The sequence below is a fragment of the Hordeum vulgare genome, chromosome 6H (genome assembly GCF_904849725.1).
Source record: "Hordeum vulgare subsp. vulgare chromosome 6H, MorexV3_pseudomolecules_assembly, whole genome shotgun sequence".
NCBI classification, from domain to species: Eukaryota; Viridiplantae; Streptophyta; class Magnoliopsida; order Poales; family Poaceae; genus Hordeum; species Hordeum vulgare.
In genome coordinates, this window is record NC_058523.1 from 25,820,226 (window position 1) to 25,964,404 (window position 144,179).

At 43.8% G+C, this 144,179-nt stretch overlaps 1 long non-coding RNA gene across 1 annotated transcript; it reads right to left on the reverse strand.

The window, feature by feature from the left end:
* Positions 1-92,487: 92,487 nt before the first annotated feature.
* LOC123404751 lies at positions 92,488-94,487 on the reverse strand. The gene is made up of 3 exons (XR_006611903.1): positions 94,150-94,487; positions 93,756-93,835; positions 92,488-92,915 (listed from the first exon to the last, which is right to left on the reverse strand). It is a non-coding gene; the product is annotated as an uncharacterized LOC123404751 (long non-coding RNA).
* Between the last annotated feature and the right edge of the window lie 49,692 nt (positions 94,488-144,179).

The window sequence follows — 144,179 nt, forward strand, 5'->3', positions numbered from 1 at the left end:
ACACATGGCAAAGGGGGGAAGGCACATGGCAAAGGGGGGATCTGCCCCCTCTCTCTCCCCCTTTGCCGTCAGCCCCCACATGGCAAAGGGGGCAAGGCACATGGCAAAGGGGGAATCTACCCCCTCTCTCTCCCCTCTTTGCCGTCTGCCCCCACATGGCAAAGGGGGAGGCACATGGCAAAGGGGGATTCTGCCCCCTCTGCCTCCCCTCTTTGCCGTCTGCCCCCTCATGGCAAAGGGGGGAAGGCAGACGGCAAAGGGGGAATCTACCCCCCTTTGTCTCCCCTCTTTGCCGTCTGCCCCCTCATGGCAAAGGGGGGAAGGCAGATGGCAAAGGGGGAATCTACCCCTCTCTCTCTCCCCTCTTTGCCGTCTGCCCCCTCATGGCAAAGGGGGGAAGGCAGACGGCAAAGGGGGAATCTACCCCTCTCTCTTTCCCCTCTTTGCCGTCAGCCCCCTCATGGCAAAGAGGGTATGGCAGACGGCAAAGATTTACTTCCTCCACAAAGCTTCTAGCTGAACATAAACTTTGGAAATTTTCTGAGAAATATTTACTTGGCAAATGGAGATGAATTTTTTAATGAGGCAATGATATGGATAAGAAAGAGTGCCCAAAAATTTTGTGGGAAAATATGAAAATATAAATAGCACTTCCTTCACAAAGTGCTATTGTGAAAAAGAATAGGAAAATGAATATTGCTGAATTATTTTTGAACTAGGGAAGGAAGGGTTTTGACATATTTGAGGAGTATACGATCCAAAGAATTTATGAGAACTTTTGGAGAATTTTTGGAATGACAGAATAGTAGGTTGCTTCACAAACTAGGGCAAAAATTGATACATAGGCAAAACTGATGATGTGGCGCTCAGTCATAGCTATGCCCATTTATATTGGCCGTATTTAGCTAGAAATTAGACACCGGACGAGTGCTATCTTCTTTACGACCATTTCCAGTAAGGAAATTACGACCTTTTTTGACCAAATTGGTCGTTATGGCTTGGGGTTGGATCATCCCGAACAGGTTACGACCAATTGATCTCAAATGGTCGTAGATTTACGACCATTTCTGCCAGGGTCACTGCGAGAAGGTCACTATTTGACATATTTCTTGTAGTTTTACTTTGAGATATCTTGTATTTACCACGGTAATTAATTGGGGTTGGCCGTAAGCTAACCATTTCCAAATCAGGGGTGGTAAACATCCATTTAGGCGCGGTCTCTTGCGGGAGTACTTGTTAGTTATAATAATATAGTTAGCAAACATGTTTTGCTTAAGAACAATATATAAAAAAGATGGATTAGTGACACAATGGTATAAAAAATCTTACAAAGTTGTCTGAAGTGATGTTATGAGGGCTCAACTGGTGCACTAGTTGCACATATCTATACCTATACTAATTACAGACTCTCAATTAATTCCCACGTTACTTAGAAAATATGAGTCGTACATCTCATGGTGGGACCAAGTTATTACGGTTTAGATTAACTCATACAAGTTGAGATAAAAAAAAACTAAAATGATACCTTCAAATATATATCTCCACCGTTTCTTTCTTTCTCAGTTAAAAAACCCGATCTGAAGCAATCATATTCTCTCCCACAATCTCCCTCTCTCGATCCATGTCTATCCTCGTATTCTGTTGGGAAAGAGATCCACTCTCTCTTGAATTGGAGCAAGTAATTTCGGCATGTATGCCTCTATCAATCTCTCAGGTCTCTCTCTCTATCTCTCAAACTCTCATCTCTTTCTCAAACTCTCCATGTGAAAACAGATCCGTGTCTCTCCCAATTTTCAACCTGGAAGAAGGGAGTGAGGATATGGATCTCCAGCGCTCAGCCTATCACATTCATATTATTTTTTGCATCTACATCAGGTTCATCTTCTAGCACTGATTTATTCTGAATTTCTTTTTGTAGGTTGAGGACTTCAGATGTAGATGCAGTTATAAATATTCCTGTAGCATACAGAAAAGCACGTCTAATTGTTAATCCTCCCAATACAGGTGGATCTTATTTTCTCTGCTCATTAACCCCAACTAGGTCGACTCTCTGCTGTGATTTGCCTTCCCCAATAATAGTTTTCTCAATCCCTCAACCAAGAGAGGCAGTTGGTGGGGTGTATGGTGGAGATAGAAAGTATCTTGCCCGTGGAGAATTGTATAGTACCACTGTGTAAACATCGACTGTTGCATCCTGTTGGGACTATCTAGACTATGATGAAACATCTTGATGGCGGAGACTATGAATAATTATTACGTGACTGCTTTGATGTTGATGTGATGCCCTCTTGCCGGACACAGTAGCGATAGCATCAACAATCACCTCACGTACAGGTAATCACTCATCCTAAGCGTTTACAATTTTGTATAAACGTAGTTGTTTGTGGATTATGTTTCGAATCACATATTACAGCTCTACCTTGCTACATCCCATCTCATGTCATCATGGACTCCTAATCCACATAATTGCTACAATCCACATAAAGAGATCATGATCCAATCCTCTGCATGACAAAGAGCTCGCCATGGTTGATGACTTCAACAAGAACAATTTTCATCATGGGCTAAGGTAAAGTAAACCCCTCACCTCAGCAGCAGGGTAAGAATGAACACTATGATGTGTACAAAACAAATAAAAGAATCATGTTATGTCAGGAAAATAACATTCTAATTAAGTGTTCCAGAAGTAATTTTCGTAAAGTTTCTAGGCCACGATGTTTTATGGATCAAAGGAGTAGATGCACTGACTGCACTTTGAAGCCAACGACATTTTTGCATGTGACACCATTTCCGTTTTGTTTTATCTTATAAGTTGGAAATTTAATAGCAGTTACCCTCACAGACATATGTTTGTTGATGTTTTTCCTAACAACCAGACTAATTGCAAGACTATTTCTGTGGCTGATATAATTCAACATTATTATGTTCCAGATTTTATATCTTTGTTTAAACTAGATGAATTCAGGTCCGCCGGGGTCTTCACTTTAGAAATGTGTGCATTTGGATACTTTGCCCTCTCATTCTTGACATTGATCACAAATGGAAGTGCAGCGTGAAAGTTGGAGGATCGCATGTTCTCTCGGGTCCGCAATATTTCAAAAAATAGTGGTACCAACTACCAAAGGTAATACTCGAGAATTCCAGGATCATGAATTTTTTTACCTTCTTCTGATGCCCTTCCCCCTTCTCTTATGTTTACATCTCCTGATCTACTAGTTACCTCAGTGTCATGTAAACTACACGCACTTGTGGTACTACTTTATTTGGAAATACCGCAAAAAAGTGACGAGACACCATAAAGCATGTTCTAATTTCAAAGTTTGACTTATTGAACAGTGCACTTTAAATGTTTCATTTATGCTATGCATACATGCGGGCACTGGAGCATAATTCTATAATCTACCTATGGAAGACGATCCAACATGGATAATCTGAAGAATACCCGTACGTAGCCTTTTAATTTCTATAACATGCACATGCTACTACCTGCTTTTATGGACTTGATCTGACGTATTGTGAAGTACAGTTAAACAAGTTATTTGTTCAGATTTTCCACACATTTTGCTCATGCAAAACATGTGTATGTTCAATTTGTATTCTTAATGTCTTGACCAATTCGTCAATGAGGATAAATACCCGTGGTAATATTACGCCTATTGTCCTTTGAGATTTTTAAAAGAACTTCCCCGAGATATGTAACATTGATGCTCTCGCCACTTTCGGCCATTATATTATTTAGATTATTCAGAACTCTATAAATGCATTCCCAACTGCACAATTGCTTAGCTTATGGATTTCCACTCTTCTAAATTTATAAATCACAAAGGTTATTATAAGGTGGCTGACCTATCTGGCAAAATTGACAAAAATGACCCCTCGGGCGAAAGAACTCACGGATTGACCCCGTGGGGGAAATAATTCACCGGCCTGACCCTTTTGTGTGGCGCCCGACACCTAGGCGCCACACTGTACTGTGTGACGCCTAGGTGTTCGGCGCCACACCCCCGACCACGTGGCAGGGAGGGGGCCACCCCCCAGGCAGTGTGACGCCTAAACCTCAGGCGTCACACATTGTAATGTGTGGCGCCTAACGCTTAGGCGCCACACATGGACTTATACAGCCACGGCCCAGCCCCCTCCCCACCCCCTCCCCACCCCCTCCCTCATTCAAACAGAAACTGCCACTGCGGCGGCGGCTGGCTCTCATCCCCTCCCTAATCCCCTCCCCCATCTCCTTCAGATCAGGGGATTTCTTTTCTTGGATTGATCCCCCAAGGTAATGTCCTCCCCCATCCCTTCCCTTTCCCATCCTTCTATCCAATTTTATTATGTTTTGGTTGAGTAGATTGATTTTAGTAGATTGATTTGAGTAGGTTCTTAGGATTTGACTAGTTAGGATATGAGTTAGGATTTGGTTGAGTATACGAGTAGTTAGTAGTTAGTAGTAGTAGTAGTAGTAGGTATAGGAATTGCATTAGGTTTTGGTTTTGGTTGAGTATATGAATAGTGAGTAGTAGTAGTAGTTAGTAGTAGTAGTAGTTAGTAGTAGTACTTAGTATTAGTAGTAGTTAGTAGTAGTAGTAGTAGGTATAGGAATTGTATTAGGTTTTGACTAGTTAGGATATGAGTTAGGATTTGACTAGTTAGTATATGAGTTAGGATTTGGTTGAGTATATGACTAGTTAGTAGTTAGTAGTAGTAGTAGTTAGTAGTAGTAGTAGGTATAGGAATTGCATTAGGTTTTGGTTTTGGTTGAGTATATGAGTAGTTAGTAGCAGTAGTAGTTAGTATTAGTAGTAGTTCATATGAGTATATGAGTCTTATTTGAATATGAGTATATGAGTAATTTTTTGTGATTTGTAGGATGGTGTGGCTTCTGAATAATGTTTATGACGTTGAACACCGGGCCTATTTCATGTCGGAGAAGAAGATGGTAAGTAGAAAATGATTAGTAGATTAGTAATTTTTTGAAAATGTAATAAGCACTTGATATCTTCTTCTCCTATATGTTTGCGGGAGCTTACGCCCTTGAAGATCCGGTCTCATGGGGCATCCTCTGTAATGCATTACGATGAGCGGTACACCCCGTACATCAAGATGACGGGACTCCTTCCATTCGTGCAGCTTGTGAGTCGGTCAAGTCCCAATCTGAACGCTGCAGCAGTCACAGCACTCATTGATCGTTGGAGGTCGGAGACACATAGTTTTCACCTCCGGACCGGAGAGATGACGGTTACTCTTGAAGATGTTTCCATGATCACCGCTCTTCCGATCGAGGGGAAGCCACTATGTATAAGCACTGATTCTGAGGGATGGTGGCAACAAATGGAGGCTCTTATTGGTATGTCGCCGCAGGAGCCGGAGGTAGAAGATGGAGGGAAGAAAGATAGAGTCCTTGCCGGCGCCACTTTCACTTGGATTGCCGCCAACTTTGCTCATTGTCCTGAGGACGCAGATGACGAGGTGATCCAGAGGTATGCTCGCTTCTACATGTGGTACGTCATCTCTAGGACTATCTTTGCGGACGGCACAGGCAAGAATGCTCCATGGATGTGGCTGAAGTCGTTGACTGTTTTCGACAACAAGTTCAGCTGGGGCTCGGCCGCACTGGCTTACTTGTATTGGCACGTAATAAATTGTTAGTATTAAGTACTCTCTTTTATCTTTTTCTGCTAAACTGATGCATGTTTGTTGTTACTTGTAGTTGGACGATGCTTGTCGCAGGACGACAAAGGACGGTGGAGTTGGTGGTTGTATGCTCCTACTTTCAGTATGGAGCTGGGAACGCCTACCTGTTGGACGCCCTAAAAGCTCACAGAGGAATACCTGGGATGACCACGGCAACCCTGTACGGCAACCTACATGGGCTTACAAGTGGGACTTGGTATCGGAGGTGGCAAGCGAAGTGAACCTATTGTACAAGCAATACACCAACGAGATGGATTCGCTTACCCCCGAGCAGGTAAGATGGTTTCAGAGTTGACTTCCAGCTTCTATGTTGTGAGTAAAATGAATTGTGGTATTCATCTTGTGTTGTAGGTTGAATGGGAGCCATATGGTGTCGGGACAAACTTTGGTGATGCACACACGTTCGAGCTGAATCCACTATGCGTGCAGGAAAGACATCTTTGGCTAATGCGTTGTCCCCTAATATGCAATTGGGCGGTTGAGTTTCATCTCCCGCATCGTGTGATGCGTCAATTTGGTTACTTTCAGCCACACCCGCCGGAGTGGGTGGACACGGACACACAGCTTCACAGGTAACAAAAAATAAGTAGTGATTAGTTTTGTTCTTAGTGTTCTTAGTGTTGGCTATGATGATGATGTCAATAATTGTTGCACTTGATGATTCCTTGGCTTTCACATATATGATTGCTGTCAAAATTGCTTTATTGCCGTCTAAATTGCTTTATTGCTCTCAAAATTGCTTTATTGCTGTCAAAAATGCTGTTTTGATGTCTAAATTCAGATTCTAGCAGGTTTTCACATGTGTGGCGCCTAAGGCTTAGGCGCCACACATGTGAGGTGTGGCGCCTTAGGCTTAGGCGCCACACATGTGAAATAGACTGGGGGAGGGGGTGGGGAGGGGGGCTGGGCCGTGGCTGTATAAGTCCATGTGTGGCGCCTAAGCGTTAGGCGCCACACATTACAATGTGTGACGCCTGAGGCTTAGGCGTCACACTGCCTGGGGGTGGCCCCCTCCCTACCACGTGGTCGGGGATGTGGCGCCGAACACCTAGGCGTCACACAGTACAGTGTGGCGCCTAGGTGTCGGGCGCCACACAAAAGGGTCAGGCCGGTGAATTATTTCCCCCGCGGGGTCAATCCGTGAGTTCTTTCACCCCAGGGGTCATTTTTGTCAATTTTGCCGACCTATCTATTGCATGTACGTAAAACAAATATGGTTAGAAGGTACAACCCATAGCTTTTCAAGACTATTTGTTCCCTCTTTTGCTCCTCTCATACATATTGTCATTTTATGTTGGATAACCAATTCTCATTTTTGCACATTATATCGAGAGAGAGAGAGAGAACATTTGTTTTTCTACTCATGTATATATATAAACTTTTAATGGTTTTCATAATTCTAGCAGTCAATAGATACTTGAAAAAATCCGTTCGATATAATATATAAGTTTTGGCCCATACATGTTGCGTACAGTAAGTGTATTTTTCATAGTCTATTATATTTTGATGAAAGGGTGATGTAGCATAGCGGCGGTAAGTATTTCCTTCAGTTTTGAGAACCAAGGTATCGAACGAGTGGAAGATCTCATCAAGTCACAAGTACCTGCACAAACATAAAGAGCTTGCACCCAACGCTATGAAGGGGTTGTCAATCCCTTATAGATTGTTTGCAAAGTGAGAACTGAAAGCAAAAAGTAAACAAGCAAAGTAAAAGTGAAAGTGGAAACGATAGTTGCGAATAGACCCGGGGGCCGTAGTGTTCACTAGTGGCTTCTCTCATCAAAACAAGTAGAGGGTGGGTGAACGAATTACTGTCGAGCAATTGATAGAACCGCGCAAAGTCGTGACATTATGTAAGGCAATGATTATATCTATAGGCATCACGTCCAAAACAAGTAGACCGATACTTTCTGCATCTACTACAATTACTCCACACGTCGACCGCTATCCAGCATGCATCTAGTGTATTAAGTTCATGAGAACAGAGTAACGCCTTAAGCAAGATGACATGATGTAGATGGACAATCTCATATCTACGATAAAAGCCCATCTTGTTATCCTTGATGGCAACAACATGATGCGTGCCTTGTTGCCCCTTCTGTCACTGGGAAAGGTCACCACACGGTATGAACCCAAAACCAAGCACTTCTCCCATTGCAAGAATCATAGATCTAGTTGGCCAAACAGAACCCAAGACTCAGAGAGACTTACAAGGATATCAAATCATGCATATAAGAAATCAACAAAGACTCAAATATAATTCATAGATAATCTGATCACAAATCCACAATTCATCGGATCTCGACAAACACACCACAAAAGAGGATTACATTGGATAGATCTCCATGAAGATCATGGAGATCTTTGTATTGAAGATCCAAGAGAGAGAAGAAGCCATCTAGCTACTAACTACGGACCCGTAGGTGTGAAGTAGACTACTCACGAGTCATTGGCGAGGCGATGATGTTGATGTAGAAGACCTCCAACTCCAAAGTCCCCTCCGGCAGGGCACCGGGAAGGGTCTCCAGATGAGATCTCCCGGAAACGGAAGCTTGCGGCGGCGGAAAAGTGTATTCGTGGATGCCCTGATTTTTCTGGATTTTTAGGGAATTTATAGGCCAAATACCTAGGGTAGGGGAGCGCCAGGGGGGCACAAGCTTGGTTGCCGCGGCCACCCCCTGGCCGCGGCAACAGGTCTTGTGGGCCCACTGCCTTGGCCCTCAAGCCTCCTGATCTTCTACCGTTCTGGAAAAAATTATTTCGGGGATTTTATTCCGTTTGGACTCCGTTCCAAAATCAGATCTGAAAAGAGTTAAAAACACAGAATAAACAGGAACTGGCACTTGGCACTCAATTTATAAGTTAGTCCCAAAAAAGATATAAAAGGTAAAAACATCCAAAGTTGACAAGATAACAGCGTGAAACCATCAAAAATTATAGATACGTGTGAGACGTATCAGGCACCTGCCAGCAAAGTTTATTAGTCCGGATTCTTCTCCATGGGAACTCAGTAGACACTTACACAAAACTTCACCGATTGCACAACACAGGGAACTTGAGCAAACAGAGGCAATATTGCATTATAAATATTTATTTTTAGAGTTATGTACTCATAAAAATTGTGATGCCTGTCACTTTTTCACGTTGTTAATATTTATAATTACTAAATAGGTGTAGTTGTAATTTTAATATATCCATATCTTCTTAGTTATTTTATAGGAGACCAACCATAGCACAAAAAATATTGTAAATTATAATAACTTATAAAGTTGTAACACATGCTAGCCCGTGTGAATGGACGGGTTGACAACTAGTTCATTATAATTCTCGTGAGACATGTAATTTTTAGCATGATTGTCAACATCATGAATAAATGATATGAGATGATTTTCCCCCAACCAAGTACGGTGGGGGCCAAAACTGTAGTAGGTCCGATCTACTATTTCCCATGTAGTTCTTGTAGCACAGAAATAAGCTAATAATTGAATATAAAGAAATTTAATCGCGATGAGTACAAGATACTTTTCAGGAATCAATAAAAAATACCTAACAAATCTATTGACAAAACGCACCTAGAGGTAAAACTTGAATGAAGTCATCCTCTTCTTGCACCCAAGTTTCTATATTATTCTCATGGACATCATCATTACCAAGATCGAAGGTAATGTTCATGTCCTCATTCAACCCATATGCCTTGCAAAATTCTCTCCAATTAGAACAAACAAAATATGTGTGATCTTCATCATTTTTTACCTTGACAAGAAAAGTGAAATGCTCTGTTCTTAGGTGATCTATCTTAGGCTCTGTAGTGTCCTTCTCTTTAAAATGAAACTTGTCCAAGACAACAAATCTTGCATGGTAGGGAACGCACTATTCGAATTGTACAAAAGAAAATTAAAGGTTAACTAAAGCAAAAGAAGCACACGTCATACTTGACTAACAAAAAATACATGTCGTCTTTACATACCGTAATAATCGGAAAGTCATCCGTCAAGTTGACGGTGAAGGACGTATCGTTATCTAGGTAAGGGTAACGATCGTATATACCCCTATCATCAGAGCACAAATGGCACGCAGTGTTCCTATCATCATCGTACCACGCCATTTCCGGTGTTCATAATTCTATATGAGATTAAAAATCACATACATCGGACACATAAAAACGTATCCTAAAGGCTACAACAACAAAAAACAAAAATCATACAATGATGGACTTGCCTACACTAAGAAGCTTAATTTTTTCTAGCAACAAAGTGAAAACAGCTTGTCCTGCAATAGATCTCAAGAGGCAAAAAGGTTCTCTTTCAGTTACACCCAGTAATCAACTTACTACATCTCGAATATTATCAAATATAATCTCGAATACATCTCTAGTATAATCTAGTTCACTCGCAGTTCCACATCAAACTTATCACGCAAAGAGTTGTCATTGTACTGAGGCGCATGAGATGGACACCAACAGAGAAGGAACCATCACAGGATCATAACTCGGGTGAGATCCCTGAAGAACCTGCCAGATATTGGAGAACCTGGCGTCCAACGCAACCAAGTCGCGATGGACGTGCTCGTCCTCCTCCCTCACAGGGCGAAGTACCTCCTCCTCGGGGGCCGGTTGCGTCCGCACAGAAAGTGTCACATGCGACCGCCACCAAAGAAGCTCCGAGTCGACGACGGGAGCCTGGTTACTAACCAAGATGCGGGCCCAAGAAGGTAGCACCTCCCAGTGCCTGCCCGGCGGAGCCCATTCCCGGATATGGCGCCTCTCAAGAAGGTTGTCACCATCGAGTTGATGACCAGGACGTCGAGAACAATTTCTAAAACTATTTAAAGTCCTACTATTTAAACAATAAATCTAGAATTAATATATGTCATTGATGATTTGTTTGCAAATTCCAATTTAGGTAGCAGCAGGAATAGCGAAACAAATATGCATTCATTTTTCAAAATAAAATTAAGGAGATGATGCATATGTTGAAGAGATGATGCATCTGTTGAAGAGATGATGCTTTAATTCATTTGTCATCGGATTATTTGCATATGCATATTTGTCCCACAATTTTATATTATTTTAGCCTTATGAATTTAATAGTAATAAACTTTGCACTATCCAGTTCATTGACATGTTTATGCTAAATGTTCTTGACAAGCTGTTGAAACTCTTGGTGATCAAGCCAATAGTTCTCAAATATGAATAAGTTTCACTTGGATGTAGAAGTGCCAACTTGTGTAACACATGGAGTATGATCAAAAGTTGTCTTGGCTAGGGAGATCAAAAGTGGTCTTTGCTAGGTCTTGGTCTTTTGTGCATCAAGCCATCAAGTACGTAAATCATTGCTCTTTACGTATCTACAACTGCCATTTCTAAAATGAAAGCCTGACAGAAATACGTACTAGGATGCTAGTTCTGCATTTCATAGGTGTTAAAACAATGCAGTAACAGATTGTACAAATATAGGAAAGTGCATGTGAGGACACGAGTTCTACATTCTTATGAATGGTTAAATAGATATTTGGGAGGCCCCATCCCGTTCATGATCATGACCCAGTCCTGACTTACATGAACTGGGGTTGTCAGGGGTTGGGCCCTCACCAGGATTACGCTTCCCAAGCAAGGACTGATATCTCAGATAGGGCCCCTTCAGTTTAACACATTTATGAATGTGGGCTATGCAAGTAGCTACAGACATTTTGAAATTAAACATCCCATGAAACACGATATATGTTGTCGCAAATATATTCATGTTCTTACTCTTTTGACAATATCATGTAAACGCTAGGGTTGGGACATTCCAAAGATACCAAAGACCAAATGGAACATCATCATCCTTGCATATAAATTGAAAAATGTTAGCGAGCTAGATGAACATAATGAGACGGAAGAAGTAGAACAATTATCAAGATTTGACTAAATAAGAAATCCTCTTTCGCCACATTATTTTTTCTGAACATGGAATTGCTTCAGCTTAACTACTTCATAATTATTTTTCTTAGGTTACTTGCATCGTGTGAACATTCTGCTTGGTAAATCATTTGCACGTTCTCTAACCTTTTTCTTTTCTATTTCCAAGGCATGCTTCAGACAAAACATTACAGTTGTCACCATTTATGCCTCCTTGGGGGAGGGAGCATTTTGTCACTCACTAAATAAGGTCAGTTGACTACATTCTGTACATCTATGGACTCATTTTTATTTGTTTTAGCATTGTCTTTTGTTGGTAGGAACCAAAAATGCAAGAAACAACTGCCACAAGATCTTTTTATATTATTTATAAAACAAGTGGTGTATCATATTCATATCTATTTTATCAGAATAGCTCATACCTTATTTTTGGTGTGGTATGATATGCTAAACCAAATGGTCTTTTTTACACTTTAGACTGAGGTAACTACTCTGATTTGTGGGCGGAAAGAACTAAAAAATCTTATTGATATAAACGGGCAACTTGATACTTTGAAACATGTTGTCTACATAAATGAGGAAGGTGTCTCAAGTGAAGTATCGTTGGCTAAACAATGCACAAACTAGACGGTTGAGTCATTTGAGGAGGTAGAGAGGCTAGGGGTGGAAACACTTACTGAAGCAAATTTTCCTCTCCCGTCTGATACAACACTGATAATGTATACAAGTGGAAGTACTGGAATGCCCAAGGTTTGTTCAAATCCATGTTCAACATATTTAATTCTTGCACGCTATAAACATTGGTTAATATTCAGGAATCATCATTGTGGTCTGAATTGTAAATGAAATGGACAGGAAAAATTCATTTTGGAATATTTTCCCCTTATGAATATACTATCATTCTAAAGAGAAGGAAGCGTGCAGGGAGCGATGGAGACGGAGGAGCTCACCGGGGGTGACGAGCGATAGAGATGGAGGGGCCTGATGACCCACAAGTGTAGGGGATCAATCGTAGTCCTTTCCATAAGCAAGAGTGTCGAACCCAACGAGGAGCAGAAGCATCTGACAAGTGGTTTTCAGCAAGGTATTCTCTGCAAGCACTGAAATTATCGGTAACAGATAGTTGTGTGATAAGATGATTCGTAGCAAGTAGCAAGTAACAAAGGTGCAGCAAGATGGTCCAATCCCTTTTGTAGGAAGGGACAAGCCTGGACAAACTCTTATAGGAGGTAAAGCGCTCCCGAGGACACATGGGAATTTTTGTCAAGCTAGTTTTCATCATGTTCATATGATTCGCGTTCGCTACTTTGATAGTTTGATATGTGGGTGGACCGGTGCTTGGGTTCTTCCCTTACTTGGACAAACATCCACTTATGATTAACCCCTCTCGCAAGCATCCGCAACTACGAAATAAGAATGAAGACAAAGTCTAACCATAGAATTAAATCAGTGGATCCAAATCAGCCCCTTACGAAGCAACGCATAAACTAGGTTTTCAGCTTCTGTCACTCTAGCAACCCATCATCTACTTACTACTTCCCAATGCCTTCCTCTAGGCCCAAATAATGGTGAAGTGTTATGTAGTCGACGTTCACATAACACCACTAGAGGAAAAACAACATACAACGCATCAAAATATCGAACGAATACCAAATTCACATGACTACTTATAGCATGACCTATCCCATGTCCTGAGGAACAAAAGTAACTACTCATAAAGCATAATTATATTCATGACCAGAGAGGTATTGAATAGCATCAAGGGTCTGAACATATAATCTTCCACCGAGTAATCCAACAAGCATTAACTACAAAGAGTAATTAACACTACTAACAACCTTACAAGTACCAATCGGAGTCGCGAGACGGAGATTGGTTACAAGAGATGAACTAGGGTTTGGAGATGAGATGTTGTTGATGAAGATGTTGATAGTGACGAGTCCCCTCTGATGAGAGGAGTGTTGGTGATGACGATGGCGACAATTTCCCCCTCCGGGAGGGAAGTTTCCCCGGTAGGACGACCCTGCCGGAGCTCTAGATTGGTTCTGCTCAAGTTCCACCTCGTGGCGGCGGCAATTCCTCCCGAAAGCCTCCTCTCTATTTTTTCTGGAACGAAACCCTCCTTATAGCAAAAGAGGGGAGCCAGAGGGCCAACAGGGAGGCCACAAGCCCCCTAGGCGTGGCCAGGGGGTAGGCCGCGCCTAGCAGGCTTGTGGCCTCCTGGTGGCTCCCCTCTAGTACTTCTTTCGCCCAGTATTTTTTTATAAATACCAAAATAATTCCTCGTTGATTTTCACGGCTTTTGGAGTTGCGCAGAATAGATATCTCAAGCTTGCTCCTTCTTCAGGCCAAAATTCCAGCCGCCGGCATTCTCCCTCTTCATGTAAACATTGCAAAATAAGAGAGAAAAGGAATAAGTATTGTGCCGTGAAGTGTAATAACAACCTATAAAGCAATCAATATCAACATAAAAGCATTATGCAAAATGGACGTATCAACTCCCCCAAGCTTAGACTTCGCTAGTCCTCAAGCGGAAACCAAGATCAATAAATATTCCCACATGTTTAGAGAGAGAGGTGTCGAGCAAACAAGATATGGACATGCAGGCATCGTGATCATAATCAGAACAGCAATATCATCGTATAATCTCTCATGCATAAGTGAAAATTCCTTGACAAAGTAAAGTATGGATCAAGAACCTTATTGAGAATTAACAACCAATTGCCTTTAGTCATTGAAGCAATTGCAATTTATCATAATATCGAAAAGAGTCAAATAAGAGCTTGTAAAGCAAATCCACATACTCAATCATCCTTTCGTCTTCGACAATTGCTACAACTCACGTGGTACTCATGAGATCAAAGTTTCAGTCGGACACAGAGAAAGATACGGGCTTATACACTACACGAATCAGCTATTTTGCCTACAGGTATAATCTTTGCCGTCAGCAAATCCTCGGGGTTGACGGCAAACGGTTACTTTGCCGTCATGGGTAGACGACAAAAAAATACTATTGTCAAAAATAAAAAAAAGTAGACGGCAAAAAAATACACACGGCAAAATAAAGTTTTGCCGACAATTATTTAGCCAGATGACGACAAAGGTAGCATTTTTGCCGTCTTCTTACGCGTGGGCTGACGGCAAAAGTCTGTGCACGTGTGTGTTTAACGGGCCTAAACGGACACATGATTCGTTGTCTTTTATTTTGGCCAGCTGACGGCAACAAATAAATCTTTGCCGTCTCCTGCTCACTCCGAAGACGGCAATGAGTGAAAAAAAAAACCAGCCACCCCGGCCCAGATCGAAAACTGCTCCCTGCACCTCACCTCTCGTGACCTAATGCTCTCGCGCATAGGTTCCCACCACCGCCGGCCTCCCTTGTCGCCGCCACCGGACTCCCCGGTCGCCACCTTCGGCCTCCCTAATGGCCGCCGCCGACGTTCTCCGCTCCCTTCCCGCCCCACCGTGAGTGAGGGGACCGGCCAGTTCGCGCCTCCCCGCCGATCGCAGCCCGGCCCTCTCTTCCCCGCCGGTCGCAGCCCGATCCTCTCCTCTCCTCTCCAGTCGCCGCGAGCCTCCCAGCCGTCGCCGGTGACCTCCCCGGCTGCCGTTGCTGCCCTCAACGGTCGACATCGCCGTTGGTGTGTGCGATATGGCGGGAGGGTAGGCCATCCGGCCGCTCCACCGCCGGTCGCCGGTCGGGCCTCCCTGCTGGTTGCCCCGCCGCCGATCGGGCCTCCCTGCCAGTCGTCCCACCGCCGGTCACCGGTCGCCGTGCCACCCAAGGATCCAGGCCGGGGCTGCGGTCTCCCCATTCTCACGTTGCAGGTCAGTCCAGTTCTGTTGAGTTCAAGGTACGATCCCTCCCCATTCGCCTCGATGCTCAGGTGCTATTCAGGTCAATGGAAGGGAAAACATAGGATTAGTGTTCTTCTACACCTGCATGTTGAGAGGAATGCAGTAGGAAATCAACTGCATCTGCAGAAGCATGTAGGCCCTGTTCGGTACACGGGATATTTGCAGGAATCCCGTAGGAAAGTCATTCCTCTGTAAAGTATTCATTCTCAAGTGTTCGGGACAAAGGAAAGACGAACAGTGTTTTGGATGGAAACTTCCTTTGGCATGCAGATTTTAGCTCATTCCACGTGATTGAAAAAAATCCGCCATGAGCCAATGTTTTGGCGGATGCCAGAGGCAAGCCACTCCCTGCTACGCATGAACATGAATGAAATATTCATCAGAGAAGATGCTTCAGCTATAACAAAAGCAAATCATTGCTTACTCAAATAAAGAACTGATATTTTTCCTGCATGTTTTCTATCAAGGCGAATGCTCCTTCATCAAGGCGAACCATCCCGACGCGGACATCTCCGGCGACATGGCTGGTGGGTAGGCCCTCTCCTCTTCCCTACCGACCAGATCCGTCGAGCACGTCTCCTAGCACACGGGAAGGTGCGCCCCTTTCCCCTCCCCCTCCCTTCTCTGTTTGATTCGGTTATGTAGCTGTGGATTCGGTTTCATCAAGTCCACTACATCTGGCGGCCCTTGCTGAAATTCCAGATCGATCATGCCCATAATTTAGCCAATAATGATCTCTTCCGATCCCGACAACGATAGGCGTATCTCCGAAGTGTTGTTTTTCTGCGGGCAACATCTCAAGAGTTTGGCGTACGCTGCTACATGGGGAGAAACTAACCTGATTTTCCATTGCATTGTTTTGTGTAAGATGTTTTTGCCCAGCAACTACCTGCGATTCCAGCAGCTGTACAAGGACCCTCCATCGAGAAGCCAGGATAGGGAAAAGCGTAATCACACTGGCCTACATGTCCTGCAGACTGAACTTATATATTGTGCATCTCGAAATAACTATCAGCTATATCCTGAGTGCCGAATACTTTTAGTTGTATGTAGAAAATGCTGAAGCAATATAATCTTCACAGATATCCATGTGTGTTTGATATTTGCTTTCTGAAGCAGGGAGAGAGAGGAGAGCTGGAAACTAAATGGACCCTCAAATGGCCGGTACAAGACAGTTTATGGTGTTTTACTAAACCCCAAAGTTCTGCCTCTGTAACTGTAGGGAATTAATGGAGTTATTCCTGCCAGCTTAAAATGATGGATATTTTGCCTCTCAACTGAGAAGGTACGTATATGTATCTTATGACCTACTATTATAGCTTCCACTGCCAAATTATTTTGACATATTAGTTTTTTTAAAATAAAACTTACTTTAGTGGAAGTCTCGACATATTACTATGTTATATTTGTTGTGGCTACTTATTCTATTGGATGGATTCTCCATGAGTCCCCATGAGAGACTAAATTCTCTAGAACAATTCAACCCAGTCATATGATAAATATGGCGCATCATAATATGATGTAACTCAGGTACTACCTCGACGATGTTAACGCTATACATATTGCTATAATCAACGCTATTTTTTACCTGCTTGAGATTCTCGGTGTTTTAACATCTCTTTCTGTTATAGTGTTAATGCATTATTCAATAAAGGAGTATGCGTACAAATGGTTAACTATATCTAGCAGCATTCTACTCAATATTAAAGAAGTTGCACCATTTGCAACCTTGGTACAGATGCTTTCAATTGTTTGCACTTCAATGGGCTGTGTTTGATTATTGGTAAGAGCTTGGCCTTAAAATTTCTGCAGATTCTATGTCGAAGTTTGTGATATTTTATTATGAGAACATTAGATTGACATTACAATTATTGTGCACGGTGATATTGGTTACTCTCATACTCTCTGGTCTCTCTCTCGCTCATGTGTATCTTCTCATTAGGTTTCGGTCAGCCACCCCTATTGGGCTAATTCGGTTGTCATGTCTCACAAGCATATATACATGGAGGTTGTTGTCAAATAATCCATCCAGAAAATGATCCACTTCGACGAACACTAATGGTGTTGAATTAATACGTCAATCTGGCCATTATGGACAAGTAGGTTAACAAGCAAGCATTGAGGAAAGTTATGACATATATCCTGTAATTTGATCAACCCACTTTTGGTCAATAATTTTACCATGCCAGGAGAGTGGAAAAGCAACTTGATCACGTGTGATCTCCTACTTAACTGATATGCATTCCTATTTTCTTCTGATTTTTCTACAAATTCTCTTCTTTTTCTCCACCATACATGTATAACGATGCCACACAAGTTGATCAGTGAGGTACCTTCGACCGATCACTGGATCTGTTGACGACGTCAATCGATGAATTACGTTTTGACTGGAAATTTTGACTATTGTATAACCTTCCGGGTCAAGATTCTATAGCCATTATCTAACATTAGTTACATATACATAGTTTATACGGATACATGATATCTCATAGGTGAGGCGGTAGCTGTTCAACCCTTACATTGCTACCTACCAATTAGTTACATTACTCATTTGGACCTTTCTCTCCTCGAGCTGCCCCAATAAGAGGTCACCATCCATATGGGACGTAGCACCTAAGCTATGACACTCGATGCAGGATGCTAGGAGGAAGCAGTACATGTTTGTACGTATTTTCGTAGGCCATTAATAAGCCTTATTTGCCTCTGTACTAAGTACATAAACATTACATCTTTCTGGCATAGGCTCTTTGAAAGTTACAATGTTCTCTTATTTGAAATTCTTGAGTTATTACATCGTTTAATTGAAATTTATTTGGTGTACCGCCAATCATTAGGATTGATTCACTCACTTGAGTAAGCATTCCCTTATAGCATACATATCTTCTATAATGTTGATAATAAGAAAAAAAATCATATAACTAGCCCGTGCAATCGCACGGGTTCGCGACTAGTAGAACATAATTTATGATGCCATTAATTTGCATGTGGAAGCATCTTTATTATTGGAGACATGCTCTTTGTTTTAGTTGTGATTTGGTTTCCTTGTAGGATTAATAACACTATATCACGTCTTTTGTTATTGGAGACATGCTCTTTTTTTTATAAAAGATGGACTCCACTAATTTTGGTGAGTCTTTCTTACGTGTAGATTGAGTCTGTTATTCAAAAGAAAATCTTTTTCTGAACTTTAGAAGGAGAGTATCGTGAGAGATTGGGAAAGAGGCAGAGCACATGTTCATATCTCCTAGTGCATCAAACGGCTCTCGTAATTTACTGGGAATTTTGTAAATCTCCCTTGCAATGAACTTATTGTATTCATGTCATGCAGTTCCACCTTCATGTATACAATCTGATCCAGAAAATCAGTAATTATTTGAGATAGAAAATTCATTTTTTTTCTAGAAGTGGAAATTGCATTTGAGACAGCAACTCAATATTTTTCATACTAGTAGCTTGACACTAGTTAAATTTGTACAATTTTCTTTCCCTTGTTTCATACTATTATTGTATATGCTCATGTGATTCTTTTTTTTGAAGGATGACCAGCTTTTAAACATGTGTGTGGACCAAATTCACGGCGATGAGATAAGTCCTACTAACCTTGCTGGTTCTCCGCATCATTGAGATCTGCTCTGGTTAGTGCCTCTATATCTCATTTACAAGTAGAGACCACTTGAGATCTTCATGATTTAGAGACCACTTGAAGCTATGTATTTGACCCATTTGAACCCATAGAATGACATAGCAGAATTGTTAATATGCTCTAATTGTTAATATCATGTCAATGTTTTTGGCGGGGTAGGGAACACTGATTTTACTTTTCCATCGCTATCATATGCTTAGGTAGCAGGCACAATTGGAACAACTAAATCTAAATCTGAAGTCCTGAACTTGCAAAAAGAAACTCAGAATAAATCAGTGCTAGAACATGAACGTGATGTAGATGCAAAAATAATATTAATGTGATAGGCTGGGCGCTGGAGATCCATATCCCCACTCCCCTCTTCCAGGTTGAAAATTGGGAGAGACACGGATCTGTTTTCATATGGAGAGTTCGAGAGAGAAACCTGAGATATCCATAGAGGCATACATGCCGAAATTACTTGCTTTGATAATATGATATATGCTTCACATGCTGTTGAACTAAAATAGATGTATTAATCCAGCAACATCAGACATATGCGTCATATGTAGCAAATAATAGGTATATGATGTTAGCTGGTGATTGAAATTGATGTAAAGAAGAATAGTGGTATCCTATCTTATGGTTTTTCCATTTTTATATTTAAGTTAGACAGATAGCAGACAATAACTAGTCTTTTGACGAAATCGTTTTCCCTTGGTTCTACAAGTCTGTAGTATTTCTATAGGCATAACCAGACTGTCAGACTTGGACCAATCTGATGAGTCTCGAAATATACTATGGCTATAACTCTCAGACATGATAATCAGGTCCTTATACTTTACCTCGTATCTTTGGTAGTGGCTCCAACGGGGATTTCATTAGGCATCTAGCTAGTGAAAAAAAATCAGAACTCTTTGTGTGAATCTATAACTATTGACTGACGACAAATTTCATTTAGGTACAAAATCTGACATATGCGCACTTTATTTTGTTGTTAAGGACATGAACACCTTTATTTATTGTGTGCCAAAATCTGACATATGTGCATGACTTCATTTCATAGGTTGTCCTACGGATGTTCTTTGGACTACGGTATTGACATAAAGACATTTATCGTAATGCCAAATTTTATGTGTTAATGCCAAATATTATGACATGGATGTGCTATGGATTATGCTATATATATATGGATGTGCTATATGCTGTATGGATTATGGATGTGTTATATGCTGTATGGATTAAGGATGTTATATATATGATGTATGGATTAAGGATGTTATATATACGATGTATAGATTATGGATGTGTTATATGTATGGATTATGGATGTTATATATATGCTCTATGGATTATGTTATATTTATATATATGCTGTATGGATTATGTTATATATTTATATATATGTTGTATGGATTATGGATGTGTTATGTTATATATGTATATATATGCTCTATGGATTATGTTATATATATTTATGTTGTATGGATTATGTTATATATATATATATTTATGCTCTTTGCTGTCATGTTCATGACGGCAAATAAATGTGGCGCCCCCAACATGTGGTTTGCCGTCTTGTGTAACTTGAGAAGACGGCAAAAAATGTGGCATATTTTGCTGTTATGTATAGGTTAGGAAGACGGCAAAAAAATGCCATATTTTGTTGTCATGTATAGGTTAGGAAGACTGCATAAAAGGCTAACGTCGTCCATTAGCTAGGCCGTTCCATCTTCTGACCATTTTTTTGCCGTTTATCAAAATAGCTGACGGCAACATAATTCCAGTGACGGCAAACATTTTGGCGTCTGCTGTCTCGATCGCTGACGGCAAAGACGCCCTTTGCGGGCACATGGTCTGACGACATTATTTGCCGTCATGGGCTGACGACAAAAATTTTGCCGACTGTAATTCGCTCTTTGCTGTCTGTAGCGTCCTGACGGCAAAATGCTCGATTCCTGTGGTGATAGTTACGCCTCCCAACTATTTACCTCAAGGGTAATGTCAACAATAATAATTCATGAATACTTACTTCCAAGTTGACATATGAATATACATCTTTCCCTAGCATATGACGTTAGCCAAGATAAAGGCGAAAAAACGAATTCGTGTAGATCACCATGACTCTTTTAAGGACAAAAAATAAAGGTACAAGATAGGCCCTTCGCATAGGGAAGCAGAGGTTGTCATGCGCTTTTGAGGTTTGGATGTGTGGCCTCTTAGTGTGAAGGAACGTCACTTTATATTGTCTTCTTTGATAAAGAACTTTATTATGCAGTCTGTCATTTTTATGTCTTCCTCATCACAGGTTTGTCCAAAGCTTATTTTCCACACACTAATAGATCATACATATTTAGGGAGCAATTTTTTATTGCTTGCACCGATGACAACTGTCGGGACCCCGATCCTAAGTCATAGGAATCCACCCTGTAACACATTGCATCTCTTTGCGGTCTCACGCATGGTTATCCCCACGGCTGCAGCCTTACCTTAGCTGGGACCGTTTGCGCCTTTTGACTCGCGTATGCAATTGTGCCGCTAGCAATCCAGTGACAGAGAACCCGGATCGACATGTCTAGTCATAAACCAAAGCGACAGTTCCGCACAGGGACAGGCATACATGATCCAGCAAAGCAGGTGACGGTCACCAGTGAACGTAGACGAGTCGTAGCAAGCTACAGGGACTCCATTACATAGTGTGACATTTCCCCAAAGGGGACAGACACAGCAGCTAAGAAGGACACATGCCGGTCAACCAATGTGTCCGGAGTAGTAGCGAACTACCATGGCTCGTTGGATCACAAATGGGCATTCACCTGTAAGGAATGCTACTAAAGCCTACGACTAGGTAATCGAACCCCATACATATCAAGTACAACACACGTACGCATGGCATACCGATATGTATAGATACATCGATGGCATCACAACATAACCATAAACATACAAGCTTTATTTAAAAGGCTCGGAAGAGCCTCCCAGAAAATATTCCATAGTAGGGGTCTCACGAGTCATCATAACAGTCATTCATGTTACAAGCCTGCGGAAGTAGATAAACTGTCTGAGTACAGACAGATGAAACTAGAAGGCACATGGCCTGACTATACTACAGACCCACCCTAGGGCCAGATCGTAGCTGGGATACCAGCTACTCGTCATCGTCGATGTCTAGGTAGAACCCTCCATTAGGGTCATTAACAACCTCTGCAACAAATTATTAAGCGAATGTGAGTACAGGGGTACTCAGCAAGACTTTAGGATAACTATCTACTCATGCAATGTATCAATCAGGAATTGTGGGGTTTCATGCGGAAAGCCAGCATTTGACTCGTGGCTAGACAACTTGCATTTTTAAATAATTTTGACAACTTGATTTCTCGCACACGATTCCACTAACACGACAGAAATGCCGTCCATGACACTCACGCTTATCTTGACAATTTTATGAGTAGCCATTAAAGTTATCTATGAACAACATATGTCTCCAAGTAGTCCATATCCGCGGACGCGGCTATTCGAATAGATCATAACCCTGCATGGGTGTACTTCTTCACACACGCTGTCGCCACTTATCTCCATGTGCACGTCATGCACCTCGGCAACCTTCAAGCGGAAGCCCAGCGAGGGAGTCGGCCACGACCTTAATCACGCTAATACTTAGTCCAGGTCTATCGCCTATCTGAGGGTAACCTGCACGGAAATCCGGCCGAGGTTACCGCCACGGCCCCAAATGATGTGCGCAGGGTTCCCAAGCCCACCATCTGGGTGCCACTTGGTACACCGTGCCACTTCCTACCGCGTCACAGCCCACCTCTCAGGTCAGCGCTATGCATGGCCTCCAGCATGACTATAAACACCAGAATCTACTTGCAATTGCTGGACCGAGTACTAGGCGATTAATAAGTCGAGCGGGGTCATATTTCAGGGCCCAGCATGTGGTAGTATCTCGTCTTGGATTACATACACGGAACTCAGTTTCTAAGGATGGTTCCAATGAAACAACCCGCCATGTACTCCTACATAGACTTTCACCGGTACCTTACCAAATCAGGTTCAACACACAACCTTTACTTGCTGAACACATTCTCACAATTCTGTTCATCTCCTAGATGACAGACCATGCACAACTCTAAGCATAGCATGCATAGAAGGATAAGGCACATCATGGATCAAGCATCTACCAGGTATGCCAGGTTGCAAGGTTCAGCTATTTACTGTGACAAAGACATGTCATGCAAAGGAAGTGGGTTCAACTAACGTGGCAAAAGCATTTGAAGCATTTGATCCTAATGCAATAAGTATGTGCAGGAGCGAGAAAATGGGATTTATCGGGATGATCAAAATGGTTGCTCGCCTTGTTGCTCAGTAGAGGGGCAATATCCGTCAGTCGGATATTCGGTGGAATCCGGAGGACCGGAGCCTACTCATAGAAATGACATCAATCAATAACAATCATATGCAACAAAATGATGCATGAGCATGGCATGAGGATGCAAGGTGGTATGCCGATGTAGCTACCATTATTAGGTTGAAGTGGATTTGAATCAGATTCAAATATCACTTCAAACAAGGTATTCTCGAATACCATTTTAATTGATTCGACCTGATGCTCAGATCAACTTGTTTTTAACATGCATGGAAATGATATGTTAAGTTGCTGGTTGTTTTTGAACATTGTTTGATCATAGCATTTGAAGTGGAATTCAAATGATTTTCTAATTCCAACTCCAAAGCATTTATTAAATTTAACCTATTCATCATTTTACATGTTTGGTCGAGTAACATTTTCAAACATGTTTCAAAATGACATATTCAGATTCCTTGGATTTTTGTGATACTTTTTCATATATAAATTATTTTCATTGGAGTTATAGATTAATTTCTATGATTTTAAGAAGTTTTGGGCATTTTCTGGAATTCTTTTAAATCAGAAAAGCTACTTATTGCTTCAGGCCCACGTCAGCCGACTTGGTCAGGTCAAACCCGACAGGGGGGACCCACTGGTCAGCCTCACAGGGATAAACCGGCTCTGACCAGCCCCTGATTGCATTTGACTTGCGACTGGGGCCCACTGTCAGCGAGTGCTTAGAGTTTTAAACGTGGATTAGCGAGGCCAGGTCAGATCCTGCCGGAAACTGACTGGCGGCGACCAGATCCGCAGCGGGTCTTTGCTGGGGAGTCGCTAGAGTTGGCTGTTGTGCTAGGGAACGAGGGCCGAGAGCACTGGAGGGATCCCCAGGCTCGGCCTCATCCAGTGCTGGCCTCAGGGAGGACTGGGAGGACCAGAGGTCACCGGCGACGAGCTGAGGCGACGGACGGAGCTCGGGCTCGTCGGTCTAGTGGCTAGGGTGCACGAAACCGAGGGGAAGAAGAGGGGAAACGAGCGCAAGCTCACAGTGAGGGCAGTGGAAGGCTCAGACGGCTCGGGGAGGCACTGTGGGCGATGAATCCAATGGAGCTCTCCGGCGGCCGAAGGTTGAAGACGACGGTGCCGAAGGCGTTGCAGGGCTCGGGGGACCTTCTTCTTCTGCAGGGACGACCAACTTGTCGAGGTGGAGCGAATGGAGCACTCGGAGGGAAGATCCTGTGGCCAGAGGCTCGGACAGCTCGAGCTCGAGCTCCTGTCAATGGCGGCAGGAGGAGAGGGAGGAACCGAGAGGAGAGGGGAGGAATGGGTAGCTGGGATGGATAGGGTCGTGCTCGGAGAGGTTATCCCCGCCTTGCCAGCGCACCGAGACGTCCAGGCAGAGAGGGAGCTGCGTGGTGACGCTGGGCGTCGCGGCGGCCACCTCCTGCTCCCACTGGCGAGGAGGAAGACGACAAAGGAGGGAGCTGGGCCTGGGCCAGGTGAGCGACAGGTAAGTGTTTTACTATTTTTTCCTTGTTTTGTTTTCTGTTTTGCGAACTATTTTGATTTGCTATTTATTACAGCTCCAAAATAGTTTATAAAATATTTTGAACACACCAGAATATTAGTTGGAATATCTCCAACCATTCGTGAAGTTTGCAACATTTTTCAAACTTGAAAAATATTTGAATTCAAATTTAAACTTGAAACCAGTAGCTTTTTGAATTTAAATAAAATGCCAAATCTGTTTTAGAAATAGTTTTCTTCCCTGATTATTTGTTTTCATGAATTATCAGAAAAGTTGAACTTTTCTTGAGGCCATTTTGGGTTCATTGATTTTAGCAAGTTTGGAATTTCCTTTAAATTTGAGAAGTGGCTAGGGTTTTTGAGTTTTGCTTCACCACTTACTTTGATCTTGATGCAATTTCTTGGATGCAATGCAATGAAGATATGAGCACAATGCTAAACCTTGGTTAGGGTTCCAGGGATGTGACAATTCACCCCCACTTAAAAGAATCTCGTCCCAAGATTTAGAAGTCGTCGGGAATAACGCGGGATACTCAAGTCGGAGACGATCCTCTCTTTCCCATGTTGCCTCCTTTTCAGAATGATTTGACCATTGAACTTTAAGAAACTTGAGGTTTCGACGTCGAGTGGTACGGTCAGCTTGATCAAGAATACACACAGGGTATTCTATGTATGAAAGGTTATCTTGGAGATCAAGCGTTTCGTGGTCCACTTCACGGATAGGATCCGAAAAGCAACGCCTGAGTTGCGAGACGTGGAAGACATCATGAACCTTGGAAAGATGCGGAGGAAGTTCCAACTGGTAGGCAACTTCTCCTTGTTTGGCAAGAATGCGAAAAGGAACAATGTAACGAGGAGCCAACTTGCCCTTGATGTTGAATCGATGGGTACACTTCAAAGGTGTAACCCGAAGGTAAGCCTTCTCGTCAACTTGAAATGTCACAGCCTTATGATGACGATCATATTGGCTCTTTTGACGAGACTGGGCTGTTTTCAACTTTTCACGAATAATGCGAACCTGCTCTTCTGCATCCTGGATCATATCCGGGCCAAAGAGTTGCCTCTCTCCGGTTTCTGATCAATTAAGAGGTGTTCGACATCTTCGTCCATAGAGAACCTCAAAAGGGGCTTTGCCCAAGCTTGACTGATAACTATTGTTATAAGCAAATTTGTCGAATGGAAGGCACCTCTCCCAATTCATACCGAACGATATAACACAAGCTCGAAGCATATCTTCTAGGATTTGATTCACTCTTTCTACTTGACCACTTGATTGAGGATGGAAAGCAGTGCTAAAACATAAGTGAGTCCCCATAGCATTCTAAAAACTTTCCCAGAAGCGAGAAGTAAAGATACTTCCATGGTCTGAGTTAATCTCTAGGGGAACACCATGAAGAGACACTATTCGGGAGATATATAACTCTGCTAGCTGGCTAGCTGTTATACTCTCACGAAGTGGAAGAAAATGAGCTACTTTGGAGAGACGGTCAATGACCACAAAGATAGCATTATTTCCTTTCTTGGTATTGGGAAATCCGGTAATGAAATCCATACTGACTTTATCCCATTTCCATTCAGGATTGCTAAAGGTTGAAGGGTGCGAGCAGGCCTTTGATGTTCTTCCTTAACTCGACGACAAATGTCGCAGTTTGCAACGAACTCAGCAATTTCTCTCTTCATCCTAGTCCACCAAAACCTCTAGCGTAGGTCCTGATACATCTTAGTACTACCAGGATGAATGGTGAGGGGAGAATCATGAGCTTCCTTAAGGATTAACTGCCTTAGATGTGGATTCTTAGGAACCACTAGACGATTCTGGAAGAACACCACACCTTGATCATTCATCGAGAATTCATTAGCGTTTCCGCTAACAATATTCTCCTTGATCCGTGATACACCCCTAGCTATCATGCTTCTGGCAAGCTAAAATTTGATCCTTAAGAGTAGGCTTCGCCACCAGGGTAGAAATGAATCCTTGAGGAACAATATGGAGATTTAACTTCCGAAATTCCTCATAGAGATGTGGTTGACCTCGTTGTAGCCTCAGATTGTTACAATAAGATTTACGACTTAGTGCATCGGCCATAACATTGGCCTTCCCCGGGGTGTAAGTTATCCCTAAGTTGTAATCCGTGATCAACTCATGTAGCGACCCGACTCAAGACGAGTCAAGCCTCTGTGTTTCTGTGCCATCCCTAGATCAGTATGCTGGCACACACAGTACATCAATGTATATATCAAAGTGCAATCACATGTAAATAGCGTAAAACTGATATATACCTTAATTATCTCAGCGGAAGCGGTCAAGGGAGTGGAGTCCCAATAAACACCAACGGCAAGTTGAGTGTAGACCGTAACCCTGAATCGTATTCTTACTCGTCGAAGAAAAATATCTGCAACATAAGACGTTGCAGCCGTGTAGGTCAGCATATTGAATATGCCGGCAAGTCACATAAAAGAGGGGTGAAAAGTAATCATCTATACTATATGCATATATGGCAGGTGGGGCTATAAGTTTTTAGGGAAAAGCAAGTTTTCTCCTACATCAAGAGGGGGCTTAAAAACAAAATCTTACTACAAAAGTTGGTTGCTAACGAGATGGTTCCGCCAACCAGTTCTCGTACCCGAGTTGTCAATAATTACCCTCATCAGATATATTCAATGGTGTTGACAGATCCAGATAACTTCAGTTCCTTTGGCTCAAGTTGTCCATGACCGTGGACACGGCTAATCGATTAGGTTTGAGTACTCTGCACAGTTTTGCACACGTTCCCCACAAGATTTGATCGCCTCCGTGTATGTCCTCGCACTTCAGGGTGTTTGAATACCGGATGATCAAAACATGGTCTTTCAACGGGTCCCTCTGAATCCCTGTCGGTGCCCATCCATTCCTACCGTTCGTCCATATCTGCTAGCACCGCCTGTCCAGAGTCGCCGCGTTGTCCAACCAAGCCGAAGCCCATAATGACTTGTGGCTGTGCAGGTAAACCTTGGGTCTTGAAAATATCTGTCCGTCTCTTTGAGCCTGGGTGAAGCTTTCCGCAGGATGTCATGGCCGTCCCCAGAATCCCGGGCATCCACTTGGTTCTCCAGGGAGCCGATCAACCGTCCTTCATCCAGAGTTGCATTGCGTCCGAGGTCTTGAAAATCTTGTCTTAACCGGTCTTGATTATTTAATCAACCTCGCATCACTCGTGTTATGCACTCAACCGAATTCCCGTCTACTCAAGCATAGCAATATGAAATTTGTCGTCCCGGGCCAAGTATCGGGGTTGTTGTGTGCCTACCACATGATACTACAATCTATACTAAAATTTTCAAGTACCTAAGCAGCATGCAATTGGGCATAGGATGGTAGAACTACGATGCATAAAACATAGGTGGTAGTATGATCAAAGTGACTTGCCTGGCGATGTTGACGAAGAAGAATTTCTCGAGAATTAACTTGATAGACTACTCGTCCCTCTCCGATGAAATCTATTTAACAAACATATCATTCACATAAGCACTCATACTAGCAATCATTCTAACAATCAAAACAAAGAGAGAACGAATAGGAATTCCGAAAGAAACTTCAAATAAGACTAGGGAGTCTTCTACTACGTCAAACACTAAATAGCTTTTGTCTAACAGAAAAATAATAACAAGTAACTAAGATATAAGTTTAACTAAGATAAAATAAAGTATTTTTCACAAAACTACTTGAAAGTATTCCCAAACGGGATTTGAAACAATGCGGAAACCAATTGCAAGTTACTAAGGAACGAGAATTGATTTCATGAAAACAAATAAAACTAAAATAAAAACTTGTTGCAAAACTACTGTTTATCTAACAGAAACAAAACTTAACATTTCTGAAATAATAAATAAAATATTTTAAAACAAAGCTAGAAAAGGAAATTAGCCGAAATCCTAAAAGAGGTGAAACAGAAATTGTTTCACAAGAAATAGTGACCTAAAATACTCAAACAAATCTGAAATTTTTACAACTGGTAAACAAGATCACTAGTGATCAGTACCAAAAGGAATCAAATTAAAAGCTGTTTTTAAACTCCTGGAATAAGCAAAACAAGGTTTAAAATAAATCTGATCTAACTTATATTTGAAAATTTCAGACATAGACAAATTATATGTTTTTAAAAACTACAGGAAATTTGTGAGCTACTGGAAAAAGAATCAAAGTCATTGGACTTCGGGATCAAAAGTTGTGGCCAAAACAAAATTGAAACTTTCTGTTTTTTAAATTTAGACAGAAAAACTGAAGTTGACTAGCTAACAAATAGGGGTACACGTGGCATGCTACGACATGCTGCGGGAGATGTTTGTTGCAAACTTAGGAGCAAACGGCCGAGGGCTAGTAAACTTTCTGGCTAATTGATTAAGTGAATTAGAAACCGCCGATTTTCTACTCTAAACCGAAAGGTTATCCTGAGATCTAATCTACACCATCTACTAGAGATCTAAGGGCTACAAAACAATAAAAGAGAAATAACAGAGAGAGGAGAGGTTACCTTCGGCTGGGATAGCTGCTCCCGTGCTGGTGCTGGTGGCGAGGTGGGGGTAGGGTGGGGAGGGGCCGGCGGGAGGAGGAGTGGTGGAGGGGGGGGGGCGGCGAGGTGGGGGGCTCTTGGCAGGGGTGGGGAGGCGAGGTGGAGGGAGGGCCTGCAGGTGGGGGCCGAGGTGAAAAGCTACTGGTGCTCGTGCTCCTGGCAATGGGGAAGCAGGGGGCGATGGGGAGGGTTCTGACGAGGGGAGGAGCAGGGGGGCCGAAGTGGGGCTCCAGGGAGGGGGTGGTGGCGAGGTGGAGGGGGGGGGGGGCTGTAGGGGCGAGGTGGTCGAAAACTGCTGGTTTTCTGCTGCTCGTGGTTCCAGGGGAGGAACCGAAGGGTGGAGGGCGACGGGGTGGCAAGGGGGTGGCGGTGGAGTGTTGGAGGAGGGGCAGAAGGGTGGAGGGGTGGCGGCAGGGGTGCCAGTAGGGCGAGGTGGAGATGGGGTGGCAGGGGGTGACGAGGTGGAGAAGCCCTTGTGAACTCTCTGGTGATCAACTCCGGCGAGATGGCGCGCGAGCTAGAGGCGAGTAGAGGGGGTTCTCTCGGGAAAAATGGAGAGAGGGGGACGGTGGGAATTTATAGGCGGTCTCGGATGGCGTCCGGAAGGAAGGAGGAGGGAGATCGGGGAGGAGGGGATTCCTTCCTCCATGGATGGAAAGCTACTGTCACGTGGAGAAGAGATGGAGGTAGGGGAAGATCTCCTGTTGGGCCAAAAGGAAAGTGTCTTAATTGGGCCAGCTCCTATTTCCATTTAATAGAGATTCCTTTGATATTTTTAAAACTAGGAAAGTAAAACGATAAAAAGGAAATCAAATCAATTTGGAATAAAGAGTTTTTATATACTAAAATTATCAGAAAAATAAAATATAGATGATGGGCATTTTTCCACGGTAAAAATAAAAACTTCAGAAAAAAATGTTTTTCCAAAAATCCCTAAAAGCATTATTTCTTTTTGCAAATATTTTTCAAATGATCCTCTAAGTTTGAGGGTTTGAATAACTTTCAAAATGCCCGTGGGTTCAAGGGTCATGTTCCTCCGCTCTAGAATGTATTTCCCGGCATTTTGTTGCACGAAGAAAACGAATGGAAATGCAAAAGAATTCAAATGCAAATATCTCCGTTCAAATTATTTATAGTTGGAGAAGTCCTGTCATCTTCTCTCTTTGCTTTTAAAAGATTGAATTTGAATTCACCGGAGAAGGGGAAAGTCATTTTATTCCCTCTCATTCAAAAGTTTCGAAAAGTTTCAAATTTGGCACAAGTTTCAGTCACTCAGCAAACAAGCAAACAATCAATCCAATAATTATATTAATATTCCAAAATTTATAATTTTGGGATGTTACAACTCAACCCACCGTCTTTGCCTGAGATTCAAATCCGGCTGGGTGAAGATATATTTCAGACTTTGGTGATCAGTGAATATTTCGCAACAATTACCAAGAAGGTAATGTCGCCAGGTTTTAAGTGCATGGACTACAGATGCAAGCTCAAGATCATGTGTGGGATAATTATCCTCATGTGGACGCAACTATCGAGATGCGTATGCAATCAAATGACGATCTTGCATGAAAATGCAACGTAATCCTTGTCGCGAGGCGTCGCAATAGATAACAAAGTCCTTAGAAAAATCTGGTGGTAGCAACACAGGTGCGGAAGTCAGGCGTCATTTCAGTTTCTGAAAACTATACTCACACTGTGGTGTCCACTCGAACTTTTTATCTTTCTTGAGGAGTTCAGTTAGAGGCTTTGCAACCTTGGAGAAATTCTCGACAAAGCGGCAACAATAGCTCGCTAGACCCAGAAAACTCCTAACTTGCTTAACCGATTCAGGTTGAGTCCAATCAAGGACACCTTGAACTCTCTCGGGATTGACAGCAATACCCTTACCAGAGATTACGTGACCTAGATAGGTCACTTCTGGTAACCAAAATTCACATTTAGAAAACTTGGCATAAAGGCGATCGATGCTCTCGAAGTTTCATCAATACCAGCCTTAGATGCTCGTCATGTTCTTGTTCTTTCTTCGAGTAGATGAGAATATCATCGAGGTATACCACGACGAATTTGTCCAAATACTCCATGAAGATTGAATTCATCAAGCAAGAGAAGGTGGCTGGGGCATTGGTTAAACCGAAGGACATGACGGTGTACTCGTATTGGCCATAACGAGTGACAAAAGCCGTTTTTGCAATGTCCCCGTTCTTGATATTGATTTGATGGTATCCAACCTCAAATCCATTTTGGAGAAGATTGAGGATCCAGCGAGCTGATCATACAGGTCGTTGATCCTGGGGAGCGGATACTTGTTCTTTATGGTGACCAGATTAACTGGTCGGTAATCTACAACCATCCGACCCGTTCCGTCTTTCTTCTTGAAGAAGAGGACGGGACAAGCCCAAGGAGAAGAGCTAGGACGAATGAAACCTTTATTCAAAGCTTCATCAAGTTGTTTCTTGAGTTCGGCTAGCTCCAGGGGTGCCATCTTATATAGTCTTCTGGCTATTGGAACAGTTCCCGGAACAAGATCTATCACAAACTCTACATCTCTGTCAGGTGGAATTCCTGGCACTTCCTCTGGAAAAACATCCGGGAAGTCACGGACTACCGGAATGTCTTCAAGTTCCGGAAGAGGGTTGGCATTGAGGGAATAGAGTTGGCATTTGGCAACACGAGTAGAGACATTGACTATCTCACCCGAGGGATGGGTAAGTTGAAACATTTCTGGTATGAGTATCAATCTTGGCATAGTGAGCTGACATCCAGTCCATACCCAAGATGATATTAATATCCGAAGATTTCAGGGCGATCAATGATGCTAGAAAAACTAGCCTGTCTACTAGAATTTCATTGTCATAAGATATGCTAGAGGTTTGCCACTTACTACCAGGGGTTTGGACAACCAATGGGATTGGCATATCACAGAAAGACATGTTATGCAACTATGCATAACTTTCTGAAATGAAAGAATGAGAAGACCCAGTGTCAAAAAGAACAGACGCTGGGTGATGATTAACAAGAAGCGTACCCAGTATGACGTCAGGATCCTCTGCAGCTTCTTCTGCTGAAACATAGTTCACACGGCCACGTGCAGCAGTTGGCTTCACATAGTAAGCCTTGCCCGACTTGCCTTGCCCAACATACTTTCCGGGTTGTTTGGCACCCACATTCTGAGGACACTCACGGGAATAGTGCCCTGGTTCTCCACACTTATAACAGATCACTTGATTGGCACGCGGTGCAGCATTGCTAGCTGGACCACCATAGGTTTTTGCTGGAGGGTTAGTCTGATTCGACGAAGGCGCCACATAGTATGGCCTCGGAGTGTATCTTGGCGGCAGAGAACTGTTTGGAACCCAGAGCCTGCATTTTGAAAACGCGGAACCAGATGACGAGCCAAAGTCACGCGAGTGCTTCTTTGTGGCTTCGTAGTCGGTATGACCAGTCTCGGCACTGATCGCCTTGTTGACCAGGGCTCGGAAGCTTGTACACTCATGGAGGCGCAAATCACGACGAAGCTCAGGGCTCAGAACCTTTCGGAATCTTGCTTGCTTCCTGGCATCAGTAGACACCTCCTTTGTTGCATAGCGGCCGAGGTTACCGAACTCGCGGCTATAGGCATCCACGGTCAACTTTTCTTGGGTGAATGCACAGAATTCCTCTCTCTTTTTGTCCATCAGGCCCTCTGGAATATGGTGCAGACGGAAGGCTGCACTAAAGTCCTTCCAGATTGGCGCATAGCTTCAAAGTTTTCTCACCACAGATTGGCGGGTCCTTCCAGAAAATACACCGCAAAGGTCACCTTGTCGGCCTCAAAATCATTCGCAGAGCGAATCTTATGTGAGATACTGCACAACCAATCATCAGCGTCGAGGGGATAGACGGAGTGATGGAACTTTGGAGGATTCAGCTTCACAAAGTCATTGAGGGACACTGCAGCATTCCTAGGCTAACGACCCGTATTTTGCTCAATACGCTCTAACAGTCGGTTGGTATCCCTTTTGTTTCTCTCTGCCTCAAGCATAACTTCCGCCAGAGAGGGCGGGTGAGGCAGTTCTTCCTGCGACGCTTGACTACCCTCGCCTTGCTCATGAGCAAGGGCACGGTTCAACCTGGTGAACACCATCCTAACAAACAAACTCACAGGTTAGACCAATATCAACATCAATACTAGCTAAGGATTAAGAATGCACTGAACACCTGGAATGCGGAAATGAATATCCGAACAACATGGTAACAAGCAACTGCTATATATACACCATGGTTCATACACACCATTACAAAGTTTAGTACAACCTTAACCGAAGAGCAAACTACTGAAGTTATGAAACTACTCATCAGAGACTTACAAGCTTCCTATACATTATTTATCTATGCCTCCGGAATTCATTTCACGTCACAAGCATACTTCACAAGTCACACAGGACTGTGAAAGTACAGCTACTACCATACTGTCCTTCCACTCACGGCTCAGGCATCCGCATAGAACATCTCATAAAGATTGCCTCCATGGCCTGGAAGCTCAACCAGCGAATCAGGAAATACTCAGGCCTGAGATCCCTGGGATCCATAAGGACACGGATGTGGCCTTGGTCCCCTGACTGGTGGTAGTCGGGGTCCCCGAAGAGGGGTGACTCCTCCTATAGCGAGCCAGTCAACATGAGTCGGAAGATGGGTTCTAATAGGGTTCAGCATCTCCATATCTCCATACCCTGTGTGGACTACTGGTGCCAGCTGCGTCAAAGCCGTCCACAGACGGGCACGTGTAGCATAATGCTCCATGCGGAGGGCACGAGCATCCCTGTCTCTATTCTCTAGCATCTCAGCAGTGGAGTGCAGTAGCGGATCCTCCATAGAGGAATCAAAGTAGACCCCGCTGAGGTATCCTTCTTCACCTGGCTGAGAGGCAGGAACATAGCAGAACTCTGAATTCTGCAGCAGTGCATGTCTAGCCCTCATGATGGTCAACATTGAATAGGCAGCATCTTGTACTGCCATGTCAACAGTGACTCCCAATCCATAAGACCAATGGATTGGCTCCTCAGCTCCAGTGTAATCTGGGAATACCCTAACAGTGCAGATATACTGGCTTTGGTTGAAGTCTCGGTACTGTTCCTCCACTGTGTACTGTGGGTACCAGCGGTAACCGCACACCGACATCACCCTGACTAGCATGGCCGTATGACCCGGCACATCAATGCACCTAGTCAGACGAACCACCTAACGAGAAGGACGGCCAGACATCTGTAAATAGAGAGTAATGCAAAAAGCATTAGAGCTCTGAATGCAAAATTGGGCAGCATAACGGCTGTAAATGCTCAAAAACAAATTTGAGACAATCCATAAAATAGAATAGCGTAACCACTCAACTATCAAGTTCAATTCTCTGATCATCAAACTTACTTCCTTTTCCTAGGGATAAAAGAAACCCAGAATAACTCTCGACCCGTAGTCCTATAATCTACCGATCAGAAACACGAGCCTAGAAGAAGATGAGTAACCTAGTCCTTAATTCCCGCAGAAAAGACGAGGATGACCACAATAGAATAACATGAGAAGACGACAAGAGTCTTACGTTCCCTTCCACAAACAATTCCCTTATATATAACTAAAGCAATTCTAGACTCAACTTCGACCAATATGGCTTAGTAATCCTACAGTCAGTCAGGCTCTGATACCAACGCAGTCGGGACCCCGATCCTAAGTAGTAGGATCCATCTAGTAACACATTGCATCTCTTTGCGGTCTCACGCACGGTTATCCCCACGACTTTTGCAGCCTTACCTTAGTCGGGACCGTTTGCGCCTTTTGACTCGCGTATGCAATTGTGTCGCTAGCAATCCAGTGATAGAGAACCCGGATCGACATCTCTAGTCATAAACCAAAGCGGCAGTTCCGCACAGGGACATGCATACATGACCCAGCAAAGCAGGTTTCGGTCACCAGCGAATGTAGACGAGCCATAGCAAGCTACAGGGACTCCATTACATCGCGTAACATTTCCCCAAAGGGGACAGACACAACAGCTAAGAAGGACACATGCCGATCAAACAATGTGTCTGGAGCAGTAGCGAACTACCATGGCTCGTTGGATCACAAAGGGGCATTTCCCTGTAAGGAATGCTACTAAAGCCTACGGTTAGGTAATCAAACCCCATACATATCAAGTACAACACACGTATGCATGGCATACCGATATGTATAGATACATCGATGGCATCACAACATAACCATAAACATACAAGCTTTATTTAAAAGGCTCGGAAGAGCCTCACACATAATATTACACATTAGGGGTCTGACGACCCATCATAACAGTCATTCAAGTTACAAGCCAGCGGAAGTAGATAAACTGTCTGAGTACAGACAGATGAAACTAGAAGGCACATGGCCTGACTATACTATAGACCCACCCTAGGGCCAGATCGTAGCTGGGATACCAGCTACTCGTCGTCTTTGATGTCTAGGTAGAACCCTCCATTAGGGTCATTAACAACCTCTGCAACAAATTATTAAGCAAACTTGAGTACAGGGGTACTCAACAAGACTTTAGGATAACTATCTACTCATGCAATGTATCAATAAGGAATTGTGGGGTTTCATGCGGAAAGCCAGCATTTCACTCGTGGCTAGACAACTTGCATTTTTAAATAATTTTGACAACTTGATTTCTCGCACACGAGTCCACTAACACCACAACAATACTCCATCGTGGAATCATTCTATGTCCATACGGAAATGCCGTCCACGACACTCACGCTTATCTTGACAATTTTATGAGTAGCCATTAAAGTTATCTATGAACAACATATGTCTCCAAGTAGTCCATATCCGCGGACGCGGCTATTCGAATAGATCATAACCCTGCAGGGGTGTACTTCTTCACACACGCTGTCGCCACTTATCGCCATGTGCACGTCATGCACCTCGGCAACCTTCAAGCGGAAGCCCAACGAGGGAGTCGGCCACGAACGTTAATCACGCTACTACTTAGTCCAGGTCTATCGCCTATCTGAGGGTAACCTGCACGGAAGTCCGGCCGAGGTTTCCGCCACGGCCCCAAACGATGTGCGCAGGGTTCCCAAGCCCACCATCCGGGTGCCACTTGGTACACCGTGCCACTGCCTACCGCATCAGAGCCCACCTCTCAGGTCAGCGCTATGCACGTCCTCCAGCATGACTATAAACACCAGAATCTAATTGCAACTCCTGGACCGAGTACTAGGCGATTAATAAGTCGAGCGAGGTCATATTTCAGGGCCCAGCATGTGGTAGTATCTCGTCTTGGATTACATACATGGAACTCAGTTCCTAAGGACGGTTCCAATGAAACAACCCACCATGTACTCCTACATAGCCTTTCACCGGTACCTTTACCAAATCAGGTTCAACACACAACCTTTACTTACTGAACACATTCTCACAATTCTGTTCATCTCCCAGATGACAGACCATACACAACTCTAAGCATAGCATGCATAGCAGGATAAGGCACATCATGGCTCAAGCATCTACCAGGTATGCTAGGTTGCAAGGTTCAGCTATTTACTGTGACAAAGACATGTCATGTAAAGGAAGTGGGTTCAACTAACGTGGCAAAAGCATTTGAAGCATTTGATCCTAATGCAATATGTAAGTGCAGGAGCGAGAACATGGGATTTATCGGGATGATCAAAATGGTTGCTTGCCTTGTTGCTAAGTAGAGGGACAATATCCGTCCGTCGGATATTCGGTGGAATCCAGAGGAGCGGAGCCTACCGATAGAAATGACATCAATCAATAACAATCATATGCAACAAAATGATGCATGAGCATGGCATGAGGATGCAAGGTGGTATGCTGATGTAGCTACCATTATTTGGTTGAAGTGGATTCGAATCAGATTGAAATATAACTTCAAACGAGGTATTCTCGAATACCATTTTAATTGATTCGACCTGATGCTCAGATCAACTTGTTTTTAACATGCATGGGAATGATATGTTAAGTTTTTGGTTGTTATTGAACATTGTTTGATCATAGCATTTGAAGTGGAATTCAAATGATTTTCAAATTCCAACTCCAAAGCATTTATTAAATTTAACCTATTCATCATTTTACATGTTTGGTCCAGTAACATTTTCAAACATGTTTGAAAATGACATATTTAGATTCCTTGGATTTTTTTGATACTTTTTCATATATAGATTATTTTCATTGGAGTTACAGATTAATTTCTATGATTTTTAGAACTTTTGGGCATTTTCTCGAATTATTTTAAATCAGAAAAGCTACTTATTGCGTCAGGCCCACGTCAGCATGGCGTCAGCCGTCGGCTGACCTGGTCAGGTCAAACCCGACAGGGGGGACCCACTGGTCAGCCTCACAGGGATAAACCCGCGCTGACCAACCCCTGATTGCGTTTGACTTGCGACTGGGGCCCACTGTGAGTGACTGCTTAGCGTTTTAAACATGGATTAGCGAGGCCAGGTCAGATCCTGCCGAAAACTGACCGGCGGCGACTAGATCCGCGGCGGATCTTTGCCGGGGAGTCTCCGGAGTTGGCTGTGGTGCTCGGGAACGAGGGCCGAGAGCACTGGAGGGATCCTCAGGCTCGGCCTCATCCAGTGCTGGCCTTAGGGAGGACTTGGGAGGACCGGAGGTCACCGACGACGAGTTGTGGCGACGGCCGGAGCTCGGGCTCGTCGGTCTAGTGGCTAGGGTGCGCGAAACCGAGGGGAAGAAGAGGGGAAACAAGCGCAAGCTCACGATGAGGGCAGTGGAAGGCTCAGACGGCTCGAGGAGGCGCTGTGGGCGACGAATCCAACGGAACTCGCCGGTGGCCGAAGGTTGAAGACGACGGCGCCGAAGGCGTTGCAGGGCTTGGGGGACCTTCTTCTTCTGCAGGGACGACCAGCTTGTCGAGGCGGAGCAAATGGAGCACTCGGAGGGAAGATCCTGTGGCGAGAGGCTCGGGCAGCTCGAGCTCGAGCTCCTGTCAATGGCGGCAGGAGGAGAGGACGGAACCGAGAGGAGAGGGGAGGAATGGGTAGCTGGGATGGATAGGGTCGTGCTCGGGGAGGTTAACCCCGCCTTGCCAGCGCACCGAGACGTCCAGGCAGACATGGAGCTACGTGGTGACGCCGGGCGTCGCGGCGGCCACCTCCTGCTCCCACTAGCGAGGAGGAAGACGACACGGGAGGAAGTTGGGCCTGGGCCAGGTGAGCGACAGGTAAGTGTTTTACTATTTTTTCTTGTTTTGTTTTCTGTTTTGCTAACTATTTTGATTTTCTATTTATTACAACTCCAAAATAGTTTATAAAATATTTTGAACACACCAGAATAATAGTTGGAATATCTCCAACCATTCCTGAAGTTTGCAACATTTTTGAATCTTGAAAATTATTTGAATTCGAATTTAAACTCGAATCCAGTAGCTTTTTGAATTTAAATAAAATGCCAAATATATTTTAGAAATAGTTTTCTTCCCTGATTATTTGTTTTCATGAATTATCATAAAAGTTGAACTTTTCTTGAGGCCATTTTGGGTTCATTGATTTTAACAAGTTTGAAATTTCCTTTAAATTTGAGAAGTGGCTAGGGTTTTTGAGTTTTTCTTCACCCCTTACTTTGATCTTGATGCAATTTCTTGGATGCAATGCAATGAAGATATGAGCACAATGCTAAACCTTGGTTAGGGTTCGAGCGATGTGACAACAACTTACTTGAGGGATCTTATTCAATCCATAGGTAGGTATGCTGGACTCGCATGGCAAAACTGGGTTGAGGGTTTATGGATGCACAAGTAGTATCTCTACTTAATGCGGAAGTTTTGGTTGAGATGAGGTGGAAGCAAGCGTCACATGCTAAGGTATCTGAATATGCACAAGTCCTCGAGTACGCCCAAGGTTTGTTCAAATCCATGTTCAACATATTTAATTCTTGCACGCTATAAACATTGGTTAATATTCATGAATCATCATTGTGGACTGAATTGTAAATGAAATGGACAGGCAAAATTCATTTTGGAATATTTTCCCCTTATGAATATACTATCATTCTAAAGAGAAGGAAGCGTGCAGGGAGCGATGGAGACGGAGGAGCTCACCGGGGGTGACGAGCGATAGAGATGGAGGGGCCTGATGACCCACAAGTGTGGGGGATCTATCGTAGTCCTTTCGATAATTAAGAGTGTCAACCCAACGAGGAGCAGAAGGATCTGACAAGTGGTTTTCAGCAAGGTATTCTCTGCAAGCACTGAAATTATCGGTAACAGATAATTGTGTGATAAGATGATTCGTAGCAAGTAGCAAGTAACAAAGGTGCAGCAAGATGGCCCAATCCCTTTTGTAGCAAGGGACAAGCCTGGACAAACTCTTATAGGAGGTAAAGCGCTCCCGAGGACACATGGGAATTTTTGTCAAGCTAGTTTTCATCATGTTCATATGATTCGCGTTCGCTACTTTGATAGTTTGATATGTGGGTGGACCAGTGCTTGGGTTCTGCCCTTACTTGGAGAAACATCCCACTTATGATTAACCCCTCTTGCAAGCATCCGCAACTACAAAATAAGAATGAAGACAAAGTCTAACCATAGAATTAAACTAGTGGATCCAAATCAGCCCCTTACGAAGCAACGCACAAACTAGGGTTTAAGCTTCTGTCACTCTAGCAACCCATCATCTACTTACTACTTCCCAATGCCTTCCTCTAGGCCCAAATAATGGTGAAGTGTTATGTAGTCAACGTTCACATAACACCACTAGAGGAAAAACAACATACAACGCATCAAAATATCGAACGAATACCAAATTCACATGACTACTTATAGCATGACTTATCCCATGTCCTGAGGAAGAAAAGTAACTACTCATAAAGCATAATTATATTCATGACCAGAGAGGTATTGAATAGCATCAAGGATCTGAACATATAACTTCCACCGAGTAATCCAACTAGCATCAACTACAAAGCGTAATTAACAGTACTAATAACCTTACAAGTACCAAACGGAGTCGCGAGACGGAGATTGGTTACAAGAGATGAACTAGTGTTTGGAGATGAGAGGGTGGTGATGAAGATGTTGATGGTGACGAGTCCCCTTCGATGAGAAGAGTGTTGGTGATGACGATGGCGACGATTTCCCCCTGTGGGAGGGAAGTTTCCCCGACAGGACGACCCTGCCGAAGCTCTAGATTGGTTCTGCTCAATTTCCACCTTGTGGCGGCGGCGATTCCTCCCGAAAGCCTCCTCTCTATTTTTTCTGGAACAAAACCCTCCTCATAGCAAAAGAGGGGAGCCAGAGGGCCAACAGGGAGCCCACAAGCCCCCTAGGCGCGGCCAGGGGGGTAGGCCGCGCCTAGCAGGCTTGTGGCCTCCTGGTGGCTCCCCTCTAGTACTTCTTCCGCCCAGTATTTTTTATAAATTCCAAAATAATTCCTCGTTGATTTCACGGCTTTTGGAGTTGCGCAGAATAGGTATGTCAAACTTGCTCCTTTTTCAGGCCAAAATTCCAGCTGCCGGCATTCCCCCTCTTCATGTAAACATTGCAAAATAAGAGAGAAAAGGCATAAGTATTGTACCGTGAAGTGTAATAACAGCCCATAAAGCAATCAATATCAATATAAAAGCGTTATGCAAAATGGACGTATCAACTCCCCAAGGATTAGACTTCGCTAGTCCTTAAGCGGAAACCGAGATCAATAAATATGCCCACATGTTTAGAGAGAGAGGTGTCGACCAAACAAGATATGGACATGCAGACATCATGATCATAATCAGAACAGCAATATCATCATATAATCTCTCATGCTAAAGTGACAATTCCTTGACAAAGTAAAGTATGGATCAAGAACCTTATTGAGAATTAGCAACCAATAGCCTTTAGTCATTGAAGCAATTGCAATTTATCATAACATCGAAAAGAGTCAAATAAGAGCTTGTAAAGCAAATCCACATACTCAATCATCCTTTCATCCTCGACAATTACTACAACTCACGTGGTACTCATGAGATCAAAGTTTGAGTTGGACACTGAGAAAGATAGGGCTTATAGTTTCGCCTCCCAACTATTTACCTCAAGTGTAATGTCAACAATAATAATTCATGAATACTTACTTCCAAGTTGACATATGAATATAGATCTTTCCCTAGCATATGACGTTAGCCAAGATAAAGGCGAAAAAAGGAATTGGTGTAGATCACCATGACTCTTTTAAGGACAAAAAGTAAAGGTACAAGATAGGCCCTTCGCAGAGGGAAGCAGAGGTTGTCATGCGCTTTTGAGGTTTGGATGTGTGGCCTCTTAGTGTGAAGGAACGTCACTTTATATTGCCTCCTCTGATAAAGAACTTTATTATGCAGTCTGTCGCTTTTATGTCTTCCTCATCACAGGTTCGTCCAAAGCTTATTTTCCACACACTAATAGATCATACATATTTAGGGAACAATTTTTTATTGCTTGCACCGATGACAACTTACTTGAGGGATCTTATTCAATCCATAGGTAGGTATGCTGGACTCTCATGGCAAAACTGGGTTGAGGGCTTATGGATGCACAAGTAGTATCTCTACTTAATGCGGAAGTTTTGGCTGAGATGAGGTGGAAGCAAGCGTCACATGCTAAGGGATCTCTAGTCATTTAACATTGTTCGGAACCAAGCAAACATAATTCATTATGTTGTCTTCCTTGTCCAACATCTACTTCTAAGCATGTAATAGTATAATGAGTGTTTACAATCAGAGACGGTGTCAAAGATGATATATTTATATGTGAACCTCTCTTTCATTATTACTTCCTATTAATTGCAGCAATGACCAAGTCCTACGTTTGTCCACCCACAACAAGTTTCTATCAACATTCTTTTTATATGTGGAGCCATCACTTCCCATAAGATCATTACATGATCTTTCATGCTTTTGTTCTTTTATCATTCTTTTTTCTTTCAGATCATGGCATGAAGCAAGGCCCTTAACTAAAACACTCTTTATTATATGACTCACGAACTCGAATACATCGGGGGTGACACAAAGCAAAACTCAAGCCTAAAACACTAAGGACTTTATTCTACTAGAGAAAGATAAAACCAAAAAGGATCGAACTAAGAAAAGGTAAAGGCAAAAGATGTGATGGTGATACGATACCGGGGAACTCCCCCAAGCTTGGCACTGTCCAAGGGGATTGCCCATACACGTGCTTAGTTGTCTTCCTTCGGAGGTGATGGTGGTGGAGTTGTTTTGTCTTTTGATTCCAAGAGGGCCTTCAATCTTTGATTTATACCTTGGAGCTCTGTGATATGTTTTTCCAGCAAAACAACTTCACGATTGAGATAAGTATTACGAACACGAGTTATTTCACATAACCTCAAGATCTCGATCAAGGATGGAGGTAAAAGGTGGAGGTAAGGTTTAAGAAAATCCTCTTCCTCAGCTTCTTCCTTGTTGAGTACATATTGCCCTTTGTCCAACGCCGGATTCTTCTCCTTACTTTTGCCCTTAGTTTCTTTAGGTACCCTTTCCTTGGCCTCCATGACCTCCATTTTTTTCAGATCAGCATTTATTTCTTCATAGACTTGAGGGAGATCGTTCTCCCCTACAGATTCCTGAGACGACATCTTGCCTTAAATCTGCGGAAGAAAATAGGCTCGAAACGAAAAAAGAGGAAATTGGCGTGATACGAGGGTCAGACCTTTCGGGAGAATATATAATGATTTTTTTCCCGACCAGAAGGAGTACTCCGCAAGAAAACAGAGTCCGGGAGGCACACGAGGTGGTCACAAGCCTCCCAAGTGCGGCCGGGGGGAGGCCCGCGCCTGGCAGGCTTGTCGCCTCCTCGTGCGCTTTCCGGACAACTTTAATTTTTTCTATTTTTCTAAAAAATCCAAAACGGAGATAAATTCCTACTGGAAAAGTTTTGGAGTCGGTTTAGTTACCGAATCACATACCTCTTCGTTTTCGGAGTCTGAAACAGGCTGATAAATATCCCTTATGTACTCCTCCCGAGTTATGGTATTGATAATATTGCTTTCAACATTTATGGGAGTACCTGAGATATAATCACCACTAGGAAAAGGCTTGCTAATGGCGCACCTATTTTTGCTACTAATGGCGCACTATAGGTGCGCCACTAGCATCACGCCATTAGATTTTTTTACTAATGACGCACCACAAGTGCGCCATTAGTATCTGGTATACTAATGGCGCACCAGGTAGTGCGCCATTAGTATTGCTCACGGTGCGCCATTAGTATTTGGTATACTAATGGCGCACCAAGTAGTGCGCAATTAGTATATATCCTGGTGCGCCATTAGTATAGATCCTGGTGCGCCATTAGTATAGATCCTGGTGCGCCATTAGTATAGATCCTGGTGCACCATTCGTATAGCTTATGGTGCGCCATTAGTATGCCTCCTAGGGCCATATTTACCCATATGCTCTGGCTTACTAATGGCGCACTAGTGTGCTGAGTGATGCGCCACTAGTATGAATATTAGGTATTTATTATATTTTTTCTGATATGTGCACAGATTGCAAAATATATTATTGCACAAAATATAGATAGCACAACATATAAACAACAGATTTATCGAATACAATAGAAGATTAGTCTCCGAATACAATTCATCATATTAGTCTCCGAATTTAAAATACCGAACAAAGTTAGAACATTACAAGTCTCGAGACCGCGAGTAGCGAGTTTGTCTTCACATTACAAGTCGATATCGACCATCTAAACTACCATCACATAGAAGAGAGCTGCGGTCATCACAATGAGCATAATCGCAATGAAACTGGTCTTCATCCAGTTCCTCCAACGCTCCCTCCTCTCTCCTGCTAGATAGCGCGCGTATCTAACTTCCGCCTCCGCCCTTGTGGTGTACCTTTTCTAACTGTTACCGCTGAATCGGTGAACCTGTCTCCAACACTCCTCCCAGTCGTCGTAGACTCCGGAAACCTTACCCTTGTACACGACATATGACGACATCTCTATGCACTAGCCAAACAAAACGTTAGTAGCACTTCACAGAGACATACAAGTTCATTAAAGTTTAATATTACAACTATAACAGCACGATTCATGGTCCTACTAATAAATAGCATCGATGATATATAAGTTGAACGACTGTCCAAACCAAAGAGACATACCAGTTCATTAAAGTTTAATATTGCAACATGAATTAGTAGATATTCATGGGAACGTGGATGAAGCCGCTGTATTTCATGATGGTCATGAAATTGCGGTCGTTGTCAGCCTGCATTTGTAGCATTGTATCTATCTCACTATTGGACAGCGGAGATCTGAGGTAGAACTGCCCCGAGGTACGAAGGACAACTTGATGGATGATTTCCGCAAACTACGACTGGATGCGAAAGAATTCTTGTCTGATGTCCGCATCCTCGATTGCCGACAAGCGTGCGGCCCAATCTTTGAGATTATTTGGTAGCCGAAGGTGATTACTGTCCCATATGATCGCCCGCATGTGATGGAGGGCGTAGTAGGCATCCTTCTGACTGCCAGGCGGCTGCTTGACGCAGGCGAACGTCGTATTGTGGGTGAACATGTGCTTGTCCTGCCTAAGACTTGTCCTACTGAAGGTGCCTCCAGATATGGCGTAGCCGGGAAGAGCTTCATCAAGAACTTTCTTGATATTTGTGTAGTCTTTTTTTGACTGACGGTCCGAGTCGAAATACGTGGCCGTGGAATATTTCAGGCTTAACAGGATGAGTGTGCAACGTGTGTCACTGCACAAAACATGGAATGTTAGAAAAAAAAGGACGATCAAAATCTAAGAAATCATATGTTACGTGGCGATGAGGGGATAACTTACCAGGGAAAGTAAGGCACGAGGAAGTTATCCTTTTCTGAGTTTGCCAGAATGACGCCTTCGAGGTATGGACTCGCGACTTGCCGGTCCCCAGCGTTGTCCAAGATCTTGGCACGCATATAGAAGGGGTCGACTATCACTAGGTCCGGGGTCTTGTCTCTAATGATCTGCATCTCCATACTCAGCGAAAATAGCCGAACGAAGGTGTAGTGCAGCGGATGAAGGTTAAACATAGCGAAGATGTCAGCAAACCGCAGGACGATCATACCCCCGATGGCGCTATCGACAAAGCCCTTGCCCTCTGGCACCTTGGCCACGAAAACCGGGTATGCCACATTATTCTCGGAGAGACGCCGCTTCTTCAAACAAAGAACACTGTCATGCAGACTCCGCATAGCACCGGTTGCAGCATCGAGCAGATTAGTCGGTAGCATCGGCCTACCCGCCACATGCACCCTCCTCAAGATATCCTTAGGTGAAGGTGGCCCGTCCAGAGCACGGATCATACTCAGTGCCGGCTGGCTCGCACCCTTATTAGTCTTTATTTTCCGCTCCTTCTTCTGCTGATGTAATGGGATCGAGTTCATCTGCTCAGAGACCACCTTCTTGAGTGTTTGGGGCTGATAATATTTCGCACCTCGGCTATCTGAGGCTCGGTGACGGCGGCAGCTGGAGGCGTCTCCTCAAAACTAAATGCCAGACAACGCCTGTTGCAATTGGGTTTCTCCGCGGTACCAGCTAGATCGCGGTCGTCTGTACCCATGTTCGGCAAAGTACTTACCGAACTTGGTAAATGTACCATCGTCATCATCGTCGTCGTCCGGATCCTGTGCCATATGCATGTCCGGTAGCGTTGCGGCGGTGTCGCCATGGCTTGGCACCGGCACGACTGGCGGTGTTGTCTGTGGGGTGGTGTCCCCCCCCCAAACGAATCTGGCTCTTCGGCCAAAGCAAGGGCCAGCTTAAGCAGGCGCTGAGGGTCATCACATCATCTTTGTCGGCCCCAGCGGGGTGGAACGGAGGTAACAAATCGTCGCAGCCTGGCAGCACCCGAACCAGTTGAACCCTATACGTGGTGGGTGGAACATGGGGTTGCCCGGTTGAACGATTATTCCCTTGGCGACATCGATCAACTCGCCGCCCATGAAGTGTAGGAGAGTGCATGGAACGTCGGCGCCGGCGCCCTGCGAAAACATGTAGGGCGTCAAGTGATGCCCAGTCAAAGGCAAGGAGATGAAATTATCGGCCGAGAGAGGCTTAGTTACCGTGATGGCGTCGAGCTTGGCTAATGTCGAGGCACCGCCAACGGTAGGCGTGCAAGTGATGGAGGGGCCGCTTGCTGCCGAGGTGCCGGCCGACGCCGGAGACACCAATGGCGCCGGCGCCGGAGACACCAATGGCGTCGCCTGCGCGTTGTGCGAGTTGCTGGCCGCGAAGCTGGGAATCGGGGGCGGCCCCTGTTGGCCGCCCACAATCCACGCCTGCAGCCCCTCAATCAAGGTAGGCACAATGGCGGTGATCACCCCTCCCACTTGGTGTTGCATTAGCTCTTGGACCATCTCCGGAATCCGCGCCACTTTTGCCTTAAGTTCTTCAACCTCGCGCGACTGGCTTTCCAAGTTGGTATTTCTATCCTTTCGCCCACCAGCGTTATAGTATGACGACCATTTTGTGGACAAGCCTTTGCCGGCCACACGACCAGCTGACGACGGCTTACTGGACTTATCCTTGTTTTTCATTATGTTAATCGCCCTATTTAAATTGGTGTCCCAATGGGAGCTTTGAGACGACCCCGCGCTACTGCTTTCAGTGTCCTGCGGAAGGAATGAACCATTTAGAAATTTGGCTTCATTAATTAGAATGCAACCATATGGAGTTAATTACGTGGGGTGTATTCCTTACCAGAACATGCTCATGCACCCTCATCTTCGCATCCGTGGTAAGCTCCTTTGTTACTGGGTCCACCTTGTACCGGGCCCTGACATAGTTCCTGGTCTGCTTGTCACCGTATTTCTCGAAGCGGGGTGGTAGGCCTTGCTTGGCACGCTCCCCGTCCTCCTTGTCCCATATAGTTTCCGCCACTCTGTAACCGCCAGGACTGAGTTGGTGGACCCCTATGTTCAACTCCCGCATTTCTTTCCCCCATTGACTTGATTCCGCGGTTGCCTTGCTCTCGCACTTGATCTTGAACTCCTTGTAGTCATCTTCACTGATCGAAGGATTTTTCTCCTTGATCTTCTCGCAACTATCACCTTTGTCAATCATTCTCTCCACCACGCTTCTCCAAGTAGACAGGGCCTTGCTCATCTTCATAAGGGCGGCACTGTTCACTTTATTCCTTGAGAGGCGTGTGTTTGCGACGCCAACGGGGTACTTGTATCGTTCGTGCAGCTTCGTGAAGAGGAGGTTGCACAAATTCCATCGGTCCTTATGCCTTAGGTTCTCGGTGTCGATCGAGACAGTGCTCCGCAGAATGCACCCGAGCTGAACCGCGTACCCCTTGACTATTTCTTTGGGCGCCGTTGGATACCCGTCGGAGTTCACTTCAGTAAATTCCTCCTTTACGGTGCTGAGCACGTTCGGGCGCCGGTCCTTCCGTTGCCTCTTCGATTGGCTGCCATCTGTGCGTGCGCTGCCATCATAGGTGGTGGCATCCTCGGCGGAACCATCAATGGTGTCATCCCCGACGCCACTAGGGGTTGTGTACTCGGGATCGGTGTCTTCCGCGGCGTCCTCATAGCGGTGAGGTTCTTCCTCCATCTCCTGGGACAGCTCCCAGAATGGCTTGCCCGAACCACCGGCCTCATCGTTGTGGGCCATGTTTCGGTCTAAATAGGAAAAAAGTTTGGTCAAAAAGTTGGTTATTGTCAAGGAACAAGATCATGGTCTCATCATTTAGGGTTTGTCGACACCGAGGCATCCTAAAAGCTAAGCTTTTATCATTTAGGGTTTGTCGATGCCGAGGCACCCTAAAAGCCTAAGCTTTCATCATTTATGTTTTTATCGACACCGAGGCACCCTAAAAGTCAAGGTTTTATAATTTAGGTTTTGTCGACGCTAAGGCACCCTAAATGCTATGTTCAGTTTTCATCATTTAGGGCTTATTGATGCCGAGGCACCCTAAGTTGACTGATATATATGGGTATCTTCCAATAATATACCATATCAAGAAAAGGGAAGGAGAATTCTAAGTTGGGCCTAATCACTTGGCTCTATTGCCACCTATGGTTTAATGCAGCAAGAATAAAGGGGCAGTTGATCCTACTTAATTAAGTACTAAGATACCCCGGCCCATGCATTAGTCGCAAGTACCCCATATGTCCTATTTTTAGCAAAGTCATGCTAAAATTCACGGAAAATTTCAGCATGACCTTTGCTGAAAATAGGACATATGGAGCACCCGAATTTGCCGGAACGGAAGTTAATAGACATTCCGGCAAACTCAAGGGCCTCTCGGGGTACCTGCAAAATCATCACGACACGATGGTCGGAGAGCTCGGAGAAGGGTGAGCCTGGGCTCAGAAACAAATATCCCAAACTACTAATACTACTACCAACTTTCTTGCGTGTGCACAACTTTCTTCAACCACCTTTATTATGTTGCAGAGTCATATAAGGATGAAACTGATAAGAAAAAAAAGGTTAAATACAACATGTTAAATATGAAATCTTCAAGAAATCTTGGCAGGCTAGTGAAATAAGCCTCTTGTATCAATGCTAGTGACATAAGCGGGCAGAGTCACATTATGTGTATTTAAGCCCAGGGGGTGATGGAAGTAGAACAAATGACATCTCCACTAGAGTGCCAATTCTGGTTTTGGAGCATCGGGTTCGGTGGCTGACCGTGGGCATAACTATTTAGTAGTATGAGTTTTTGTTTTACAGAGTTTCAAGAACCAAGATGTGTCTCTTGTATCAATGCATTTCAGTGTCTTAAACTCACTGCTTAATAGACCTTGAAATGACAGAGATAGGTAGGCCTTTTGTAGTTTGGTTGTCGTCGGTATACTATATGCTGATGGGGAACAATGATGCTTTATGTCTTCTCTTCATGTCTGCTTGCTGTTTTATTTATGCTCCATGTTTTTCTCAGATGATTGCTCCATTTGTTCTGACGTTGGCAGGCAAATGGACTATTTACTCTTGAACTGGCTGGGTTAATGTCTTACAACCTATGTGCAAATATTACTTGGTAGTTGCTGGTCTTTAGCAATGAGCCTGTCTTGAATAGATCTAAATCAGATATTCCCAGTAGATGTTTTACTCCAGCAACGAACGAGAAGAAAGGCGTGCTACTTAATGGCTCAAACGAGACCCCCTCTTGTGGAGAGAGTGGTAGACTAGGGAGTGTTGCTCCCGTTGCCAGATCACAGAGTCACAAGTTTCTAACTCTAGATTTACAGTTAGCGTCTCGTCAGAATACCTAAATCAACTCAAGTTCCCTTGTCAAGAGAGAGAAACTAGATCAGGGGTTTTCTATTTTTCCTTCAGCAAGACCTCCGAAGGATGTGCAAACAACAAGTGGCACAGAATCTTCTTCTAACGCTAGCTTGGGAAAACTATCTAATTTAGATCTTAATGTATCACCGGACCCGGTTAATCAACTTGAAGGATTGCCTACAATGCAGGCTGACTTGAACATACCCCATCATAGAATCTTTCAGCATCAGAAAGCACATGTTCCCTCAGTGGCACCCTTTTCTTCAGTCAGCAGCCAGCTGAGTCTAAATATTGACAATACTCTGAAACCATCGAATGCATATCAACTTTCTAATAAGAGTGGAGCAGCTGATGTTACCTTAGATTTGCAACTTAAACCACCAACCAGACCTGAGCTTGGTATAAGCTGGAAAGGTCTTGCTCCTGATCCAGAGCTAAGCCTCTCTCTATTTCTGAAACAAGCCTTTCAATGTGCGAACTTGAAAGAACTATTGAGACTTCTGCAACAGTTCAGAAAAGTAATGATCAATTCTCTCTATTATCATTTCTAGTTCACATAGTTTGATAACTTGGATGCATAAAGGCTATTGATGTAGAAAAAAAGACACTTTTCAATACCAAGCACATCAGAGCAGACATTAGCAATATATCATAGAGAAGTACATGCCGAGTAACAAGCTTGGGCTTAGCAGTAATATTCTGGGAAATTATTTTCTTGAAGCCTGAAAAAAACTGGCTTTCCTCTTTAAAAACATAACCAAAACCATGACACGGTCACTTAACAACATCTATTGACTACACTAGATGGAGAATTTCCATATGATGCAGAAGACCACCGTACACAAAAGATATCTGACAAGTGGCCCTTCCCCACAGAAGAAACTAGAACATTATTAGCATGTAAGTTGTTTCCACCACTTGACCAGTGAGAGTTTTCTACCAAACGTGCGAGGTTCACCAAGTTGAATGCGAAATCCAGACAAGAGCCAACGTTGTGGCCTCAAGAACAAGTTTACGACAGAAACCAAGCAACTGAGCCAACTCTCCCATAAGCCAACATAATCCAGAAAACAGACACAAACATCATGATTTCGCACCACCATTCACTGACAAACAAACCAAAAAATACCAGCTCTTCTATAGCAATTGAATCGGTTACTTTTGCATGGTCAAATCAGACCCTTGGCTAGATGCAGACAGAAATAGACCAAGCAAACAGGTCCGAGACCACTACTACTTCCAGCTTACAATTACCAAACAACCATTTGAGACAGTACTGCAAAATCCAGCTTAATTACCAAACAACCATTTCAGACAGGACAGAAGACATATCAAGCCTGCTTTGTGTTAGACCCAAAAAAGGGGCAGGCCAGGCAGACGAACAACCCTAGGCAGCAGCTCGAAGAACCGCACCAAATCGAGCACGGGCCGACAGAATTCACAAAATTCCTTATTGACTATTGACTATTGAGCTCCTAAACCTAACCCTAGGTCACCGCCGCAAGGAGAAGGGGATGAACGGGAGAGCTGTAAGACGACTCACCGGAATCTGAAGAAGGAGCCGTCGGTGGTGCTCTGCTACTCACCTTGTCGAAGCCCAAGAACGAACGGCGGCGCGACCGTAGAGGGGACGAGCTGTAGGTGGAGGAGGACAGCGGGCTCCGGAAAAACAGATCCCCCACGCCTCCGGCGCGGCGGCTGGGCTGGGCTGGGCGGCGGCCCTCTGGATCGAGCCAGGCGGCGCCGGAACCCGGGCCGAATCCCACGAACCAAGAAAGGAAGCAAGCAGGTCCGGCGGTCGGCGAGCGGGGAGACGGCGGGCGCTGCTGTTTGGTGGAAAGGTGGTAGGGGGGAGGCCGCGGGAGAAGAGAGGACGGCGCGACCCGGCTTAGGAATGGCGCACCCCGAGCGGTTTGCCATTAGAATGTTTTTTTTATATAGTAATGGCGCATGTATATGAGGTGCGCCTTCTCTATGTTGTTAACCTTCGAAGTAGCAGCGCAGTGGTCCATGGGTTTTGCCTCCTAGCAGGAGGTTGCGGGTTCGAATCCTCTTCCCCCCTCTTTTTTTTTCCTTTTTTTCTATGCATTGTTTTCTTGTGCTGGTTGCACCTTGGTTTGAGAAGTGCCTAGTATTTTTTTTATGTTTGCAAGTAGATGTTTAGTATTTTTTTTTATGTTTGCAATTAGATGCCTATGAATATCTAGTGCCTCACAACAACATCTAGTGCCTAGTATTTTTTTTGCCTTGTTTTCTTGTGCTGGTTGCACCTTGGTTTGAGAAGTGCCTAGTATTTTTTTGAGAAGTGCCTAGTATCTTGTGAATAGGTGTTCTAGTGGTAAGTATGCCGACGGCAGCGGCGGTGGAGCGGGGGAGGGTGCGGGGGGTGCTCGGCGGCGAGGGGGATCTTGCGAGGGGTGATAGCGATCGAGATGGAGGGGATCGAGATCGAGTGTCCTCATGAATATTCAATATTTTTTCATATTAAATATGAAAAAATATCATCAAATTTAAATGCAATCGATCTTAGCTAGCTATTTTTTCACAATCTTCTTGCTCTTATTTTACGTAAATGGAGTTCTTCTCTTGAACGGGCGTCCTTTAGGTAGGGTGGTCCTGCTTCTTCTTGTGGTGTATGCTGGTACTTCATCATCGTCGTCATGTTCCATCTTCGGCTCGCCGTACTTGTCGAAGTCTTGCTCATTGGCGACTCCATCCATTCCGATGATCTTCCTTTTGCCTCTCCTCACGACAACACGACTGGGCTTTGGCGGGTCAGTAATGAAGAAGCATTGGTCCACTTGGGAAGCCAGTACCCATGGCTCATTTTTTGCGGTGATGTTTGCGTCCGCGATCTTGGATTTGGCTTCGGGTATAACCATGGTGGTGAAATACCGGTCTTCTTTTTTGACGCTCTTGGCCCATCTCACACGGAACATCGGGACCTTCTCTCCAGCGTAGCTCAGCTCCCAGATCTCCTCGATCCTTCCGTAGTATCTGTCCTTGTCGTTACCGGTGTAGGATTCCATTGTTACCCCGGAGTTCTGATGACCATCGCTCTTCATGTCCTTTCCCTCGGTGTAGAATGTGTAGCCGTTGGTATCGTACGCCTCATACGACATCAGGTTGTGCTCGGCGCCCTGTGACAAGGCGAATATGAGTTGTTCTTCCGCGGAAGAATCCTCATGTAAAGGGTACGACGGAAGCTTCTACTTGAACCAACGCGTGAAACATGAGTTGTGCTCTTTGATTATATCTCCATCCGTCCTCTGTTGGCCTCGGTCATTGTACGTCTTTTCAATAAAAGTTTTGTGCTCTACGACCCAAGGATCGACCATGTCTATGTGTTGTAGCGCGACTAGGTTTGCTCTTTCAAAGTCAGCGAGTCGACCCTCGAAGTCGACATGCATTTCGCGGCGACCCTCACGGTGACCCCATCCTGCGAGCCTGCCGAGGTGCCTGTTGACGGGCAGACCAACGGGGTTCTCGATGCCTAGATAATTCGTGCAGTAGGAGATGCACTCTTCGGTCAGAAAGCCCCTGGCTATGCTTCCCTCTGGACGTGACATGTTGCAAACGTATCCTTTGATGACACCATTCATCCTTTCGAACGGCATCATGCTGTGCAGGAACGTCGGCCCGAGTTGGATGATATCCTCCATGATATGGACCAGCAGATGCACCATAACGTCGAAGAATGCGGGTGCGAAGTACATCTCAAGCTCGCATAGTATCACCACGATCTCTTCCTGTAGCCTTCTGAGTTGCCTCACGCCAACCGACTTCTGAGAGATGACGTCGAAAAAGTTGCATAGGCCAAATAGCGTTTCACGGACGTGCGCGTCCATGATCCCACAGATTGCAACTAGAAGTATCTGCGTCATCAGCACGTGACAGTCGTGAGACTACAAGCCGCTAAACTTCTGCTTCGATGAGTCTAGGTATCTACTTATCTTCCCCGCGTAACCGTAAGGAAGTTTTACTCCTACTAGGCAGGTGGAAAACTGATCGATCTCCTCCTGACTTAGAGTGAAGCACGCGGGAGGGAAGTCATTTCCGGTCTTCTTGGACTTTTTGCCTTTGCGACGACTTTCCGTGTCCTGCTTCGCCTCATCATCATCATCATCATCATCATCATTATTAGCGTGAAGCTCCTCCCTGATGCCCATTGATTTCAAGTCTGTCCTTGCTTTCGGTCCATCTTTGGTCCTCTCTGGCATGTTGAGCAGGGTACCAAGCAGACTCTCGTAAACGTTCTTCGTGATATGCATGACATCAAGGCTGTGAGGCACATGGAGGATCTTCCAGTACGGCAAGTCCCAGAAAACAGACCTCGTTTTCCATACATTCAGCAGTGGCTCTGGCGCCTTTCGCTTCTTTCCCGGCTCTGGCGCCTTTCCCGGCGGTGGGCACTCTTTCCAATTTTTCAACAGCTCGTATATTTCCTCGCCGCTCCTCATAAGGGGGCGTCTTCGGGGTTCGGTTTCACCATCGAACAGATCCTTGCGTTTTCTCCATGTGTCATCGTCGCGAAGCCACCTTCGATGTCCCATGAACACGGTTTTTGAAGACCCGGGATCTCTATCTAGCTGGCGATACATTGTGTCATCCATGCACCCGACGCATCCAGAAAATCCGTGGACCACCTGCCCCGCGACATATCCGTAACTGAGATAGTCGTGCACCGTCGTGAGCAGTGCGGCTCTCATAGGGAAATATTCTTTCTCTGTGGCGTCCCACGTATTGGCTGGCGTTTTCCACAACGTGTCTAGCTCCTCTTTCAGCAGCCCTAGATATAGATTGATGTCGTTCCCTGGTTGTTTCGGCCCTTCAATTAGCATACTCATGTGAATGTACTTCCTCTTCATGCACAACCAGGGGGGAAGGTTGTACATCCACACAAACACAGGCCAGGTGCTATGTGTGCTTCTCTGGCTGCCAAACGGATTGACTCCATCGGTGCTCGTGCCCAGCACGATGTTCCTTGGATCGTACCCAAATTCTGGGTATTCATAGTTCAACGCTTGCCACTGGCTCGCATCCTTAGGGTGACTCAGCATCTTGTCTTTTTTATTTATCTCCGGATCATTTCCGTCATCTTCTCACTTTTTCTCCTCCCTATCCGCGTGCCAATGCAGGAGCTTTGCTACCTTAGGGTCCGCGAAATACCGTTCCAGACGAGGAGTGATCGGAAAGTACCACACCACTTTTCGAGGAGCTTTCTTCCTCTTCTTGTATCGACTGACGCCGCACACCGGACATATGGTAGACTCCGCGTGCTCGTCCCGATAAATGATGCAATTGTTCATGCACACATGGTATTTCACGTGCGGTAAATCCAGAGGACACACGATTTTCTTCGCCTCCTCGAAACTGGTCGGGCACTTGTTCCCCTTGAGAAGACGTTCGTGCCAGAATGACCTGTTCTCGTCGAAGCATGCGTCGGTCATTTTGTGTTTTACCTTCATCTCCAGAGCCATGAGCGTTACTTTCAGGCAGGTATCCTCGAGCCTGCATCCTTCATACAATGGAGTAACCGCATCTATCTCCACTTGATCCAGCTTGGCTTTCTCTCGGGCGGTAGCTCTTGCGTTATCCATCTGCTTGAGAAGCAACTCTTGAATATGAGGGTCCTGCACCCAGGCCATCGATGGTCCATCGTCGTCTGCTCCGGCATCTTCATCCTCATGATCATGCCCTTCGTCTGCTCCGGCATCTTGCTCATCATCATGTCCAGCATCTTCTACATGATGATTGTGTCCTGGAGATTCTTTGTCTTCTCGCCCGCCCTCGCCGCGGTTGTCTTGCTCATGCCCTTCCTCATTTCTTTCCCGCCCCCATGGACGACTTCATAATCATCTTCATCACCTTGCCACCGATAGTCATCCATGAAACCACGCAAGAGCAGGTGGTCCCGCACCTTTACGGATTTCGGGTCCATAAGGCTCTTCAGCTTGCATCTTCGACACGGACATATTATCTCCGTCTCGTTCTTTTGAAGCATCTCGGCCTTCGCGAAGCTCAAAAACCTATTCACGATGCCTTCGGTCATCGTGCGGAATATGGTCGCCTGCGGGGTAGAGCAAAATGGTATTTTAGAACCAAAAAAAAATTGGCATGACTTTGCCTCAAAATAGGACAAAAAAGAATGCATAGTGCCAAATTCTCGCCGAAATGGAAATGAATCAACATTCCGGGAAAATATTGGCAACTATCGCATTTCAAATACCGGTACCTGCAAACACAAACATATATGCAACACCACAAACATATGCAACACAACAAACATACGTAGATCTAGCTAGGCCATAAAAAGTGCATGTGCACGTTGTTGGAGGGAGAAAAAAGTAGATCTACAACATAAAAGCTTTCCCCTTACTTACCTATCAAAAAAAGGTAATTTAACCACTTAATTTGGGTGAATCTATGATGCAAATGAGGTGAGGATGAGGAGGCACCCGAGACAAGCTTGGAGGAGGAGGTGGAGAGAATTAAAGTGGGAAAGTGAGTGTGGTAGGTGGCTGTCCAAAATATCTAGCTGGTCCCAGGTTACTAATGGCGCACCACCTACATATGCGCCATTAGTAACCCTGGTTACTAATGGCGCACCTCCTTTGGTGCGCCATTAGTAGTTCTGTAAATATAATAATAATAATAATAGTGGCGCACCACCAACAGATGCGCCATTAGTAACACTGGTTACTAATGGCGCACTAGCTTTGGTGCGCCATTAGTAGTTTGCAAAAAAAAAACCAAAAAAAAAAATTATAGTAGTGGCGCACTACTAACAGATGCGCCATTAGTAAGCAAGTTACTAATGGCGCACCAGCTGTTGGTGCGCCATTAGTAGTTTTGCAAAAAAAATGAAAATAAAAAAATATAGTAGTGGCGCACCGAGAGTCTGGTGTGCCATTAGTATCCACCACACTAATGGCACACCTCACATGGTGCGCCACTACTATATAGTAGTGGCGCACTGCTTGTGTGGTGCGCCATTAGTATCTATATCATCTATAGCCCTTTTCCTAGTAGTGAATGCTTGATTCTTTCCCCATTTACCACTCTCGGAAAATTACCTTCCGTGTTGTTGATCTTGATGGCACCGGAATGATTTACTTCCTCAGCAATGTAAGGACCTTCCCATTTAGAGAGAAGCTTGCGTGCAAAAAATCTTAAATGAGAATTATATAGCAAGACATAATCACCTACATTGAACTCACGTTTTTGTACCTTTTATCATGCCACCTCTTAACCTTTTTTTGAACAACTTGGCATTTTCATATGCCTGAGCTCTCCGTTCAACAAGCGAGCTAATATCAAATAACCTCTTCTCAGCAGCAAGTTTGAAATCAAAGTTGAGCTCTTTGATTGCCCAATAAGCCTTATGCTCTAGCTCAAGAGGTAAATGACATGCTTTACCGTAAACCATTTTGTACGGAGACATGCCCATGGGATTCTTATAAGCAGTTCTATAAGCCATAGTGCATCATCGAGCTTCTTAGACCAATTCTTTCTAGATCTATTAAGAGTCTTTTGCAGAATTAGTTTAATCTCTCTATTACTTAGCTCTACTTGACCACTGGACTGAGGGTGATAGGGAGATGCAATTCTATGGATGACATCATACTTAGCAAGCGTTTTACGGAAAGCACCATGAATAAGATGTGAACCACCATCTGTCATTAGATATCTAGGGACTCCAAATCTAGGGAAATAACTTCTTTAAACATCCTGATAGAGGTGTTGTGATCAGCACTACTAGTTGGGATAGCTTCTACCCACTTAGTAACGTAATCAACAACAACTAGGATATAAGTATACCCGTTGGATTTTGGAAAAGGTCCCAGATAATCAAAGCCCCAAACATCAAATGGTTCAATGACAAGTGAATAATTCATAGGCATTTCCTAACGTTTACTCATATTACCAATTCGCTGACATTTGTCACAAGATAGGACAAACTTGCGGGCATCCTTGAAGAGAGTGGGCCAATAGAAACCTGATTGCAATACCTTGTGTGCAGTTCTATCTCCCGGATGGTGTCCTCCTTAAGCCTCGAAGTGGCACTTCTGTAGGATATGTCCCTATTCATGTTCACGTACACAACGTCTAATAACACCATCTACTCCTTCCTTATAAAGGTGAGGATCATCCCAAAAGTAATGTCTCAAATCAAAGAAGAATTTCTTCTTGTGCTGGTATGTGAAACTAGGTGGTATATATTGGGCAATGATATAATTTGCATAGTCAGCACACCACGGTGTACTACGTGAAGTATTGATGACATTCAATTGCTCATCAGGAAAGCTATCATCAATAGGTCGTGGGTCATCAAGAACATTCTCCAACCTACACAAGTTATCTGCTACAGGGTTCTCAGCACCCTTCCTGTCAACAACATGCAAATCAAATTCTTGTAGCAAGAGAACCCATCTGATAAGTCTTGGTTTAGCGTCTTTCATTTCCATGAGGTATTTAATAGCAGCGTGATCAGTGTGAATAGTGACTTTGAAATTAACTATGTAAGATCTGAAATTTTCACATGCAAACACGACTGCTAAAAATTCCTTTTCAGTAGTAGCATAGTTTCTTTGGGCACTGTCTAGAGTTTTACTAGCATAGTGAATAACATTCAACTTCTTAACAACTCTTTGTCCTAGAACAGCTCCAACAGCATAATCACTAGCATCACACATGATTTCAAAAGGTAAGTTCCAATCAGGTGGTTGAACAATAGGGGCAGTTATCCAGGCCCTTTTAAGTATTTCGAAGGCATCCTCACAATCATCGTCAAAAACAAAAGGAATATCCTTTTGCAAGAGATTGGTAAGAGGCCTAGAAATCTTTGAAAAGTCCTTAATGAACCTTCTATAGAAACCAGCATGACCAAGGAAACTTCTTATACCTTTGATATCTATAGGGCATGGCATTTTCTCGATCGCATCAACCTTAGCCTTATCGACTTCAATACCTCTCTCAGAAATTTTATGTTCTAAGATGATGCCTTCATTAACCATAAAGTGGCACTTCTCCCAATTCAAAACAAGGTTGGTGTCTTTACATCTCTGCAAGACTCGATCAAGGTTGCTGAGGAAATCATCAAAAGAAGACTCGTAAACGGAGAAGTCATTCATGAAAACCTCAACAATCTTTTCACAAAAGTCAGAGAATATAGCCATCATACATCTTTGACAGTCTTTCTAGCACTTGGTCCATAAAAGGCAAAGGGTAATGATCTTTCCTAGTGGCCTTATTCAATTTCCTAAAATCAATCACCATCCTATAGTCGGTAATAATCCTCTGTGGGATCAATTCATCCTTATCATTAGGGACAACGGTAATACCTCCCTTCTTAGGGACGCAATGCACCGGACTCACCCAATCACTATGAGCAACATGATAGATAATACCTGCTTCGAGGAGCTTTAGTATTTATTTTCTTACTACCTCTTTCATCTTAGGATTAAATCTCTGTTGATTATCGGCAACTGGTTTGGAATCAGGATCGGTTTTAATTTTTTGCTGGCATAGAGTGGGACTAATGCCCTTAAGATCATCAAGAGTATATCCAATAGCAGCACAGTGCTTCCTCAGAGTTTTTAGTAACTTCTTTTCTTCATGCTCTGAGAGGCCAGCACTAATAATAATAGGATATATCTCTTTTTCATTGAGATAAGCATACTTAAGAGTATCAGGTAACTGCTTAAGCTCAAACACAGCATCACCCTTTGGTGGGGGTGGATCTCCAAGTAGTTCAACAGGCAAATTATACTTAAGGATAGCATGTTGTTCAAAGATAACTCTATCTATCTCATTCCTTTCATTCATATGCATATCATTTTCATGCTCAAGCAAGTATTGCTCTAAAGGGTCAGTAGGAGGCACGACAATAGAAGCTAGGGCAATAATTTCATCCTTACTAGGCAACTCTTTTTCATGAGGTTGTCTACCAAACTTGGAGAAATTGAACTCATGTGACACACCTTCAAAGCCAACAGTGACACTTTGCTTCTCACAGTCAATATGAGCATTGACAGTATTGAGGAAGGGTCTGCCAAATATGATGGGACAAAAGCTATCTTGTGTGGTAGCAAGAATGAGAAAATCAGCAGGATCCTTCGTTTTACCACACAAAACTTCAACATCTCTAACAATTCCCAAAGGGCAGATAGTATCTCTATTGGCAAGCTGAATAGTGACATCAATAGGTTCCATCTCAACAGGTGCAATCTCGTCTTTAATTTCATCATATAAAGATTGAGGTATTGCACTAACACTAGCACCCACATCAGATAAACCATGATAACAATGATATCCTATCTTAACAGAAACAACAGGTGTGCCAACAACAGGCCTATGTATGTCTCTAGCATGTGGTTTAGCAATTCTAGCAGCATCTTCACATAAGTGAATATCATGGCCGTCAACATTGTCGGACAGGAGATCTTTGATAATAGCAACGCTAGGTTCAACTCTAATTTACTCAGGGGTGTAGGTGTTCTAATGTAGCCCCTACGTATCACAGTTAAAACTTTAGAATGATCCTTTATCCTAACACAGAAAGGTGGTTTCTCAATGTAAGCACTCGGAACAATAGAATCATTATAGGCAATGACTTTCTCTTCAACTGGATTGGGTTTAAATACATTGACTTCTAAGGGAGGATGATATTTAAACCACTTCTCTTTAGGGAGATCAATATGAACAGAAAATGATTCACACAATGAAGCTACTATCTCAGTGTCAAGTCCAAATTTAGCGCTAAAATCACAAAAAGTATTTGTTTCAATAAAGGATTTAACACAACCAAACTTGAGATTCATACCTGACTCCTTACCTTCATCAAACTCCCAATCTCCAGAGTTGCGTTTAGTTCTTTCCAATAAATTCCATCTGAAGTCAATATCTCTCTTCATAAAAGAACCGGTACAAGAAGTGCCAAGCATGGTGCGATTATCATGAGAAAGCCGAGCATAGAAGTTCTGAATAATGATTTCTCTCGAGAGCTCATGGTTGGGGCATGATTATAACATTGATTTAAGCCTCCCCCAAGCTTGAGCAATACTTTCTCTGTCACGAGGCCAAAAATTATAAATATAGTTCCGATCACGATGTACCAAATGCATAGGATAAAACCTTTGATGAAATTCTAATTTCAATCGATTGTAGTTCCATGATCCAGTATCATCACATAGCCTATACCATGTCAATGCTCAATCCCTCAAAGATAAGGGAAAGACCTTCTTCTTGATCTCATCCTCGGCAAATCTGCAAGTTTAAAAAAACCACAAACTTCATCTACATAGATTAGATGCAAGTCGGGATGTGATGTTCCATCTCCTATAAAAGGATTAGCCAGCAGTTTCTCAAGCATACCCGAAGGAAATTCATAGAAAATATTTTCATTAGGTGCAACAGGTTGAGGAGAAACTCCTTGTGCTTCTGTTCGAGGTGAAAATACCCCGAACAAGCTCCTCAAAGGATTAGTTTCCATTGTAAGAAGTGACAATAAATTTCAGCACACTATATAAACGTTTCATTACCAAATTCCACTTACCAAAGGCGCTTCACTCCCCGGCAACGGCGCCAGAAAAGAGTCTTGATGAACCACAAGTGTAGGGGATCCATCATAGTCCTTTCGATAAGTAAAAGTGTCGAACCCAACGAGGAGCAGAAGGATCTGACAAGTGGTTTTTAACAAGGTATTCTCTGCAAGCACTGAAATTATCGGTAACACATAGTTGTGTGATAAGATAATTCGTAGCAAGTAGTAAGTAACAAAGGTGCAGCAAGATGGCCCAATCCCTTTTGTCAAAAGGGACAAGCCTGGACCAACTCTTATAAGAGGACACATGGGAATTTCTGTCAAGCTAGTTTTCATCATGTTCATATGATTCGCGTTCACTACTTTGATAGTTTGATATGTGGGTGTACCAGTGCTTGGGTGCTTCCCTTACTTGGACAAACATCCCACTTATGATTAACCCCTCTCGCAAGCATCCGCAACTACGAAAGAAGAATTAAGACAAAGTCTAACCATAGCATTAAACTAGTGGATCCAAATCAGCCCCTTACGAAGCAACGCATAAACTAGGGTTTAAGCTTCTGTCACTCTAGCAACCCATCATCTACTTACTACTTCCCAATGCCTTCCTCTAGGGCCAAATAATGGTGAAGTGTTATGTTGTCGACGTTCACATAAAACCACTAGAGGAAAAACAACATACAACGCATCAATATATCGAACGAATACCAAATTCACATGACTACTTATAGCATGACTTATCCCATGTCCTCGGGAACAAAAGTAACTACTCATAAAGCATAATTATGTTCATGACTAGAGAGGTATTGAATAGCATCAAGGATCTTAACATATAATCTTCCACCGAGTAATCCAACTAGCATCAACTACAAAGAGTAATTAACACTACAAGCAACCTTACAGGTACCAATCGGAGTCACGAGACGGAGATTGGTTACAATAGATGAACTAGGGTTTGGAGATGAGATGGTGCTGATGAAGATGTTGATGGTGACGAGTACCCTCCGATGAGAGGAGTGTTGGTGATGACGATGGCGACGGTTTCCCCCTCCAGGAGGGAAGTTTCCCCGGCAGGACGACCCTGCCGGAGCTTTAGATTGGTTCTGCTCAAGTTCCGCCTGGTAACGGCGGCGATTCCTCCCGAAAGCCTCATCTCTATTTTTTCCGGAACGAAACACTCCTTATAGCAAAAGAGGGGAGCCAGAGGGCCAACAGGGAGCCCACAAGCCCCCTAAGCGCGGTCAGGGGGTAGGCCGCGCCTAGCAGGCTTGTGGCCTCCTGGTGGCTCCTCTCTGGTACTTCTTCCGCCCAGTATTTTTTATAAATTCCAAAATAATTCCTCATTGATTTTCACGGCTTTTGGAGTTGCACAGAATAGGTATCTCAAACTTGCTCCTTTTTCAGGCCAGAATTCCAGCTGCCGGCATACTCCCTCTTCATGTAAACCGTGCAAAATAAGAGAGAAAAGGCATAAGTATTGGATCGTGAAGTGTAATAACAGCCCATAAAGCGGTAAATATCAACATAAAAACATGATGCAAAATGGACGTATCAGGGTGGACCGACGATCTCTGGGCAGGGCATGACGACGGTGACGTGAGGGCAGGCAGCAGCGACGGCATCGGGGTAGGCCGGGCCCAGCGAGGGGAGCGGGGGACGGCATCGGGGCAGGGCTCGGGCAGGCAACAACGAGATTTGGCAGCCTGGCGGCGTCAAGGAGGTCTCGGCGCCGTCGGGGGAGAGGAGGAGATCGAAGAAAGAAGAGGATTTGCAAAAACTGCAAAGTCCCACTTATTTTCCCCGACATTTAGTCTCAGTTGGTGGCTGCAACCGGGACTAAAGGCACCCCTTTTGTCCCGGTTTTAGCCACCAACCGGACTAAAGGTCAATTTCAGCAGCGCAAAGGGCGGGAAGCAGAGGCCTCTAGTCCCGGTTGGTGGATACAACCGGGACTAAAGGGAGCCTGTTGTCACGGTTGAGGCCACCAACCGGAACTAAAGTCCTGCGGCTGGCACGATGTCGGCTGTTGGTAATTGAAAGTGGCACGATGTCGACTGTTTAGTGCCGTGTCGCTATCTGAGAGGCGTCGAGAGTGGTTGATAAGCACGGCTGCGCCGCCCCTCTCAAGCTCCTCTCTTATGCAAGCCTACGGGCCTAAACGCACTCTCTTTGGCTATGGGCCTACTAGGCCTGTTGCGGGCCTGCATCCTGGCCCAACTAGCTTGTAGAGTTTCTAGTCGTATGCAGGCTGTGGTGGTCAATTAGGTTACTTAAGTTCACTATTAAAGATTTTAACAAAAAACACTTTATGAAAATTCGTTTTAGTTGATATTTTTCTGATTCTTTTTAGTGAATATTTACTAGAATCTTTTTAGTTGATTCTTTTTAGTTCATTCTATTTAACAAATAAATACTTTGATAATTTTAGTTAATATTTTAGTTGATTCTTTCTAGTTTATTATTTTTAGTTAATGTTTTAGTTGACTCTTTTTAGTTAATACTTTAGTTCATTATTTTTAACAAATAATCACTTTGATAATTTTAGTTAATATTTTTTTGATTCTTTTTAACAAATCAATACTTTCAAAATTTTAGTTAATATTTTTTGATTCTTTGTAGCTCATTTTTTTGCTATAAAGTTGAGAGGGTTACTGCAAAAACTGAATGCATTTCGTGTACAAACTTGATAATGTCTTTCGAACTATGAGTATTTTTGACGAAAACTCATTTACTACAAAGAGATCTCATTTTTTGAACTTATTTCAACTCCAGACTTTTTGTGCGTTCAACATGCACCATTCAAAGCCACATCAACAATTTTCAACCCTTTCTGACTTCATTTCGTATTTTTCATGCATTTATTGTTTATTTTGAGCTAAATGACCCTGAAATTGAAAAACACTACAAATGAACTATGAAAAGGTTGAAAGTTCGCATGGTATCATCATTTCACCCACATAGCATGGGTTTAGAGCATGAAAAATACTATATATTTGAATTGATAGCTCAATCTACTAAGACTTCACACTTGGTCTCCTTCGGAATCTTATTTTGACTCATCCCCAAACCAATAGTCAGACACAAGTCAAAATGATCCTCTCCCTTTCGACTTTGAGCACTCATGCAATGGATGAGCGCGAGAAAGATATATTGGAACTTAGGACGTCAAAGAGAATAATGATGGGGAAGGAAGACAAAAAAGTGTGAAAGGCTCACATCAATGAGGACAATCATAGGCGAGAGAAAGCCAAATGATAGATATGATGTGAGGAGTAGGGATTGCCATGCAACGGATGCACATATGAGCTAAGGTAATCTCTCCAATGGAACTAGTGGGGTGCATCCAACTAGCTTGCTCATGAAGACCTAGAACTCATTTGAGGAGGCTCATCATTGGAATATACAAGCCAAGTTCTATAGTGTATGGGTCCCCACATAGTTATGCATGAATGATAATCTCTATGGAGTACAAATATAACAATGGAGTACGAGTGTGGATCTTTTAAAAGGAATAGTAGTGTTTCCTCCTTCTCTCTTTTTATTTCTTTTATTTCTTATTTTCTTTCCTTTTTTTATTTTTGTGGCCTCTTTGGCTATTTCTGTTTATCTGTCATTTGTCCTCTTTGGGATCTTTTCATGTGTCCTCTTTGGGATCTTTTAATTTGTCCTCTTTGGGATCTTTTCCTCACTTAAGGGCAACACTCTATATTTTGCAAGAAATAAAAAGAAGTTCATCACACTTTATAAGAAGTACTCAACATAAAGATAAATGAAAACTATCATGATGTTTGCAAATGTATGCCTCTGCCAGTGTAGCAGGATATGCAATGATACTAGCGCGTCATGTAGCAATAATAAGGGCAAAGCCCAACTAGCATGCAGCTCCTCAATCAAGCAAAATCATGTATGACATGAAGATCAAGTTATGAGATGGTGGATGTTGCATGGCAATGTATCTTGGAAAGGCTATGGAAATGCCTTATTAGATAGGTATGGTGGCTGCTTTTAGGAAGGATATAATGAGGCTTATGATGATAGAGCGTACTATGCCAAGGTTTTGGATGCACCGGCGAAGTATGCATCAACTCTCAAGGTGAGAAAGGGCAATGCACGGTACCGAAGAGGCTAGAAAAATATGGATGGTGGAAGTGCCAACAATCGAATAATCGCATTAGTCCAAAGAACTGATGCACTTATTACCGGTAACTCTCTATCTAGTCAGGAGATTCACAAAGAGACAAGTACCCCAAGGAGTAGTGTTTGGGGGTTTGGTTATCCTTGCGCATCCTCGACCCATGATAACGTGAGGGTACTCTATATATTCCAACCCCTCGATAGGTTAGCGATCCATCTGGTAGCTAGAGTTCTCAACTAATTTTTTTAGTTTTGAAAATACAAACGGATTTCCCAAAATACGAGACCTATCACTAATAGGCTCAAGCTCTTGACACGAAAAGTCCAAACATTACTCAAATCAATACCTCAAAACTATTGCAAGTTACTACTATACTTAAATAGAAACCTCAATTACCTACTCATGGAAGACACACAACTCGGTGCAACAAGCCAACTCTCTAAACAAGATAAGCATGATAACTCAAGAGAGTTCCAAACGAAACCTAAATCAAAGTTCTTAAAAAGATAAAACATGAAAACTAAGAGCTAAGCATGACAGCAGTTATGAAAAGATAAAGAACACACAAAAAGATAAGCATGAAAACTTATGTTGTGTTCTTGGGTGGAGTGGAGCGTGTTTCTCTCCCTAACAAAGAAGGCTAGGGTCCAACATGTTATGAACAGCAAGAAAAATTAAAACAAACTAAAAAGTGAAAAGATTGGGATGCTCCAAGCATAGCACATAACATATGAATGGGTCCACCGGACCCCGCCTCCCCGACGCGGACATCTCCGACGACATGGCTGGTGGGTAGGCCCTCTCCTCTTCCCTACCGACCAAGTCCGTCGAGCACGTCTCCTAGCACACGGGAAGGTGCGCCCCTCTCCCCTCCCCTTCCCTTCTCTGTTTGATTCGATTATGTAGCTGTGGATGCGGTTTCATCATGCCTTGTTGCCCTTTTTGTGTCATGTCGGGCTGCAGGTCAACATGCCCTGGATCCAGGAGGTTGGTGTTGGGGAACCTGAGATGGAGACATTTTTGAACTCACACACACACGTGCACCAACTTGCTGCAGTGAGAGGAGGAGTGAGGCTTCTCTCTCGAGACGATACCTAGCCATGGCGAGGCAGCAACCCAAGGTCATTCACTTAGAAATTAGAGAACAATGGCTTATTAAGGTTTTTTTCATCCAATGGTAAGTTCAGACTATCTACCTGACTACCTCTAGGCTTTAACATGAGGTTAAGGTTGTAAATTGATGATACATGGCTACTCTGCTCTATTCTACATTTTAGTAAATAAAGTTTTTTGTTTTAGAGAGATATACTAAATAAAGTTAATGATGTTTACAACATGCACTTGTGTGTAATAATCAATAGTATTTCTAGGTTAGTGGGATCTTTTCTACTGTATTATGTAAAAATTATTCGGTGAAAAGAAACTATTTAACCATGAACATTTGCAACTATTGGCGTTGTCCTTTATTCCACATGAAAATTGTAAGTATAACCATTGAACACATCCATAAATAATTAGTTAGTAAGGCATTAGTTAACAAATATTAGCACTTAAGATATAAGTCTATCTTGGCAATTTGATCCTAATGCATGTACCAATAGCTAAAGTGGAGGAATCAGACCAGTACAATCGAGTTAAAACATGAGTCTAGAACATGATGACTCTGATGATGACATCCATCAAAGGAAGCAAACGTAGAGCGTTAGTATAATTTGTTGAGTCCCCTTTGCTGGGTGAAATACCAAACAAACAAAACAGATATACTTGCAGGCGCTGTCCTGGCTTGCCCGGCTCTCTAGTGCATCATCCTCATGATGTCATGTGTCCATGAATTGGAGATAACTTGTATTTTTACTACCAACTAAGTTAGCAATTTGTAAATATATATATGTAAGTACCAAGAACATATCCCACAGTTGTAGGAATTACACAAAGCCATATACAGTACCAAACAAAAATATAAATATAATACATCAGTCAAGCATGCATGATGCAAATGTAGTATTTGCAGAGAATATTTATACCATGTAAAGATGCAAATTGCACGAGAACGACGAAATCCTTTAGAGGGATGATTTAGCACCCACATAGAACATAATTTATGATGCCATTAATTTGCATGTGGAAGCATCAGATCTAGCCAATGCAATGAATCGCTTCACATGTAGTGACCGTTGTAGCTGGTTCCTGGTAGGGTACAGGAGTATAAGAAGAAGAATAATATGGAAAGCTGGGCCGGTACAGTTTCTATGGTCTTGTCTTGATGGATTTCACTAAAAGGAAGGACCACAGGAGGTCCGTGTGATTACTGATGGCAGGGAGCAACGATCTAAATAATGGAGTTGTTTTTAAAAAATTCTAATTAATTGAAGGTAGTTAGTCTGATGGTTGTGATTTGATTTCCTTGTAGGATTAATAGCACTATATCACGTCTTTTGTTATTGGAGACATGCTCATTTTTTTTATAAAAGATGGACTCCACTAATTTTGGTGAGTCTTTCTTACGTGTAGATTGAGTCTGTTATTCAAAAGAAAATCTTTTTTCTGAACTTTAGAAGGGGAGCATCGTGAGAGATTCGGAAAGAGGCAGAGCACATGTTCATATCTCCTAGTGCATCAAACGGCTCTCGTAATTTACTGGGAATTTTGTAAATCTCCCTTGCAATGAACTTATTGTATTCATGTCATGCAGTTCCACCTCCATGTATACAATCTGATCCAGAAAATTAGTAATTATTTGAGATAGAAAATTCATTTTGTTTCTAGAAATGGAAATTGCATTTGAGACAGCAACTCAATATTTTTCATAATAGTCGCTTGACACTAGTTAAATTTGTACAACTTTCTTTCCCTTGTTTCATACTATTATTGTATATGCTCATGTGATTCTTTTTTTTAAGGATGACCAGCTTTTAAACATGTGTGTGGACCAAATTCACGGCGATGTGATAAGTCCTACTAACCTTGCTGGTTCTCCGCATCTTTGAGATCTGCTCTGGTTAGTGCCTCCATATCTCATTTACAAGTAGAGACCACTTGAGATCTTCATGATTTAGAGACCCCTTGAAGCTATATATTTACATAGAACTAGATGAGTCACCTGCATTAACATTTTAGAACCATGTAAATCGATGGAGTATTTTTCTTCTTCATTCACATTTTAGACGCTTTCACAAAATATTTATATCCTGATTGCTTTATTTATGCAATTTAAACTAATTATAAATCAAGTTCATCGACCATACATGATTGGGATGTTCATAGGTATTGTAGAGCTTGTAATCTTTCCCTCGTTTGTTGTATGTGTCGCACTCTCAACTCTATGGTTCTGTTCTATAAATAATTTTTGAATAGATTTCTTTGCTTGTTTCGTGGACAAGACATGTTGTGTCATTCTACTAGAGTTAATACCATATATGTTTATATGCACTATATCTGTGTGATACTTCCATAAAAAACTATATGGTGTTACACCACCAAGAAAGTATCTGAGGGAAGTTGTTTCCCTTTGTGCAACATTCTTTATGTTTGTGGTTATGTTTTCTATCCCACTTTTTCAGTAAAATATTTATGTTATCAAATCCATTTTTGACATGCAAATGATGAAGTACATCATACCAGGACATGAGTTGTTCAATATGATTTATAATGCCCTGATGAAGTACTATATTTGGAACAGGTTATCAGTGTTAAGGCAGTGGCCAATGCTTTAAAGCTCTCATTTAATGGAGTGAACCAATTTGTCTACATCCAAACTTGTGATTATATGCTATTTAATGCAGCTGAATTATTCAAACAAGGTAAGCTTTCTCGGCATATTCGATCAACTCAAGTATACTGCCATACATATGAATTGATGGTTCTACGCATCTTTGAGATCTGTTATGGTTACTGCCACCATATCTCATTTACAAGTAGAGACCACTTGAGATCTTCATGATTTAGAGACCACTTGAAGCTATGTATTTGACCGATTTGAACCCATAGAATGACATAGCAGAATTGTTAATATGCTCTAATTGTTAATATCATGTCATTGTTTTTGGCGGGGTAGGGAACACTGATTTTACTTTTCCATCACTATCATATGCTTAGGTAGCAGGCATGATTGGAACAACTAAATCTGAATCTGAAGTCCTAAACCTGCAAAAAGAAATTCAGAATAAATCAATGCTAGAACATGAACCTGATGTCGATGCGAAAAATAATATTAATGTGATACATGCCGAAATTACTTGCTCCAATTCGAGAGAGACGTGGATCTCTTTCTGAATTGAATATGAGGACAAACATGGATCGAGGGAGGGAGATTGCGGGAGAGAATATGATTGCTTCAGGTCATTTTTTTAACTGGAAAGAAAGAAATGCTGGAGATATATATTTGAAGGCATCTCTTTTAATTTTTTTCACAACTTGTATTAGTTAATCTGAACCGTAATAACTTGGTCCCATCATTAGATGTACGGCTCGTTTCTGAACCGTAATCTGAACCATACAGCTTTGATAATAGTTAATCTGAACCGTACAACTCATTTTTTCCCCAACTTGTATTACTTAATCTGAACCGTAATCTGAACCGTACAGCTTTGATAATATGATATATGCTTCACATGCTGTTGAACTAAAATAGATGTATTAATCCAGCAACATCAGACATAGGCGTCATATGTAGCAAATAATAGGTATATGATGTTAGCTGGTGATTGAAATTGATGTAAAGAAGAATAGTGGTATCCTATCTTATGGCTTTTCCATTCTTATATTAAGTTAGACAGATAGCAGACAATAACTAGTCTTTTGATGAAATCGTTTTCCCTTGGTTCTACAAGTCTGTAGTATTTCTATAGGCATAACCAGACTGTCAGACTTGGACCAATCCGATGAGTCTCAAAATATACTATGGCTATAACTCTCAGACATGATAATCAGGTCCTTATTCTTTACCTCGTATCTTTGGTAGTGGCTCCAACGGGGATTTCATCAGGCATCTAGCTAGTGAAAAAAATCAGAACTCTTTGTGTGAATCTATAATTATTGAATGGCGACAAATTTCATTTAGGTACAAATGATTTAGCGCACCTTATTTTGTTGTTATGGACATGAAAACCTTTTTTTATTGTGGTATCAAAATCTGACATATGTGCATGACTTCATTTTATAGGTTGTCTACGGATGTTATTTGGACTACGATATTGACATGAAGACATTTATCGTAATGCCAAATTTTATGTAGTAATGCCAAATATTATGACATGGATGTGCTATGGATTATGCTATATATACATGGATGTGCTATGGATTATGCTATATATACATGGATGTGCTATATGTTGTATGGATTATAGAGGTGTTATATGCTGTATGGATTAAGGATGTTATATATATGATGTATGGATTAAGGATGTTATATATACGATGTATGGATTATGGATGTGTTATATGTATGGATTATGGATGTTATATATATGCTCTATGGATTATGTTATATTTATATATATGATGTATGGATTATGTTATATATTTAGATATATGTTGTATGAATTATGGATGTGTTATGTTATATATGTATATATATGCTCTATGGATTATGTTATATATATTTATACTGTATGGATTATGTTATATATATGTTGTATGGATTATGTTATATATATATATATACAATGTATATTTATGCTCTTTGTTGTCATGTTCATGACGGCAAATAAATGTGGCGCCCCCAACATGTGGTTTGCCGTCTTGTCTAACTTCAGAAGATGACAAAAGTTTGGCATATTTTGTTGTCATGTACAGGTTCCGCAGACGGTAAAAAGTGTGGCATGTTTTGCTGTCATGTATAGGTTAGGAAGACGGCAAAAAAATGCCATATTTCGCTGTCATGTATAGGTTAGGAAGACGGCAAAAAAGGCTAACGTCGTCCGTTAGCTAGGCCGTTCCGTCTTCTGACATTTTTTTCCGTCTATCATATGCTCTAATTGTTAACATGCTCTAATTGTTAATATCATGTCATTGTTTTTGGCGGGGTAGGGAAAACTGATTTTACTTTTCCATCGCTATAATATGCTTAGGTAGCAGGCAGGATTGGAACAACTAAATCCAAATCTGAAGTCCTGAACCTGCAAAAAGAAATTCAGAATAAATCAGTGCTAGAACATGAACCTGATGTAGATCCGAAAAATAATATTAATGTGATAGGCTCAGCGTTGGAGATCCATATCCCCAGTCCCCTCTTCCAGGTTGAAAATTGGGAGAGACACGGATCTGTTTTCGTATGGAGAGTTTGAGGAAGAGATGAGAGTTTGAGAGAGAGAGAGAGAGGGAGGGAGAGAAACCTCAGAGATCCATAGAGGCATACATGCCGAAATTACTTGCTCCAATTCGAGAGAGACGTGGATCTCTTTCAGAACAGAATATGAGGACAAACATGGGTCGAGGGAGGGAGATTGCGGGAGAGAATATGATTGCTTCAGGTCGTTTTTTTAACTGGAAAGAAAGAAATGCTGGAGATATATATTTGAAGGCATCTCTTTTAATTTTTTTCACAACTTGTATGAGTTAATCTGAACCGTATAACTTGGTCCCATCATTAGATGTACGGCTCGTCTCTGAACCGTAATCTGAACCATACAGCTTTGATAATAGTTAATCTGAACCGTACAGCTCATTTTTTCCCCAACTTGTATTACTTAATCTGAACCGTAATCTGAATCGTACAGCTTTGATAATATGATATATGCTTCACTTGCTGTTGAACTAAAATACATGTATTAATCCAGCAACATCAGACATAGGGGTCATATGTAGCAAATAATAGGTATATGATGTTAGCAGGTGATTGAAATTGATGTAAAGAAGAATAGTGGTATCCTATCTTATGGCTTTTCCATTTTTATATTAAGTTAGACAGATAGCAGACAATAACTAGTCTTTTGACGAAATCGTTTGCCCTTGGTTCTACAAGTCTGTAGTATTTCTATAGGCATAACCAAACTGTCAGATTTGGACCAATCTGATGAGTCTCGAAATATACTATGGCTATAAATCTCAGACATGATAATCAGGTCCTTATACTTTACCTCGTATCTTTGGTAGTGGCTCCAACGGGGATTTCATCAGGCATCTAGCTAGTGAAAAAAAATCAGAACTCTTTGTGTGAATGTATAACTATTGACTGGCGACAAATTTCATTTAGGTACAAATGATTTAGCGCACCTTATTTTGTTGTTATGGACATGAAAACCTTTATTTATTGTGTGCCATAATCTGACATATGTGCTTGACTTCATTTTATAGGTTGTTTACGGATGTTCTTTGGACTACGATATTGGCATGAAGACATTTATCGTAGTGCCAAATTTTATGTAGTAATGCCAAATATTATGACATGGATGTGCTATGGATTATGCTATATATATACATGGATGTGCTATGGATAATGCTATATATACATGGATGTGCTATATGTTGTATGAATTATAGTTGTGTTATATGTTGTATGGATTAAGGATGTTACAGATATGATGTATGGATTAAGGATGTTATATATACGATGTATGGATTATGGATGTGTTATATGTATGGATTATGGATGTTATATATATGCTCTATGGATTATGTTATATTTATATATATGATGTATGGATTATGTTATATATTTATATATATGTTGTATGGATTATGGATGTGTTATGTTCTATATGTATACATATGCTCTATGGATTATGTTATATATATTTATACTGTATGGATTATGTTATATATGTATGTTGTATGGATTATGTTATATATATATATATACATTGTATATTTATGCTCTTTGATGTCATGTTCATGACGACAAATAAATGTGGCGCCCCCAAGATGTGGTTTGCCGTCTTGTGTAATTTCAGAAGACGGGAAAAGTTTGGCATATTTTGCTATCATGTACAGGTTCCACAGATGGCAAAAAGTGTGTCATATTTTGCTGTCATGTATAGGTTAGGAAGACGGAAAAAATGCCATATTTCACTGTCATGTATAGGTTAGGAAGACGGCATAAAAGGCTAACATCGTCCGTTAGCTAGGCCGTTCCGTCTTCTGACATTTCTTTGCCATCTATCAAAGTAGCTGATGGCAACATAATTCCACTGACGGCAAACATTTTGCCGTGTGCGGTCCCGGTCGCTGACGGCAAAGACGCCCTTTGCGGGCACATGGTCTGACGACATTATTTGTCATCATGGGCTGACGGCAAAAATTTTGCCGACTGTAATTCGCTCTTTGCCGTCTGTAGCGTCCTGACGGCAAAATGCTCGATTCCTGTAGTGTGGGTATCGTTTGGCCAACTTGAGCTATAATTCTTGCAATGGGAGAAGTGCTTGGTTTTGGGTTCATACCATTCGGTGACCTCACCCAGTGACAGAAGGGGTAGCGAGGCACGCATCCTGTTGTTGCCATCAATGGTTAAAAGATGGGGTTTATATATATTGCATGAATTTTATCCCTCTACATCATGTCATCTTGCTTAAGGCGTTAGGCTGTTTGTTATGAACTCAATACACTAGATGCATGCTGGATAGCGGTCGATGTGTGGAGTAATAGTAGTAGATGCAGAAAGTATCGGTCTACTTGTCTCGGACATGATGCCTATATGTATGATCATTGCGTTAGATATCATCCTGACTTTGCGCGGTTCTATCAATTTCTCAACAGTAATTCGTTCACCCACCGTAATATTTGCTATCATGAGAGAAGCCTCTAGTGAACACTATGGCCCCCGGGTCTACTTCACATCATATTTTCAGCTCCACACTTTTACTTTGTTGCACTTTCCACCTTCAGATCTCACCTTGCAATCAATCGTGAAGGGATTGACAACCCCTTTGTAGCGTTGGGTGCAAGTTTGCTGTTTTTGCGCAGGTACTTTGGAGACTTGGCTTGATACTCCTACTGGATTGATACCTTCGTTCTCAAATTGAGGAAAATACTTACTGCTACTGTGCTGCATCACCCTTTCCTCTTCAAGGATAAAACCAATGCAAGCTCAAGAGGTAGCAAGAAGAATTTCTGACGTCGTTGCCGGGGAGCATCAAGTCAACAATAGTCTTCCTCCAACGTGTCAATTTCTGGCACCGGCGACTGTTTTAAGTGAAGCTTATCCAAGTAACTGTCGCAAACTCATCTCTTGCATTAACTTTTTTGCTTCTCGTTTTCCTCTCCCCCACTTCTGAAAAACAAAAATTTACAAAAATATTTGCCTTTTTCGTTCGCCCTTTTCTTTCGCTTGCTTTCTGTTTGCTGGTGTGCTTGTCTTGCTTGCTGAAGTCACCATGACTGAAAACACCAAACTTTGTGATTTCTCGAATACTAATAATAATTATCTTATTAGTACTCCCATTGCTCCCACCACTAGTGTAGAATCATATGAAATCAATGCTACTTTGCTGAATCTTGTTATGAAAGAGCAATTTTCCGGCCTTCCTAGTGAAGATGTCGCATCCCATCTTAATACCTACATTGAGTAATGTGATATGCAAACTAAGAAAGTATGGATAATGATGTGATTAAATTGAAGCTATTTTCGTTCTCATTGCGAGATCGAGCAAAAACTTGGTTTTCATCTTTGCGCAAAAATAGTATTGATTCTTGGAACAAGTGCAAAGATGCTTATATATCCAAGTATTTTCCACCAGCCAAGATTATTTCTCTCCATAATGATATCATGAATTTTAAGCAACTAGATCATGAACATGTTGCATAATCTTTGGAGAGAATGAAATTGATGATTGGAAATTGTCCCGCTCATGGCTTGAGTCTTTGGATGTTTATACAAATCTTCTATGCTGGTTTGATTTTCTGCTTCTAGAAATATCCTTGATTCCGCCTCCACTAGAACTTTCATGGAAATGACATTAGGAGAAGCCACAAAACTCCTAGACAATATCATCACAAACTATTCTCAATGGCACACTGAAAGGTCACCTACTAGTAAAAAAGTGCACGCTATAGAAGAAATTAACTCTTTGAGTGCTAAGATGGATGAGTTAATGAAATTGTTTGCTAGTAAAGGTGCTCCTTTAGATCCAAATGATATGCCCTTGTATTCCTTGATTGAGAGTAGCAATGAGAGCTTCGATGTTAATTTTTTTGGTAGGAACAATTTTGTCAACAACAATGCTTTTAGAGGTAACTATATTCCTAGGCCTTTTCCTAGTAATCCCTCTAATAACTTTGGAAATTCCTACAACAATGCTCATGGAAATTACATTAAATTACCCTTTGATCTAGAGAGTAATATTAAAGAGTTTATCAACTCACAAAATATTTTCAATGCGTCCATAGAAGAAAAACTGCTCAAAATTGATGACTTGGCGAGGACCGTTGATAGAATGTCTCTTGATATTGATGCTTTGAAATTGAGATGTGCTCCTCCCAAGATCAATATCGATGAAACTTTAAAAGCTATGCGTGTTTCCATGAATGAGAGTAAAGATAGAACCGCCCAAATGCGTGCTAGACATGAATGGCTTAAAAATGCGTGTTCTCCTGATGAGAATCACGAAGATCTTAAAGTGCTTGGTGTGACTCCCATTGAATCCTTGTTTTGTAATGTCAATCCTAATGATGACGGGGCTGGATATGAATCCACTTTGGTTGAGAAACGCCCCAATGATTCTGAGTCTATCTATCTTGATGGTAAAAGCATTGAAAGTGGAGTAGAGGATATCAAAACTTTGAGTAGTAATGAAACTACTACTTTCGATTTCAAGGAATTCAATTATGATAGTTGCTCTTTGATTGAATGTATTTCCTTGATGCAATCCATGCTAAACTCTCCACACGCTTATAACCAAAACAAGGCCTTTACCGATCATATCGTCGATCCTATGATGAAATATCTTGAAGAGAAACTTGAGTTGGAAGTTTCTATCCCTAGAAAACTTCATGATGAGTGGGAACCTACTATCAAAATCAAGATTAAAAACTATGATTGCAATGCTTTGTGTGATTTGGGTGCTAGTGTTTCGCTATTCCAAAGTCCTTATGTGATGTTCTAGGCTTCAATGAGATTGATGAGTGCTCTCTTAATTTGCATCTTGCGGATTCTACTGTTAAGAAACCCATGGGAAGGATCAATGATGTTCTTATTATTGCTAATAGGAACTATCTACCCGTGGATTTCATTGTGCTTGATATTGATTGCAATCCGACGTGTCCATTCATTCTTGGTAGACCTTTCCTAAGGACTATTGATGCTGTCATCGATATGAAGGAAGGGAATATTAGATTTCAATTTCCATTAAAGAAGGGAATGGAACATTTTCCTAGAAATAAAATAAGATTGCCTTATGAATCCATGATGAGGGCTACTTATGGTTTGAGCACCAAAGATCGCCTTATGCCTAGCTAAGGGGTTAAACAATAGCGCTTGTTGAGAGGCAACCCAATAAATTTATCTTTGATTTTTTCTTTCTGTTTTGTTGTGTCCACACCATCATAATTCTGTTATGATTGTGTTTTTTGTGTTTCTTTTTGTGTTTGAGCCAAGTAAAACCTTTATGACTAGTTTGGTGATGGTTGTTTGATCCTGGTGGAAAAAGACAGAAACTTTTCGCTCACAAAATTATTTTTCATTTTTATCCAGAAAGAGATTTTGAGTTGATTCTTTTTGCTGCTCGTTGATATGCAAATTTCCCAAATTTTGGTAATTGTTCAGAATTGTTGAGATACCAGAAGTATACGAAGTATACAGATTGCTACAGACTGGTCTGTTTTTGACAGATTCTGTTTTTGTTGTGTTGATTGCTTATTTTGATGAAACTATGGATAGTATCGGGGGTCCTAGCCATGGAAAAGTGAGAATACAGTAATCTGACACCAATATAAATAGAAATCAAGTTTGCTACAGTACCTAAAGAGTTGGTAGTTTTTTTTTGTGCTAATGATATCACGAGTTTCTGTTTAAGTTTTGTGTTGTGAAGTTTTCAAGTTTTGGGTGATGTTCTCATGGACAATGGGATAAAGAGTGGAAAGAGCTCAAGCTTGGAGATTCCCAAGGCATCCCAAGCAAAATTCAAGGACACCAAAAAGCCTAAGCTTGGGGATGCCCCGGGAAGGCATCCCCTCTTTCCTCTTCAATCCATCGGTAACGTTAGTTGGAGCTATATTTTTATTCACCACATGATATGTGTTTTGATTCGAGTGTCGTGTATTATAGGAGTATTTTCTTTTTGTTGTGTCACAATCATCCTTGCTGCACACCTTTTTGAGAGAGACATGCACTCATCGTGAATTTACTAGAATACTCTTTGAGCTTCGCTTATATTTTTTTGAGCTAGATAACTTTGCTCTAGTGCTTCACTTAGAGATCTTTTTAGAGCACGGCGGTGTCATATTTTGGAGAAATAAGAACTCTCGGTCTTCACTTATATCTTTTTGAGAGTGATATCTCTGAGTAACTTGGTAATTGGCTTGTGCTATGAAAGTAGTCCTAAAGATGATAGGCATCCAAAGAGGATATAATAAAACTTCCATACTCTTGTGCACTGATTAGTAAAGAGAAGTTTGATTCCTCTGAAATAGTTTTGAGACATGGATATGGTGATATTAAAGTTATCTTAGTAGGGTGTTGTGAATCTAGAAATACTTGTGTTGGAGTTAGTGATTCCCATAGCATGCACGTATGGTGAACCGCTATGTAAGGAAGTCGGAGCATAATTGATCTATTGATTGTCATCCTTTGTGTTGCGGTCGGGATCGCGCGATGGTTAACACCTACTACCCTTCCCCTAGGAGTATGCGTTTAGCACTTTGTTTCGATTACTAATAAAAACTTTGGCAACAAGTATGTGAGTTCTTTATGACTAATGTGAGTCCATGGTATAGATGCAGTTCCACCTTCCACCATTGTTAGCCTCTCTTGTACCGTGCAATTTTTGCCGGCGCACAAACCCATCATATGCCTTCATCAAAACAGCCACCATACCTACCTACTATGGCATTTTATAGCCATTCTAAGATATATTGCCATGCAACTCCCACCGTTCTGTCTCATGACTTCTGTAGTCACTTTCGTATTGCCATTGCATGATCGTAAGAGAGCTAGCGAGATTTTTCAATGTCATACGCCAAGCTAGATCGTTGTACATCCCGGTACACTACCGGAGGCATTTCCTATAGAGTCATCATCGTTCTAATTTTTGAACTGTGAGTAAATAAAAGTGTGATGATCATCATTATTAGAGCATTGTCCCATGTGAGGAAATAAAAAAAAGCCCAAAGTTTCCCACATAAGAAAAGGGAAAAAAGAGGCCAAAGAGCCCAAATAAAAAAAGACAGAGAAAAAGAGAGAAGGGACAATGCTACTATCTTTTTCCACACTTGTGCTTCATAATAGCACCATATTCTTCATGATTGGGAGCCTCTTGTGTTGTCGCCACCATATACTAGTGGGAATCTTTATTTTATAACTTGGCTTGTATATTCCAATGATGGGCTTCCTCACATTGCCCTAGGTCTTCGTGAGCAAGCAAGTTGGATGCACACCCACTAGTTCTCCTTTTGAGCTTTCACATACTTATAGCTCTAGTGCATCCTTTGTATGGCAATCCCTACTCATTCACATTGATATCTATTAATGGTCATCTCCATAGCCCCTTCATACGCCGAGTCAATGTGACCATCTGCTCCTTTTTATCTCATGGCTAACGCTCATGTATCTGTATCCATGGCTCACGCACATTGATTGCGTGAGAGTTGAAAAAGGTTTGAGAAAGTAAGAGTGCGAAAACAATTACTTAGCCAATACCAGGGTTGTGCATGATTTAAATTAGTTGTCTGAGGAGGATAGAGCATAGCCAGACTATATGATTTTGTAGGGATAACTTTCTTTGGCCTTGTTATTTCGAAAGTTCATGATTACCTTGCTAGTTTGCTTGAAGTATTATTGTTTTCATGTCAATAGCAAACTATTGTTTTGAATCTTACGGATCTGAACATTCATGTTACATGAAAGAAGTTACAAAGGACAACTATACTAGGTACCATTCCACATAAAAAATTCAGTCTTTATCACTTCCCCACTCGAGGACGAGCAGGAGTTAAGGTTGGGGATGCTTGATACGTCTCCAACGTATCTATAATTTTTTATGGTTCCATGCTATTATCTTGTCAAACTTTGGATGTTTTGTATGCCTTTTATATCTTTTTTGAGACTAACTTATTAACTCAGTGCCAAGTGCCAGTTCCTGTTTTTTCGTGTTTTTGACCTCTTTCAGAGGAGGATTTTAAACGGTGTCCAAACGGAACAAAATTTCCGAAAATATTTTTTCCGGAACAGACGATACGCACGAGACTTGAGAACCAAGGCAGGGGCCACCAGCGGACCCCACAAGCACCCTAGGCGCGGCCAGGGGGCCGCGCCTAGCAGGTTTGTGGGCCCCCTGTGGCTCGCCTGCCCTACCTCTTCCGCCTATAAATTCAGAAAAATTCCAAAACTGGAAGAGAGATCCACGAAAATACTTTTCCGCCGCCGCAAGCTTCTGTCTCCGCAAGATCCCATCTGGTGCATGTTCTGGTGCCCTGCCTGAGGGGGGATTCGGATACGGAGGGCCTCTTCATCAACACCATGACCTCTCCGATGATGCGTGAGTAGTTCACCATAGACCTTCGGGTCCATAGCTAGTAGCTAGATGGCTTCTTCTCTCTCTTGGATCTTCAATACAAAGTTCTCCATGATCTTCATGGAGATCTATCCGATGTAATCTTCTTTTGCGGTGTGTTTGTCGAGATCCGATGAATTTTGGATTTATGATCATATTATCTATGAATCTTATTTGAGTTTCTTCTGATCTCTTATATGCATGATTTCATATCCTTGTAATTCTCTTTCAGTTGTGGGTTTTGTTTGGCCAACTTGATCTATGATTCTGGCAATGAGAGAAGTGCTTGGTTTTGGGTTCATACCATGCGGTGACCTCTCCCACTTACAGAAGGGGCAGCGAGGCACACATCGTGTTGTTGCCATAAAGGGTAAAAAGATGGGGTTTTCATCATTGATTTGAGTTTATCCCTCTACATCATGTCATCTTGCTTAAGGCGTTACTCTGTTCGTCGTGAACTAAATACACTAGATGCATGCTGGATAGCGGTCGATGTGTGGAGTAATAGTAGCAGATGCAGAAAATGTCGGTCTACTAGTCTCGTACGTGATGCCTATATGTATGATCATTGCCTTAGATATCGTCATGACTTTGCGTGGTTCTATCAATTGCTCGACAGTAATTCGTTCACCCACCGTATTATTTGCTATTTTGAGAGAAGCCTCTAGTGTACACTATGGCCCCCGGGTCTACTTCACACCATATTTTCGGCCTTACACTTTTACTTCATTGCACTTTCCGCCTTCAGATCTCACTTTGGAATCAATCTTGAAGGGATTGACAACCACTTTATAGCGTTGGGTGCAAGCTCTTTTGTGTTTGTGTAGGTACTCTGGACTTGGCGCGATTCTCCTACTGGATTGATACCTTGGTTTTCAAACTGAGGGAAATACTTACTGCTCCTATGCTGCATCACCCTTTCCTCTTCAAGGGAGAAACCAACGCAAGCTCAAGAGGCAGCTGGCCCCGAGATACCTCTCCATCACACGGAGTGAAAAGTCCCAGTCTTGATCCATACTAACTCAACGGACACCTTCGGAGATACCTGTAGAGCACCTTTATAGTCACCCACTTACGTTGTGACGTTTGATACACACAAGGTATTCCTCTGGTGCCAGTGAGTTATATGATCTCATGGTCATAGGAATAAATACTTGACACGCAGAAAATAATAGCAACAAAATAACACAATCAAATGCCACGTTCATAGTTTGGGTCTAGTCCATCACATGATTCTCCTAATGATGTGATCCAGTTATCAAGTGACAACACTTGCATATAGTCAAAAAACCTTGACTATCCTTGATCAACTGGCTAGCCAACTATAGGCTTGCTAGGGACATTGTTTTGTCTATGTATCCACACATGTATCTATGTTTGCATTCAATACAATTATGGCATGGATAATAAACGATTATCTTGAAACAGGAAATATAATAATAACTATTTTATCATTGCCTCTAGGGCATATTTCCAACACACTGTAAGGTTTACCGAACCAGGAGGACTCCAAGGATCAACAAGTAGGTGTCTGCTGCTCTGGTGCTAGCACAAGACGTGGACCTGCACACACAACAAATAACTTTGCTCCCAACAAGTTCAGAGAGGTTGTCAATCTCTCCGGCCTTGTCATTTGCAAAGGATCAAAGACAAACGGGAATAGCGATGGTGATTGCAACGGAAAAGGAAATAAAAGAAGTAAATGGTGGAGGTGTAAACAATGGTGGAAATATGGACCAGAGTCCCATGATGTTCACTAGTGATGTCTCTCTCCCAAAAGACGATAAACAACTATGTTGGGTAAACAAATTACAGCTGGGCAATTGACAGAATATAAACGCACCACAATGCTAATCATGCTACAAGAAGTAAGAGGCTCATAAGTATGGGCAGTACGCCAAGACAAGTAGACCGTTTATCCATCAGCATCTACTCACTAATCATCCACCTTGAGATATCTATCCAGAACATCTCACTGGTATTAAGTTGCGAGCCCCACCCAAAGTGTAAACTCAAAGCAACGGACAACAGCATTAACAAAACATTGTGTAAGGTAAATAATTCTTGCAACTGTGGTTACAAGCACCGTTGTTTTCTCCTTGGTGGCAAGAGCACATCCCCTAGTCTCATGTTTCTGTCACTCAAGCTAGACATCAGGGGGCATGAACCCACAATCATGCATAACGCTCCCTCTTGGAGTTACAATCTACTACTTGGCCAAAGCAATATAAAGCAATGGAGAACATGCATGAATTACTCAAGAACAAAATATAAAAGGAGAACCAAATTTATAACTCATCACAATGTGAACATAATCTCATAATTCATCGGATCCCAGCAAACTCAGCATAACAACAACATGTAAATTACATCGATGCCTTGATCATGTAGGGAAGCTCACAAGGGCTAAGCATTAAAACACAAGATTGGAGAGAAGACATCACATAGCTGTTGGAATTATGCCCTAGAGGCAATAATAAATAAAGTTATTATTATAATTCCTGTATCAAGATAATCGTTTATTATCCATGCTATAATTGTATTGAATGAAGACTTATATACATGTGTGGATACATAGACAAAACATTGTCCCTAGCAAGCCTCTAGTTGGCTAGCCAGTTGATCAACGATAGTCAGTGTCTTCTGATTATGAACAAGGTGTTGTTGCTTGATAACTGGATCACGTCATTAGGAGAATCACGTGATGGACTAGACCCAAACTAATAGACGTAGCATGTTGATCGTGTCATTTTATTGCTACTGTTTTCTGCGTGTCAAGTATTTATTCCTATGACCATGAGATCATATAACTTACTAACACCTGAGGAATACTTTGTGTGTATCAAACGTCGCAACGTAACTGGGTGACTATAAAGATGCTCTACAGGTATCTCCGAAGGTGTTCGTTAAGTTAGTATGGATCAAGACTGGGATTTGTCACTCCGTGTGACGGAGAGGTATCTCGGGGCCCACTCGGTAATACAACATCACACACAAGCCTTGCAAGCAATGTGACTTAGTGTAAGTTGCGGGATCTTGTATTACGGAACGAGTAAAGAGACTTGCCGGTAAACGAGATTGAAATAGGTATGCGGATACTGACGGTCGAATCTCGGGCAAGAAACATACCGAAGGACAAAGGGAATGACATACGGGATTATATGAATCCTTGGCACTGAGGTTCAAACGATAAGATCTTCGTAGAATATGTAGGATCCAATATGGGCATCCAGGTCCCGCTATTGGATATTGACCGAGGAGTCTCTCGGGTCATGTCTACATAGTTCTCGAACCCGCAGGGTCTGCACACTTAAGGTTCGACGTTGTTTTATGCGTATTTGAGTTATATGGTTGGTTACCGAATGTTGTTAGGAGTCCCGGATGAGATCACGGACGTCACGAGGGTTTCCGGAATGGTCCGGAAATGAAGATTGATATATAGGATGACCTCATTTGATTACCTGAAGGTTTTCGGAGTTACCGGGAATGTACCGGGAATGACGAATGGGTTCCGGGAGTTCACCGGGGGGGCAACCCACCCCGGGGAAGCCCATAGGCCTTGAGGGTGGCGCACCAGCCCTTAGTGGGCTGGTGGGACAGCCCAAAAGGGCCCTATGCGCATTGGAAGAAAAATCAAAGAGAAAGAACAAAAAGGAGGAGGTGGGAAGGAAAGGAAGGACTCCCACCCACCAAACCAAGTCCAACTCGGTTTGGGGGGGGAGACCTTCCCCCCCTTGGCTCGGCCGAACCCTTGGGGGTTCTTGGACCCTAAGGCAAGGCTCCCCCCTCTCCCTCCTATATATAGTGGGGTTTTAGGGCTGATTTGAGAAAACTTTTGCCACGGCAGCCCGACCACATATCTCCACGGTTTTACCTCTAGATCGCGTTTTGCGGAGCTCGGGCGGAGCCCTGCTGAGACGAGATCATCACCAACCTCCGGAGCGCTGTCACGCTGCCGGTGAACTCTTCTAACTCTCTGTCTCTCTTGCTGGATCAAGAAGGCCGAGATCATCGTCGAGCTGTACGTGTGCTGAACGCGGATGTGCCGTCCGTTCGGCACTAGATCGTGGGACTGATCGCGGGATAGTTCGCGGGGCGGATCGAGGGACGTAAGGACGTTCCACTACATCAACCGCGTTCACTAACGCTTCTGCTGTACGGTCTACAAGGGTACGTAAATCACTCATCCCCTCTTGTAGATGGAGATCACCATGATAGGTCTTCGTGCACGTAGGAAAATTTTTGTTTCCCATGCGACGTTCCCCAACAGTGGCATCATGAGCTAGGTTCATGCGTAGATGTCTTCTCGAGTAGAAAACAAAAGTTTTTGTGGGCGGAGATGTGCGTTTTTCTGCCCTCCTTAGTCTTTTCTTGATTCCGCGGTATTGTTGGATCGAAGCAGCTCGGACCGACATTACTCGTACGTTTACGAGAGACTGGTTTCATCGCTACGAGTAAATCCGTTGCTCAAAGATGACTGGCGGGTGTCAGTTTCTCCAACTTTAGTTGAATCGGATTTGACCGAGGAGTTCTTTGGATGAGGTTAAATAGCAACTCATATATCTCCGTTGTGGTGTTTGCGTAAGTAAGACGCGATCCTACAAGATACCCATGGTCACCACGTAAAACATGCAACAACAAAATTAGAGGACGTCTAACTTGTTTTTGCAGGGTATGCTTGTGATGTGATATGGCCAACGATGTGATGTGATATATTGGATGTATGAGATGATCATGTTGTAATAGAAAATATCGACTAGCACGTCGATGGTACGGCAACCGGCAGGAGCCATAGGGTTGTCTTTATAACTAACGTTTGTGCTTGCAGATGCGTTTACTATTTTGCTAGGATGTAGCTTTAGTAGTAATAGCATGAGTAGCACCACAACCCCGATGGCGACACATTGATGGAGATCATGGTGTGGCGCCGGTGACAAGAAGATCGCGCCGGTGCTTTGGTGATGGAGATCAAGAAGCACGTGATGATGGCCATATCATGTCACTTATGAATTGCATGTGATGTTAATCCTTTTATGCACCTTATTTTGCTTAGAACGACGGTAGCATTATGAGGTGATCTCTCACTAAAATTTCAAGACAAAATTGTGTCCTCCCCGACTGTGCACCGTTGCTACAGTTCGTCGTTTCGAGAAACCACGTGATGATCGGGTGTGATAGACTCAACGTTCACATACAACGGGTGCAAAACAGTTGCGCGTGTGGAACACTCGGGTTAAGCTTGACGAGCCTAGCATGTGCAGACATGGCCTCGGAACACAAGAGACCGAAAGGTCGATCATGAATCATATAGATGATATGATTAGCATAGGGATGCTTACCACTGAAATTATACTCAACTCACGTGATGATCCGACTTGAGAGATGTACTTTTTGAGTGGGAGTTTAGCGAGTAATTTGATTAAGTTAAACTCTAATTATCTTGAACATAGTCCAAGTCCACTTTGAATATATTTGTGTTGTAGATCATGGCTCACGCAACAGTCACCCTGAATTTTAATACGTTCCTAGAGAAAGCTAAGTTGAAAGATGATGGAAGCAACTTTGTAGACTGGGCTCGTAATCTTAAGCTAATCTTACAAGCTGGGAAGAAGGATTATGTCCTTAATGCTGCGCTAGGAGATGAACCACCCGCTACGGCTGATCAGGATGTTAAGAACGCTTGGTTAGCACGTAAGGAGGACTACTCAATAGTTCAATGTGCAGTCTTGTATGGCTTAGAACCGGGACTTCAACGTCGCTTTGAGCGTCATGGAGCATTTGAGATGTTCCAGGACTTGAAGTTTATCTTTCAGAAGAACGCCCGGATCGAGAGGTATGAGACCTCCGATAAATTCTATGCTTGCAAGATGGAGGAGAATTCGTCTGTCAGTGAACATGTTCTCAAAATGTCTGGGTACTCAAACCGTCTAGCTGAGCTGGGGATTGAACTCCCGCAAGAAGCTATCACTGCCGCCAAGCTATAAAGGCTTTGTGTTGAACTACAACATGCAAGGGATGAACAAGTCTCCCGGCGAGTTGTTTGCGATGCTGAAAGTCGCAGAGTCTGAACTCCGTAAAGAGCATCAAGTGTTGATGGTGAATAAGACCACTAGTTTCAAGAGAAACGGCAAAGGCAAGAAGGGTAATTCAAAGAAGAGCGGCAAGCCTGTTGCCAATCCAACAAAGAAACCCAAAGCTGGACCTAAGCCTGAAATAGAGTGTTAGTATGCAAGGGTATGGGTCACTGGAAGCGCAATTGCCCGAAGTATCTGGCTGATAAGAAGGCGGCCAAAGAAAAATCAGGTATATTTGATATACATGTTATTGATGTGTACTTAACCGGCTCTCGTATTGTGCCTGGGTATTCGATACCGGTTCTGTTGCTCACATTTGCAACTCGAAACAGGAACTGCGGAATAGACGAAGGCTGGCGAAAGATGAAGTGACGTTGCGCGTAGGAAATGGTTCCAAGGTTGATGCAATCGCCGTCGGCACAGTTTCACTTCAGTTACCATCAGGATTAGTTATGAACTTAAATCATTGTAATTTAGTGCCTGCTTGAGCATGAACATTATATCTGGATCTTGTTTATTGCGAGACAGTTACTCGTTTAAGTCAAAGAATAATGGTTGTTCTATTTCTATGAGTAACACCTTTTATGGTCATGCACCCAATGTAAGAGGATTGTTCATATTGAATCTTCATAGTGATACACACGTACATAACATTGAGACCAAAAGAATTAGAGTTAACAATGATAGCGCCATATTTTTGTGGCACTGCCGCTTAGGTCATATTGGTGTAAAGCGCATGAAGAAACTCCATGTCGATGGACTTTTGGAGTCACTTGACTTTGATTCACTTGACACGTGCGAACCATGCCTCATGGGCAAGATGACTAAAACTCCGTTCTCCGGAACAATGGAGCATGCAAGTGACTTGTTGGAAATCATACATACCGATGTGTGTGGTCCGATGAGCGTAGAGGCACGCGGCGGATATCGTTATTTTCTCACCTTCACTAACGATTTGAGTAGATATGGTTATGTCTACTTAATGAAGCACAAGTCTGAAACATTTGAAAAGTTCAAGCAATTTCAGAGTGAAGTTGAAAATCATGGTAACAAGAAGATCAAGTTCCTACGGTCTGATCGTGGGGGTGAATATCTGAGTTTCGAGTTTGGTGCTCACTTAAGACAATGTGGAATTGTTTCACAGTTGACACCGCCTGGAACACCACAGCGTAATGGTTTGTCCGAACGTCGTAATCGTACTTTATTAGAGATGGTGCGATCTATGATATCTCTTACCGATTTTCCATTATCATTTTGGGGTTATGCATTAAAAACAGCTGCATTCACTTTAAATAGGGCACCATCAAAATCCGTTGAGACGACACCATACGAACTGTGGTATGGCAAAAGGCCAAAGTTGTCGTTTCTTAAAGTTTGGGGATATGATGCTAATTTCAAAAAGCTTCAGCCTGAAAAGCTGGAACCCAAAGCGGAAAAGTGCATCTTCATAGGTACCCAAAAGAGACAGTTGGGTACACCTTCTATCTCAAATCCGAGGGCAAAGTGTTTGTTGCTAAAATCGGAGCTTTTCTCGAGAAGGAGTTTCTCTCGAGAGAATTGAGTGGGAGGAAGATAGAACTTGACGAGGTTGTCGAACCTCTCATCCCTCTGGATGGTGGCGCAGGGCAAGGGGAAACCTCTGTCGTTGCGACGCCGATTGAGGAGGAAGTTAATGATGATGATCATGAAACTCCGGTTCAAGTTTCTGTCGAACCACGCAGGTCGACGAGACCACGTGCTGCTCTAGGGTGGTACGGTAATCCCGTCTTGTCAATCATGTTGTTAGACAACAATGAACCTGCAAATTATGAAGAAGCAATGGTGGGCCCAGATTCCAACAAATGGCTAGAAGCCATGAAATCCGAGATAGGATCCATGTATGAGGACAAAGTGTGGACTTTGGAAGTGTTACCTGAGGGCCGCAAGGCTATTCAGAACAAATGGATCTTTAAGAGGAAGACAGACGCTGACGGCAATGTGACCGTTTATAAAGCTCGACTTGTGGCAAAGGGTTTTTCACAAGTTCAAGGAGTTGACTACGATGAGACATACTCACTCGTAGCGATGCTTAAGTCCGTCAAATCATGTTAGCAATAGCTGCATTCTTCGATTATGAAATCTGGCAGATGGATGTCAAAACGGCGTTCCTTAACGGTTTCCTTAAGGAAGAGTTGTATATGATGCAACCCGAAGGTTTTGTCGATCCTAAGAATGCTAACAAGGTGTGCAAGCTCCAGCGATCCATTTATGGACTGGTGCAAGCATCTCGGAGTTGGAATAAGCGCTTTGATGAGGTGATCAAAGCATTTGGGTTTTATACAAGTGGTTGGAGAATCTTGTATTTACAAGAAAGTGAGTGGGAGCTCTGTGGCGTTTCTAATATTATATGTGGATGACATATTGCTGATCGGAAACAACGTAGACTTCTTGGAGAGCATAAAGGATTACTTGAATAAAAGTTTCTCTATGAAGGACCTAGGAGAAGCTGCTTACATTCTAGGCATTAAGATCTACAGGGATAGATCAAAACGCCTGATAGGACTTTCACAAAGCACATACCTTGATAAAGTTTTGAAGAGGTTCAAAATGGAACAGTCCAAGAAAGGGTTCTTGCCAGTTTTACAAGATACGAGATTGAGTAAGACTCAGTGCCCAGCAACTGATGAAGATAGAGAGCATATGCGCTCCGTCCCCTATGCTTCAGCCATAGGTTCTATCATGTATGCAATGCTGTGCACTAGACCGGACGTTAGCCTGGCCATAAGTATGGCAGGTAGGTTCAGAGTAATCCAGGAGTGGATCACTGGACGGCGGTCAAGAATATCCTGAAGTACCTGAAAAGGACTAAGGAGATGTTTCTCGTGTATGGAGGTGACGAAGAGCTCGCCGTAAAAGGTTACGTCGATGCAAGCTTTGACACTGATCCGGACGACTCTAAGTCGCAAACCGGATACGTATTTATTCTTAATGGGGGTGCGGTAAGCTGGTGCAGTTCCAAGCAGAGCGTCGTAGCAGATTCTACATGTGAAGCGGAGTACATGGCTGCCTCGGAGGCGGCTAAGGAGGGTGTCTGGATGAAGCAGTTCATGACGGATCTTGGAGTAGTGCCAAGCGCACTGAATCCAATAACCTTGTTCTGTGACAACACGGGTGCCATTGCCCTAGCAAAGGAACCACGGTTTCACAAGAAGACCAGACACATCAAACGATGCTTCAACCTCATCCGCGACTACGTCGAAGGGGAGGACGTAAATATATGCAAAGTGCACACGGATCTGAATGTAGCAGACCCGCTGACTAAACCTCTTCCACGGGCTAAACATGATCAACACCAGAACTGTATGGGTGTTAGATTTATAACAATGTAATTCGCATGATGATGTGAGGGCTAGATTATTGACTCTAGTGCAAGTGGGAGACTGTTGGAATTTTGCCCTAGAGGCAATAATAAAGAAAGTTATTATTATAATTCCTGTATCAAGATAATCGTTTATTATCCATGCTATAATTATATTGAATGAAGACTTATATACATGTGTGGATACATAGACAAAACACTGTCCCTAGCAAGCCTCTAGTTGGCTAGCCAGTTGATCAACGATAGTCAGTGTCTTCTGATTATGAACAAGGTGTTGTTGCTTGATAACTGGATCACGTCATTAGGAGAATCACGTGATGGACTAGACCCAAACTAATAGACGTAGCATGTTGATCTTGTCATTTTATTGCTACTGTTTTCTGCGTGTCAAGTATTTATTCCTATGACCATGAGATCATATAACTTACTAACACCGGAGGAATACTTTGTGTGTATCAAACGTCGCAACGTAACGGGGTGACTATAAAGATGCTCTACAGGTATCTTCGAAGGTGTTCGTTAAGTTAGTATGGATCGAGACTGGGATTTGTCACTCCGTGTGACAAAGAGGTATCTCGGGGCCCACTCGGTAATACAACATCACACACAAGCCTTGCCAGCAATGTAACTTAGTGTAAGTTGCGGGATCTTGTATTACGGAACGAGTAAAGAGACTTGCCGGTAAACCAGATTGAAATAGGTATGCGGATACTGATGATCGAATCTCGGGCAAGTAACATACCGAAGGACAAAGGGAATGACATACGGGATTATATGAATCCTTGGCACTGAGGTTCAAACGATAAGATCTTCGTAGAATATGTAGGATCCAATATGGGCATCCAGGTCCCGCTATTGGATATTGACCGAGGAGTCTCTCGGGTCATGTCTACATAGTTCTCGAACCCACAGGGTCTGCACACTTAAGGTTCGACGTTGTTTTATGCGTATTTGAGTTACATGGTTGGTTACCGAATGTTGTTCGGAGTCCCGGATGATATCACGGACGTCACGAGGGTTTCCGGAATGGTCCGGAAACGAAGATTGATATATAGGATGACCTCATTTGATTACCGGAAGGTTTTCGGAGTTACCGGGAATGTACCGGGAATGACGAATGGGTTCCGGGAGTTCACCGGGGGGGGGGGGGGCAACCCACCCCGGGGAAGCCCATAGGCCTTGAGGGTGGCGCACCAGCCCTTAGTGGGCTGGTGGGACAGCCCAAAAGGGCCCTATGCGCATTGGAAGAAAAATCAAAGAGAAAGAAAAAAAAAAGGAGGAGGTGGGAAGGAAAGGAAGGACTCCCACCCACCAAACCAAGTCCAACTCGGTTTGGGGGGGGGGAGACCTTCCCCCCCTTGGCTCGGCCGACCCCTTGGGGGTTCTTGGACCCCAAGGCAAGGCTCCCCCCTCTCCCTCCTATATATAGTGGGGTTTTAGGGCTGATTTGAGACAAATTTTGCCACGGCAGCCTGACCACATATCTCCACGGTTTTACCTCTAGATCGCGTTTTGCGGAGCTCGGGCGGAGCCCTGCTGAGACGAGATCATCACCAACCTCCGGAGCGCCGTCACGCTGCCGGAGAACTCTTCTACCTCTCCGTCTCTCTTGCTGGATCAAGAAGGCCGAGATCATCGTTGAGTTGTACGTGTGCGGAACGCGGAGGTGCCGTCCGTTCGGCACTAGATCATCGGACTGATCGCGGGATAGTTCGCGGGGCGGATCGAGGGACGTGAGGACGTTCCACTACATCAACCGCATTCACTAACGCTTCTGCTGTACGGTCTACAAGGGTACGTAGATCACTCATCCCCTCTCGTAGATGGACATCACCATGATAGGTCTTCGTGCGCGTAGGAAATTTTTTGTTTCCCATGCGACGTTCCCCAACAATAGCTACTGGTCATGGACCCATGGTCCAAGGAGGACTACGCACGGCACGTCCGAGAAGTGTCCATGGTGGTGGAGAAGCTCTCGGAGGTCAATCCTCCCTTCGGCAGGGTGCCGAGAAGAGGTCTCCTAGCGCTCCCGATCTCGGAAGCGCTACGGCGGCGAAACGGTGGTGAAATTCGCGATGCGGGGTATATCCTTATGGTTTTCGCTTCGGGAAGTAAATATAGGTCAAAGGAGGCACCAGGGGGTGGACCGCCACCCAGGCGACCTGGTGGTGTGGCCAGGAGGGGGCCCGCGCCAGGTGGCCGTCTGGGCGAGGCCTGGCTCCCCTCTGTCCCACCTTGGTGCTTCCTGAAGCTCCCGTCACGCTGATTTTTACATTTTTTTTTCTTGGGATATTTTGGGCTCTGAAAATTGGGGTAAAGTCCCTGCAATTAAAAGACATCAGGAGACAGAAAATGACACTGGGTGCACTGAGTTAGTAGGTTAGTCCAAATATGTGTAAAAGGGTACGAACGTGTAGCAAAACACATAACAATGTCACCCAAAAGAGCATGAAACAAACAGAAATTATAGATACTAGTCGCCAATCCGTGCGTTCGCACGGGCTAGTTATTTAGATGATAGTTATTAAGATACTTTGTATCGAACTCTTGAAAGTCTATTACTGAAGCGGAACAATTTGTTCATGTAACCATTCACCGAGTTAACATCTTTAATTTATTGTATTGTATGATAGTATTGTTTTTATTCTCCCGGATAATATGGATAGTTCCTTTTACATGGGTTATGTAGAAATCAAATTGACAAAATTATATTTTCATAGACTTTTGAAGAAGTTTCTCCATTCGTTAACACTCCCACGTATATTAAATATATAAATGTGTTGTGCAAAATAATAAAATCAAACACTTGGTAATGTTTCCAAACAAAATACAATTGCGTGAACATATAATATTCAGATGTTTACTAACAACCACAAATTGAGCTGCACACTACATTCTCAAATATAGGTCATAACTAATGAAGGCAGAAACAGCAAGCGATGTATATATAATCATGTCATTCTACCAAACGGCTAAATAAACGTGATGTCTTGAGTTGTTGGCATTTTCTTAAGGTCACAAACACATAGTTTCTAGGTTCATACTCATTATGTATTATCCAAGTGGAATCGCTGAAATGTGGTACGTCATGACATCACAAACACACTGTAGTATATGTGCTTTTCATCCAATTTTTTCACTTACATTATTTTTTTAGCTATTCGAGTTATAATTATAAAAATAATAAAGTACATAAAATGTAGAAGTTTCTACAATGATGAAAACCTTTACTACAAAATACAAACTTACAGAAAACTTAAGTGGCACCTATTTCCTCAATCGACCGGTTGCAACCACTGTAGAACATCTTAACTTATAAGAGATTACACCATCAACTACACTGAACAAATTATAATCTGGAACATCCACTCCTATTTCAGTAAAGCAATTATGAGCATGTACCTACTGGTTTGTCGGTCCTTGATTGTTCACCTGTGGGTTTCATCCAAAGTGGATGAAAAAAAATGACAGTTATTGATTGACAAAGAAAAGGCCATATACTACAAAAAATTATATTATCACATCAAGGGTAGAATTAGTATCATCTATGCTATAAGTTTTGTAGTCCGAATGGCAAGTCCAATATTTTAGAGGAAACATAATATATTTGAATGACTATTTTCATTTATTGTAAGCTACATCGCCACTTCTATAACCTTTGTAGCCATTTTTGGACCAACAACCGCTTTCAAGTCTGAAGAACCTCCTTATAAAAAATGTCCAAAGAAGCTATAAAATGTTGACTAACCTATCAGCATGGACTGATACCGAATCAAGTACAATAACATGGGAAATTTCTCCTACAACATGCACTTAGCGACATGTGCATACTGTAGCACACTACACAACACACACATGATTTTCGCACTTGGAGGATCCTATTTATGTTACATATCTGAAAGAGCCCACCCATGATGTTCAACATGCGCACATGCTATAACAACCTTGATTGGTGCACCATTTTCCTGTCACATAGTCCATGATGCAAATATAAAAAAGGAAGCACGTGCTATTGTGATGTATGATTTTTCTGATATTTCATGTATGTGTATTCTATAGAGTCGACGAAGTGTTCTTGGAAAACAAATGAATCATGAAAGTATGAATAATATTTTTGCATTTGATGCTTATCCATATATATAATGATAAAAGGACACTCTCCAGCTATTGATTGCTCGATCAAGTACGAAATAGAAAATCAATAAGAGCTACCATGAAGCATGCCTCTGCTTCAAAGATGCACAAATATACAACCAAAATTAAAGTGATTACCTTGAATTAACTCAAGGTTGTTGCGGACATTGTCCTGAACTTTGCTTGGCTTGTTAAATAAATAGCAGATTTCCCATAAACTCATGTATGAAAGTGAGAGAACATTAGAAGATGTCAGCAAGCCGTGAATTAGCAAACCATCAGTTACTAAGAAGATAACTCAGCCACAAACCTAAACTACATGATATGCAAATTATATAAACAAAAAGCCTTTGCTGTAACTAAAACTGATCTTCCTAATCACGCTGATGACAATGGTTGTACTGGTGGCATGTGCAACTTAATTGAGCTCCTGGAAGCAGCGGCACTGGTGGCCGCTTGAAGCAACATGGTTGCTGAACTTATGGATGATGTAGGAGTCAACTATTGACCTAGTACATGATATATTGCATACCATGGATTGATCGGGCCCCAACTGTGCGGCGGCAACACGAAGAGAGGGCATGTGTGTTTCCTGCAGCAAACAGGGCGAGAGTTGGAAAACAGATTGGGCTCCAAGATATGCCGAGCATCGGGTTGGATCAGGAGATCGGTTGTGTGTTTCCCCCAGCAAATAGAGCAATAGTTATAAAGAAGATCGGTATCCAAGGTATGGCGAGAAGAGGCTTGGATCAAGAGATCGGTTTGGTGATATGATACTAACGCCATGTATTTGTAGTTAATTTGATGGGATGGACTTTTCTTCTTTGAAATATTTTCTCCAATCTGAGAGAGAAATTGGTCTGCTGAAAGAGAAACATGTGAGATTGAGAGAGAAAGACGTGAGGGAGAGAGACTACAATTGCTTCAGGTAGCTGTTTTTTTACACCTGTGAGAGCTTTATTACGGGGAGAAACAGACCTGTTGGAAGACAAAAACCGGAGAGATTAAGAGAGAGACTTGAGAGCCTACGATTGCCTCAGTTTTTCTTTTTCTTTTGGGAGTACTTTAAGTGGCCGGTTCTACCCATATGGGCCACTATTTAGGGTTCAAGATGTTGGGCTTTCTACTCGTATATACGTCCAAACTAAGCAGAAAAGGATTTAATCTACACCGTTATAATTCGGTCCCACTCTAGATCTATGGCTAGTAAATTCTAATTAATGTGGGAATTTCTTGAGAGTGCTTAATTAGTATAAGTATAGATAGATGCTTGGGACCTATCAACATTCCCAAGCTTAATTCCTGCTCGTCCTTGAATAGGTAAATGATAACATAAATAATTTCGATAGTGACATGTGAACACACATATAAGAACTTCAAAGATAATAACAAGCAAGGGTCTACATCTAGTATTGAAATTAGCAAAGTAAGAACATAAAGGTGCAAGAGCTCTCGCTGTCTGTGACTGGAATGTCTCCAAATGGTGTTTGCGTGCAAGAAGTGGGAGATGGGTTTAGAGCATAAAAAATACTATATAGTTTAATTGAGAACTCAATCTGCTAAGACTTCACACTTGATCTCCTTCGGAATCTTATTTTGACTCATCCCCAGACCACTAGTCAGTCACAAGTCAAAATGATCCTCTCCCTTTCGACTTTGAGCACTCATGCAATGGATGACCGCGATCAAGATATATTGGCACTTTGGATGGCAAAGAGAATAATGATGGGGAAGGAAGACAAAAAAGGTGTGAATGGCTCACATCAATGAGGACAATCATAGGCGAGAGAAAGACAAATGATAGAGATGATGTGAGGAGTAGGGATTGCCATGCAATGGATGCACATATGAGCTAAGGTAAGCTCTCCAATGGAACAAGTGGAGGTGCATCCAACATGATTGCTCATGAAGACCTAGAGCTCATTTGAGGAAGCTCATCATTGGAATATACAAGCCAAGTTCTATAGTATAAGGGTCCCCACATAGTTATGCATGAACGATAATCTCTATGGAGTACAAATATAACAATGGAGTACGAGTGTGGATCTTTCAAAAGGAATAGTAGTGTTGCCCCCTTATCTCTTTTTATTTCTTCCCTTTTTATTTACTTTTGTGGCATCTTTGGCTCTTTCTATTTATCTGCCGTTTGTCCTCTTTGGGATCTTTTCATTTGTCCCCTTTGGGATCTTTTAATTTGTTCTCTTTGGGATCTTTTCCTCACTTAAGGGCAACACTCTATATTTTACAAGAAATAAAAAGAAAATCTTCACACTTTATAAGAAGTAAACACCATAAAGATACATGAAAACTATCATGATGTATGCAAATGTATGCCTCTGTCAGTGTGGCAGGATATGCAATGATAATAGCGTGTCATGTAGCAATAATAAGGGCAAAGCCCAACTAGCATGCGGCTCCTCAATCAAGCAAAAGCATGTATGACATGAAGATCAAGTTATGAGATGGTGGATGTTGCATGGCAATGTATCTCGGAAAGGCTATGGAAATGCCTTATTAGGTAGGTATGGTGGCTGCTTTGAGGAAGGGTATAATGAGGCTTATGATGATAAAGGGTATCATGCCAAGGTTTTGGATGCACCGACAAAGTATGCACCAACTCTCAAGATGAGAAAGGGCAATGCACGGTACCGAATATGCTAGCAAAATATAGATGGTGGAATTGCAAACAATCGAATACTCGCATTAGTCCGAAGAACTCATGCACTTATTATCGGTAACTCTCTATCTAGTCAGGACATTCACAAAAAGACAAGTACCCCAAGGAGGAGTGTTTGGGGGTTTGGTTATCCTTGCAGATCCTCGACCCATGATAACGTGAGGGTACTCTATATATTCCAACCCCTCTAGAGGTTAGCGATCCATCTAGTAGCTAGAGTTCTCAACTAATTTTTTTAGTTTTGAAAATACAAACAGATTGCCCAAAATACAACACCTATCACTAATAGGCTCAAGCTATTGACACCAAAAGTCCAAACATTACTCAAATCAATACCTCAAAACTATTGCAAGTTACTACTATACTTAAATAGAAACCTCAATTACCTACTCATGAAAGACACATAACTCAGTGCAACAAGCCAACTCTCTAAACAAGATAAGCATGATAACTCAAGAGAGTTCCAAAAGCAACCTAAATAAAATCTCTTAAAAATATAAAGCATGAAAACTAAGAGCTAAGCATGACATCAGCTATGAAAAGCTAAAGAACGCACAAAAAGATAAGCATGAAAACCTATGTTGTGTTCTAGGGTGGAGTGGAGCGTGTTTCTCTCCCAAACAAAGAAGGCTAGGGTCCAACTTGTTATGAACAGCAAACAAAACTAAAACAAACTAAAAAGAGAAAAGAGTGGGACGCTCCAAGCATAGCACATAACATATGAAGTGATAAAAATATAGCATGGAGGAGGACGAACTGATGATTGTTGATGGACAAGGGGATGCACGGGGTCATCCCCAAGCTTAGACGTTTGAGTCTCCTTGAATATTTATTGGGGTGCATGGGGACATTCCCAAGCTTGAGCGCTTGACACTCCTGGATCTTCTTTCATCATCTTCCATCGCATACTTGAAAACTCCCTTCATACAAAACTCATCATAAGCTTGAGCGCTTGACACTCCTGGATCATCTTTCATCAATGCCGCTAGAGGGGTCGTTGTCACCGTACGGATTCAGTTCGTCACAGCTGAGCACCTCGGCGGGGTACTTTTCGGCGACGACCGCGACGTAGACGTGTTGCGAGCTGAAGGAGACGATGGAGCCGTCGACGGGGAAATCCGCTTCTTCGAAATCATGGGCGTTGTTGTTGATGCAGTCGAGCGCGTCATAGCGCACGACCAAGCCGTGAGTCACGTCCTTTCCAGAAGAGGTGAAGGGTCCCGCCCGGAACGTTACTCTGGCCGGCGTCACTGCCGGTCCCATTGTGGGCGCCAACTGTCGTGGTTTTGTCATGACAGATGTCCTCGTGAAAGGACTTAGTACTGGAGCCATCGCACCTTGGTGGCGACTCAAAGGGGTTAAGCGGGAGAGACACGGCGATTTACCCAGGTTCGGCCACTCGTGAGGAGGTAAAAGCCTACGTCCTGCTTTGGTGCGTATTGATGTAGTTTTCGTTACAAGGAGGGCGTAACTCGCCGAACCTAGCACTCGATGATTTCTAACCTCCCCTATTCTCCCCTGGGAGTCGCCTTTATATACAGGTCGAACCCCTAGGGTTTACAAGGATACTTTCCTTCCTACAAATCGTGACCCCTCTGGTCTTTAAGTCGCCGTCTTCCAAAGCTTGGAGACCTTCCAGAAATAATAAACTGTCATACGACCTTGATCCGGCCAGGACAAGACCCAAATAATTGTTTGGGTGAATCGCCTTATTGGTAACCCGACCCAACTAGGGCGGGTCATTCACAGGTAATATCCCCAACATTAGGCCCCAGATTGACTTGAACTTCTTTTTCACGCCAATACTTCTGCTTAGTTGAAGGCGATTCACTCCTCATTTTTCTTTGTACATCAGAAATTGTAACCCGCCATCTGGCACCTAAAACTCTTTAAGTCGCCGAACCATTTCTTGTTGGCCTCTTCTTATCCCTAGATTTTCCGGAAGGGTGACATAATCCCAACGGATCTTAGTGCATTGTTATCCCAAAATCTTCGAAACGCCTTTATAGCGAATCTTTTTATTCCCCGGCGGTTCCCGCTCACGGCGCCTCGATTCCAGCTCCCGCCCTGATAAATAGATGGGGGGGGGGACAGGACTGGTGCTTCCCACCTACCAGTCTCGTCAATCTCCACCCCATTATCACAGCGAGGAAATCTCGTCACCTCCCGAGGGCTCCGCCGCCGACCGTACTCTCCGTCTTCGCCCGAGAAGCTTTGGCACCGCTCATAGGCCTCCTTCGTCGTCAAGCTTTGCACTGCGGCCAATCTGTCCGCCGCCATTGACCGTCGCATCATCGTCGACCATCTCGTCGTTCGCCACGAACTCCACCGCCGTCGAAGACCTCTTCGCCCGACGGGACCTCCGTGCTTCTCCAACAACCTCCGTCACCGTCGGCCTCTTTCGTCCGAAAGCATCAGGTTAGGCCTCCACCCATTTTAGGAATAGATCCAATCTCTGCTTGAAGCTCCAGTCACTGCCATGTTCTTGATGTTCTTCGCGAGCATGTGTTGCCTACCTTAAACCGATTAGCATGAATGTCGATGAGATAGCCAATGCTTCGAATACCTTTGTTTATCCGCTTTTACCCGTGAACCTTTAGAATAGTGTTTCATCAAGCGAAGGGCGTCACATTGCCCTGGTAATAAATTACTGCATCCAGCCATTTTTCACAGGTTTTTTCATCTGCCTGGTAGATCCATCATTTACCTACTGTTTGCAGAAAGCTGTTTGTAGTCTCCAAACTTTGATATTTTGAACGAACGTTTCCATCATCTTTAGAACGCAGCTCTCATGAATAGCCAAACTCCGTAAGTCGCCATAGTAACCCAACTCGGCTCTTTGATATGGCGGGTCAAGCCCTTCCTCAGTCCATGGACAAATTACTTGGCGAGTTAAATGAACTTATTTTCACCCCTTACAGTAGATGTTCGAGGCATGTAAATTCATACTTTACTTCTTTGTAGCATGGGCACCGTCTTCAAAAGTGATTGGCTTCCTACCAAGGTCAATGACACCGTACTAGCAGACTATGTGAAAACGGGCAACTTGGACCCTCATAATGTTATCGGCTGGCGTACCGGGTTCGGAGAAGATCTTCCCAACCCCAAAGAAGGAGAGATAGTTGTTTTCGTTGAGCACCTGGAGCGAGGTTTTAAGCCGCCCGGATCGAAGTTTCTTAGAGACGCCATGGCTTTCATGAACGTCCGCCTCTAGGACCTAGGACCTAACTCCATAAGTAACTTATGCCAATTCCAAGTGTTCTGTGAGGCGTATCTGCGGATTGAACCCTCTCTCCCCTTATTCTGGCACTTTTTCCATCTGAATCGTCAAACGGAATTTCACAACAGCCCCAGCCTGGAACTCGGCGGTGTCAATGTCCAGCGCCGCAGGGATATCCCGTTTCCCTCACTCGCCATGCCCAGCCATCCCAAAGGTTGGGGCGAGTCTTGGTTCTACTGTCAAGAGACCTCTCCTGCAGGCGAAAACAAGCTCCTGGGCTATAGGACAGATCGCCTTCCAACAAACTTTAAGCTCCCAGATAAGCTCACCGAGGAGGAGGAATCAGAATTCATCCCAGTATTGTCCGAGTTAAGATCCTTGACAAACAACGGCCTTACTGGGGTTGACCTAATCCGCTGCTGGGTCGAATGGCCCATCCTCCCTCTGAGTCGCCGGGACGGGCTAATGTGCGAATTTGACGGCACCCTAGATCATCCTCAATGTTATTTCCATACGGCCTTAACAGAAAAGGATATTGTCACCATCATCAAGAAACTGAGTGGTGAGCCTGCGGGAAAGTGTGGCCAAATCGGCCTCAAACCTTTCTGCAAAATTAACCCAGCGCCCAAGGTGAGCAAATCTAACCCGCCTTTGGTCTTTACTTCTTATATTTCACTTGTATTGTGGTTTTTGTAACATATGCTATTTCAGAAAGGCGATAAATTCTGGTCCAGGAAACCCAAAAGGCCAGCCATGAAAAATGTTAAGCCGCCCTCAAAGAAAACCAAGGGCAAGGGCAAAGCTGCTGCGGCTGAGCCATCCGAAGTCGATGAATCTCAAGTCGGTGATGCACTTTCGGAGGTAAAAATCCATCTTCTTTTCACTCGCCATCTACCACTGTTAATCTTTGTATTTATATCTCTATCTCTTCTTGAAATAGAATGAAGACAACGAAAGCCAGGAGGACTCTGTTGATGTAATTTATGTTTCCTCCGATTCATCTCCTTCTCCACCTAAGCCGGCCAGGCGAATTTGTGGGAAAGTTCCCTTCTCTCACCCAAATGCTTGTTTGGACCCAAATTTCCTACTGAAGAAAGCACAACATACTTCAAATGCACAACATACTTCAAATCGGAAGACCCGAAGTCATTTCGGTGATCTGGTGTCCGGCTTACCAGCAACGAACAGGAGGAAACCAAATGAGGTATTTATGAATAACAATTCTTCATGTTTCTTTGGATCACGTCTGTAACCCGCATATACTGTTGACATATAATTCTTGCAGAACTCTCCTCCTACATCCGGCGACTCAGTGATATCGACACTTCCTCCTATGATTTGAGTTCCAGGGTAAGTCTTTTGATAATCTTACTTTGAATCCTGAGGGTAATAAACTTTCAGTTCCTTAATGCGCTTCTCCCTTCTTTTAGGGCACAGGCCAAGAAAAGGAAAACCAGCGGATCAACTCCTGTCACAACTTCAGAAACCGTCAAAGAATCAGTGCCGATCCAGGACAACCCGGGCCAAGGTGAGCCTGAAAATCAAATGGATCTTCCTGACTTGCCCAAGGAAACAATGGATGCCCCTAAGCCACCAAGTCCATTGACGCCAGCAGAAGACCCGGATGCTGTGGTTATTACTGGTACCGGCTTCTCTAAGCCGGCGGCAACGGTTTTGTCAAGGCATGTGGCATCCTCCTCTCAAGCCATTCCTGAATCTGGACTCTCCAAGGCGAAGCTTTCTGAGTATGAAAATCTGGAGTTTAAGGAACTCTGCTCTGGTTTTGCAAGTCGCCTGGAGGCGAGCTATGAGATGGAGAAAAGCCTACTGCGGATGTTAAAAAACACACATGAGGTAAATTTGTTATATTGTATTACTCCCATTAACCCCCAAGGGCCGGGTCATCAGTAAAAAGATGAGCCGGGTCTTTATAAATTGAGAAAAGATTTGCGACCAGTAACCCCCAAGGGCCGGGTCATCAGTAAAAAGATGAGCCGGGTCTTGAAAATTTTAGAAAAAACTTTGCAACCAGTAACCCCCAAGGGCCGGGTCATCAGTAAAAAGATGAGCCGGGTCTTGAAAAATTTAGAAAAAACTTTGCGACCAGTAACCCCCAAGGGCCGGGTCATCAGTAAAAAGATGAGCTGGGTCTTGATATTGTATAATTTCATCTGAAAATAAAAAATTATACATTAGCCCCCAAGTGTCAGGGATATTGCTTGCAATAGTTCTGAGACTTGCCCTTGTTTTGTACTTTCAGCAGGAAACTCTTGCTCAGACTGAATCGGCGCTTGGCGAGTTAAAGAAAAACTTATCTGGTCAGCAAGACGCCCGAGCTAAGTCGGAGGAGAAATATCAATTGGCCTTCGCTGAGCTGGAAAAACTCAAAGTCGATTTGAAAAGAACTCAAGCTGACCAAGATGCTGCCATAAAAAAAGCAGAGAAGGCTGAAGCCAGGCTGGCCACTGTGCAACAAGAATTGTCCGGCTTAAAGCGTCATATCTCAAACATGACGCAAGCCGTCTTTGGTAAACTTACTCAAACTTTTGGCCTTTTCTTCCCCCTTTTTTCTTTTTAAATAACTCTTATCATAAGTCACTGATTATCATAACCCCTTACTCAGGTTCGAGAGCCGCCAACCTTCAGGAAGATTGCGTGCTGATGCTGAAGGCGATTTACACGCTGACAGAGCAACTGTACACCGGCAGTGTCTTAACTGTCAAGGCTGTGATGGGCGCCAAAGAGCCTATAACTTCCATAAAGAAAGTGCTTGGTTGCCTATCAACACTTCCTCCTCAGATTGGCAAGCTAACGAGGTCAGCCGCCCGAAAGGGTGTTCTGACTGCCTTGAGTCGCTGCTTGGCGTATGCCCCAGAGATCAACCCGGAAGAGGTAGCGGCAGGCTTCCCTCAACTCAAAGAAGACGGGTCAGAATTCGTTGAAGAGGACTATCAACGTGTTGTCAAGGATTCCCGACTGGCAGCAACCCAACTCGCATCAAGTCTTGATTTATCAAAGTATCAGGCGGCTTATGACAACAAAAACAAGAAGGTCAACCCGCCAACCTTTGTGACGACCAGTTTAACTCCTCGGCGACCCAAGAACCCTTTCGACTTGGAAGCAGACTTGGCATCAATCCTGACTGATGAAGATGACTTTGCAGCTCTGGCCAAGTGTAACTGGGTATTGGGCGACTTGCAAATTGAGGTCGGCCAAAGCTCGCAGCAAAGTGATCCTAAGGCGCCAACAGAATAAACCTCATCAATTTGGCCTGAGAGCCATGTAATAGGTCTTTTTCATAAGTCGATACTGCTTCTGTGATACTCTTTGAAAGAATCTTTATATCGCCCATAAGGTGATTTGAAATATTTGAGACTCCTTTATGATGCTTAACCTGCCATGGATGAAGTAATTATGATCATCAACCTGACTTAGGCTTTGAGAACAACATATGTGAAACCAAATAAGTGATAACAAATATTTCCCAGAGGTATCAGAAAGAAAGGTAAAAAACCCTCAAGGCTATGCCATGAATAAAAGCAGCAATTTCGTCAGCTCATAAGGTCGCGACAGGATGAGGCGAGTCAGAAAACTCGAGCACAGACCCTAAATGATGGTTTCGTCGGCTCATAAGGTCGCGACAGGATGAGGGGAGTCAGAAAGCTCGAGCACCCACCCTAAATGCAGGTTTCGTCGGCTCATAAGGTCGCGACAGGATGAGGTGAGTCAGAAAGCTCGAGCACACACCCTAAAATGCAGGTTTCGTCGGCTCATAAGGTCGCGACAGGATGAGGCGAGTCAGAAAGCTCGAGCACACACCCTAAAATGCAGGTTTCGTCGGCTCATAAGGTCGCGACAGGATGAGGCGAGTCAGAAAGCTCGAGCACACACCCTAAAATGCAGGTTTCGTCGGTTCATAAGGTCGCGACAGGATGAGGCAAGTCAGAAAGCTCGAGCACACACCCTAAAATGCAGGTTTCGTCAGCTCATAAGGTCGCGACAGGATGAGGCGAGTCAGAAAGCTCGAGCACACACCCTAAAATGATGATTCTGTCGGCTCATAAGGTCGCAACAGGATGACAAAAATTGTTCTTTTAATGAAGAAGCCCCCAAGTAAGGTAGTATACTCAACTTTATTGATTTATAATAAAACTGAAAAACTTACAAAATGTAGAGCTTAAGAGCTCAAGTGTAATAAGGCCGCAGGTGGGCAATATTCCAGGGGCGAATTGACTCAGCCTCCGTGGTTGGCCGGTTAGGCAGGAGATCCACCAAATAATAAGAGCCATTGCGGAGATTTTTACTAACGATGAACGGCCCTTCCCAAGGTGGTGACAACTTATGCATGCCTGCACGATCTTGTATCAACCGAAGAACCAAGTCGCCTTCCTGAAAGGTCCGACTTTTAACCCGGCGGTTGTGATAATGCCGTAGATCCTGTTGATAGATAGCTGACCGAGCCGCAGCCAGGTCACATGCCTCTTCTAAGGCGTCCAAAGAGTCTTGACGCGCCAATTCATTGTCTTGTTCCACATATGCGGCGACTCTAAGGGAGTCATGCCTTATATCAGTAGGAAGAACAGCCTCTGCTCCGTAGACCAGGAAGAAAGGGGTGAAACCCGTGGACCGGTTCGGGGTGGTCCGGATACTCCACAATACTGAAGGCAATTCTTCAACCCAACATCCTGGGGTTTTTTCCAGGGGCCCATGAGTCGGGGCTTAATCCCTCGCAAAACCTCCTGATTCGCCCGTTCTGCCTGCCCGTTAGATTGCGGGTGAGCCACCGCAGAAACATCAAGTCGGATATGTTCTCGACGACAAAACTCCTGCATCGCCCCTTGGGACAAGTTAGTACCATTATCAGTAATGATACTGTGCGGGTATCCAAACCGGAAAATTAACTTTTTCAAGAATTTGACCGCTGTTTCCGCATCGCAAGCTCCAATAGGTTCTGCCTCAACCTACTTGGTGAACTTATCAACCGCCACCAGCAGATGGGTCTTCTTGTTAGAGGACATTTTAAAGGGGCTGACCATGTCCAGCCCCCAGACTGTAAAAGGCCAAGTGATGGGGATGATTCTTAATTCTTGAGCCGGCACATGAGCCTGTCGCCCATAACGTTGGCATCCTTCGCACCGACGAACTATATCTTCCGCGTCTGCATGAGCCGTCAGCCAAAAGAAACCATGACAGAAAGCCTTTGATACCAAAGAGCGTGACCCGGCATGATGCCCACAATCTCCGGAATGAATGTCATTTAAGATTATGCATCCTTCTTCGGAGAAAACACATCGTTGAAAAACTCCAGAGGCGCTCCGCTTATATAACTCGCCATTGATGATGACCATGGATTTGCTGCGTCGAACGATTTGGCGAGTCAGAACTTCATCTGCTGGTAACTCTCCTCGAGCGAGATAAGCCAGATAAGGAAGAACCCAATCCGGAGTGACATGGAGAGCCGCCACGAGCTAAGACTCAGGATCTGGTATTGCCAATTCCTCCTCTGATGGTAGAAAAACATTAGGAGGAACCGGCTTTCTCTGGGAGCCAAGTCGTGAGAGGGCGTGAGCTGCCTCGTTGTGGCGCCGATCAATATGGTCCACCTGATAACCATGAAAATGACCCGCCACATCAGACACAGCTCGCCTGTAAGCCGCCATCATAGGGTCCCGAGAATCCCAGGTACCCGAAACTTGCTGTGCCACCAAATCAGAGTCGCCAAAGCATCTGACTCATGTTAGATTCATCTCCTTGGCGAGTCGCAAGCCGTGAAGCAGAGCTTCGTATTCCGCCGCATTGTTAGTGCACGGAAACATGAGTCGGAGAACGTAACAGAACTTATCTCCTTGAGGGGATACCAACACCACACCAGCCCCCGATCCTTCGAGCTGCCTAGACCCATCAAAATAAATAGTCCAGTAAGTGAGATCAGGCCGGTCTTCCGGAGCCTGTAACCCCGTCTAGTCATTGACGAAATCAACTAAGGCCTGGGACTTGATGGCTGTGCGGGGAGTATACTGTATGTGATGGGGCCCAAGTTCTATTGCCCACTTGGCGATTCGCCCTGTTGCCTCCTGATTCTGGATGATGTCCCTAAGTGGGGCAGAGCTAACCACCGTGATAGGGTGTTCTTGGAAATAATGCTTAAGTTTTCGACTCGTCATAAACACCCCATATACCAACTTCTGCCAGTGTGGATACCGCTGCTTGGAAAGAGTTAGCACCTCGCTGATAAAATATACCGGACGTTGCACTGGGTATTCCTTCCCTTCCTCCTTTCTCTCAACAACCACTGCCACACTTACTGCTTTGGAATTTGCCGCGATATACAGAAGCATGGGCTCCTTTTCAATTGGGGCGGCCAGGACCGGCGGGTTAACCAATTGGCGTTTCAGGGCTTCGAGTGCCTCGTCTGCCTCATTTCTCCAAACAAACCGATCGGATTTCCTCAATAACTGATAAAGAGGGATCGCCTTCTCCCCTAGGCGACTCAAAAACGACTTTGGGCCGCAATGCGACCCGCCAGTCGTTGAACTTGATTAACGTTCGCCGTCTTTCCAAGGGATGTAACCGCTTCGATCTTGTCCGGGTTAGCTTCAATGTCGCGCTCCGATACCAGGAAACCCAGCAATTTCCCTGCAGGCACACCAAAAACACACTTGGTGGGATTTAGCTTCATCTGATATACCCGTAGATTATCGAACGTTTCCTTAAGATCCTCCAGTAGCGTCTCCCCCTGGTGGGTCTTGATCACAGTATCGTCGACATAGGCATGGACATTGCGACCAATTTGATTACGGAGGCAATTCTGGATGCAGCGTTAATAAGTCGCCCCCGCACTCTTGAGTCCAAAGGGCATGGACACATAACAAAAGGCCCCGAAGGGGGTTATGAAGGCTGTTTTCTCTTGATCCTCCACGACCATCTTGATTTGGTGATATCCTGAATAGGCGTCCAGAAAGCACAATCGTTCGCATCCCGCCACCGAGTCAATGATTTGGTCGATGCGGGGAACAGCGAAGGGATCTTTTGGACTAGCTCTGTTGAAGTCTGTGTAGTCAATACACATACGAAAAGTACCATTCTTCTTGAGTACCAAAACCGGGTTAGCCAGCCATTTGGGGTGAAAAACTTCCACGATGAATCCGACGGCTAAAAGACGGGCAACTTCTTCCCCAATCGCCTTGCGTCGCTCCTCGTTAAATCTACGAAGGTACTGCTGGATGGGTTTGCACTTTGGGTCAACATTAAGATGGTGCTCAGCGAATTTTCTCGGCACACCAGGCATGTCAGAAGGTTTCCATGCAAATATGTCCCAATTCTCATGGATGAATTCGATGAGCGCGCTTTCCTATTTGGGGTCCAGACCCGTCCCAATGGTGAAGTGCTTGGATGAATCGACAGGCACGAAATCGATTGTCTTAGTGTCATCCGTTGGTTTGTACTTGAGGGGTGACTCAGAATTTGTAGTCGGTTTCTTCAGGGGTGACATATCCGCCGGGTCAACATTGGCCCGATGGTGTTTGAGCTCTTCCGCAGCACAGGCGACTTCCGCATAAGCCGCGTCCCCTTCTTCGCATTCCTTTGCAATCCTTCTATCTCCATCAACCGTGATGGGTCCTTTGGGACCAGGCATTTTGAGCTTGAGGTAGACATAGCACAGGCGAGCCATGAAGCAGGCATAAGCCGGCCGCCCAAACAGCGCATGGTAGGGGCTTTTTAATTTGACCACCTCGAAGATGAGTGACTCCGACCTATAATTCTAAGCAGTTCCTAATGCCACTGTGAGCCTGACCCGGCCTATGGGATAAGCCGACTTGCCTTGGACAATTCCGTGGAAAATCGTGGTCGAAGGCATCAGATCTTTTTCCAATAGATTCATACTTTGGAAAGTGTCAAAGTATAGGATATTGATGCTTCTGCCACCATCCATTAGCACTTTTGATAGGGTGTAACCCCCAACTTGGGGAGCCACGACCAACGCCAGATCGCCCGGGTTATCAACTCTCGGCGGGTGATCCTCCCTGCTCCACGTTATGGTTTGCTCAGACCAATGGAGGTATCTGGGAAGCGCCGGTTCAGATACACTGTACGCCCGGTGACTCACCTTCTTATCATGCCTGCAAGCATTAGTGGTGAAAACATGATACTGCCCATTACTTAACTATTTGGGGTTGCTGCGGAAGCCCCCATTATCGTCCTGACCCTGCGGAGCCCCCTGTGGAGGTGGCTGCTGGAAAGCTCCTGGCGGGTTATACCGCCACTGGTGGTGCACCGGGTATTGGCCGCCGCCTAGCTGCGGGCCTCCCTGAGCCCCCTGTTCGGGAAAGCCGCCGAAAGGGTTCTGTCTTTGGTTGGGTGCGGCGAATTGCTTCTGGCGCTGGTTCGGGTCATCGTTTTGACTCTTCTTGATCGCCTCCGCCCGAAACTCTCGCATCATGAAGCAGTTTTCCCAAGAGTGAGTCGCTGGACCGTCTGCCGTGGCGTGGTGCGGGCAAGGGCCTTTGAGTAGCTCTTCGTAGTTACGCGGCCTCTTCCCGCTGAACCCCCGATTCTTCTTCTTGCCGTTGTTGGTGTTGGTATTGGTGACTAAGTCCGAGGGCTCCTCCTGCGGTCTTCGCTTGCCATTGGTCCCTTGATTGTGACGGTTACGCCCCTGGAACCGTGTATGATTTTTGGATGACTCGCCCTTCTTAGGCGAATTAGCCTTACCATCCTCGCCAGGATCTTTGGTATCATCGGCCTCAGCGTATCTAGTGAGGGTGTCCATCAGTTCTCCCATGTCTTGGACCTTTCGCTTGAGTCGCCCCAATTTTTGCACCAAGGGTTCGTAATGCAATTATGCTCGAGGATGGGCACAGCTTGAGCCGCCGTAATACCATCTGACGAGTGGATAATTTCTGCAACCCGCCGTGACCAATGGTGGGCCGACTCATCCGGGCGCTGAACACAGTGTTGTAGATCGACGATCGTCATCGGACGTTTGCCAGTTCCTTGGAAGTTTTTGATGAAACGCTCTTTTAACTCGGCCCAGGTCTGGATGGAGTTGGGAGGTATGTTTTTCAACCAAGTATGTGCTTACCCCTCGAGCATCATTGTGAAGTATCTGGCGCAAACCGCCTCGTTCACATCGAGCATGTCCATGGCGATCTCATAACTCTCGATCCATGATGCCGGCTCAAGGTCCGGGGTGTAATTAGGCACATTTCTTGGCCCCTTAAAGTCTTCGGGCATCCTTTCGTTATGAAGGGCGCGGGCCAAGCATGGTACTCCTACTCGCCCTCCGCCCCCGACGAGGGGGGCTGGGGCGTTTTGGACGTTTGGGAGGTCCCGGCCCGGCGGGTTCGGTTCAGGCGGGTTGTCTTGTGGGACATGTCGCGGCCCGCTGTTTACAGCGGGCTGGTCCTCTGGCCGACTCCTGGTGTAGCTTGCTTGGGGGGTGGAATGCAACCTCTCGAGGCTATGTGAGAACTAGGCGTTTTGAACCACCGCCGTCTTCAACATCTCGATGGCGTTCCTTGCTTCTATCTCGGCAGGGGTGTTGCCGTGAATCGGAAGAGACTCCAAGTGGCGAGTTGCAGCAAGCACGTTATCCACCGGGTTGGAAAAGTGGCCTTGAGGCGTCCGGAATCGGGGAATGTGATCTTCAACTGGCTGAGCCGGCGGGTTAGGCGGGCGGCCCGGTGCTCCCCCCGGGACGGCTCCCGCCCCAGGGGTTCGTGGAGTGTTGAACAGGCGGGTCGGATTGAGATCATGGGGCAGGCGACCCTGGTGTCTCCGCTGATGGACGGCGTCGGACGCCCGCTGCTGTCTCTCGAGCCGCTAATTGTTAGTGTTTAAAAGCATCCTTTTGGCCGTAATTTGAGCTTGCCGAGTCTCGATCCTAGCGGACTCTATCTCGGCGTCTCGATGAGCCTTTGCCACTGCCTCTCTGATTTTCGCCAGTTCAGTGTTTATCTCCTCCTGGTTTTCCGGTGTGAGGGGAGTCGCCATTAGCCTTGTGATCTCCGCCGCTAAGTCCACCAGGACTGCGGCTGGGCTCCTGAACCTCTCGCCGGTTCCATCGCCTCCAGTAGGGTTTTGTGTGGGCTGAGTCGCTCCTGCCATGTAGATGGCGATCTGGCGGCGGGTTCGGTCAAGGACTTCAGGGTCCATGGCCAGCGACAAGCCCCCAAGCCAATCCCCATGCAGAGATCGGATTGAATCTGAGTCGCCCATGGATGACTCATCATCAGAATTGACCGGTGTAGTTTCCTGAGTCGCCGAGCGCTCTGGCTCCTCCGATCCCTGTGTGAACCCCACAAAGAACGGGCGAGTCAGATTTGGCGTTATTACTGGTCGGACATACCTGGCCGGCTCGATGATGTCGGTGGAGATGTCCGGCTCGGGCGCGGATGATCCAATCATGCCGATGAAGATGTTGATCTTGCCGAAGGGGACCCTGTAACCAGATTCGATCGAATCCGCCTCAGGTCCCCATTGCTGGTTGTCGATGTAGGCTATCCCACGGCAGCTCAGAGTCATGAGCCCCGTCGCGTAACTCCCAAACCCTGGTAGGGCTACCTTTGAGAACTCAACTCTACCGTGCATAGGCCCCATGGTGGGCGCCAACTGTCGTGGTTTTGTCACGGCAGATGTCCTCGTGAAAGGACTTAGTACTAGAGCCATCGCACCTTGGTGGCGACTCAAAGGGGTTAAGCGGGAGAGACACGGCGATTTACCCAGGTTCGGCCCCTCGTGAGGAGGTAAAAGCCTACATCCTGCTTTGGTGTGTATTGATGTAGTTTCCATTACAAGGAGGGCGTAACTCGCCGAACCTAGCACTCGATGATTTTTAACCTCCCCTCTTCTACCGTGGGACTCGCCTTTATATACAGGTCGAACCCCTAGGGTTTACAAGGATACTTTCCTTCCTACAAATCATGACCCCTGTGGTCTTTAAGTCGCCGTCTTCCAAAGCTTGGAGACCTTCCAGAAATAATAAACTGTCATATGACCTTGATCCGGCCAGGACAAGGCCCAAATAATTGTTTGGGTGAATCGCCTGATTGGTAACCCGGCCCAACTAGGGCGGGTCATTCACAGGTAATATCCCCAACACCAACTGTCATGCTATTTCCGCGGCAGATGCCAGGGGGTGGCTTAGATCGTGGTTTGGGGCCGACGGGCGCCGGCAGCATCTAGGGACGGGTTTAGGCGCGAGACACATGATGTCGTTCTACCGAGGTTCAGGGCCCTCCGATGAAGTAAAACCCCTAGTCGTGCTTGTGTGACTATATGAGATCACAGAACGAATCTTGCTCCTTGAGTTGTTCATGAGGGAGATGGAGTTCTCGCTGCCGGCCTCGCTGCCTCGATGGTGTGTCTTTTAAAGGTTTGCTAGTTACTCGTGGGTGTGCCCCCTCTCTGGGGGTTGGGGTGAGGCTTTATAGTGTATCCTGAGATGTATAGTTGTGGGAGATGGTTGGAAGTGTGGGATCCGGCCGCCAGCCTCTTTAGCTAGCCCTGGGGCCCGTCGGCTGTTTGGTCTTATCTGGCGCGAGGCTCTCCGGCCGTTTGTCATAGCGCCTAATGCGCCGTACATCAGGGACTAGGTGGGCGCACGCTCCTGCTATAGGGCCGCCTCGCCCGGTCAGCCTCAGGAGCGACTGGTGGCCGTGTAGACACGCCCGATCTTGCATCATGACGCATGTGGCCACGTCGGGCCTGTCAATGCGGGATGTAGCCAGGCATGTCCTTTCATCACGCGTCTAGTGTTTTCACCGTACGTTGGTACGGTCGGATAGGGCGGGCGCTGACCGGTCGGCTGTCGCGAGGCCAGCCGGAGGAGCCGAATGTCGCCAGCCAGCCCACCGCACGAGGGCCAAAAGGGCCACCTGCGGCCAGCCGGCCCCCAAAAGTCTTGGAGAGGGATTCCTTCCGCTTTGGTATACCCAGGGGAAGTATATGCGTCAACTGCACCTGGGATATCTCTCTCTGCTGCAAGGATTTAGTAGCAGAGTGATGTCTACTACACAACTTTATTCTTGTATGCTATGTTGGGCCTCCAAGCGTAGATTTTTATAGGAAATTATCAATTTTCCCTCAAGTGGATGACCGAAGGTTTCTCATCTTTGGAAGGTGTAGGATGTAGATGGTCTCTCTCAAACAACCCTGTAATCAAATACAAAAATCTCTTGTGTCCTCAACAAAGCCAATACAATGGCAAATTGTGTAGGTGCACTAGTTCGGCGTAGAGATGGTGATACAAGTGTAGTATGGATAGTAGAAATCTATTTTTGTGATCTAAAAATATAAAAACAGCAAGGTAGCAAGTGGTAAACAGAAAGTAAAACGTTACATAACTGCTTGGAAATAAGGCCTAGGGTTCATACTTTCACTAGTGCAATCTCTCAACAATATAAATATAGTAGAATCATATGATCATCCCTTAATGTGAAACAAAGAATCACTCCAAAGTTCCTATCTATCGGAGAACAATAAGATGAAATTGGTGTAGGTAGTAGAACCACCTCAAAGTTATTCTTTCTGGAAATATCTTTTGAGCTATTCCTATAAGTGTCACAAACAGCCCTAGAGTTCATACTAAAATAACACCAATGATACATATCAGTCAACCCTAATGTCACCTAGAGACTCCAATGTCAGCTCAAGTATCCGTGGGTAAATTATACGACATGCATCAAATATTTATAGATTCTCCATATTTAATCCAACACGAAGAACATCATGGAGCACCCAAGATTTCAATCGGAGAACATAGTATGAAAACATGCAATCAACCCCTATGCATAGATCCCCAAAGTCACAAGAATCCACAAGTTCATGCCATAACATAAATCAAGTCAATCACTTGAATACCCCAATGTCACTATGGGTATCCGCATGCAAGACATACATCAAGTGTTCTCAAACATGAATATTCAATCCAACATAACAAGATCTTCAAGTGAGAAATTCAAATCAATTCAATCCAACATAACAATAGCAAGGGAATAACATCATATGATCCAACTATATTAACAAAGCCAATGATACATCAAGATCATGACTTCTTAAGAACACGAGAGACAGAGAGAGAGAGAGAGGGAGAGATTAAACACATAGCTACTAGTGCAAAACCTCAGCCCTGAAGGTGAACTACTCCACCCTCATCATGGTGGCCGCCGAGATGATGAAGATGGCCTACGGTGATGATTCCCCCTCTGGCAAGTTGCCGGAACATGCTCCCGGTCGAGTTTTCGTGGATACAGAGGCTTGCGACGGCGAAACTTCTAATCTAGGATTATTTCTGGGACTTTGTGTATGTACAAGATTTTTGGCATCGGTCTCACGTCCATATGGGCCACGAGGTGCCCACTACCAACCAGGGCGCGCCAGGGTGTAGGCCCGTCCTAGTGCCTAGTGGGCCCTACGGGCGACTCCTCATGTGCTTCCTTGACTCTCTTGACGTCTTTTGGGTAAAAAAAATCTCCAAAAAGTTTCCTGACATTTCGACTTTGTTTCATATTGATTTTCTACGAAGTAATAAACAGAAAAAATACAGCAACTCGCACTGGGCACTATGTCAATAGGTTAGTCCCAAAAAATGATATGAAGTTGCTAGAAAATGATTATAAAACATCCAAGAATGACAATATAATAGCATGGAACAATCAAAAATTATAGATACGTTGGATACGTATCACAAAGCAAATGATAGTAGTAACAGTAACTGTGATAGCTGCAATGTTGGTAACAGTAGTAACAGTATCAATTGTGTAGCGGGTGTGATAGTACCAACAACAATAATAACTTAGCAAGATTTAGTATATGTAAAATGTAGGCATGTGGATCGGTGATGGATAATGATTTAGATGGCATTGATCATGTAACAGTTACACACTAGGGAGACAGAGAACTGGCTCCAATTCATCAATAAAATGTAGGCATGTATTCCGTATATAGTCATACATGCTTCCGATAAGAACTTGCATACCATATTTTGTCCTACCCTCACCTGGCAGTGGGGTCCTATTGGAAACTAAGGGATATTAAGGTCTCCTTTAAATAAAAACCGGAATAAAGCATTAACACATGGTGAATACATGAACTTCTCAAACTACGGCAATCACCGGAAAGAATTCCAGTTATTGTCACCTTGGGGTATGTGGATCAAGACACATTATATGTGCATACAACTTGCAAGATAGGATCCAAATCAATCTTATATTCATGAAAATAATAATATGTTCAGATCTGAAAACATGGCACCTGGGCCGTAGTGACAAGCATAATGCATAGCAAAGTCATAGCAACATTAATCTCACAACACAATGGATACTAGGAATCAAGCCCTATCAAATTTAACTCGATTACATGGTCAGTCTCATCCAATTCCACGACGGTCCACCAAGCCTACAAAGGAATTACTCACTCCCGGTGGTGAGCATCTTGGCGGTTGATACGTCCATTTTGCATCATGTTTTCATATTGATATTTATCGCTTCTTGGGCTATTATTCCACTTCACGGTATAATACTTATGCCTTTTCTCTCTTATTTTGCAAGGTTTACATGAAGAGGGAGAATGCCGGCAGCTGGAATTCTGGCCTGGAAAAGGAGCAAAGTTGAGATTCCTATTCTGCTCAACTCCAAACGCCATAAAAATCAACGAGGATTTTTTTTCGGATTTATAAAAAATACTGGGCTGAAGAAGCGCCAGAGGGGCGCCAGCAGGTGGCCACAAGCCTGTAAGGCACGGCCACCCCCCTGGCGCGCCTAGGGGGCTTGTCGGCAGCCTGCTGGCCCACTGGCCCGCCTCTTCTACTATATGAAGGGTTTCGTCTAGGAAAAAATCAAGGAGGAGCTTTTTCGTGGATTCTCCGCCGCCACGAGGCAGAACTTCAGCAGAACCAATCTAGAGCTTCGGCAGGACGATCCTGCCAGGGAAACTTCCCACCCAGAGGGGGAAATCGTCGCCATCGTCATCACCAACACTCCTCTCATCGGAGGGGAATCGTCACCATCAACATCTTCATCAGCACCATCTCATCTCCAAAACCTAGTTCATCACTTGTAACCAATCTCCGTCTCGCGACTCCGATTGGTACTTCTAACGTTGCTAGTAGTGTTAATTACTCTTTGTAGTTGATGCTAGTTGGATCACTTGGTGGAAGAGTTTATGTTCAGATCATTGATGCTACTCATTACCTCTCTGGTCATGAATATGATTATGCTTTGTGAGTAGTTACTTTTGTTCCTGAGGACATGCTAATAATAGTCATGTGAATTTGGTATTCGTTCTGTATTTTGATATGTTGTATGTTGTTTTCCTCTAGTGATGTTATGTGAACGTCGACTACATAAAACTTCACCATTGTTTGGGCCTAGAGGAAGGCATTGGTAAGTAGTAAGTAGATGATGGGTTGCTAGAGTGACAGAAGCTTAAACCCTAGTTTATGCGTTGCTTCGTAAGGGGCTGATTTGGATCCACTAGTTTAATGCTATGATTAGACTTTGTCTTAATTCTTCTTTCGTAGTTGCGGATGCTTGCGAGAGGGGTTAATCATAAGTGGGATTCTTGTCCAAGTAAGGGCAGTACCCAAGTGCCGGTCCACCCACATATCAAACTATCAAAGTAACGAACGCGAATCATATGAACATGATGAAAACTAGCATGGCAGAAATTCCCGTGTGTCCTCGGGAGTGTTTTTCCTCCTATAAGACTTTGTCCAGGCTTGTCCCTTGCTACAAAAGGGATTGGGCCACTTTTCTGCACCGTTGCTAATTTTTTTTACTTGTTGCTTGCTACAAATCATCTCACCACACAATCACTTGTTACCGACAATTTCAGTGCTTGCAGATTTTACCTTGCTGAAAACCACTTGTGAGATCCTTCTGCTCCTCGTTGGGTTCGACACTCTTACTTATCGAAAGGACTACGATTGATCGCGTATACTTGTGGGTCATCAAGACTCTTTTCTGGCGCCGTTGCCGGGGAGGCGAAGCGCCTTTGGTAAGTGGAACTTGGTAAGGAAACATTCATATAGTGTGCTGAAATTTATTGTCACTTGTCACTATGGATACTAATCCTTTGAGGGGCTTGTTCGGGGTATCTTCACCTCGAACGGGAGCACAAAGAGTTGCTCCTCAACCTCCTGCATCTACTGAAAATATTTGCTTTGAATTTCCATCTGGTATGCTTGAGAAACTGCTGGCTAATCCTTTTATAGGAGATGGAACATCACATCGAGACTTGCATCTAATCTATGTAGATGAAGTTTGTGGTTTATTTAAGCTTGCAGGTTTGCCCGATGATGAGGTCAAGAAGAAGGTATTTCCTTTATCTTTCAAGGATAAGGCGTTGACATGGTATAGGCTATGTGATGATACTGGATCATGGGACTACAATTGGTTGAAATTGCTATTTCATCAAAAGTTTTATCCTATGCATTTAGTACATCGTGATCGGAATTATATTTATAATTTTTGGACTCGTGACAGAGAAGCATCGCTCAATCTTGGGGGAGGCTTAAATAAATGCTATATTCATGCCCCAATCATGAGCTCTCGAGAGAAATTAGCATTCAGAACTTCTATGCTCGGCTTTCTCATGATGATCGCACCATGCTTGACACTTCTTGTACCGGTTCTTTTATGAAGAGAGATATTGACTTCAAATGGAATTTATTGGAGAGATTTAAACGAAACTCTGAAGATTGGGAGCTTGAAGAAGGTAAGGAGTCAGGTATGAATTTCAAGTTTGATTGCGTTAAATCCTTTGTTGAAACAAATACTTTTTGTGACTTTAGCGCTAAGTATGGACTTGACTCTGAGATAGTAGCTTCACTGTGTGAATCTTTTGCTGCTCATATTGATCTCCCCAAAGAGAAGTGGTTTAAACATCATCCTCCTTTAGAAGTCAATGTAGTTAAACCCACTCCAGTTGAAGAGAAAGTCATTACCTATAATGATCCTGTTGTTCCAAGTGCTTACATTGAGAAACCACCTTTCCTTGTTAGGATAAAGGATCATTCTAAAGATTCAACTGTGATACGTAGAGGCTATATTAGAACACCTACACCCCTGAGAAAATTAGAGTTGAACCTAGCATTTCTATTATCAAAGATCTTCTATCCGACGATGTTGAGGGACATAATATTCACTTCTGTGAAGATGCTGCTAGAATTGCTAAACCTCACGCTAGAGACAAACATAGGCCTGTTGTTGCCACGCCTATGGTTTCTGTTAAGATAGGTGATCATTGTAATCATGGTTTATATGACGTGGGTGCTAGTGTTAGTGCAATACCTCAATCCTTATATCACTACTGGAATTCAGAAATTTGCCGTCTGCTTGGCCTTTGCCGTCAGCTGACACATGGCAAAGGTACTCTTTGCCGTCAGCTGTCACAGTGCTGACGGCAAAGAGGTGGCAGATGGAAAAAGATTATTTTGCCGTCGGCCACTTCTTTGCCGTCCGCTGGCCGAGAGCAAAGAAGCCCTACGCGGACGGCAAAGGGAGGGCGGACGGGAAAGCACCCCCCCCCAACGGCCGAAACGCCACCCCACACACCCCTCCCCTTTGCCGTCTGCTTGGGGCCCTTTGTCGTCCGCCTGGGAGCGCGGCGGACGGCAAAGGTGACGGCGGCCCACCAACCCAACCCCCCACCCGGTGCGTCCCCCCCAGGACCTTTGCCGTCGGCCTTGGGGGCCTTTGCCGTTAGCCTAGGAGCGCGGCGGACGGCAAAGGCCCGGCAGCCTTGCCACGTCCACGCGCACCCCCGCCCCCCTCCAACCCTTCCCACGTAGCCCGTTGCTCGAATCCCTGCCCCGCGCCGCCGCCTGCCAACGTCCCGCGCCGCCGCCTGCCCTGCGCCTGCTGTCTGCGCCGCCGCCTGCCCCGCGCCGCTCCTCCTCCCTGCCCCGCGCCATCGCCTGCCCCGCGCCGCCGCCTGCCCCGCGCCGCCGCCTGCCGCCGCCTGCCCCGCGCAACCGCCTGCCCCGCGCTGCTCCTCCTCCCTGCCCCGCGCCGCCGCCTCCCTGCGCCGCCCCTCCTCCCTGCGCTGCCCCTCCCGGCGGCGCCCCTCCTACACCGCCCCTCCTGCGCCGCCCCTCCTCCATGCGCCACCCCTCCTCCCTGCACCGCCCTTCCTCCCTTAGGTAAATTTATTTATGTTTTTTTGTTTTTTTCTCTTTTGTCATTTTTAGGTTCATGGTAATTAGTTTGTGGTAATTAGTTTGTTAGGTTATACTATATTGCTAATTGTTTATGGTAAAATTAATGACACGAGGATGATAACATTAGTTGTCAAGCATGATGTGTTTTTTTGGTTTTGTTTCTATTTAATGGTATTTGTAGTTTGAAAACGCCGATGTGTTCTGTGTCACACATGTGATACTTATTATGTACAAAAAATATTTTTTTCTCATAGTACCTCTGCATCGGAATGGCTAAAAAACAATATATTTTTTTGACTCGGGAGTACCGATGATGTGTGTCAAGAAAAAAGTGGTGTCATTAGAAAAGAAAAAGGTTTAGGGTTGAGCACATTATTCTATCTTCGAAGATCGACCCGGTACCCTCCCAAAAAAAAAGATCGACCCGGTCCAGCTGATTCATGAGCACAGCGACGTGGGAAGCACTATGTTGTGGTGTGTGTGCTTCCACCGGACAAAACAATGAAATTTTGAAACATGGACACGGCGCCGGACCAGGCGTTGACGGCGGAGGCGGCGGCCGTGCTCTCCCCGAGCGGTCCGGTCAGGTAGCTGATGAAGTTGGAGGAGATGCCGTAGTACGCGACCCCCCGACCCCCGACGCCACTGACCCCTAACCCCCGACGCCACTCACCCTCGACCCCCGACCCCCTACCCCGACCGTGACGCCACTAACCCCCAACTCCCGAGCCCGGACACCTCTTTGGACTCTTGTTGACCGAAAAGACCCCAACCCCCGACGCTAGTGACCCTCAACCCCCGACAAAACTCACCCTCGACCCCCGACCCCCGACCCCGACCCCCGACGCCACTGACCCCCGATCCCCGACGCCCGACGCCACTGACCCTCGACCCCCGACCCTCGACCCCCGACAACACTAACCCTCGACCCCCGACCCCCTACCCCGACCCCTGACGCCACTGACCCCCGACCCCCGACGCCCGACGCCACTGACCCTCGACCCCCGACCCCCGACCCCCGACAACACTCACCCTCGACCCCCGACCCCCTACCCCAACCCCCGACGCCACTGACCCCCGACCCCCGACGCCCGACGCCACTGACCCTCGACCCCCGACCCTCGACCCCCGACAACACTCACCCTCGACCCCCGACCCCCTACCCCGACCCCCGACGCCACGGACCCCCGACGCCCGACGCCCGACGCCACTGACCCTCGACCCCCGACCCCCGACCCCCGACAACACTCACCCTCGACCCCCGACCCCCTACCCCGACCCCCGATGCCCGACGCCACTGACCCTCGACCCCCGACCCCCGACCCCCGACAACACTTACCCTCGACCCCCGACCCCCTACCCCGACCCCCGACGCCACTGACCCCCAACCCCCGAGCCCCGACACCTCTTCGGCCTCTTGTTGACCGAAATGACCCCAATCCCCGACGCCAGTGACCTTCGACCCCCGATGACACTGACCCACATAGTTATGAGTTAGGTCATATAGTTATGTTAATTATAAAAACATCATATTTGTGTTGATCGGGTGAATTTCAATGTGCAGTTGTTCGACGACCTCCACGTGCGTTGGACGAGCTCCGCCCTTGCGTTGTTGGTGACCACAAATGACTTCTCCACCTACCCCCTTAATTTGCTCTGTCCCGGTCTTCGTGCCGATGAAACTTGCTAGCTATAGGTTTCTTCAATCAAGAGTATGCGTGACCAGTATGCGTCTCCCATTCGAAAGGGCGACATCTATAAATATGCATTTCTTTGCATATTTATAACCGCCATCCTTTCGAATTGTCCAACATTATCCATGGACAGCCCGAGTATGTGTAGATTGGGTTTGTTTTCCCGTATGCTGTGCTCCGGATCCGATGCGGAATTTCGTCAGTGTCTCCCCTGTTGTTCTCCGGGTACACATCCTCTCTGCTTATTGCCGAGACGTGTATCAGGAGAACAGCGGGGAGGTGTTGTCGAAATTCTGCATCGCATCTGGAGCAGAGCATGGGAAAACGAATCCAGTCTACACATACTCGGGTGGGATTAGGACCTATCTTTACCTATTAGCGTGTAGGTTGCATGGACGTAATAAAACTGACAAACTTGATTAGCGTATGAATATAGAAGATGAATTATATATTTATTTCTTGTGCCCCCATAGGTAGCTAGGCAACATGAGTGATCGTGCTTGGATGTACACTGGTCACCCTAGTCAGAAAGACATGACCCATGAATGGTTAACAAAAACCAGGGGGTTTGTGAGAGCCGCATTTGCAAATGGCCAGCATAAAACATGGTGCCCCTGTCCCAACTGCGACAACTGGAAAAAGCACACAGAGTTTGAAATGGGTAAACACATGCAGAAGTAGGGTTTTATGCCTAATTATACGGTGTGGACTTTTCATGGTGAGTCTGACCAACGTGCCAGAGCTGAGGTGATTCGTCGTCGCACCGACGAGCATGGTACCGGGATTGAAGACATGGTGCAAGACTTTGATGATGCTCGTGATTCGGACGATGAGATGGAGGAATCTGCAAAGGCCTTCTATGAAATGCTGGAGTCTTCAAAACGTCCTCTCCACGAGCAGACTGAGCTTTGTCAGCTGGATGCCATCACGCAAGTAATGGCTCTGAAGGCTCAATTCAACCTAGGCAGAGAATGCTATGACGCGATGATGACGATATTTGGACGCTTACTACCCAAAGGCCATGTACTGCCTCCAAACCTGTACATGTCAGAGAAAATCCTCCGTGTACTTAAGATGCCCTATGAGAAGATACATGCCTGTGAGAATGGATGTGCCTTATTTAGGCTTGAGTATGCGGCCTTGAACTATTGCCCCATTTGCAATTCTTCCAGATATATTGTGGTAGACAACGGCATGGGTGAGAAGAATCAGACCAAAATCCCCATTAGTGTTCTTCGATATCTGCCAGTCGTACCAAGACTTCAACGTCTTTTCATGGTCGAAGAGACGGCCAGACAGATGACATGGCACAAATTGGACAAAAGAACCGAACTAGATGCGGATGGGAACAAGATGCTGGTACACACTTCAGATGGTTTTGCGTGGAGGTACTTCGATGCATTACATAAGGATAAATCGGAAGATCCAAGGCAACCTAGAGTTGCCATCAGCACGGATGGGTTCAATGTGTATGGTATGACGGCAGCACAATACAGTTGTTGGCCTGTATTTATCATTCCACTAAATTTGCCACCCGGAGGGATTATGAAAAGAAAGAACATTTTCCTGACGTTGATAATTCCAGGGCCCAACTATCCGGGGAAGAATATGAATGTGTACATGCAGCCGCTTAAGGATGAGTTGCAAGAAGCCTGGGATAATGGGATCAAGACCTACGACGCGGCTACCAAAACAAATTTCAAAATGCATGTGTGGTACATGTACTCGACGCATGATTATCCGGCGTTTGCGCTATTCGCTGGCTGGTGTGTGCATGGAAGGTTCCCGTGCACCACATGCAAGGCAGCTCTTCAGTTCTGTTGGCTGCAGGCTGGTCGCAAGTATTCTTGCTTCGACATGCATAGACAATTCCTGGATCCTGACCATAAGTTCAGAAAAGACAAGAAGAATTACATCAAAGGTAGAGTTGTCAAAAACACTGCACCAGCTGCGTTGACAGGCCAACAGACCCTTGATCAGTTAAACGCTCTTGAGCCTGATCCTTTGCGTCCAGGATACTTCAAAGGGTATAATTAGCTAATTATCCTACGAAATGACATAATTAGCTTAGTTAGCTCCAAAATGGCCTATTTAATAAAAAATGACCTATACTTAGCTAATTATCCTCAAAATGACATAATTAGTTCCAAAAAGGCATTCTTAGCCAATTTAGCCCGAAGAAGGGGACAAGAAGAGAAAAAGAGTAAAAATGAAAGGAAGGAAGAGGAAAAATGAGGAGAAGAAGAAGGAGGAGAGGGAGGAGGAGATGAAGAAGGAGAGGAAGGAGAAGAAGAAGGAGAAGGAGAAGGAGCTCCTCCTTCTCCTTCTTCTTCCTCCTTCTCCTTCTTCTTCTCCTTCTCCTTCTTCTTTTCTTCTTCTTCTCCTCTTCCTTCTTCTTCTCCTCCTCCTCCTCCTTATTTTACTTCTTCTTCTCTATCTCTTCTTCTACGTAGCTTAGACTCATCCAAGAAAGGCTAAATTAGCTAATTATCCTACGAAATGACATAATTAGCTTAGTTAGCTCCAAAATGGCCTATTTAATAAAAAATGACCTATACTTAGCTAATTATCCTCGAAATGACATAATTAGCTCCAAAAAGGCATTCTTAGCCAATTTAGCCCGAAGAAGGGGACAAGAAGAGAAAAAGAGTAAAAATGAAAGGAAGGAAGAGGAAAAATGAGGAGAAGAAGAAGGAGGAGAGGGAGGAGGAGAAGAAGAAGGATAAGAAGGAGAAGAACGAGGAAAAGGAGAAGGAGCTCCTCCTTCTCCTTCTTCTTCCTCCTTCTTCCTCCTTCTCCTTCTTCTTCTCCTTCTCCTTCTTCTTTTCTTCTTCTTCTCCTCTTCCTTCTTCTTCTCCTCCTCCTCCTCCTTATTTTACTTCTTCTTCTCTATCTCTTCTTCTACGTAGCTTAGACTTATCCAAGAAAGGCTAAATTGGCTAATTATCCTACGAAATGACATAATTAGCTTAGTTAGCTCCAAAATGGCCTATTTAATAAAAAAATGACCTATACTTAGCTAATTATCCTCGAAATGACATAATTAGCTCCAAAAAGGCATTCTTGGCCAATTTAGCCCGAAGAAGGGGACAAGAAGAGAAAAAGAGGAAAATGAAAGGAAGGAAGAGGAAAAAGGAGAAGAAAGAGGAAAAATGAGAAGAAGGGGACAAAAGGATAAGAAGAAGAAGGAGAAGAAGGAGAAGAAGAAGGAGAAGAAGGAGAAGAAGAAGGAAGCTCCCGCTCCTTCTCCTTCTTCTTCTCCTTCTTCTCCTTCTTCTTCTCCTTCTTCTCCTTCTTCTCCTTCTTCTTCTCCTTCTTCTCCTTCTTCTTCTTCTCCTCTTCCTTCTCCTTCTCCTCCTCCTCCTCCTCCTCCTCCTTTTTCTTCTTATTCTCCTCTTCCTTCTCCTTTTCCTCCTCCTCCTCCTTCTTTTACTTCTTCTTCTCTTTCTCTTCTCCTATAGTTAGCTAGGGTTCCACCCTAATGACATAATTAGCTTAGTTAGCTCCTAAATGGTCTATACTTAGATAATTTCTCTCCGAAATAACCTATATATACACTACTTCATCTAGTATTATTTTTCTAACTTTCTTATTTGTCATTTTGCAGATTACCAACTTCACGGGAAGCTAGGTTGATGGAATGCTTGAAGATGATTTCTTGTATCATGGGTTGTATTGAAACTATTGTAGTATATGAATATATGAAACTTTGTATGCACGTGGATGAAACTGGTGTAATATATGGTTTGGTACGGATGTAACTTGCATAATATGTATGCACTATGGATGAGAGTTATTTAATATGGTTATGAGTACGGAAAGAAATTTATTTATGTAAAATATATATATATATCCCGATTATTGTTAAAAATGCTGGATATAACAAAAAATAAATAAATAAGGGGCTGGTTCCCCTCTTTGTCGTCGGCCAACACATGGCAAAGGGGGGAAGGCACATGGCAAAGGGGGAATCTGCCCCCTCTCTCTCCCCTCTTTGCCGTCTGCCAACACATGGCAAAGGGGGGAAGGCACATGGCAAAGGGGGAATCTGCCCCCTCTCTCTCCCCCTTTGCCGTCAGCCCCCACATGGCAAAGGGGAGAAGGCACATGGCAAAGGGGGAATCTGCCCCCTCTCTCTCCCCTCTTTGCCGTCTGCCCCCACATGGCAAAGGGGGGGAGGCACATGGCAAAGGGGGAATCTGCCCCCTCTGTCTCCCCTCTTTGCCGTCTGCCCCCTCATGGCAAAGGGGGTAGGCAGACGGCAAAGGGGAAATCTGCCCCTCTCTCTCCCCTCTTTGCCGTCAGCCCCCACATGGCAAATGGGGGAAGGAAGACGGCAAAGAGAGGAGGCCTGCCGTTAACACTTAACGGGGACGTTGCAATATATGTCGTCCCATTTATTTTGCCGTCTGCCCCCTCATGGCAAAGATTATTTGCCGTCCGCTTTGTGAAGGCAGACGGCAAAGAGCCTCTTCATCGGATTTTTTTTACCGTCTACTTTGCCATGAGGGGGCAGACGGCAAAGCCTTTGCCGTCCGTGGTTGCCCCCTTTGCCGTCCGCCTTGGCAGACGGCAAATTTCTGAATTTCAGTAGTGTATGATGAAATCAAAGACGAGATTGCACCAGTTGAGATACAACCTATTGATGTCACTATTCAGCTTGCCAATAGAGATACTATCTGTCGTGTGGGAATTGTTAGGGATGTTGAAGTCTTGTGTCGTAAAACGAAGTATCCTGCCGATTTCCTCGTTCTTGCTATCGCTCAAGATAGCTTCTGTCCCATCATATTTGGCAGACCCTTCCTCAATACCGTCAATTCTCATATTGACTGTGAGAAGCAAACTGTCACTATTGGCTTTGAAGGTGTGTCACATGAGTTCAATTTCTCCAAGTTTGGTAGACAACCTCATGAAAAAGAGTTGCCTAGTAAGGATGAAACTATTGCATTAGCTTCTATTATCGTGCCTCCTACTGATCCCTTAGAGCAATACTTGCTTGAGCATGAAAATGATATGCATATGGATGAAAGGGATGAGATAGATAGAGTTGTCTTAGAACAATATCCTATTCTTAAGAATAACTTGCATGTTGAACTGCTTGGGGATCCACCCCCACCCAAGGGTGATCTCGTGTTCGAGCTTAAACAGTGGCCTGATACTCTTAAGTATGCTTATCTTGATGAAAAAGAGATATATCCTGTCATAATTCGTGCTAGCCTCTCAGAGCATGAAGAAAAGAAGTTACTAAAAACTCTGAGGAAGCACCGTGCTGCTATTGGATGTACTCTTGATGATCTTAAGGGCATTAGTCCCACTCTATGCCAGCACAAGATTAAAATTGATCCTGACTTCAAACCAGTTGTTGATCATCAATGGAGATTAAATCCTAAGATCAAAGAAGTAGTAAGAAAATAAATACTAAAGCTCCTGGAAGCGGGTATTATCTATCCTGTTGCTCATAGTGATTGGGTGAGTCCGGTGCATTGCGTCCCTAAGAAGGGAGGTATTACCGTTGTCCCTAATGATAAGGATGAATTGATCCCACAGAGGATTATTAGTGGCTATAGGATGGTGATCGATTTTAGGAAACTGAATAAAGCCACCAGGAAAGATCATTACCCTCTACCTTTTATCGACCAAATGCTAGAAAGGCTCTCTAAACACACACACTTTTGCTTTCTAGACGGTTATTCTGGTTTCTCCCAAATACCAGTTGCACAATCTGATCAGGAGAAAACCACTTTCACCTGCCCTTTCGGTACCTTTGCTTATATATGTATGCCCTTTGGCTGATGTAATGCACCCGCCACCTTTCAAAGATGTATGATGGCTATATTCTGTGACTTTTGTGAAAAGATTGTCTAGGTTTTCATGGATGACTTTTCCGTTTACGGGTCTTCTTTTGATGATTGCCTCAGCAACCATGATCGAGTCTTACAGAGATGTAAAGACACCAATCTTGTCTTGAATTGGGAGAAGTGCCACTTTATGGTTAATGAAGGTATCGTCTTAGGACATAAAATCTCTAAAAGAGGTATTGAAGTCGATAAGGCTAAGGTTGATGCAATCGAGCAAATGCCATACCCCACAGATATCAAAGGTATAAGAAGTTTCCTTGGTCATGCTGGTTTCTATAGAAGGCTCATTAAAGACTTCTCTAAGATTTCTAGTCCTCTTACCAATCTCTTGCAACAAGATATTCCTTTTGTTTTTGATGATGATTGTGAGGAAGCCTTCGAAATACTTAAGAGGGCTTTGATAACTGCACCTATTGTTCAACCACCTGATTGGAACTTACCTTTTGAAATCACGTGTGATGCTAGCGATTATGTTGTTGGTGCTGTCCTAGGGCAAAGAGTTGATAAGAAGTTGAATGTTATTCACTATGCTCGTAAAACTCTATACAATGCCCAGAGAAACTATGCTACTATGGAGAAGGAACTTTAGCAGTCGTGTTTGCATGTGAAAAGTTCAGGTCTTACATAGTTGATTCCAAAGTCACTATTCACACTGATCATGCTGCTATTAAGTACCTCATGGAGAAGAAGGACGCTAAACCTAGACTTATTAGATGGGTTCTCTTGCTACAAGAATTTGATTTGCATGTTGTTGACAGCAAGGGTGCTGATAACCCTGTAGCAGATGATTTGTCTAGGTTGGAGAACGTTCTTGATGACCCACAACCTATTGATGATAGCTTTCCTGATGAGCAATTGAATGTCATCAATGCCTCACATAGTGCACCGTGGTATGCTGATTATGCAAACTATATCGTTGCCAAATATATACCAGCTAGTTTCACATACCAGCAAAAGAAGAAATTCTTCTTTGACTTGAGATACTACTTCTGGTATGATCCTCACCTTTATAAGGAAGGAGTAGATGGTGTTATTAGACGTTGTGTACCTGAACATGAACAGGGACAGATCCTACAGAAGTGTCACTTCGAGGCCTACGGAGGACACCATGCGGGAGATAGAACTGCACACAATGTATTGCAATCAGGTTTCTATTGGCCCACTCTCTTCAAGGATGCCCGTAAGTTTGTCTTGTCTTGTGACGAATGTCAAAGAATAGGTAATATCGGTAAACGTCAGGAAATGCCTAAGAATTATTCACTTGTCATTGAACCATTTGATGTCTAAGGCTTTAATTATATGGGACCTTTTCCAAAATCCAACGGGTATACTCATATCCTAGTTGTTGTTGATTATGTCACTAAGTGGGTAGAAGCAACCCCCACTAGTAGTGCTGATCACAACACTTCTATTAGGATGCTTAAAGAAGTAATTTTCCCTAGATTTCGAGTCCCTAGATATCTAATGACCAAAGGTGCTTCACATTTCATTCATGGTGCTTTTCCGTAAAATGCTTGCTAAGTACGATGTCAACCATAGAATTGCGTCTCCCTACCACCCTCAGTCCAGTGGTCAAGTAGAGCTAAAAAATAGAGATATTAAACTAATTCTGCAAAAGACTGTCAACAGGTCTAGAAAGAATTGGTCTAAGAAGCTCGATGATGCACTGTGGGCTTATAGAACTGCCTATAAGAATCCCATGGGCATGTCTCCGTAAAATGGTGTACGGTAAAGCATGTCATTTACCTCTTGAGCTAGAGCATAAACTTATTGGGCAATCAAAGAGCTCAACTTTGATTTCAAACTTGTTGGTGAGAAGAGGTTATTTGATATTAGCTCGCTTGATGAATGGAGAACTCAGGCATATGAGAATGCCCAGTTGTTCAAAGAAAAGGTTAAGAGGTGGCATGATAAGAGCATACAAAAGCGTGAGTTCAATGTAGGTGATTATGTCTTGCTATATAACTCTCGTTTAAGATTCTTTGCGGGCAAGCTTCTCTCTAAATGGGAAGGTCCCTATGTTGTTGAGGAAGTATATTATTCCGGTGCTATCAAGATCAACAACACGGAAGGTAATTGTCCGAGAGTTGTAAATGGGAAGAGAATCAAGCATTATATCTCAGGTACTCCCATAAATGTTGAAAGCAATATTATCAATACCATAACTCCGGAAGAATACCTAAGGGATATTTATCAACTTGTTTCAGACTCCGAAAACAAAGAGGTATGTGATTCGGTAAGAAAACGGACCCCAAAACTTTTCCAGTAGGAAATTTTCTCCGTTTTGGAATATTTGAAAAAATACAAAAATTGGAAGTAGTGTGGAAAGTGCGCGAGGAGGCGACAAGCCTACCAGGCACGGGCCCACCCCCTGGCCGCGCATGGGGGGCTTGTGGCCACCTCGTGCGCCTCCCGGACTCCGCTTTCATGCGGAGTACTCCTTCTGGTCTGAAAAAAATCTATATATATTCTCCCGTTTGGTCTAACCCTTGTATCACGCAGATTTCTTGTGTTTTTGTTTCGAGCCTGTTCTGTTGCAGATCTAGATCGCTATGACTTCCCCAACAGCTCTGAAGGACAATATCTTCGAGAAGGTCATCAATCCCTACCTCACGGGAGTGCTGCAACACCCTCAATCTATCGAGATGCGTGAGGGAATGTTGCACATTTGTGACGTTGAGGGGCCCAAGAAGACCGAAAGCATGGAGACGAGGCTCGAAACAATGGAGCAACAAGTCTTCAAGTGCCAAGGGATGGTGGAGCGTGGACTCAACGCCAACCACATGATGATCACGGAGTTCACCAACAAGCACAAGATTGATGCCAATGACATTGGGAAGCACATCTCCGGGCTCTGTGACAAGATTGATCAACTCCAGGCCCAGATCTATGACCTGCAGAACCAAAACTGTGAGTATGAGTATAGATTTAAATCAATAAGGTTGGCTGCAGATTTGAGGATTTCGGAGACTCGTTCATCTTTCCATGATGGAGCACCTATGCCTTGGAATACGGAGGATCGAACCCATGTTGCAACAACTCCATCACCATCACATCCAAAGGAAGACAACTGAGCATGGGTATGGGCAATCCCCTTGGCTTGTGCCAAGCTTGGGGGAGTTGCCTCGGTATCGTATCACCATCGCATCTTTTGCCTTTACCTTTGCTTTAGTTTTACTTTTCAGTTTTCTCTTTCTCTAGTAGAATAAAAGTCTTAGTGTTTTAGTTTTGAGTTTTTCTTTGTGTCACCCCCGATGTATTCGAGCTCATGAGCCATATAATAAAGAGTGTCTTAGTTGAAGGGCTTTGCATCTTGCCATGATCAAAAGAGTGAGAATAGAACAAAAGCATGAAAGATCATATAATGACCTTATGGAAAGTGATGGCTTCACATATAAAAAGAATGATGATTGAAACTTGTTGAGGGTAGACAAACATAGACCTTGGTCATTGTTGAAATTAGTAGGAAGTGATAAAGAAGGAGAGGTTCACATATAAATATATCATCTCTGACACCATCTATGATTTTGAACACTCACTAAACTATTGCATGCCTAGAAGTAGATGTTGGACAAGGAAGACAACATAATGAATTGTGTTTTCTTGGCTCCGAAGAATGTTATATGATTAGAGATCCCTTAGCATGTGATGATTGCTTCCACCTCACATTAGCCAAACCTCCCGCACTAAGTAGAGATGCTACTTGTGCATCCATAAACCACCAACCCGGTTTTGCCATGTGAGTCCACCATACCTACCTATGGATTAAATAAAATCCCTCAAGTAAGTTGTCATCGGTGCAAGCAATAAAAATTGCTCTCTAATATGTATGATCTATTAGTGTGTGGAAAATAAGCTTTGTACGAACCTGTGATGAGGAAGACATAAAAGCGACAGACTGCATAATAAAGTTCTTTATCACAGGAGGCAATATAAAGTGACGTTCCTCCGCACTAAGAGGACATGCATCTAAACCTCAAAAGCGCATGACAACCTCTGCTTCCTTCTGCGAAGGGCCTATCTTGTACCTTCACTTTTTGCCCTTGAAAGAGTCATGGTGATCTTCACCAATTCCTTGTTTTGACTTTATCTTGGCTAGCGTCATATGCTTGGGAAAGATCTATATTCATATGTCAGCTTGGAGATAAGCATTCATGATTTATTATTCTTGACATTACCCTTGAGGTAAGTAGTTGGGAGGCGAAACTATAAGCCCCTACCTTTCTCTGTGTCTAGTTGAAACTTTGATCTCATGAGTACCACGTTAATTGAAGAAATTGTAGAGAACGAAAGAATGATTGAGTATGTGGATTTCCTTTAGAAGCTCTTATTTGACTCTTTCTGATGTTGTGATAAATTGCAATTGCTTCAATGACTAAAGGCTATCGGTTGTTACTTCTCGGTAGGTTCTTGATCCATGCTCTACTTTGTGAAGGAATTATCACTTTAGCATGAGAGATTATATGTTGGTATTCCTATTCTTATCATGATCATGATGCATGCATGTTCGTATCTTGTTTTGTCGACACCTCTCTCCCTAAACATGTGGACATATTTATTGAGCTAGGCTTTCGCTTGAGGACAAGCGAGGTCTAAGCTTGGGGGAGTTGATACGTCCATTTTGCATCATGTTTTCATGTTGATATTTATTGCTTCTTGGGCTATTATTTCACTTCATGGTACAATAATTATGCCTTTTCTCTCTTATTTTGCAAGGTTTACATGAAGAGGGAGAATGTCGGCAGCTAGAATTCTGGCCTGAAAAAGGAGCAAAGTTGAGATACCTATTCTGCGCAACTCCAAACACCGTAAAAATCAACAAGGATTTTTTCCGGATTTATAAAAAATACTGGGCCGAAGAAGCGCCTGAGGGGCGCCAGCAGGTGGCCACAAGCGTGCTAGGTGCGGCCACCCCCATGGTCGCGCCTAGGGGGCTTGTGGGCAGCCTGCTAGCCAATTGGCCCCCTCTTCTGCTATATGAAGGGTTTCGTCCAGGAAAAAATCAAGGAGGATCTTTTTTGTGGATTCGCCGCCGCCACGAGGCGGAACTTGAGAAGAACCAATCTAGAGCTCCGGCAGGACGATCTTGCCGGGGAAACTTCCCTCCGGGAGAGGGAAATCGTCGCCATCGTCATCACCAACACTCCTCTCATCGGAGGGGACTCTTCACCATCAACATCTTCATCAGCACCATCTCATCTCCAAACCCTAGTTCATCACTTGTAACCAATCTCCGTCTTGCGACTCCGATTGGTACTTGTAAGGTTGCTAGTAGTGTTAATTACTCTTTGTAGTTGATGCTAGTTGGATCACTTGGTGGAATAGTTTATGTTCAGATCCTTGATGCTACTCATTACCTCTCTAGTCATGAATATGATTATGCTTTGTGAGTAGTTATTTTTGTTCCTGAGGACATGGGATAAGTCATGCTAATAATAGTCTTGTGAATTTGGTATTCGTTCGGTATTTTGATATGTTGTATGTTGTTTTTCCTCTAGTGGTGTTATGTGAATGTCGACTACATAACACTTCACCATTATTTGGGCCTAGAGGAAGGCATTGGGAAGTAGTAAGCAGATGATGGGTTGCTAGAGTGACAGAAGCTTAAACCCTAGTTTATGTGTTGCTTCGTAAGGGGCTGATTTGGATCCACTAGTTTAATGCTATGGTTAGACTTTGTCTTAATTCTTCTTTCGTAGTTGCGGATGCTTGCGAGAGGGGTTAATCATAAGTGGGATGCTTGTCCAAGTAAGGGCAGTACCCAAGCGCCGGTCCACCCACATATCAAACTATCAAAGTAACGAACGCGAATCATATGAACATGATGAAAACTAGCATGACAGAAATTCCCATGTGTCCTCAGGAGCGTTCTTCCTCCTATAAGACTTTGTCCAGGCTTGTCCCTTGCTACAAAAGGGATTGGACCACTTTGCTGCACCGTTGCTACTTTTCTTACTTGTTGCTTGCTACGAATCATCTCATGACACAATCACTTGTTACCGACAATTTTAGTGCCTGCAGATTTTACCTTGCTGAAAACCACTTGTCAGATCCTTCTGCTCCTCGTTGGGTTCGACACTCTTACTTATCGAAAGGACTACGATTGATCCCCTATACTTGTGGGTCATTAGCGGTGTTGATGGAAAAGGGTTGGTGATGACGACGGCGACGATTCCCCCACTCAGAAGCCCCAAACGGACTCCAGATCAGCCATCCGGAGGAAGAATAGGACGTGGCGGCGGCTCCGTCTTGTAAAACATGACGAAAACTTTTCTCAAATTTTTTCTCTCCGAATATGTGATTTATAGGACTAGAATTAGGACCGGAGGAGCCACATGGGCCCCACAAGCCATCAGGGCGCGACCTGGGAGGCGCCCTGTTGGGTTGTGGCCCCATGGCAACCTCCCTCCGCCAGATATTTTCTGCATAATTCAACATAAATCTTAGAAATAATTCATAAAAGGTTTCGTCCAATTTTGAAAACTTTATTTCTGCACAAACATAACAATAAAGTAATTCTGCTGAAACCAGCATCTGTCCGGGTTAGTTTCATTCAAATCATGCAAATTAGAGGTGAAAACCATAGCAAAAGTATTTGGAAAAGTAGATACACCGGAAATGTAAAACATGGTCGTGGCAATGGATTATGTCCTTTGTGTGGAGTCATGGAGAATGGACTCCATATCTTCGTATCCTACACAACTGCTAGATCGATGTGGAGATTTGTTAGGGACTCTCTTGGGCTTGAGTGGGAGGCGTCAGATCTTTTCGTGTTCTTCCATGATAGGGCCTTACGGCCCGGTAGACAGCGCCGCCTGTTCTGGTTTATTTTCGCTACAATAACCTAGACCCTATGGACTACATATAATTAAATAGTGGTCAAGAGAGTCTTCCTTGGGCGTGCTTGTGACGCATTCTTCAAATTACTTGCACTCCCTGCAGCACTAGTAGAAAAGAGGGATTTCATCCTAGCCCTGATTGAGAAATAGTCCCGGTCGCTTTACGAACCGGGACTAATGCTCGCACTAGTCCCTATTCGAACGGCTAGGAACGTGCGAGCGGCACTGCCATCTTTAGTTTCGGTTGATGTGGAACCTTCAGTCCCGGTTGGTGTCACCAACCGGGACTAAAGGGATTGACCCTTTAGTCCCGATTGATAACAGTAACCTAGACTAAAGGGTCTACCTTTAGTCCCGGTTGGTATTATCAACCTGGACTAAAGGACCCTTTAGTCCCGGTTGATAACACCAACCCAGACTAAAGGTCCTTCATAGGCTAGTTCAAAAGGAAATCATCCCATCCCATGTCACCTGTTTTGTGTAGGTGGGGTGGTAAGCTACGCAGAGCAATACACATGAGGCCTTGATTTCAAGTCCCCCGAGTTGTATTGGTGGGAGGCATTATTATTTTTCAGCCTCGAGTATCTTTTGTCCCGGTTGTCAGATAACCAGGACTGAAGAATCATGCCTTTAGTCCCGAATCCATAGTCTCGGTCGGGAATACCGGGACTAAAGGGGTTGGGAACAGGGACCGAAATCCCTTTTTCTATTGTGTTGGTGGTCTTTTTTCTACGCTTTCTCTCCCTTTTTCTTTTTGGCACGGATGTGTTGTGGCCCCAGCAAACTTTAACTTGCTATCTTGACTACTCGTTGTGGACCTCGTAGGTGGATTTATTTATAAAACGGGCAATAGCCTATTTCGAGAGCAGGAGGCCACACCGAAGCGCGACAAGAGCCCCTGCTATCCTCGTCACGTCTAGCCGAATGTCACATGACAACAAGCAGTCAGAGAAAACTTCGTGGAAAACCACATTTGAAAGTTAAAAAAGAAAAGAAAAACATGGGATGTTAATAGTATGTGATTCCATTTTTATCGCCATGCGAAAGTTCATGTAGAAACACATTCTAAGATGTCAGATATGCAAAAGACAAATTCAGCATAATTCACTGTCTGGCACTATTCCATGCTATTTTTTGTTTATTTATGCCTCACATCCTGTAATGTATTTTGAATTTAGATTTTTTTTTTTGCAATAGAAAATCAACTTTTAACATCCCGTATTTCCTAAAGATTTTTCTAAAACTTCAAAACATCTTTTCCGCATGGTTTTTACAGTTTTCACTTAATTTTGGTTTCCATGTAATATTCTCCCCATGTTTTTCACTAGTTTCCACTAAGTATTTTTTAGTAAATGGATGTCCTTCTAGACATTAGATAATGTAAATTCTCCCCGTACATGTTATTTTATAGGTGCTACTATATTCTTCTTTATGTTTGTTTTCCTTGAACAATGAGTTTCCTTGTCGATTTTTGTTAGAGCTAGCTTTACTTGCATACAGTAAGTTTAGTGGGAGATTGATGATCTTGGTATTCTTCAACTCAATCAGGTTAGGATGCATAAAAACAGGCTGATATACTACCTCCATTCCAAAATATAAGACCTTTTAGAGATTTCATTAGAAGACTACATACGAAGTAAAATGAGTGAATCTATACTCTAAAATATGTCTATGTACATCCATATGTAGTTCATAGTGCAATCTTTAAAAGGTCTTATATTTAGAAACGGAGGGAGTACAATTTAATGTTTGCGTTTGCACCATAATAATTTGCATACCCGGCATTTGGTTCTGATTTGTTTGAAATTCAAGTCTGAACTTGAATGGACTGGCCAAGTAACGAGCTCATGCCAGTCCATATGTAGAACCAAAATCAAGGACAAATCGCATACAAGTGACAGAAGAAAGGCCAAAATAAAACAAAATGTTAGCCGTTAAGACTGAAATAACCCACGTCAACATTTTTTGACTGAAGTTTTGGCTGTCGGTGGTAATAGAGGTAGGTACTCATATACACACAAGTGTCTTTCCCTGACTGGACCGAAATAGCTTGGAATGTCATCATCTCCTCACAAGAAAGCATATAAGAGGGTTCACATGAGACGCCAGTCCTTCCAGGTTCATCGTCAAGCTGCAGGGGAATCCACAAGTCCGGCCGGGCCATCATGGAAGCAGCGAGCGAGCAGCTGTCATGGGAATCGATTGATTTCTACCTACTCTGCGCAGGCATCCCTGCGGGGTTGCATCTTCTCCACGTGAAACTGCTTGGTTCGTACGCTCGTACTCACAACATCTGCTGGCCCCGGCATGAATTTAGAGGTAGTCAGGGAGGGCATTTGGTTCTGGTTCTGGTTCATTTGCATGCATGCACGGCACGGCGTTTGGTTCTGGTTCGTATTTCACGTGTGAACGTGAATGATTTTGTGCAGGTAGACTGGCCAAGTCACGAGCTCATGCCAGTCTAAAAATCAAAATCAAGGACAAATGGCGTGCGAGTGACATGGGAGAAAGGACAAAAACACAATAATAGCCGTTAAGACTGAGACAAGCTGCGTGAATATTTTCTGACGGAAGTTCTGGCTGTCGGCGGAAATTATGGAGCCATACATTCACATACACTATGTTAGAGCATATACAGACACATACCTCAAATCCGTCTCAATCGCTTGAACAGCCCGCGCGATTACTCATCCGTCAAAAGAATTCGACCCAACCGGACCCCTCATTGTCATCTCAAACGTTCGGACTAACCGTCACTCCTCATATCCATCTTAAATATGAGGACGATATGAGGGCTCGCGGACGCGCCCGGGCACGTCCGGTCAGTCCATCATGTACAACGCTACTCCATTCCGGACCATCTTTTCTCTTTCTTTATTTATTCTTTTCTTTCTCTCTCTTCTTCTCCATCAGTTACATGCTAGTGACTGGACATATGAGAAAAAATAAGAAAGATGCGGCTGCGCGGACGAAAAAGTAGGAGTTCAAAACAGACACACGTGGTCACTGACATGTCGTGCCCGCGGACGTTTGAGGTTTCAGATTTGCAAATTCTAGCTATAGATACTCTTAGCTGAGTCCAACCAGTGCGTATTTGTGGTATAGAGATTTGAGAAGAAGTTCGCTGCGTTCATCGTATCCTCCTTAATATTGGCCACCAAGATTTAAAGAAACCCCCCATGAAACCATCGACGCATGGAGCCTTGCCGCCTAGGATGTGAGAGATGGCTGCAAGCATCTTCCAGATGCAAATACCGGAGAAATGCTCCTTTTCTAAAAAAAAGGACCTCATCTTTTGTGAAGTTTTTACTAATGTTGAACAGATCACATTCATTCAATTGAAGATCCTCACAATTAAAGTCTCGATTCTCTGTTGGCCCCTTTTGAAGAATCACGGAGAAGTGGTAAAGGGCAGTTTCTTTTTCTTGTACCTCGTGGGAGGTTACCCAACCTAGACCAACTATGATTCTATGAATGATAGAGAGCGTCTCGATCGGGCTGTTTGTAATATTAGGTGGGAAAACGAATTCCCTAAGCGGTGATTATCAACGAAGAACACATTCACTCTGACCATCGACCTTTGATCTTGGACATGGCGTATATGGATAAAATTTGTTCAAACGTCCATAGGGGAGAGTGAAACAATTTGAAGCAAAACGGCTCAAGGAAGACACTATTTCTGAGATAGTGAAAACGTCCTGGGAAAAAGCAAAGGCTGTTGGCATTGGACCATCTCTTGCCGATCGCACCCGAGCAGTGCATGCTGATCTGCACGCTTGGGACCGGGAAACTCTTAATAGGCCGAAACGGAGAATTAATAAATTAAAAAAGGAACTAGAGAAAGTGAGGCGTGGTCCGTTATGTGCAGAATCACTGGCCCGACAGAAGGAAATCGTAGTTCTCATCGAGAATTTGTTGGATCAAGAGAAAATTTTCTGGCTACAAGGAGGTCGAGCAAATTGGCTGATGCATGGGACCGCAATACTTCCTTCTTCCACAACGCCGCAACGGTCCGGAAAAAAGAAATAATATTAAGCACCTTCTTGATGATTCTGGAATTTGGAGCAGAGAGGGTGAACTAAAGGTTCACATTACAGATTATTTTTCAAATCTTTTCACCTCGGAGATTGTGCATACGGATCAAGAAGTTTTATCTCTCATTCGCTGGAGAGTATCTTCGGACATGAACAACGCTCTCTTGGCCCCTTATACTGCGGAAGATGTTCGTAAGGCTCTGTTCGATATTGGGGATTTAAAGGCTCTTGGACCAGATGGTCTTCATGCTATATTCTACAAAAGAATTCAGCCCATGCTGGGAGAAGGTCTAGTTCAAGAGATTTTGCAAGCTATTAACACATCCAATATCCCAGAGGGATGGAATGACACGGCGATTGTGCTGGTTCCTAAGGTTAACGCGCCTGAAATGGTGACCCAATTTAAGCCAATCAGTCTTTGTAACGTGGTCTACAAGATTATTGCCAAAATGGTGGCGTCCAGGCTGAAGGCTTTTCTCCCTGAGATTATTAGTCCTACGCAGAGTGCCTTTGTGCCTGGCAGACTGATAACAGATAACATTCTAGTGTCTTATGAATGTTTTCACACCATTAAAATCAGAAGAGAGGGCAAACAAGGATTATGTGTGATTAAGCTCGATATGCATAAAGCGTATGACAGAGTTGAATGGCCTTTTCTGAAGGGGATTATGTTGAGGTTAGGCTTCCATAAGAATTGGGTTAACTTCATTATGCAATGTGTATCAACTGTCAAATATAAGGTACGTATTAATGGGGACGAGAGTGAGAGTTTTACACCAACGAGGGGTTTGAGACAGGGGTCCGTTGTCACCTTATCTGTTCCTGTTATGCACTGAATGTTTGAATCCATTACTTACACACGTTGAGGAGAGTGAAAATATAGTGGGAGTGAAAGTGTATAGAGATGCCCCATCCATCACAAACCTACTCTTTGCGGATGATTAGTTGATTCTTATGAAGGCCAATAATGAGAGTGCGATAGCTCTCAAAACGGTACTAGATTCATACTGTGCGGCTTCAGGACAATTGGTTAGCGCAGAAAAATCTAGCATCTTCTTCAGCCCTAATACGAAGGTTGAAATCAGAGTACAAGTTTGTACGACCCTGGATATCTGGACTGAGGCCCAAAATGATAAATATCTGGGATTGCCAGCACATGTGGGATTAGACAAAACAGAATGTTTCCAATTTCTGGTCGAGAGGATTATTAAAAAAATTAGTGGTTGGAAGGAAAAATTCTCTCTGTTGGAGGCAAGGAGATCCTGCTCAAAGCTGTTATCCAAGCCATACCCACTTATGCAATGTCGGTCTTTAAAATTCTTACAAAAAATTGTAAAGGAATTATTGACGCGATAGCGCATTCTGGTGGGGAGATGAGGAAAACCAGAGAAGGATGCATTGGATGGCCTCGTGGAAAGATGTGTGTTCCAAAAGATGAAGGAGGAATGGACTTTCGTGATATTCACTGTTTTAACTTAGCAATGTTCGCGAAACAGGCGTGGCCTCTCCTGGACAGCCCTGATTCTTTATGTGCTACTATCCTTAGCGCCAAATATTACCCTGATGGTGACCTCATGAATACTAAGTTAAGGAAAGGGTCTTCCTTTACGTGGCAGAGTATTATAGCCGGGGTGAATACTCTAAAAATGGTTATATTTGGCGTGTGGGGAATGGACAAAGCATAAGAATCTGGGATGACGCTTGGATCCCGAATTGTGCTAATAGGAAAGTAGTTACACCAAAGGGTAGACTTCTGCTCTCTAAAGTGGTTGATCTAATTGACCCTATTACAAATAGTTGGGACGAAGACCTTATTACACAAACAATGTGGCCAATCGATGCTCAGAGAATCCTCTCAATTCCATTGCTACTAAATGACATGCCAGACTTTATTGCCTGGAGTCATATGAAGAATGGTATGTTCTTAGTTAAATCTGCATACTTGATAGAATGGAACCATCAGCATGGAAGTAAGTTAAGACAGGCTAATGGGATGGGTCGTTCCACGGTAAATCCTATTTGGGAAAAGATCTGGAAATTATCTTGCCCGACAAAGGTTAAAATTTTCATCTGGCGTACACTACATGGCACTCTTCCTTGTCGTGCTACGCTTGCAGATAGGCATATGAAAGTTTCACCAATTTGTCCTACGTGTCCTAAGGGTCTTGAAGATACTAAGCTTTTTCTTTTTCAATGCTCTAAAGCACAGGAAGTCTGGAAGAGATTAGGAATGGATGATATTTTTGAGAAAGCTTGTGAGATTGATAGGGCTGGTGAGGCGGTATTAGAGTATTTACTGCTTTTACCAGACCAAGAATTGGGGATTATGGGACGTCATAACGTCCGTGAAATGATAGCAATTTCTGCATGGTATTTATGACGGGAAAGGCGAAAACTGGTGCATAACGAGAAAACTCAGAATGTTCATATGATATCTATGGGTGTATTGGCTCTAACAACAAATTTTGTCAATGCATCATCCCCAAAGGCCTCCATTAGAAAAGAGGGATGGTCTCATCCCCTTAGGGGTTTTGTAAAACTTAACGTCGATGCTTATTTTGATCATGATCTGTTACGGGGTACGATGGGGGCGGTCCTTCGAGATGGTAAAGGAAATTTCATTACAGGCGTAATAGCAAGATTGACCATTGTTCGGATGTATTGATGGCTGAAGCAATGGCACTCTGATTTGGTTTAACTCTGGCAATGTTAAAAGGTGGGATGTAATCGTCTCATTATCAGCTGGGACAATATGCAGGTTATTGAGCCAATGAAGGAAGGAGGACGATCTGCGGGAGCGGCGACGGCAATTTTTGATGAATGTTTCCATTTTTCTTGTGATTTTGTTGCTAGTAGATTTGAACATTGTAATAGAGAAGCTAATAAAGTAGCTCATGAATTTGATAGATTAGCTAAATTTTCTAGGGCTTCTGACTGGTTTGATGAACCACCAGATGAAGGTGTATCGATACTCTTAAACTATGTTTTGATTACAATAATGAATAAAGATCTTGTTTTTCTCAAAAAAAATGATTCTATGAATGAAGTTCTTCTCACTTCGCGCATTGACCCTTAGAAGAAAAATAGTTGGTTCCAGTGTCCCCTTCTTTAAAGTTCTTGACCCTTGCACGTCATTTTTCCTGGCCCGCTTCAAAGCGGCCTAGCTAATAACTCTCCTTTTTATCCTAGCTCGTAAATCCAATTATTGTGGGAGAAAACCACGGCTATTTTGAGCCATGTCGAGATGAAAAATGACGTGCAGGGCGTTGGAGCATAATCGCTTGCTCCAAGATTTAAGGATGTAGGCAGTTTTGTGAATCTAGTGAAATAAAATTTGGCAAGACATCTTTGCAGAGGGATATCCATGCATCCTGCACGACATGCATAAAGTCGGGCGCCGTAATCCAAAAAATTTCAAAGCGAAAATTTCTTGGGCATTATTGTCTTAAACCCTAACTCATTTGCATGCATGCACAACACGATATTTGGTTCGGGTATGTTTTTCACGTCTGAACGTGAATGCTTTTGTGCAAGTTGACTGGCCAAGTCACGAGCTGATGCTGTTAGGTTGATCTCTCACCACATGGGCCCAACGGTTCACCGGGCCTTGATCTATGCGCCCTGATCGGGGGCGCCCAACCCATTATGGTTGGTGGGTCCGTGTGACCCGCGCTTTATAAAGGACGGCGGGGTGTCGGGGCACAAACTACGAGATTCATCGCCGTCACATCCCTACCTACAAACCTATCCGATCTAGGTTTAGCGAGGTGCTCACGGAAAGCTCCACCCACGCAAAACCCTTCTTCTCCGTCACCGCCGTCACTACCGCACCGATGGACACCGGCGAGAGATCCGGCAACTCTGCACAAGGTAAAGCCACACATTCTACCGGATCTATTTATGCCTAGTAGATCCATATGTTCTATCAATGGTATCATGAGCCGCTAGGCAATAGATATGTTTCGGTTGAAAGAAACGAAATCAAAAGGTTCAAAGAAAAGTCTTCCCCATCCCCGATGTGCACCAGAGAAGGGCAAAGTTTAAAGAAAAGAAAGATTCACCGGAGTTCTCTCCGGCAAAGAAGCGCCATCGAAAGGCCGCGCCTGTTCCTCTCGATCCCCGCATGCATCGGCAAGCCGAGGTGTGGGGAAGAAGAACCTACCTCCTCGGAGGCAAAGAATGGATCTAGATCCAAAAGAAAAACAAAGAAAGAAATCGGATCGGATCCGAAAAAGGCAAACAAAGAAAAACAAAAAAGGGGGAAGATGCAAAGGAAAACTATCAGCCCACAGAGGCAAGGACACCACCACCGCGCCCTTGATGGTGACGCGTTCACCTTGGAGGTGATCGCGCGCGCCGGCAAGGGAATGGAGACGGTGCCGGTCGCGTCACGCCGCCGGTCCCTCTCAATACCATGGTGGTGTAAGGCGAAGGGAAAAGTGGAACCGCAACCGACCGCTCGACGGTGGCGCACCCACCGCAAGGCGTGTGCGCAGCCGGCGAGAGGCGGGCCACGGCTCCGGGGAGAGGAAAGCCGACGCGCGCGGCGTGGGACCTTCGGTCACCGCTGCCGGCGACCATCCCCAACTCCCTCCGGCAGGGCAACAAGCCACCTCGCTAGGGAGACAGGAGGGGAAAGGGCAGCGGCGCGCTACGCAGAAGAGCAACGACAGCCGCTTGGCTTCTCGGCGGGGCATAAGGGCCACCGTGCGAGGGAGAGGCTCGGCCACCGCGGGAGCTGCTCGACGAGAGGAACGAGAGAGAGAGCGGCGGGCTAAGAGGGGAATGATTTAGGGTTTCCCCCTCCTGCCGGCTCACCCGGTTTTGTTCCCAGCGAGGACCACGGGCAACCGTCGGATTCAATACGACGGCCCCGGTCGACTCCACTGCCAAACCCTTGGATGGGGCAAGCCGCATCAGGCCATTGGGCCAAAGGAGAGGCGAGGCCTTAGGGGCCAGCCCACCACGGGCCGCAGAGGAGCGCCGAGCCAGGCCGGCGGGAGAGCGCCTGGAAGACTTTGTCGGGCCAGGAAGGCCTCGGCCCACAGAGGCTGTAGTTGCCTCTTTTTATTTTATGGAAGTTTTTTAAGTTTCTGTCTATTTTAGGCAGATTCAAAAGATTGTTCTATGCTTTTTTCCTATGAAAATATGTTTAGAAAATAGAAAATAAAATGTTCCAAGTTTCTGTAAATTTAGAAAGAATTATAATATTAGTTTTTCTACAAAGAAAAATAAAAGTTTCTGGAAATAAAATAGTTTTTTCAGAAAAATAAAACTTTGTGATCTTTATAAAAGCATTAATAAAGTTCACGAGTTTTTTATTAATTGATAGAATTATTTTTCTGTAAATATAAAGGTATATGAAAGTTTAAACTCACGTTTTCCGCTGCTAAGTGAAATATGAAATATGGTTATGCTATTATTCTGACCAACGTTGTTAATAACATGACCATGTTGCATATTGCATAAAGGTGCATTTATTTCTATCATTTGCCCAACGGTAATGTAGATTTATTTGCATAGGCAATTATATGTTCATTTGAACCAACGTTATTTAATTCATATGATTGTCGTACTGATCTCACTTAAATTGTGATTTCAGGAGGTTTCCACCTAATGAGTTGCGTCAAAGACGTTCCTACACTAATAGAAAAAGGACCTATTGTCCCGGTTCGTGAGAGTCATTTGTCCCGGTTTTTGAACCGGGACTAAAGTATCGGTACTAATGCCCTAAACCTTTAGTCCCGGTTCTTGCATAAACCGGGACAGATGGGCCTCCACGTGGCCGGTGCGGCGAGCCCAGGCAGGAGGCCCTTTGGTCCCGGTTGGTGGCACCAATCGGGACCAATAGGCATCCACGCGTCAGCATCTCAGGTGCTGGGGTTTTTGTTTTTTTTATAGGGGGGAGGGTTTGGGGGTTTTGGGGGATCAATTTAGGTGTTTCATATATTGTGTTAGCATGCTAATTAATAGAGAGAAGTGTCCTTTCTTATCTCCGTGCTTGGTCGACTCTACGTACTATACGTACAGAGAGGACTAGACACGCTAGCTAGTTAAGTAAATGAAGGAAACAGAAGATCGTCATGAACAGATGCATACAAAAAGAAGTGATATCGACCACCTCTCCTTCTCTGAGAGATTGGTCGAACAACAAGTTCTCGTATATCTATCCGACGCTACTGGCTACATATATACAATATAAATATCTTTTACAATATAATCTCCTAATTAAAATTGCACCCTGCAGGCTCCACATAGTATTCTCCGTCTTTAGCGATCATGTGGTCAAGAAATAATGCCGCCAATTCCTCTTGAATTCATCGCATACGATCTGGTGCTAGGAGTTCATCTCGCATCCGAAATATCTAATTTGAAGAAGGGGGTCAATACATATATATGAATAAATGAAACTGAACACAAATTATGGTAATAAAATAAAATTGTGAATATAATTATTTACGCACTTCATATTGTTTCTTGGAGTAGCCCCGCTCACAGGTCATGTGCCGGATGGACTCACAAATGTAGTATCGACAGTAATTAGTCCCTTCGTCCTGCCACAACCACTTTACAAGAAATAGAGGTCAATCAAACTGATAATTAGCAAGCATGCTAAATTGTATTGCTGAAACTAGCGCTTGAATCACTAGAAGATGCGTGGAACATATATGCTACTATAGTACTTACTTTCGGGTGTCTAAACTGCAGCTTCTTTGGCAGTCCCGGAGTTTTTGAGGTGAATTTACTCCAAATCCTGCCAGACAAAGAAAACAATTACTTGATATCAGGGAATGAACAAATTGAAGTTGCCGATATGGTGCGATAATGATAGATTTAACTTACTTCTCTTTAATTTCAGTCATGTCCGCGTAATTATTGGGATCTTTTCGTCTCGAGTCTAAGACGGTTACTAGTCTCTGCTCAAGCTTAATCTCTAGGAGAATATAGCGGAACCTGCGCACGCATGCATAACTCATCAATTACATTACTATAACCTCGACTAATAAGGGAAACCGAATATGCACAAGACAATAACACTCACATGACAACACACCGAAGCGCGACAAGAGCCCCTGCTATCCTCGTCACGTCTAGCCGAATGTCACATGACAACAAGCAGTCAGAGAAAACTTCGTGGAAAACCACATTTGAAAGTTAAAAAAGAAAAGAAAAACATGGGATGTTAATAGTATGTGATTCCATTTTTATCGCCATGCGAAATTTCATGTAGAAACACATTCTAAGATGTCAGATATGCAAAAGACAAATTCAGCATAATTCACTGTCTGCACTATTCCATGCTATTTTTTGTTTATTTATGCCTCACATCCTGTAATGTATTTTGAATTTAGATTTTTTTTTTGCAATAGAACATCAACTTTTAACATCCCGTATTTCCTAAAGATTTTTCTAAAACTTCAAAACATCTTTTCCGCATGGTTTTTACAGTTTTCACTTAATTTTGGTTTCCATGTAATATTCTCCCCATGTTTTTCACTAGTTTCCACTAAGTATTTTTTAGTAAATGGATGTCCTTCTAGACATTAGATAATGTAAATTCTCCCCGTACATGTTATTTTATAGGTGCTACTATATTCTTCTTTATGTTTGTTTTCCTTGAACAATGAGTTTCCTTGTCGATTTTTGTTAGAGCTAGCTTTACTTGCATACAGTAAGTTTAGTGGGAGATTGATGATCTTGGTATTCTTCAACTCAATCAGGTTAGGATGCATAAAAACAGGCTGATATACTACCTCCATTCCAAAATATAAGACCTTTTAGAGATTTCATTAGAAGACTATATACGAAGTAAAATGAGTGAATCTATACTTTAAAATATGTCTATGTACATCCGTATGTAGTTCATAGTGCAATCTTTAAAAGGTCTTATATTTAGGAACGGAGGGAGTACAATTTAATGTTTGCGTTTGCACCATAATAATTTGCATACCCGGCATTTGGTTCTGATTTGTTTGAAATTCAAGTCTGAACTTGAATGGACTGGCCAAGTAACGAGCTCATGCCAGTCCATATGTAGAACCAAAATCAAGGACAAATCGCATACAAGTGACAGAAGAAA